The sequence below is a fragment of the Anopheles gambiae genome, chromosome 2, assembly GCF_943734735.2.
Source record: "Anopheles gambiae chromosome 2, idAnoGambNW_F1_1, whole genome shotgun sequence".
NCBI classification, from domain to species: domain Eukaryota; kingdom Metazoa; phylum Arthropoda; class Insecta; order Diptera; family Culicidae; genus Anopheles; species Anopheles gambiae.
In genome coordinates, this window is record NC_064601.1 from 11970380 (window position 1) to 12114558 (window position 144179).

General features: G+C 45.8%; 3 protein-coding genes and 2 non-coding genes across 8 annotated transcripts; 1 reads left to right on the forward strand and 4 right to left on the reverse strand.

Annotated features, from left to right (window-relative positions):
- The first annotated feature begins 17749 nt into the window (after window positions 1–17749).
- On the forward strand, window positions 17750–102654 carry LOC1281199 (nephrin). Of its 4 annotated transcripts, none has more exons than XM_061643908.1 (19): window positions 17750–18102; window positions 26056–26665; window positions 68482–68623; window positions 74678–74824; window positions 79972–80033; window positions 80400–80644; window positions 84598–84670; window positions 90103–90254; window positions 91035–91185; window positions 91434–91564; window positions 92021–92174; window positions 94194–94285; window positions 94391–94781; window positions 94922–95034; window positions 97313–97414; window positions 97688–97772; window positions 98913–99031; window positions 99453–99725; window positions 99854–102654. In XM_061643908.1, exons 2-19 carry the CDS (start codon window positions 26515–26517, stop codon window positions 100307–100309), a joined length of 3039 nt encoding a protein of 1012 aa, XP_061499892.1. In that variant the 5' UTR covers window positions 17750–18102; window positions 26056–26514; the 3' UTR covers window positions 100310–102654. The 4 variants fall into 4 exon arrangements, with proteins under 4 accessions (XP_061499892.1, XP_061499893.1, XP_061499895.1 ...); XM_061643909.1 differs by having other exon boundaries at window positions 17750–17950; XM_061643911.1 differs by having other exon boundaries at window positions 17750–17929.
- On the reverse strand, window positions 59723–61865 carry LOC11175626 (prostasin). The gene is made up of 3 exons (XM_061647417.1): window positions 61604–61865; window positions 60413–61301; window positions 59723–60343 (listed from the first exon to the last, which is right to left on the reverse strand). The coding sequence occupies exons 1-3, from the start codon at window positions 61848–61850 to the stop codon at window positions 59791–59793; spliced, it is 1689 nt and encodes a 562-aa protein (XP_061503401.1). The 5' UTR covers window positions 61851–61865; the 3' UTR covers window positions 59723–59790.
- LOC1281201 (serine protease 27) lies at window positions 61901–63952 on the reverse strand. Its single transcript, XM_321140.6, has 3 exons — window positions 63672–63952; window positions 62692–63595; window positions 61901–62621 (listed from the first exon to the last, which is right to left on the reverse strand). Exons 1-3 carry the CDS (start codon window positions 63907–63909, stop codon window positions 62048–62050), a joined length of 1716 nt encoding a protein of 571 aa, XP_321140.6. The 5' UTR covers window positions 63910–63952; the 3' UTR covers window positions 61901–62047.
- An 8547-nt stretch (window positions 102655–111201) lies between the features above and the next one.
- Window positions 111202–111274, reverse strand: Trnaf-gaa (transfer RNA phenylalanine (anticodon GAA)). Its single transcript has one exon. It is a non-coding gene; the product is annotated as a tRNA-Phe (tRNA).
- Window positions 111275–117424: 6150 nt separating this feature from the next.
- Trnaf-gaa (transfer RNA phenylalanine (anticodon GAA)) lies at window positions 117425–117497 on the reverse strand. The gene has a single exon. It is a non-coding gene; the product is annotated as a tRNA-Phe (tRNA).
- Window positions 117498–144179: the final 26682 nt, after the last annotated feature.

Consider the following 144179-nt stretch of genomic DNA (forward strand, 5'->3'; position numbering starts at 1 on the left):
GCAAACGGGCTACGTTCGTTTGCTTTCCGAGTAACAAAAGGGTACACAGAAACCGTAAATTGGGCACACTGAAACAACACGACAGCGGGCGCTACCAGCCGACCATTCTGTGTAGTGTCGTTCCCATTGGCGATGGGTTCTGAAAATAGGAAGACTACGCTACACAAAACCTTTCCAGTGGTAATTTCTTCGAAATAATCCAATGGTTTTTTGAAGGCCGGGGAAGCCAAGCTAAAGTACGACTTTGCTTTCACTTGCCGGACGGGAGGGGAATGCCGTTGCGTTTAGCGCAATGAAGACATCTTCCTTTCATCATCATCAGCTTGCGAACGGTGTAGCGCTCTCCTGCTGCCGAGCATTCCCCGATTGCTTTGCTGTGACATTGCATTTGAAGTGCGCCGAAATTATCTGCACAGTCCGGTTGGCCATGAGCATGGGAATGCAATTCCGTGGGTCCAATTAAGGAGGGAAAAGGATATGAAGCTTTTAAGCGCTTGCTGTGATCGGATGTTTCACTTTTCTTAATGGTATCTTGTCAACAGATGAAGTGAGCTGCTATAATCACCAGAAGTGTCGTTGGAAAAAGGCAAAAAAAGACGACCAGAAGATGTGTAAAAACCAGAAGAAGATAAAAATAAGATAACGCGATATTATTGCTGACTCAATGTGTCACAGTTTTGACAGGCAATGTTGCAAAAACGGAAAGCAATTAACAAAGGGTAAGAGTAACTAACACAAATGAAAAGGATCGAAGCAAACAACATGCATAAAAAATGCAACTTATATTTCATTTTATTGCTCTTATGTGTCGTTATGAGAAGAGTTTGAGCGCTCTGTTAGTATCTTACCAGTGTCTTCAGTCGCAGTATCTTGTCAGTAATTGTCAATTAAATTTGTTGAATTACCCTGAACATACGCGTTAAAAACTACATTTATTGCTCATGTGTTAAGCTACTTCGTACCTTCACTACAACCATTCACAAAATGCATGACACGATACAGCCTTAAAAGGGAAATGGTACAAATTTTACGATGTCCAGCTTGGGGTGTGAACTGAAAATGTAGATCGATATCGATCGAACGCCAACAATGCGTCCACATACATACATGAAACATGGAAGGGGGGGGGGGATGAGAGAAGAAACACAACCAACCGTGACCAAAACACCCAAACACGACGAAATAAAAGCAGGATAAACAATTCTAGTCACGTAGTGAATTTTTGTATTCGCTTCCTTGTTGTAAACCGCTGCCCAGACAGCCCAGGCCCAGAATGCATGCATGTCGACACGCCAACCATCGTGGCAGTGGCAAAGAGAATGTCACCCAAACAAAACAGAACAACAACACACACACAAAATCACTCACACGATCCCTCTTCCACAAACAAGCAAAAAATCCCCCAAATGGAGTGGACCGCACTGTATCGAATGCGCGTTCGTAAACCGTGCCGGAACTCGGGAAGTTCCACTGTGTCTGTGCCGGTGTGGCTGTGTGCACGATGCTGCCGGACACGTGCGTTCAATTACCGACCACTCCCAAGGCACGCACACAGTGGGCCGCCTTTCTTTGGTACATAACTCCGACAGTGGTTGTCCAGCGGGCTGTCGTCGGATCACAAACGCGCGTCGTTCGATCCCAATATGTCGCTAATTAAAAAGTTTGTCTCGGAACATGCTTTTCCCTTTCGTCCCCATGCGCGGCGCTGTACGGCGATCTCACCCTGCCCCTGGCTGCGTAGCCGGGCGACAAATGGCTCGTAACAAATGGGACGTACACCGTTGTAACGTAGCGTTAGTAATCGATTTCGCTAAGCGATGTCCTTTGTTTAGTTGCCGAGTTAGTGAGTTTAGGGTTAGAGCCACACACACACACTTACACACAAAAAAGGTTGAGAATGAGATAGTTTTGCAACTGGTAAGTGCTTGGCAACTGGTTCCACCGTGAACCACCGTTGCGCACTGTTCAACTATCGCTCGAACCCGGCGAATAACAGTGCCAATTTTGGCTTCCTTGATTACGGGGCCGGAGCTTTTAGCACAGACTGTTTAAATTGAAAAATGGTTAAACGGTTCATAGATAGCCACAATCCCCGGTTGCAGCAATCCCATTTGTCAACGGGAGTTGTTACCGGATAGCGTTTAGCTTTGTTTGCGTCTAATCTTTATTGTTTATGCACACGATGTGAATGCGTCTTATAGCGCAGATAGCCTTAACAAGAGTGCGTATGTGTAACTGCTACAGTTTGTTGAAATTAGAGCAGTGAATCATGCTGCACAAAGCATTGCCAATATGCCTTTTATTACTAGTATCAATTGCTGCTTTAGTCCCTTAACGATGTGTACAGCTATGCCTTTAGCGGAGTAACTCCATCTAAAAAAAAGTAATAATAATAATAATAATATAATAATAATAATAATAATAATAATAATAATAATAATAATATTAACAAAAATAATAATGATAATAATAAAAATAATAATAATAATAATAATAATAATAATAGTAATAATGATAATATCAATAATGATAACAATAATAATATCAATACTAATAATAATAATAATAATAATAATAATAATAATAATAATAATAATAATAATAATAATAATAATAATAATAATAATAATAATAATAATAATAATAATAATAATAATAATAATAATAATGATAATAATAATAATAATAATAATAATAATAATAATAATAATATTAAAAATAAGAATAGTAATAATAATAATAATAGTAATAATAATAATAATAATAATAATAATAATAATAATAATAATAATAATAAAAATAAGAATAGTAATAATAATAATAATAATAATAATAATAATAATAATAATAATAATAATAATAATAATAATCATGTGAACGGCATTATTCAACCATCACAAGAGGTTTTTTCAACAGCTCAGCCGTCACAAATAATGACAACTGTTGAGAAATATCTTGCAAGTTTTGAATAATGCTGTTCACATGAAAACTGAGCCGGTGCACTGTTCCAAATCCAACCCAAATCCAAATCAAATCCAAATCAAAAATAACTTGTAAAGCATAGGGCTGCATCTTGAAAAAAAGTCTAGTACCTTCAACGGTCATATTGTTCAGTTATATGTTTTATTATAAAACAAAAGATCTGCTTTAATTCCACACGATGAGCCACATTTGAATCTGAGTTTAGTGTGCCTGAGCACGCTTCCTTTAATTTAAATATTTACTGCCACTTAGGCTGTACCGCTTGTCTAAAATAAATATCTATTTTTTTCTAACGCAACATGAAAATGGCACTTTTCATATCAAACTGAACAAAAAACCTTCGCCGCTTGTATGCTTCTATCGGATGGGTCACACATTTTTGCAGCGACACGAGGCCCGAGAGCGACACTAATCGTGCGAATTATTGACAGCTGATAGGGAAAATCCCTTTAACCACATACAACCATTCTGTGATGGTCCTCTCACACACACAATAGTGGTTTAAATTTGCACAAGCCAAAAAAAAAACCCACCCAAAACTAACCACAAACGCGCGTTATCTTGCGCGTTCGTAACCACACATGCACACACAAGCAACACACGCATGCAAACACAACAATCGGGTTGGCTCCAATCGGAAAAGGGGTGCACGTTCGCTCGTCCGGTTTGGCATGGTTCATGGATCGATTGAGGATGTGGGAGTCAGGGAAGAGGGTTTGACCGCAAAAATTGAAAGAGGGAAGAACAGGGGGGGAAAAAGAATCTGCACACACACACACAGACGCGCACACAGACGCACACGCACAAATCTCTGCAACAAAGCCTAACCGATGAACAGTCGAGCAACGCGCCCAAAGGCCACTCTATCGGACCGAAAGCAGCGTGACATTTGTTTGTTTACGATTATTCCACCATTTATGCCATTATCCTGGTCTGGATCGAGCGCCCTCCAGGAAGTGAACCAGTGGCGAAAAAGCCCGTAAAATGGACCCAGCGTGTGGACGACGGTATGTGTGTGTGAGGGGCTACTATCGCAGTGTCATGGCGGAAGTCGAAACGGTCCAGTGGGCCGAAGGCCTATGGGGACCGGTCGCTTGACATGTTTTACAATTCAGCCAACCTGTTGATGATACGCGTGATTTAACATGCGCTTGCAGGCGGTTCACGTGTGCCGGTGTGTGTGCATTCTGTTGTTCTGACTCGTAAGGCTAGCAGTGGCTCAGTTTCAGGGTTTTTTTTTTCTTCCAAAATTCCGATAGCCAACCGCTTCAGAGCGTGTCGCTTTAGCTGTGGTTTGGATAATTTTGACGACAAACAGCACCCGCCTCCCTTTGCCCAGGCTCAGACCCTTCGTTGCAAAATCGTTATGTTGGATCAATGTTTGCGAAAAAAACGAACGCACACAAACACACGCTAACTATAAACGCAAACAAACCCGATAATAATGAGGAAAATGAAAACAGAACATGGAGGGAGAGAAAAAAGCGATTCAGTGTTGAAACTAACACCCCCGAGTGCTCCTTACCACCCTCCACACCGGTACCGCATCCGTTGACAATCTGTTTCAACAAATTAAATCAACAAAATGTCACGCTTAATCCACACGTCCGAACCCATCGTGACACCGTCGGGTGCTGCGTACGGAAGGCAACAGCAAAGGGGGGGGGGGGGGGCGAAAAGTGTAACGACGAGATAAATAGTGCAAAAGAACTACCGTTCTGTGTTGATTTCGTCTGCCCTTGCAAGCGTTTTCCAATGTATGTACCCTATGTATCCATGTGTGTGTGTGTGTATTTTTTAATCCGATAAAAACCTGTACAACGCACCCACCCCATCCCCGAATGTATTAAATTAACCATGTCAGATTAGGGTGGATCAATGGCGTTCGAACGCAATCGTGGGCACGTTTTGAGCGTTGTGTCAACTGTGGCGAGAATGACCTCCGCCGAGTGGGGAGAGCTGACTAGCCCCCTTATCGCAATGGCAATTAGGCAAATCCTCCATGGTATCGGAGCTAAATAGGATCGAGCCAAGATAAGGGCCGGCCCCTGAGCTCGAGCTGTGCCGTGCGCGACAGATACATGCGCCAATGGGGCCGCAACTGGTGGGTATCTTCGCTGATAGTTAATGTGATTATAAGCTCATTGCTGGCTGTGGTTTAATCACTACCAAGACCCTCACGTATCGTCTAATTTGGCTGCCGTATCGTGGAAGGAAAGGGCCACCGACCACTGCAGCCTGTGTAATGTAATAGCTTGCTAATCCCATTGTACAGAGGATACGTTAAGATAAGGTGCCGAGGTTTTGTTATCTAATTGGTGAAATTATATTCCCGCTACACGTTGAGTGAAGGGGTAGCATTTTTGTGTTATAAAAGGATTAGCCTCGTTCCAGTAAGTATTGGAAGCGTTTGAAGGAAACTAAGATTTGAAATTATCAAATAAATTTTCAACACTTTCTTCGAATGTCATCTGACAGTTAAAGGTGAATGGCGTTTTTATTGCACATTTCTCACCACGACACCTTGACAGCTGTCAACGGAAACTCGTTGCACGATCAAATTGCACAAGATTAGTACGCTATAAAGCTTTTGTTTACGGGCAAACGTACTAATAACAATGTAATTCTTTATTATCTTCGTAAAGCGTGGGTCCGTTCTTTGTAGCACTGTGGTAAGCTCCTGAAGAAATGTGACTCATTGTGCGCTTGCAACCCAATACCCATGCCGTACCAGTATTAACGAGCTTACAGACTTGGTAAAACAACTGTTCAGGAAATGTAGCTCTATTTTTAGGACACAAAACACATCATTTTCATTTCACTATTTTGCGGTTCAACTGTGGGTCACAGCAACCCGTCGTTTTGGTTATACACCTCACCCCAACCAGGCCCGTGTGGAATTAATAGCTTCCACTGCATCCGTCCACTCCTGGGGTGAGCTTCCGAGTTGCAAAACGCAGACCGCAGGCCTCCCAGTGGGCCGAAGGTATTGGAGCATTCCCATACCCTGGTTAGGACCACCAACCGATCGCAATTCTCGATTCCAAAAATTACCCATACCCGTGCTCCCGGGATCACATCCCCGTTGCACAATAATTACATCGTTTGGATTGCCGTCCGTCCTCTGTACCAACTCAACCCACACCATCTCTCTAGCGGTGTTAGAGCTTTGTTGAACGTGGCGCGCGCACACACACACACAACCCAAAACGTGCACAGCGCACCTCACGCGGCGTCGCTTTTAATAATTTCCAAGTTATTAGTCATTTAGACACGACGACGCCAGCATTTTTACGAGCCTCCCATTACCGATGCCCGTGGTGGGCGTTTGCTGGATGAAGGCCGGAGGGCGGGCCACATTGACGTGGCGGTGCGATGCGTATTCCGAAATATTAGAGCGTGAGGGGATGTATGCAGAACCGTCACCTCCACGAGGTGTGGTTTGTGCTTTGTTTCTCGCGGGCCTGGGTCATAAATTTCGTTCCGGTTTTAGCGGGGGCTTGCTGTTGCTGCTGCGGCGGCGGCTGGAGTGCCATTCGGACCACCCGCCGTTTGGCGACCCCGGGCGCACTCCCGGATTGGACAGCGCAGAACGCGTTCCACAGGGAGTGTGTGTACAAGAGCGTGGTTTCATTTTATTTATCGTCTATTAGTGTGGCTGTTGATATTCGCTTTATCTTTTTCGCCGCTTTCGCACCAGCCGCTCGGCCCTCGACAGACGAGTTTGATCATCCGCAGGCATCCCGGGGGTGAGGTGGAGATTGCTGGGATGCTGGGGTGTCCTTTTGCTCGCGTTAGAAGAAAGAAACGCACGGACCATATGGGCGCTCTTTTTTTTTTATTGTGTCGCTTTAATGGTTTAGCCTAGCCGAGTCGATCTATCATGCCGCCTAGTTGCTAGGGATGGTCTACCGTGGAATGCAACAAATTGACTAATTTTTTAACAGACTTGTTACAAAATTATAAACACCTTATTTAAATGCCACGCAGCTCCCTGTTCGACTTTCTCACGAATTTTGCTTTAAGCTCGTCCTGTTCTACCTTGACTGAAGAGAAGCGTGTATCTTATAGTTCTCGGGAAATTCTAGCCAACATAGGCGTTTGAATGTTTTCGATAATAAGCCGCGCCCCGCGTGTTGATGTGTTGACATTTCTCACCTTCACGCACAACTTCAATGCAATAAGACGGCCCGCTATCGAACGCGTCCAAATCATTAATCAGTTCGAGAGCCGTCCTCCCCCTCGGCTGCCCTTCGATCGAACCCCACCGCCGACTAGGGGTGAAAAATCATGCTCCACCTGCCAGCACATGCCGCGGGAGCATAGGAGAGTGCCCAGCCGCGCGAGAAGTCGTCACACCGTACAATGGCGTTGTACGCCTGTTGTACGCTACACTTTCAGCGTGCCCATTCTCCTCCTGAGCGCAGTAATAAATGTGTTCACATATATTTCGGGTTCAGCTTCTACCGAGAAGGGGCCCCAAAACGGCAACCAATATCCAGATACTTTGGTGCAGCTTTCCCCGTGCGTTAGTCGACTCTTCGATCGGGAATCGGGACGGGAGTTCCAAAGGAGATTAATACCGGTGCTCGGATCGTGGTGATAGAGCGGTGAAAATTGTACGCCAGCATTTGACACCTTCCATTCACACAGAGTGTGGCACAGAGGGCGGACGCACGCACGATGAGGTGGTTGGTTGAAGAATGATGATCTCTTTAGGCGATGGTTTGCACCTTTTTGATGGATTGAAGTGTAACTGGATGAAATTAGTTTTCCGTTTTCCGGCACCAGTTTCCCACGCATCGGCCTAGCTGCGAGTAGGCAGTGGAAGGTTTTTTTGAAAGATTAATTTACACTTTTCACGCGTACGAGCATACGGAAAGCGGGAAACGATACATCATGGGTAAAGTGTCTTTAGTGTGGAGTTGAAATAAACCCAAGACCATTTGGTGCGTTCAATTCATTCAATGGAAAGCTTCACTCCCAGTGTTATAAACATAATTTAGTGTTCAAAAACTGTCGTACGAACAACTATCGACCACTAAAACTGTATTCTTTTGCCCACTAAACTCGATCTAACTTTGCGCGAACGCTTCAACTCACTCAAATCAAACTTCACGCCACACAACTGCACCAGAATCCACCAAATACACCCTGTGTGTATGGCACACAATTTCTCCATGCAGATCGGCCCTTCTATTTCTCTAACACTCGACACAAATCCGTCGACCTGTCACCATATTTACACTGCACGCGGCGACCGCTCTCGGGTGCTTCGAGCGGCTTGCAATTGCAATTGCAACCCGGAGTGCACCGAGCACGAACGATTCCGCAACGGTAGCAGCATCATCCGCTAGTCTTCCGGGATGTTTTGGAGGGCAGAAAATTACTTCACACGCGTGCGCTCCCAAATGGAACCTACTCCTGCCGCCAAACGCCATCCGTTACGGCCGTTTGGCCTCGATACACAGGCGTGTGCGAGATTTTGCCTCGGAATGGAAAATTTGCTGACGATAACAGTGGCCGGGAATTGGATGAGGTGCTACCGCTATCGTCGAAGTTGCGGAAATTCATTCCAGCCAGAGACGGTGGTGGTGGATTTATTTTCGTCAAGCGATCTGGCAATGCTTTCCCATCAAACCCCTTTCGCTCGCTTCTTGCACCGAACCGGGGAGAGATGATCCGGCAGTGAATCGGAAAGACGGCACACGGTGTACGCACGATACCACGTACCAATACGTCATCATGTTGTGGGATAAGTTGTACTGGTAGATATTGAAGAGTAAAAAAAAAATAACGCAACTGCATGCAAACGCAAACGCGAAGAACGATGGCTTAATACCCAGCGTAGACGAGGCAGAACGTGTGGAGCAAGGTAACATGTTCATTTCTCCCAACACGTGACGTGTATTTTATTATTTTTTCGTACTCTACACTCGTGGGTACGGAACGATCGGTTCGGGGTTTTTATTCTCGGATATGCGGATGTGTTTATCTATCAGCGGGAAAAACAGTTTTGCGAACCTGTGCAAAGGAGAGGGTAGGGGGGAAAAAACGGAAAGGTAATCCTTTCGATGCCGGTAAACCCTCTCAAGGTTTAATCCTGGCAGTTGCTCTTGCCCCGGTGGAGGAAAACAAAAAATGATGCATCGAGGTAGGTTATTTTCAAAGTTTTACTGCAAATTCTTATGTCAAATTTATAACTACAAATAAAATAAAACTTTCGTTCAGATTACGATCACACGTGATACGCTCGGAAAAAGCGTGGCGATCTCACCAGTGAAGCCAGCGACGAAATGAGCAGCTGCTGATGGAAATGATTGTTTTCCATCCGTCAAACGGTGCTCCTTCGCACCATTGCTTTCCCAAACCCACAAAGCTCGGGTCTGTGTGGTGTGTTTTCGCATATTTTTCCCTCGCATGCTACTGTGCAGCTGATCCTTCTTTCGAATCCCCGCGGAAACGAGCCTTGGAATGGGAAGAAAAAAAGCAGCGAAACTGCGGTACAATCCAAGCTGATTATCCTTTCGCATCGAAAGGCAGCCGAAATCCCGAAATTCGTACAGCCACTTCCGAAATGCACGGTTTGTATAGCGCCGCACCGCAAACCCACACCGAGCGATAGCGATATCGCAAGCGGCTCAATATCGAGCGCAAAACATGTTTGTATGTGAACACACCGGCACGCGGCAAATAAAGGCGCTAGACGGGGGAATGAATTTTCCAATTCGCAGCCGTTGTTTGCGATCCGGCTTCGGAAGGATTGAACCGTGGCATGATCCGCGTTGCCATCCCCCTCCAGCGGGTGTGTGTGTGTGTGCGAAAACGATGAGTTTATTGATATTTCTTTCCCGAAAGCGGCCTGTCAACATGCTGACGGGGTACAGTTCGGCGTCTTGTTGGGCACATGGGTAGTGCTGATTTCGATTGGTTTGGGTGCTCGGTCGAAGGATATGTGCTATTTTCTTACCACCTATACGAACCGCACACATAAGCTACAAAACTCATATCGAGCGAATTGCGTTAGTATAGTGCCAATTCCCGGGCATGTTTGGGCGGGCGAATGAAAAATGTTGACGCAACTGGAGCAGTTGTTCGAGCAGTTGTTCGTGCGGAGCAATCGGACAGATGGGAACATGATCATAGGTTATTGCTTCGGTTTGGTACGGCGGTTTGCTAACGGTGTGACAGAGTGTTCGTGGGGCAGGTTGAAGGTTGATTGTTGTAAAATGTAGCAGATGTAGCATTATCGATGGGTGATATGAAGCAAGAGGCTCAATAAGTCGCATGAAGCATTATCGCAGTTGCTTTGCGAGCATCATAAACATGTATGCGGAACATAATAATGCGACTGCATAACATACGGTTTATGAAGTGAGATTCCACTATGATCTTGTGCTGGCTGAGGCAAGCATTACCTAGAAATTAAATCTTTGGAACAGGGATTGTAATGAAGATGTCTGAATAGTGCCCTGTCGTGCAAGAAGATGAGCCTAAAGGAAAAATACATGAGGAAGATATTGTATGCTGCAATTTTTGGTGCAGCAGTTAAGTACTCATTCTCTTACGACATCCAACAAAGCGAGAGATTTCTTTGTATACTTCATCAGAAAACAAATACTCTTATTTATTATTCAGAAAGAACGGCTTCGGCCGTATTGCTTAATGTTAGGGTATAATCATACAATTCAAATGATTGCGTGACATTTCCTTCTCGCAATTATGGAAGGACAACCATATTCCGGGCGTACTCGGACAGTGCAGATCCAATCCTAGTCCTTCTCGAATGGTCTAATTTTTCGTAGCAGGGGTCGAGATCGTGCAATTCGTCGTCGTCCAATCCAGTTTGTTTTGTGAAGTCCATTAGTGGCAGGGGTCGAGATCGTGTTGTTCGATTGTCATCCGGCGTACTTGTCCGAGTCATCATATGGATAGTCTTGGAGTTTCCGAAATATCCATTGCAGGTTCGATACAGTCCGTTTTGAATGGTCCAGTAAGCGGAGCAGGGGTCTTTAGCAGGTTTAGCTTCCAACGCTTTCGAGTGACGGTATGCATCTAGCATGTTTTTAGAGACCCTTTTTTACGAAGGACCTTGTCTTTGCCCTTGGCGAGGATCTATATGCCAGGATCGAGGGTTAAAATCTTTGCAAGGACCTCATCCATGCAAAGATCTTCTGTCTCAAGCCGTGTCTGAACCTCCAGCCATACACATCACGCACATTCATTCAACAAATACTCTTAGACATGCTTAGAATCTTCTTAATTCTGATTGGAAATCCGTAAATCTGTAGTAATCAACGCATGGCCCTTCAAGTATATCACTATTGGACATTATATTATGTTACAATATTATGTATCTGGTTAAGGTCTTGAAACCTTGGAGTTTGTAATGCCTCTTATTTATCTATGTTCCTTATCAACAAAACAATAATTTATCTTCTTTACCCTTTTCATTGGCAATCAGATTATGTTTCTGGAATAATTTTTTTCGCTTAAATTATTTGAGCAACAATGGCCGGCCTTTATCTTCGGCTCCAATCGATGATCAATTCAACATCAAGAGTTCGTCAAGCAGACCATTCAACTATTGTTCATACATCCACTATTCTTCATAATTATAGCTCTCAACAAGAGCAAGAGCGCATGTCACAGCGGGGCTTTTCTTTCTGCTCGGGGTCTTTTGTAGCATAAATCAAAGCCGTCTAAAAATGTCAACGTTGGTCAGCTGGTGCAAATTTGCTCCTGTCAAAACCACCTTCAGGCGGGACAACACTTCAAACTACATAAAAAAATGAAAAAATACGCTTTACAAAATCCCTGCCAGCCAATGCAAAAGCGTGTTCTTGCTGGCCCGAAATCCGATCCGTCATCACGATCATCTCGGTTTGTCACGCAACTAATAAATTAAACCATGCGCGTACGCACCAACCATCACGCCATGTCCTCGGCGTGCCGTGGGCACATTCATCCACAGCATGCCAGCGGTCCACCAGTAGTCTGGACGGGCTGAAGCACAGATCAATAAACCATCTTGATAAACGATCTGCTTAGCCGATCTGCCACCTGAAGCTTGCGCGCGCGCGCGCGCTCTTTCTCACACAATCGGAAGGCGGAATCTCTCGTGCAGCGTCTGGCGCTAATAACAACGTCTGGCGCAGTGTCTTCTTCCGTTCCCCGGGAGCGTTGAGGATGTGGTGCTGCAGATCATGCAGCGAGCGAGCAAAACCAATTCGCCAAACGGCGCCTGATTTATGTGACTTAATCGTGGCTCCCGGGCAGTAAACGGTAGACACACACTCACACACAGACAAACTGCCGATCGACACAGCGTTCCGGAAGCCAACATTAGTGCGCAGCGATGGGAAGCCCGAGATCGGTATGATCTCGTTCCTGATCGGTTGCTTGTGCCATTACTGTGCGAATGTGAACGGGTTTGGGGCTCGAAGATGGGCACCATCATATCTTTATTTTGAATTGCACGATGCCGCCGTGTGTTTCGATGAAACATGAGACTCATTTTAATAAAAAAAAAAAAACAAAACCGAAACCAATCACGCAGCAGGTCTTTAAGACGAACCAAACAAAAAAGGGACGATTATCATGAACGATTATTATTGTTATTACCCGTAGCAGGTTACCACCGATAAAGCGCGACCATCGTTGATATTTCATTTTCGTTGGAGTTTTCCTTTACGATCAAATCTCGTGGTGTTTTGCGATCGTGCTTGGAAGAGCGAGTAAGATGATTCCATTACCGTCTCACCACCGATATACCCTTTGCTTTCGGACTGGAAAGGACCGTACCGAGGTTTACGATGCGACACGCGGTGCGTGGGTTTGCCGTTGCCAGCGAGGAAGGTTTCTCAAATTATATCGTTACGGTTTAAAGACCGGCCGTTAAAGTAAGTGCCACGGGTGTAGGATGCAGCAACGGCAACAGCAGCCGGTATGTTGATAGGCCGTAAGCCTTCCGTAGTGACGATCGAATCGAACCGGGTGCGTAATAAATACACCAATAATGTTCCCCGCCGTCTATCATCGAGCACCGACAGCACCGGTGTCGGTGGAAGAATTTCTTTTTTTTTTTGGGAGGAGAGCCTCCTATGCTAAGGGTTGGAACTCATGCTCATGACGAGCTGGGATGACGGCACGGTGATGATGACGGTATTTAAAAATGGGGGAAAAATCACAGCTCGAAACGGCTCACGTTACGCGTCGAAACTAGGGCCCGCCGTTGCATCGTTTCTAATGAAGCTCGTTCCCGAACCGTACCGTACCGTGCGCTGGGATGGGATGATTGAAACAGACCGATCGAGATCTGTCAAAGCTGTCAGTTGTGGAGTGGAGTCATGATCGAAAACATCAAATAAACAAACATATTTCATCGGTCGAGCGAGAGGCGAACAGCATTGAGCTGCATTCAAATGTTCGCTTCTTCTGTTTTCGATACCTTTTTTCTTCTTTCTCCAGAAGCATACTCAATCACAACAATCACCTAAGGGATCTTTTCATTTGGGGGTTTTTTCCTACTCGTTCTGAATCCCAGGTTTACTTTACCACGTAAAAATCATACACACAGACATACGCTCACGCGGACAGTGGCAGTTGGCGGGAACACGCAAACACGGTTTTGGGGCTTGTCAGAAATTACGACAATCAAAAATTACGTGTTGATAACTACCTTGCCCGAGATCGGTGCCTTATTTTTGACGCCGATTTTTGTTCACATCTTGCCTTCTCGGATGGCCTGAAACCCGTTTCTGTTCAAAATTGGTGGAATTATAAGCTAGCCAGTGTGTGAGTGTGTGTGCCTTGAACATAGACCTCGCTGCTCTAAAACGAAGCAAGCAAAAGAACGATGCACAGCGAAGCCTTTCCGGGATAACGAGGTTTGACGTATGGGATGTGCTGCAAGGCACAATAAAGAGCGAGAATTGAGCGAAAAACAGCAACACTAAAAAGAGAAACAACAGAAAAAAAACATTATAACAAGAAACTGATAGCAAGAAGGAGAGTGTTTCATTCTTGCATGCATATTACACACTGCCGTGCATATTTATCGGCCAAATCCTCGTCCTCCGTCATTCCGCAAGGGTACGTGGTTTCATAAATTCCACACCCAGAGGAGTAAAGCGCCAACAAAACCGTTTCCTCAGGTCCTTAAAAACATGCCACAGAAGAAATGAAGAACGCAAACGATATGAAGCCGGCGTTCGGATCGAGCAAAAAAGAACGATAAAGAAACAACAACAAAAAGACACAGAAAAACATACGATAAATGGTTCCAGAAGGTGAGAAAGGTGTGAAAAAACATGGTCAAGCCGCTTCACAACACGGAAAAGGACCCTGCGTGTATCGGGAGGCAGATAAAAAAAAACTAAACGAACCTGGACCAACCAAATAGTTGGTGATTTGTTTACAAGGAATTCCATAATGAGGATCGCGATCGACGGGATGAGAAGAAGAAGAGCTCACCTCGATCGAGCGAAGGATGAAAAAATGGGATAAAATAAATAGGGAACAAAAACTATCTCCTAAAATCAATATCGTTGAAGTTGAAGATAAGAGGAAAAAATTGGATCGATCGGTTTGCTGGTTATACCTCATTCTGGCTGCACCGAGCCAAGAACCTTTACCGTCTTTTTTATCATTTTTCAGTTTGGAGCTTTGTGTGAAACGCTCCCTGAACCCCGGGTCCAACAATCTGCTCCTAAAAGGTTCTTATTAATTTAATGAACCCCGAAAGCGCTAACCGTGATTAAGATTAGCAAATATTTGCTTAATGGCGATGCGAGGGCCCGTTCGGGTGCATCGGCTGGCGATCGTTGGTAGTTTGGGTACGCGTGCAAGAAGATGGAAGATCGGCAGATCGTTTATCGGTTCGATGTTTAGCTGTTTCTTAGCTCGAGTAGCTCGTGTTTATCAGGCATGCGTACGAACGGTCTGTTATTTCCTCCGCACTAATCTCCCAGCACGAATATCGATGACCAAAGGATCACAACGCATCGCGGACAACAATGAGCTCATAAATTTTACGCTCATCCTTGCCGAGGCAGCGCCCGTGAAGCTGAAGCGGCGCTTGCGACACATGCACGAAACATAATAATACTGGTGCCGATCTTTATGCATTCAACGTTAACAGCTCTTTCACGCTGGATGTGCGCCACCACGTTCGATCGGGAGGGGGGACACGAGCAGTGTCATCTCATTTTTTTGTGCTCCTTTGGTTTATGGGCGAGATTTTGTATACGTTTTCGAAGGTTTCAATTGTTTTATTTTGTGATCGCTGGGTTGATTTTGTTTAGGCTTTTGCAGGGCACATTGGTGAACGGACGTATATCTTTATTGGTCGATGAAAGGGGTAATGTTAAGAAATAGCTATGCGATAGAGAAAAATAAAAGTAAATAAATTCAGGTTTAAGAGCAGAAAACCAGCAGCTTTTTGATTGAATATGTTTACTTCACTACTAAATGCCACTCATACAAAAATTGAGTTGTGTGTGATCACTGCTTTCAGTGTTTGAAACTCGAGCAGCTAAATAAATAAGACACAACATATCATGTGTCATGCAGCATGAGCGATACTGGCATACGGGAGCATATACAACCAATCCCAGGAAGTGGTTCGGATGCCTCAATTCCAAGGCAACGTGTTTTTGGTCATTAACTGTTGCCCAACACTGGCGCCCATCGAGATATCATTTTTAACCATGGTGAGTTCCCGCTCCAAAACGACGCTCCACTTTCGAGCGATCGAACCATTTCTTACCGCAAAGGGCAGGGGCAACCTCTAGCTAAAAAGCTACACAGCTCACACGATACCATAATGAACATCGTCAGCCCAATTTTTTTTGGATGTCTCTATGCCGGATCTCTTCACTATGGTTCACGCTCCCGTGCGTCCGTGAAATGGTGGCAGTTTTAATGGGTTGAAGATGTCCGCACGACCAGTTAGCCACGCTCAGAAAACGACACATCGAAACCGTCCCCGTCGGTGGAATTTGTATTCCTTCCCATACGAAAATGTATATCTTTCCTGTAACCGGCAGCCTTTCGATTGGTGATTAGTTTTGTTTTAATTAATTAGGAGCCACTACCACTCCCGGGCTGGCCGATTGTGGTGTGCCGGGATTTAAAATACGTCCTCCCGCATAAGCACAAACTACTCTCGTTTCGGATGAGCGTTTTCACGGGAGGAGGAATGTTTTGCTCCACTAAATGATCCTATCCACCACTAGCGGGCACCAAACGGAATGACCAAAAAGCGATCTGCCGCATTGTAACCTGGATCAACTTCACAACCAAATTGCTTGTCACCAGATAAGAGATGTGTTTCAAGCGATATGCAACCACGAACAGCCCAACCACCCATTAGGGAAAGCCTCTATCCGTCCACTGGCAAGCTTACGTTTATAGGAGCTCTCTTTCGGCTTTCGTAGAGAAATCGCAAACAAGCAGAATGGTTCTAAGCAAGAACCAAGAGATATCCCGGATAGTTCACCGGCTGCCCGCCAAAACGGTGGCCCGCCCTGCTGGGTCCGACAATGTGTGACTTCTCGCTGGTGACTCCATCAGCATAAAGAGCGTGATTTTATTGGCCGACGTAAAGACAAACCACATATGGAGAGGAGACCGCCCGTGACAGGAAGAGACAGAAAAAAATCAAAACAACTATTTAATGCGTCCAATCGAGAACAGACACTCGGTAAGGGAGGAACATTCTGTCGACTCTAGGATTAATTAATGTGAATGATAACAACCGCGTGCGTGCTAAATGGGTGGCTAAGGTATGTATTGGTAAACCTTTAGTGGAGATTAGTATTGAAGCGCAGAATTAAATGATGTTTTACTTATTATCTTAATCCAATTTTATGTACAACGATTGCTTAAACGCGGAATAAGTACGAAAATGGTTCAGTTAGGTTGAATGTGTTTTATGCGAGCTGTTTGTTTATCGCTTTTGTATTTGCATACTTTCGTAAATAGATTTTGTTAGCGTTTTGCGTGTGAATAGTTTTTTTTTATTTGAAATTGTCTAAACTTTATGTGATTCATGCAATAAAGTTTCGTGATTTTTGATAACTCTAAACATGTTTGAAAAAAATAAAGGTTAAAATAAAGGATTAGCGCCTGTTTTCAGCATGCTGGTCCATACAGTCCATATACAAGCCATCACGTAACCGAAGAAGCCCAAATAAGCTGCGGGTGTATGGTAGAAAGCCTCACCATTAAGGCTCATCAATGGAAACCCAGCGTTTCCAATGCCAAGTTCATCCATTCTCGGGTGTTTTAGTTGTTTTTTTTTCGTGTGTGAGTGTTTTTTTCTCAATACATTCACTTCGATCACTTCAGCATAAAAACAGTGTATTTTTGAGAGCATGCTTGATTATGCTCCAAAGCTATCAAACTCTCTCACTTTCTCTCTCTCTCTCTCTTGTTCTGTCTCGCGAGCGACCGAATTTCTCCTCCGCTGCAGCACCGTTCGTAGGGAGCCGCTTGCTCTTTAGTACAAACCAGCCGGTTGTACTAAAAATCGGTGCCCGAACGCCGAACCCGAAAATCCGAACAATCCTGCCCTACCGCGGGAGCAAACCGCGTGAGAGAACCTTCAAAACCGCCCGCAACATCATGGCGCACGAGAGAGAGAGAGAGAGAGAGAGAGAGAGAGAGAGAGAGAGAGAGAGAGAAGAAGACAGCTCGGTTCCGCGCGAGAGCATGCCAGCCGCATCAACAGCAGGCTGGGTAGCGCCTGCAACCAGCAGCATCGGGACGGGTCGCGACCACGGCACACGGCAGTGCTGTTTAAATGCTGACGCGCTTCGGTTCGGGGTTTCGGTACGGCGTGCGTTTCCCGTGCCAAGAGTGCGCATACACACGGGGTGGCTAATTTAAGACGCGTTAATCGAACCGCGTACTTGCGTGTACGTGTGTGTATATGTGAGAGAATGTACGTGTGCACCAGTTTGGAGTGAGTTTTTTTTTTTAATTTGTTTGCTCTGCTAATGGAAGTTTTGGTGCAGTTTATGTGCATGGTCAGTGCAAGGACGAAAGGTTTCAAAAGATCGAAGCCTAGCCTAGTGTCCAAGGATGTTGCGAAAACGTTCTTCGTTAACCGTAATGGTGAGTTTTGCGGCTAGATGGATGTGGGGGAAATGGTGCACCAGCATACCGGGTTTGCAGGAAGCAGTTGTTGATGCGAAACAGGGTGGTGAAGTGTGTCTTGCAAAGTTAAAATTATATTATTTCAGGCATTTAAACTTACCGTAATGTGTCGCAATGCCAAAAATAGAGCGAGAAAAGTTAAAAAATACAATCAAAATAAGTGAAACAGTATGCATGTTCCTAAGGATAAACATATGCAAGCGAGTTCAAGGGAACTACAGTTGTGTGCCGTTATACATACAACATACTGTTTTCTTAACAACAACAACAACAACAACCAAAATGCATGGTTGTGTACGTCGTTCACGCTCGTTCTGCTTTCGAATTCAATTACATGATTGATTAAATTCATACCACATGAAGGGTGAATGGAGGGATCGATCGATTGGCGTGGAAATGGTGAACCACATTGCAGACAAATTGTGACGCAAAACAAACCATACAGTATAAGCAACCTGTATGCAACCGAAGTACCAGCAGTACGCTGAACCTGCGCGGAATTCAAACTCATCTCAGGATCTCAGGATATTACAGTTTTCCTGCATGCGTGTATCCATGGTTTAGCTGAAACGCGTTAAGCGCAAACAGCCAATAATATGGTACGTGCGCTGGTGTTGTCTGTGCTACCAACTGTTAATATCCGGCGAATGATATGAAAATAAACGAATATTAGTTCAATTATCATAATCCAGTGTGTGTATGCTGTGCTAATCAATTCACTGCTACTGTGTGTGGGTGTGTTTGTGTTTGCATCAGTGAGTGAAAAGTGTACAGCTATACGACAGCTATTGGTGTGTCAATTTTGATGAAAAATCATAAATAATGCCATTCATCATCTGAAACGGATGTTAATAGTCTGCACTGTACTGTTTGTGTTGTACCTTTTTGTCCAACCATCTCATCAACCGTGGAATTAATCTGCTCAACTGTTCATGATGATAAATTAGTTATGCATCATCATCATCATCATCGCAGTAAAGCAGACAGTATTGCAGAGAGAATGGCCTCGTGCAGTTAGCTCATCGATGATACCTTCCTGCTTCATAGGTCCGTGTGTGTGCGTGTGTGTGATTGTGATAAGCGTTGCAATGTCCCGGCTGGGTGAAATTGATTTAAAAAAAGCGTATGCAATGCATCATGATATATGGCCAATATATGGATTAACATGCACCGGTGGACTGTGCTGTGCTAGATTAAGTGAAAACGCAAGAGCCTTATCGGGCCCAACAACCGAGGATTAAGTGATGGAAAAGTGATTCGTACTATAGAAATTTCTTTGAAAAGCATGCATGTTTATCGGCAAATTAATCGGCCGGTGTGTTTATTTTTTTGTTTTGTGTTGGAACGAAACGACCGTTCCGCAGTCCAATGCGCCCACACACCAATTTCCAGCGTTAATTTCCATATTTATCGCTGCAAAATGTGTATTGGAATAATCGGGCAACAACGAGGTCAGCCAATATTGCCCTACCAGGAATACATTACTCGAAAACTACTCCAGCGTGCATGATTGCGGGACGTTTTTCCCGACTATTTCCGGCAACGAATTAATGCTCCGAAACGTTAAATTTCGGCCAACAATGATATAGGCCGGGAGTTACATTATGCAAAAGCGGCATCGGCGGCGATGAAGCCTTGTGCCGGAGTGAAAGAGCCAGCGTAAATCACGCGCCCGATACAGATCCTCCCGGAAAGCTCTTAAAACACACCTAAATAATGTCTTAATCGGTAGCTTTTGGGTCCCAACGTGCTTCATCTGATTTGTGTTTCGTGAGCCCGTTTGTTAGAAAAAAGGGCCCACACTGTTTGATTCGAACATTTGGACAAATACGATGGTGGAAAAAAAGGAATCAGATTAGTAAGAAATGTGAGGTTAAGGGTGCTGGCACAACTTTTCCCTGTTTTGGAGCGAGTCGCTCACATTCCTAGAACGGTGTGTAGTACCTTTAGCCGATTGCAGGTTGCATGCAAATTTCTCAAAGTCCCCGCGCTTGAAGGGCCAGTTTCTTGGAAAGCTTACCTCGTTCACATACACACCGTTCGCGGAATACATAAATTGTGCGCTTCCTGTGCGCTCCTGGAATTTGCCCGACCGCCTAACGACCGCGTGGCTGTAACCGGGTCCGAGGGGGTGTTGAAGATTAACCGAGCTTTCCGTCCGCCAACTTCACACTTACCAACTACTTCTACCCTTTCCGCTTACATGTTTGAAGTTTTGCTTGCATGAGCACCCACCACCACCACCACCACCACCATTCAAGGACTAAAGGTTGAGGTGGTTGGGGTTTTGTTGCTCCCATTCTCCCGACTAGCGTGCATAAACCATTGGAGTTGAAAAATAAAAAAAAACGTTCAGTGCAAATAAAAAGTCCTGGCAAAAATAGTACAAATGCTCTCTAACAATCGATGATAAAACCAACACATCGGAAACAGCTTTCTGCAGCTCTCTGTCCCTTGCCCTCTTTCAGGTACGATGCAGCTACACTACGAGAGCTGCGAAAAGCATACAACAATGCAACAATGCAAAAAGTAGGCCATGACTTGCACATGAGCGCTGCAACCGGGGTTGCAGGAGGTGGTTGGGGAAAATGGTGTGGGAAAGCTTTTAAAGGGATTATGATAAGATTTATGAAGCGATTTTACGCACCGGCAAACACACCGGCGCTGATGCCTCGTGACCTCGTCGTGAACTTCTCGACTTCTTAGTGGAATATTGAATTATCCAACAGAGCACGCAATACGAGGAACTTGTGTAAACCGACCGGAGTAGAGAGGCATTTGGAGCTGTTCGAAAGAATGTCTCGTGGGTCGAGAGGATGCAAACAATTCCAACTAGCATTATTTATGTTACACAAGTTCATAAAGTCATTGGCGTTGTTTTAGATATTACCAGAGACTGCAATAGAACGGCTAATGGTGGCATTGTTTGAAGAAATCTTACATCAAACAATGTTAACGAAACGACCTGGCAGGCACGTTTCACAAGTATTTGCAGTAAAGTTTGCTTTTTTCAGCTGTGTTCGTATCAAATTGAAAACTCAAACAAAAGTGAAGCGAGGATGAAGGGTAATATAATCTTTCGCCCCACCTCTTTTGCTCGAAAACTTTCAGCGAAAAGTTGCAGTTTTCCAAACGTCGTAGAAAACTTAAAGCTTAAAGCCGAAACCACTCTTTCCACGCACGAGTGGAAGCGCTGTTTCGAGCGCAAAGTTTCGATCCGTTCAAAAAGCGTCACGCCAGCAGCAAGAACCCGATTGACCCTTTTTTCCCCCAACCCCAACCCCGATAACAAAATAACCCCACACAGTACGCACCTTTAAGGCTGATTCAATCATTCAACCCGAACGGCGGAACGCACCAACACGGCCAGCATCACTTCCGGGCAGAGAGCTTGCGCCTGTCCCTTTCCTACGCTTCCCGTGGCATGGTTCCGTCCCCGCGTAGGCAAGGCTTTTCCGCATTTGTTCACCGAAAAGGGGAAATTGTAAAATTTGCGGTAACAACTTCCTCCGCCGCTGCCACATAAACCACACCGTCACCGTCACCACCAACCGGACTCAATTTACAAGTTTTCTAGGTTGCCCGCGCAAGATCGTTGGGCGGCTTGGGTGGAAAGAAGGAACCATTGGACGGTATGGGATGAATTTCCGTTTCTTATGCCAACAAAAAAAAGGGGGGCAGTAAATGCGAACCTCCAAAGCAGCCGCAAATGAAGGTTCGACCGGTTGGGCCCAATCGCCCGGTAAGGTGTCCTTCTGCTTCTGCCGTTGTTTTTCACTTAGCGCGCTAGCGCCCCTTTTCGGTGAGCCAGGTCGGACATCAAGGTCGGACGTTGTTTTTGGGTGGAACCGCCCGTCCCGAAGATGAAAACCGCAACGCAATCGACCTTTTCTTTGGCATCCTTCCATCTGCTGCCCCGCTTGGAATGGCCAGTGTGGCATGGAGAGCCTCCTCTAAACCGTACGCCGTCACAGTACCCACAGCCATTCTCAGCTCACAATTGTAGTCAGAAAGTGAGGTACAAAAAGGAACCGTGCCTTGGGACGTATGCAAAGACGAACGCTAGCGAAAGGAGCATTTTCTCACTCACAGTGCGACGGAAAACGTCTTTAAGCCTGTTTGCCTGCGGCCCAGTGGCTTGAGGAGAAGATCCTTGAGAACCGTTTCATTTCCCCAGCTTCGGCAAATAAAACCACAACCCGGTGACCAGGTAGCCAGGCCAGGCTTTGAATGATAGACATTTTAACTGCAACCAACCGTGGGCATTCCGTTCTACCAAGCCCTACTAGAAAGTAAAGCGCACCTGTAGCAAATTGTATCATTTCCTTCCCCATGTATATTTTGTACCCTGTGCACGTGGTCGCATTTATTTGATGATTTACTCGTTGCCTCTGTTCCGCCGGCCGTTGCGCACTGGTACATCCGCAATGGGGAAGGTATCCATTTTATTGTTTTCGCTTTTTTACGCAAAAAAGTAGCTTCAAAGAGGAATATTACAGCAAACAAACAGTCGGCACTGGGAGGATCTCTCTCTCTCGATGAAGCAAACAGGAAAACCCAAGGACAGCAAAATTGTTCTCTAAACAGCAGCACGTGCGCTGCGACATGAAAAAAAAGCCACGAAAAAGCAAGCAGCCAAACAATAAAGACACCTCTCCAAATCATCAGGACACGGTGAGACAAAACCTCAGATGAACCTTATAAAATATGGAATCAGCGCGAGAGTGAGAGAGAGAAAAAGGTGGCCAACAAACGTACCTACGAAAATAATTCACATTTATCTCTCTGTTTTGGGTTTTATGAAGCAACCCTCGCCAGGACCTCGCCGTGTAAATTGCCGGAGAAAATAAAGCCAAAAGTTCCGTGCCAAATTTAATGCGGGCCGCGTGCTTCCTTGCTCTTCCCGCCAGGCTGCCCTGCCCGAGCCCAACCAGTATGGCTTACGGAACTTTCAACGATTTGCACGCTGCTTTAGTTTTATTCCGCCCGCGTTGTGCAAATAGCATTCGCTGCCACACATCCTTCCTTCTCACACATCTCCTCCATCCGTAAAGCTCCGTGGCGCACGGTGCCGGCAAAGCTCGGTAAGGATTATAAATTAAAAAAGTTTTCCACCTTTAGCGTGAGCGCGAAATTATACGCGAATGCTTAAATGGTTTTAGATTTTGAGTGGTTGATGAAAACTGGGAAATGTGTGTGTGTGTGAGAGAGAGAGAGAGCAGAAAAGATGGGGCAAAACAATGCATCGTCTTTCTTCGAATTCACTTAGGCAAATTAAAAACGTATCGCCAAGGCTCAGTGTTCCGCTTGTGTTTGTGATAAAAATAACGTTCTCTTAATGCCATTCAAAATTGCCATCCGCGTCCGCGTGTGGTTTAGTAATGCGCAGGAAGCTGAGCGCTGGCTGGCTTGCTCGCCCCACACGAAAGGGACCGCAGTTTGCAGTTTGCACTAATCCACTCACAATCGAGCAACAGCCGTGCGAGTATTTACGCTTAATCCGGTTTGGTTTCGGTAGCTGTTGGGAGCTTTTCCTCCTGTGGGAAAGGAGCGAACTGGAAAGGTGAAATTTTCCAAAGCGAATAAAAAATTAACCCCAAAGCTGGCGGAAATCTTCACCGAACGTTTAGCGGCTTGGGCAATGGAGAGAGAGAGAGAGAGAGAGCGACACGGGCCAAGATTCCAGTAAGCTGACTTAATCCTTCGGGCGCTATCACTTCGCGCTACCCAGTGGCACTTGCGGGAAGGGAAAGGGAACCGACGACGACGAAGCCGTACCACCAGGCACCAGGGCGGTGATGTTCTGTGTGGTCACTTTCGTTAGAACAATCCACCAACCACTTGCCAAACGCTACCGTATACACACACACACACACGCTCTAAAGCCCTCGGTTTTGGTTTGGATTGTGAGGTGGAATTTTTATTTAACTAGAAGCACCAAAATAAAGAAAAGAACAAACCGCGGGTTCGCCATAATACACAGGGGGAACGAATGTTGAGTGGATTTTTATAATAATGTGGATGTTTTTTTCTTTCTTTCAAATTTGGTTTACCGACCAACTCCAAGCAAGATAAAAATGGCAGACTGGCAAATCCAAGCTAAGCTTACAAAGCTTTTTTCTCCCTCAACTGCTGGTAAGCTACCATTCTTTAAAAAAAAAGTCCATGTGGATGGAGAGCTTTATTTGGAATGGGGAGACTTTTTTGTGGCGTTTTTTCTTTACAATAAATTACTCCGCCAGACATGTTTTACATGGTGTAATTTTTGTGTAATGGTGTTTTTAAGAGACACCATCATCAATGCGGTTTGATTTTGCAGAAGAAACACCGCCACTGGCACATGCAAACAGAGTAGTCTTTCCTGAATCTTGCATAAACCATTCCATGTACAAAGCAAAGCAAAAGGCACATAATTTCAGCGACTAACAGTAGCAAAACTTTGGCATGATCGATAGCTCGTTAAATGGCATCGTCCAGCTAGCAATGCCCTATTATTCGCACCCCATAATTACGGCCAGATAAGAAAAATAGCTCCATCTCACACACACACACACACGCGTATTCATTTTCCCCTTACGTCACAGCCGATCAATTATAATTAACTAATCAATTACCGTACTCCCACGGCATCGAATAAGGTGTTCATTGCTGCTTCCCTCTCGCAGCACCTAACTAAAAGACCAACCAAACATTGGCGAAAGTAAAAGTTTCTCCTCGGTCGTCCATCCTCACCGCCCCTCAATCTCTTGGAGTTGGGGTGTTGGTCCATTAGAGCGAAAATGCTGCCTTCGTCTTATTAGTTTCCACAAACGTGTCCGCTTCCCTGAAACACCCTAAACGGTTGCGATACTCACAGTTTTCCTTCACTTCGCTAAGCCCCACAGAAAGGGACGGATTATTGTCATAATCTAAGGAAGTGAATTAATAAATTTCGCTCACCATACCGTCAGTTGTGGTAACGTGAGACACTGTTTCACCACCTGCCGATGGACAATGGTCGGTGTGGAAAAAGTGCCCCGTCCAGATTAAAGCACGTAAGAGGAAAAATTGGAAAAGTTTCACCAAAAACCAAACAATGTGTTTTTCTTTCCCATCTTGGTTTCCCGCTTTCCCATCGTAGTTGGCGAAGCTAGTGAGGAGGGGAAATATTTCAACTCCTCTGCTGTACTGGACTGAGCTGACGTCCAAGGGGATGAATATGAATTCCGGAATCGGTAAAAAGTGAGCGAAAACGAGTACACAAAGACAACGGTGACTACAAAAAAAGAAGCACAAACTACAATAAAGCCACGCCAAAACGGGATATCGATGGTTGGGAGCAAACGGTTGGAAAAAAGTGCAAAATTCTTTGAGTGTTTTTCACACACACACAAAACAAAGTGAGGAAAAATGCACCGACAAAGTTATTTAAATAACTTCCCACAACTCCCAAAACCCAGCTCCGGTGCCATCCGGGGAAGTTAATCAAACCAGTGACAAGCGGTTCTATTGCTGAGCAGGTAGGTAAAATGCACCAATAAAGTGAAAGTGAGACCGGAAGCTCAACAAAGGTTAACAAGTGAACAAAGAAGATGCTGGAAGGAAGGAATGTTAGAAAAGTGTTTTTGTTGTTTTGTTTTGGCCATGACTTTGACAACATATTGGAGTGAGACATTCGATTTTGGTCCTTCGAACCGGATTCGTTGAACTAATAAAGTGATCAAGCTGGCGGTTTCGGATGGCAAGCTGTTAATTTCAGGTGTTTCCCCTTCGCAGGTCCGGATTTGGATCCGTACAAGGAAGTGGCAGTACGAAGTATACGTTTGTGGTTTCGTGGTTGCAGTCAATCGTACTAATCGTTACAGCATCCAAGTACCCTGTGCTAATGCACCAACCTTTTTCTTTGTCTCTCTCTTCCCTTCTTGTTTGTAGCATAAAGAATGAAGAAAAGTGATGTGAAGTGTCTGAAACTGCAGGTCAGTTTGGTGCATGAAAGATGATACCAGTGTGTGTGTGTGAGTGTGTGTAATTGATACAGAGAAAATCCTCTTTACCGCTTTAACGTGAAAGAAAACAAAGGTAAACGCGTTGAAAGGTGGAGAGGGGTGGGGAGAGCAGGTGCTAAGTGATGCAAAACCCTGTACCAATGGCTGGTGTTGTGTTTACACTGTGTCTTCTATTGCATCGTTAGAATTGTGAGCTTGTGAGCGTATACTTTTCAGTTTCTTTCGTTTGCATTATTCTGTGAAAAGAAACGAAGTGAGTTTCCAGTCGGGAAGTGTATCACTATTCACATGCCACGTTCAAGAAGAAAAAGAAAAGTGTCCAGTGTGAGTGATTATTAGTTTGGAAAAGCACAAAAGATAAAAAAAAAATAATACAAATCCCAACATGGTGTCGTCTGTGGCCGGGCCGGTTGCCACAACGCTTCGACGGTGTTGTGCAAAAACGCTACCGGCGGCGCTGCTGTTTGCGCTTATCGCGCTTTCCGGAAGGATAAAACCCACCGCAGCCAGCAGTTCCATCATTGGCGACGAAAATGGTAAGTGATTTCATGTTTTGACAGGTCAACCCAACCCAAGCAGCTAGCACCTGGATATGCGGGGAGACATTATTCTTACGATAACGCTTTTACAGCGCTAACCCGTCGCGCTCTGCGTTGGAACGAAATTATAGGCAAAATAGGGAATGGGGATTTACTTTTCCTCTCCCTCTACTTTGCATATGATTGTGTGCCAGTTTTATTACTTCTACATTTTAATTACAATCTCGCACGCAACTGAACCAGTTGAAGCCAGAGCCGAATCGGTGCTGCCCTGGGCCCGAAAAGGGGAGCCGAAAAAACACATACACCCCTATGCTCCAATATCAAACGCTAATCCATCATCCCGAAAAGCTGTGTATGGGTGGGTATAGCTTTGTAGCGGCCGTGTGTGTGTGTACTGCTCTTAAGCTTCCTTTCGACCCAACCAGCCACAATCCGATTGAGCGCCGATTATTGGTGCCAGGCATGCCAATATGCAATTACAGAAAATCATACGTCAGTCGGCGCAAAGCAGGACGATAATCTGCAACCGGAGCGTGCTGGACGGAAATCAATAACGCCTCACAGAGGTCATGGTTGGAACCGTCATGTCAGCTGTGTATGTGTGTGTGTGTGTGTTTGTATATTCCGCTCAAGGTAATACTGAGTATGTTAATTCCGTTTTGTCCTAAAAGGAAAGGAAAAAGAATCAGTTTAGAATTTCCGTTTGCAGGATTAAATTGGAAAACTTATTCATAACAGCACACAAACAAACAAGCACCGAAATGAAATCGAAATACAGCTCCAATTACTTTCTGACGGATGGAAAATTAACTGGAAATTGCTTCATCGGTGCAACTCCCGAAACATTTATTCGTTCGGGCAGAAAAGAGCTCAGCGATTCTTATCATCCGCCACTAGCGCTATCGCAGCAAAGCAATCTAAAAATCGTTGCCTAAAACAACGATGTAATAATAATGCACAACAGCAAAACAACGGTCCCTTCTGCTTCCTTTCCGAATCTGCCCAGATGGATCAATGTTTTGAAGGCCACTGTGTACACACAGCGAAGGAATGGGGGCAAGGCAGCAAACTAACGTCTAAGGATCAAGACTAAGGGTAAAGCGCTTCGCTGACGTACTTGGCAGAGCGAGGCGATCCAGTGCGGGACTGTATTCTGCAGGAAGGAAGAAGCAGAACAAAATCACTCGCTGCCTTGCCGAAGAGATTGTGTGTTTGTGTTCTTACCTTTCTGTAGGAGGTGGTTGAAGTGTGTCTGTTTCTTTTTCCTCGTCCTTTGTTTTTACCTCTCTTGCCAATTCGCATTGAAAGCAAACAACATAACGCCACACCGAACGTAACACGTTCTGCCCTGCTGCACAGCAATCTTACTGATAGCGATACCAAAGGACGAAAGAAAATGAAGTTCGATTTTTCCGATCGAATACCGTCTTCGGTGCGGAGGGAGCTTTTCCGCCCCGCATGGCCAGCTATCTAGCCTAGCTGCGAGTGCAGGATAAGGGGGTTTGTTTGTTTGTGCTAAGCGAAGAACTTCGCCAGTCTTCCCCGTGTTCGAGCTGCCGTCGTTACATTAAGATCGATGGCAACGTAATCGAAAGATAATTCCCTTTACTGGATTTATTCTCGGTCCGTGTGTCTGTGTGTGTGCGCATGGCCACTGGACACTGCACTCCGAGGGGTAGGAATTAAGCCTCAGTGAATGATATCGATTCACAAGGACGAATGAGGTCTCTTGCAATCATCGCACACACGTAGACTAGCAGTTACGTCCGCAAGCGAAGAGAAAATCGATCCCTGCGTTGAGTGTTCGCTGGAAGGCTTATCCAGGATAAAAATGGGTAGGATGGCTTTTTTCGCCATTTCTTTCCTTCCAGCTCTACAGCGGCGAATGCATCAACACGTTAAGGGAGGGAAGGAGATTTTCGGCGAAGGCTCGCGAACGGCTGGATCATGCCCTCTAAATCCCGGGCCTGTCATCTTTTCGATCCAGTTTTATTTCGTTGTTGCTGTGTCTGGTTTGCCCACGTTCGCAATCGCTTTGTTTGATTGTTTTTGGAGTATGAGAAAGGCTTTGCGGGTGTGTCTTTCATTTTCAAATCCAGCCGTTTGATCGTGTGCAATTTCAATTCGTTCGTTTTCAATTGTTTGCATCGAGGCCAATTACAGGATTATGTTTAATTGACCTACCAAGCCTACGGATCCGTTCAAATGTGGAATCAATTTAAATGTGGATTAATTATCAATCAAAATTTTGATTATCATTTTAAGATTAATTGCTCATAGTGCATTTCAAATTTGAATTTATGAAACAGCGTATCAATATTGCCGGCAAGATAATATTTGTTGATTGCATAAGCTATCTCGATTGTTCGTTGTAAACCAACTCAATCACAGGGCAGTGATAAAACAAATGGTGGATAATCGGACCGCCAATTAAAACATTGTAATCCCAATAATAAAAACCCCCGATAAACCATCGCTCTTCGTTCGGATTAATTGATTAGAACAAAGCGATTCTGTCCGTCCCTGGTAAGGCCTTTCGAAGACACCTGCGCCTGCGATCGTTCGCTTCACCTTAAGCTGTCATTAAAGTAGCCTGCATCCCATCATTTCACTCGCGGCATCTCGGTATCACATCGGAATCAAACGAGATGCCGCCCGTAAACATCGACCCATCGGCAGTAGGCGAAAAAGTCCCGGCGGAGAAATGGCCGGTGAAAGGGGTTTCACCGCGCGCTGCTCTTCGGTTGAAGATGCGGTAAAAGAAAGCAGCGCAGCCTCCTCCCCGGACACATCGTAAAATGGAAGCCCCTTGTTTCCCTTTCCTTCACACAAGTGCTGTGTGAGAACTTTTGTGCGCGAGCCGACCGAATGTCGCTCTCCCGACAGGGCAAGATCAAACGGGGTCTCCTTCGGCAGACGGTGGTTCGAAGAGAAGGGACCAACCAAAAAAAAGGAGTAAGAAAAGGGCAAAATCGAACCATTTATAACCGTTTGATATGAATGAGAGGCAACTGCTTGCTCGCTGTTGATAAGACGGGGACAGACAACCCCTGACCGTTCCGTCCCTGGATATAATCGATGAATTGGCTATTGGGGAGTGAAAAAAGTGAAAAGGCACGCAGGGGAAGCGATTGGTTCAGAAACGGTAAGCAAAGAACAGACAACAGGCAACCGGACCCGGCCCTTCCGGACCGAAACGTGTCAACAAATCATCATCGTTTCAAACATTTCCATCAGCTTCTCGTGCATTCGTCGAATTCGTTCGTCTTTTGCTCCGAACGCCGTGGTGTGTGCCGTTTTCTTCAAAGCGTCAGTCGGAACCGGCCGGAGCATTCCAGTTCTGTGTTTTTTTTATTTCTTTAGTTTTATTATCATTTGAAATCGGTTTCCATTCCTATTCGCTACACTGCTACACCAGACAGGTTACGGGCACGGAGAAAATTTAATCAACAACCTTTAGAGTGATTTTTATTGATTTCCTCCTTACAGTTCCCCACTTCTTACGGAGCAGGGTTTCGAGCAGTAAAACAAAATTAGAATCTCATCTCGCTTGCAAGACATTCCAGTATCCAAGAGAATAGACCTATTTATTCGTAGCTGAAATGTGAGCAAGTAACTATTTATGTTTAGTTCTTGGAAGGGTTTTTGGAATCTTTAACGCTCGTCAAATTCCCACTTGCCGGGAAAGACCCACAATTGATCCCAAAAAATCGACCGAGAAGGTGTTGCGATGCGTAGGTTCGTTTAATTCGGAACCCTTATTTAGACCGTACAATAGCATCAACGGCGTTTGACGTTTGACCACTCGCGTTTAGCCCGATTTGTTCCCATAATTCTTATTATAGAATAAGCGTTTCGGTTTCGATGTCTGGGAAGATCGTCATGTACTGTGATAGAGCCTGTTTTTTAAAGATTTTAAATCGTTTAAAAAAAGCCTTAAACCTAACACGGTGAAGCAACCTCCACACGCACGTCCATGCCCCATATTATTCATGCACAACGCAGTCCTCCTTCCGAACCCCAAAGTGTATCGATTTTGGGTAACGAAGTGTGGACCGCCGCGTGCGACAGTATCATTCGGTTGAAGATGGAGATCGAAATGAAGTAACCTTCCTTGAAAAGAGAAAAAAAAAAACAACAGCTACTAGACCGGACATGCCAACAAAGACGAACGTTAGACGGTTAGAGTCGTGGTTGATGTTTTTGTGTTTGTGTATGTATGTGTGTCTGCTGTGTCATAAATTATGTGCCCGGCAATTTATATTTTGCCGCATCCCATTGGGTTCGGGTCCTTTTTTTTTTTGAAGGATCGTTTTTGTTCTGTTTTATGTATATATCGGGGCCAACTTTTCGCCAAACTACCCTTCAAGGTGGTCGGTAGGATCGATCTTCAGTTCATCAAGCCAGATCTATGTCAATGTGGTATGGAAAAAAAACACGCAAAACTGTGCTTTAATGTGCGGCGAGAAGCTACGTGGACCAGACAAATAAGCTAAAGATGAGGAAAAATACCAAAACCAAGCCGCATCGACACAAAAGGAGGAAAAGATTTCGCAATCATCATCATTGGAGGGTCCGAGATCCACACATAACTCATCACTTTCAGCTGGAAATGTGTAAGCGATGGTTTCATCTACCGTCATAAAAGCTTCACAGCTGTCACCTGCATTAAATTGCCACCATCTTGGGTGGTTTATGTACGGTCACACCTTTGAAAAGACTCTCTAATGCCGCTACGCGCCCAGCACACACCCAGGCGAAGAAGTTGAGCTATTTGGTTGATGTACCCCTTTTCCTCGGACCATAACGTTAAGCCGCTTAACGCCAAAACATCAATCGGTTGGAGTTGCTTCACGATTGCGGTCTTTGTTCTTCAAATTAAACGCAATGTGGCCCGGGATTGTATGCATGACTCAGAAGACGAAGAAGTGTTCGAAAATCCCAAGTATTAAAAATGGCTATTACCATATGTCGATAAATGTTGGGACCATTTAAATTATATCTCTCATTTCGAAGACACCTTCAAAATGTCTGTGTTTAGTCTAGCACTCCCATCAAGAGCATCCCTCATCGTCCATCTTAATAGCGCCCGGTTTGTGGCTTTGGCTGGGAACACAATCGGGGGGCAGCTGTACAGCGCCCTCAAATTGGAAATCCCTCGCGAGTTCCGCCACACGGCATGTGGTACGTTAATTATGCGAGAAATCCCAAATTCAAATGAGAAATCCCCCCTCAAAAACATACTCCCGCCTTGACAGGCGGTCAACCGGGCATATCCGTCCTCCGTAACGTAAGCAGGTAGCGTACGCCCTCGTTTCCACCATACATAATGGATGCCACAATTTCCGAATGCTCTTCAACCGACTGATTACCGATCTCGGGTTGGGCCAGGGCAGTGGTGTGACCTACCCACCGGTGCTTTGTCGTGTTCTCATCGGATTCGCAATTTCCGCAACTTCAAATACCATGGATGACCTACATAGGCGAGGTTTGAAGCGTACACACACACACACACACACACACCACACCAGGATGTGCTCTTTTTGTACTATTCACTAGTCAGAGCTCGATTGTACAAAATGGCCCGAGGTTTGAAAGTTTCGGCAGCCCGTAGTTCGTTCGTCGTTGGAAATAAAATGGTTCTCCAAAATTTCGTTCGAAGTACAAACACACAAATATGTGTTCATTCATCAATCATTCACAGAAATTCCACACACAGAACGAACATACGCTACGACTTCTGCAAAGGATGTTTGCGTGCTGCGATTCGTAATAGCATCGCACTTGCACACCGACGACCGAAAACGATTCTTGGGACAAAAAAGAGCACAAAACAAACCCGCATGCAAATGGATTCGTGATCGATTGAAAAACTTTCGCACAAACAGCTAATCTCCCGCAGCTAAAACTTTGCTGCGAGTCAGAGTATTTTGGGAGCGAACGACGCTGCCAAAGCACCACCGGGACCCGGGTCCCGGTTCTCGATCGATATGTCAGGCATGCTGGGAAGGGCGTACTTGGTCACCGTGTCGGAAACGGGGTGAAGTTTTGTGGAACCATTTTCCATCCCAAGTAATTACTAATTGATCACACACAGAAGCTACATGCACTCCCAATAAGAAGATTGTTTGCCTTTCTTCTCGTTATTCTGCACGAGCAGTAATTCTGCTGGAAGCTGCCAGCACGATAAAATACACATTATCATAGTGGATAGAAAATAAAATCCAGAAAAAAGAGTAAATGCAAGAGCATCTACTCGCTAATCACATAACGCTTCAGACTCTTCTGTTGGATAATTGAAACGATCCTTCGGCTCCCCTCAGTTAGTAACATTTCAGCGCGCAGTTATTTAATGCCCAGCCATAAATCTCGCCCTCGGTGTAGCCTGCGAGTTGTCTGAGCTGCCTGCGAACGATAGGGAGGAACTTAGGTTAGGTCCTACCGCCCCATTCCTGAAAGACATTCGGGCAAGTCCTTCCGCCAACTACTACTCGCTCGCTCGCGTGAAACTAATTTGAATTGCAATGGCTTTGCTGGCTGCCATCACTGGCTCCCGGTTGCAACCCGGTGCACCTAAAATCCGTGGCTCTGAGAGTGGCACGTTGTAAATGGTGTTTCATGCTTGCTCAATCTTGAGCTGCCTTCCCATCTTATTTCGGGCTTCGTGCCTTTTTTTCCATCGGATCCAACGCGATCCCCGTTTTGCATATTACTGCCTCCCAAAAGCGCTGCGCTCTTGGCGCTTGTAAGAAGCTTCACTTCACTCTTTACCAAACACTCTGCCATTGCACAAAGGGGCGGCAAACCTAGTCAGACTCAGTCTGCATACACAGACACACACCTACAGTACCATACTCTCTTTTTAAACTTCAACCCCAAAGAAGGATGTTTACGCGGTACACGGAACTTAAATCCTTCCCGTATCATTACACTCGAAAACGCCTTCCGCTTGTACGTGCATGTTTGCGCTGCTTCCACCAAGTGGGTCCTTAGCTAAACCTATTCAAACACACACAAACACACATATGCAGACAGACTTATACAGTCGCACGTATTTTTTCCTCCCATTTTCGCATGTTTTCGACGACCGTTCGCGTGGGCTGCTCGGTCGTATTTCAAGGATCACGCGTGCAGGATGGTTTCTCTCCAGTTGTGTAAAATGTGTACGCCCCGGCACGTTCTCGTCCAGGGGGAAGCTCGTGCCCGTGCCTGCTGTCGTATTCAATTTCGAACCGTGTGCTTGTGTGTTGTTGCCGATGTTGCTGACTTTAATTACACTGTTCTTTTCACTTTTCTACCGACAAACTTTTCCAACAACATTCAGCGTTTGGGAGCGCAAAATTGAACCATAGCAAAGGCCAACAAAGCGGATGAGTAAAGTTTATGAATCTTAGTTTATGCTGGACGTAAGTAAAACACTGCCACTAGCTAGCATTGCAAACGCCGCACAGAATCAACCGTTATAAATCATGTCCGCTACATAACTCACATCAAGCAATCTCAATCAAGCGATGGTGAAGGATTCCTGGCGAAGAATGCCATCATCCTTGAGTCGAGTGCCTTGAAAGTGGATTTCATAATAACACTTAACTATATACACACGCACGCACACACACGCTGACCTTAGCCCGTTCGACAAGGGCCGAAGTGAACTCGCAATTCTCGGTCACGTAAAACGGAAGTTTACAAGTAGTTCCGGGTGTTTTTCCTCCGTTTTGTGCACGTCGTCGTCGGACCGTCGGACTGGGGCTGCGCGGTTGCTCTTTATTTATTAGAACCGCACAATGACGAAGGAGGCTCCAGGGTGGGCAGCCTGAAATTACAATCTCTCCGCGTGGGTCGGTGGCTCAACTTCTTGCAGTGATGTCCGCAACCGGTTGGTAAGGGGAACGAAGTGGCATGCAACAAGAAAAGTTAAATCACGTCCATGTAACCCTGCTCGTGGTTGTGGTTGTAAAATTGGAACGGACAGGGGGGCGGTGCGGTAAGGCAAGCCGGTAAGATACTTGTAGCTCTGTGGGTTTGTATGCGAACGGCCGGATCCAGTTTCCAATTCCCCCGTCGTCGGTACGCGAGCATATCAGATCAGATGCGTCTGGAAGTGCAGGAAGTAAAACGCCAAACAGGGAGTAGCGTTCCATTGTTTCAGCAACAGCGAGCACTGCTTCAGAACCGATATGATAAGAGGTTGTTGCAAGAGCCTGTAAAAAGAGCTGAAACCATTCCAAGAAGAAGTTCGGTGATGCCTGCCGCCAACTACGACTACGGGATCCTGTCCTGGTAAGGGTTTAATACTGGTAGCAAACGGTTCGGTTTGCACTACGACCTGCAATAAAACGGGAAGACATTGCGTTTGCACTACCGAAAGAGGGTGCACCACTGCTGCCGGTAGCGTACGGGTTTCGATGTAGCGGATATGCTTCAGCGCTGAGGTTGCAATTACACCGTGTACACCTTTCTGGAGCCGTTGCAATCGTAGAGCTTCCACCGTCGACCACCATTCAGCGATTCGGCAAGATAAGCCTGTGTACTGTACACAGGGCGCTGCACAGCCTGGTAATGCATAAGAGGTGTACTACGCTTTGCTTAGTAAATGCTCAGTAACAAGCGGAGGCATGCGGAAGCGAACTATTTTAAATGCAAGCATTCCATTGTTGCACCGAGATGTTGCAGCTTGGCAAAGCGGTTGATTTACGGCAACAAGCACCGAAGAGCACCAAAAGTGATGCCAAAGGATGTAAAGAAAAATGTGCTTCAAAAATCGTGCCAAAATGGATTGAAAATAAAACCCAATAGAATACAAAAGTCAAGTGAAGAACTGTGTAGTGTGTTTGCCACTTTTCCCAATCAGCAACGCGCCTGATGGGTGTCGATCTCTTTCCACCCTTTTTAATCATCGTTCATCGCAGGCGGATGTTAATTCATTTGAACCATTAGGCGTTGTTTAATTGATGCCACAGCCACGTACCAAGTGCCCATCGTGTGCCCATCCACCGACAGTGGTGGCGTACATCCATTAGCCAGATTGCAATGCTCAGCCCATCAGAAACGCACATAGCGCACACAACAGCACATGTGGTAAATGCTTTATGCAGTAAAACCATCATGCAATTGATTAATGCTCTCAGTTCCAACGGCCGGTGATAGATGATTAGAGTGGTGCAATTCGAGGCAATTAATGGTCTGCTGACCAGTGCGCACAGCCGACCAGTGCGCTCCCGCTGAAATAGGAAGAACCACATAAAACATTCAAAAATTGGTCTGTTCATTAAGTGAGACCAACGCGTTTGACAAGTGTTGTGGTACAAGAGTGGCCTTTCGCAAAACTCATGGTTGTTCAAATTTAATAAGTGATTGTGGTTGGTGACCGGGTTTGAAGCCGGGCGTTTTTCAACCAAACAAACGCCGGTACAGTCGTTACCGTGTACCGTCGTGCGAGTGTTTAATGATTTAAAACATAACACCAACCCGCGCCTGTTGTCTATTCAAATGTACGGACAGGGAGTGCATGCAGTGTCCACAATTCTATCAACCCGCATCAACCCACGAGACACGAGATGGAAAGGTTCATAAAGACAAACGCATACATTATGCAAAGGAAGAGCATGCACGTGGAGAAATGAAGGGGTAGTGTGTACTTCTGCTGTGTGTATCTTCGCACAGTTAATTGAAACCATACCATACATGCCACGGAACTCATCCATTCATCCGCACAAACGCTGTTACGCTGCGGCAATAGCGCTTTCAATATTTTAACGATGCATTCAACATTTTGCTCCAGCTGCAAACTTTTATGTCCCCCAGCCCCGTGGCGCAGTCTAACACACTCCTGGGGTATTTCACCCCTCTCCTTGCCCTGATATACGTTACTAAGCCGATTCCTGCGCCTGTTTCATTCAAGTAAACTGCGACGCTATGCTAACACGCTGTAGAAGCATCAGCGCCAGCACGCGAAACAGAAAAGCATCATTATCCTTTGCGGAGAGAACCGTCTACACGTGGCTTGATATGTCGGCGCGCGTGTAAGTGTTTTTGTCGGTGCGAACAATCAGAAAAACAGCAACTCACCTACCTGTTTTAACAACCCAGCTTTTTTCCCTTTTTGCATGTGGCACGGCGCTGGGAAAGATTTGCCGGTACGATATGAGAGGGGGGGACACACACAAAAAAGCGGGAATAAGGATGCATCATTATGTTCCATGCTTTTGAGGCGCGTAGAAAAGAGCGTTGCTGAAGATATTCTGTACAGGATATACACACAACGTACTTACTGGATGGCATTGAAAGGAAATAGAATGGGACGAAACAAAGCAAAGAAAACTGTCGACTAGACAACGTGGAGGATTTGAATTTAAAAGAGCCCAACACATCCTTGCGCCTACCTGACACTGGTCAGGAGCCTTTGACATTGCTCTCTCATCTCTCTCCCTATCACTCCTTCGCTTACACTCCAAAACAACTTCCATCACTTTTCACCCCATCGTGGAGCTATATCTAGCTGCCTTATGGATCTCAAGACTCACCCTGCAACCCACAACCAACCCCGGGGGCGTTTGGCGCAGGTGCTACTGATCCGTTCCGTGGTCGCACTTGAAAGCGCTGTGGATAAGCACAGTGCGGTGAAAGGGCACCGCGGAAGAGAAGGGGTGGTTATTGCCATTGTTTTCTCGTTCGTCCGTGCACCCTCGGGTCGGTCCACTCGACTCGGCGACAGTGTAGATATGGTGTAGGTGACGGTGGGAGCACATTTCGACCATGGACAGGACCCTAGGATGCAGGATGTGTTAAAGTCATTGACATTCATATTCATAGGGCGATCGGGTACCGGTGGCCATTAAGGTCGTGAACCGCAATGGTGCCGACGGGCACTAGAGCTCCGTACTGTATATAGAAAAGGGATTCAAGTGGATGAACTGTGCCATATCTAGCGTTCTGGTCTGTCCAACATTCTACGAGCGCTGTGCTCGTTCACCAACTACAAGTGTGAAGATTTTATGTTCTCAAGCACGTGTTAGGCCCAGAATCCGATACTCTTGGACCTGTCTTGCGTCTCGGTTGTCTGTACAATCCAGCTTAAATTGCACACTCAGTTTAGCGCCCAACTAACGAGCTATACGAGCAAAACAAACAATTGCAATAGATCTGGATTTATTCTCAGCATATTGCACTTCCTCTCTCTCTCCGGCGCTTGCGAACCAAGGTCGTGCCGGTGTTAATTAATTCGCTTCCCAACCCGTATGCTACCGCCCCAATCCAGCCGCAATCGGAGCGTCATCAATCATTGGCACGCGAAACTCTCATCGTCCTAACCGTCCTTGTTAATGCTAGCATAAATTGCGATAAACGCGCTCCGTTTCCTGGGTTTTCGCTTCGCGCTCCCGATGCGAAAAGCACTCGTAGAGCTTTCGCACGTACTATGTATGGTAGTGGGCAAAAACTAACACAAAAAAGGGATGTGGTAGCGATCGATCGTACTAGTTGGTTTTTTTTCCTGGTGCTCGTTGGGTTTCCTTTGCCCATCCAATTACCTGCCGCGTGGAATATATGCGGTCTGTTTTTTCTATTATTTTTTTTTGTGCTGAGCAAATATTTTCCTACGCTAAACTTAATCCACGTCCCCACGTTGCCGGCGCGCTGCTGTTCCGGATCCTTGGCGCGGTTAATTACGCGGTAGAAATAATCGATACCATTTTGCCAGTCACTGCTCCTTCACTGCTGCTGTTGCCCGGTTGAACCTGACAGCAGAAGGACAAAGTTAATCCTTTCGCCGAAGCGTTCCAAGCACACTCACACACACAGACTGTTCCACTTTCGTGCGGTAACTTTGGACAGCGAGGCAAAGGACGAAAATAGAAGCGCAGTATGAGTGGAAAAATAAATTCACATCCACTGGAAAACTATCCTCCACCGCGCCTGGTTAGTATTCATATTTTATGTCTCATCACCGTTTCCCATCGTTTGCTCAACTTTTCTAGGGGTGTGGGTTGTTGTGTTTTTTTTGTTCACTCTTTAAACTTCCTTCGCGATCGATTTTGATTAGTATGAGCTCTACTACTGGTGCCCTTTCATCAAAGGTAGAACACGATAGGGTTATAATTAGACTGCTACACGAAAAAAATGACAACGTTTGGGTTCACGTTCAAATTGATCACAAGATCGAAAGATTTCCCACGCACAGGACTGTCTGTTGTTACTGATTTTCCCAGCAAGAGAAGGCGTGTGGACAGGGGGATGTCGAATTATTTGGGAAAACTTTGGTTACTCGGTTGCCCGGCTACGTAAGCTGAGTCGAGCCGAGCGTGTTCACCCCGGTCTGCCTTTCTTCAAGAGGTTTCTTGTCTCAGCCCAAAGAAACGTTGAAAGGCCAACTACACAACCGTTCGAGCGCTCGAGTAAAAGGGTAACTTTAATGACCTTCACTTAAACTTCTACCACACACACACACTCACTCACATCGGGTGCAGCTCCCAGTACTCCCAGCAAGGGAGTGCACACAAATGCACCAGATTTGACTTGAGATTATCGACTCGGAGGTAACATAAAATTGTGTGCCGCACGACGGAATCAATTAAACAGTGCCGGGGCACCATAATTTTCAAACCAGACATCTCAATTAACCAACCAAGAAGCTGCCTCGCCCGTTTTGCCCATTTGTTTGCTCGCCCCTCGCGCTGTGCGCACACACAGTGCCGCATTATTGCATTTATCGATCCACACACACTCATCAACGCCGCGTTTCCCTTTTGCACTCCATGCTCTGGCGCAGCATTTCAAGCCCGACGATGATTGTTTTCAGAATTCGGGTGTCTGTGGTATAAATCCAACCCCGCGCCCTGCCCCACCAGTCCAGCACCAGTCAGGGGATAATGTACAATCCAGCACCAGAAACCAGATACGAGATACCGAGCGGAAGCCCAAGCGCGAGTGAGCGTGACATCTGAGCCGGTTAAAGAGTTGTTGTTTTCTTCTTCTTGGGCCGCATGAAACGCGTAGAATGCGAGAGAAAGCATAAAAATGCACTGGTGCAGCGCGATTACACCGCGTTAAAGTGCACATTCCATTGAACGGTGAATGGGATGGGTTTCTTTTTGTGTTCGCGTTCGGTTTGTTTTTTTTGTTCTTCTGCCCTCTGTTGATCGTTAGGCAGTTACGATTTTTTTTGGTTTTTCACAAGCAAAAGGATCGTCGCTGTCGCTGGCACACAACATAAACCTTCATCAAGTGTCACCGAGTGATAAAATTATTCCATATTGAAATTAATTATAATTCAACCATTTATTGTGGTGGCGTGCATGTGACTGCTCTTTCACAGCTTTTCCCCATTGGTGTATTGGCATTGTTTGCTTGCCTCCCTGTTCGTTTATCAGCGATATTAAGGATGAGAAAATTCATTCAGCTCTTGTTTTTGTACAGATGATTCTTTGCTGGAGGTACATTTTCGCTGTTGGATTTAGTTTTATTATCATGAGGTTTAATGTTAAAGAGACAAACACCATCAAAACGATTATTTTTGTTCAGCCATTATTGTTTAGTGCATTTTGACCAAAAAAGGCTGCAGATAGAGAGGGAAGCTTTAAAGCAAGAGGTTTTTTTTCCTACCAAACATGCAATGAAGCTTATGACACAAACTATGTACAAATGTACAGACACTCAAACAATAATTGAAGTATTTTTCTAGACCCTGGAGATACAACGTTTTCTTAATTCTTTTGCCATTTTAATCTTTGAAAGCCTAAGCAGATGATGAACATCACGACTATTTTTAGCAAAAGTTTTCACCCAAATTTGTTACCAATTTATCACAAAAAATGACAGTTTTCATCAATCAATGTTGTTGTGGCGAGCGCCTATAAATTATGCCGCCAAACGCCGAACTTGTTTGATGTTTCGTCGCTCTCTTGCTTTGAGCTGTCAAATCTAAAGTGTGGTTAGCGCTGCTGCTGGATTCTCCAAAGTTTCCAAAGCGACCTCGGCAGAGATTGATAACGCTGCCGGCAGCCGTAACCGCAATGAAAACTGTGAAGTGCCTGATAGCGCCATCAGTCACCTAATGGCAGTGGAACCCGTTTGAAGTGTTTGGTTCGCGATTATGGTTTTGATCACAAATTGTGTGTCATTTCTTCGAGCAAAACAATAATTGGTGTTTGGTGTTGCTTGCGGGGGGCATCACGGTTTCCTCGGTTACAAATTACCAGTGCCTGAAATAATAATAACAAGCCACGCTGTCGTATCTTTTCCGCCTCCTTAACTGCTAATCACTCTGGAAACCATACCATTTGGGAAATATTTTCAATTTGCTCTTGCCAGCGACATTTTACGAAAATGAAAACAAGAAAAAAGCCAATGAAAGAGAAAAAAACACACACACAAGAGAATAAAATACCGACGCAAATTAAAATTGATTCAATGTCATACTTTCACTGGCCAATCGACAATTCCACGGGCATACTTTCCGAAAGCAGAGAGCAGCGAAAGAAAAGGCACCGAACCGGGGAGGCATTAAACGTCTCATTTGTACGTCCGCTCATAATTAGCAGCCGACCTTGTACAGTCCATCTCCACCACCATTTCTCGTCCTGTTTGCGTGTCGTTCTTGTATTTTTTTTCGTCTTTTGCTTGAACTGAAACACCAACCTCTCTTTGCTGCAGGATGCTGCTTAATCCTGTTTTGCCAGTTCAATTTAATTAAAAGCTCCGGGGCAGCATTATGCTTACCGGCGGGCGAGGTATAACGAGCGACGGAAAACTAAAAATAATAAACACATTCTCTCGGTCTCTCCCTCTCGCTGGCCGCTTGCTGCACCCGCTTGGTGGGTCCCAGCTCCCCAAAAAACCGGTGCCAATTAAATTTTACCATCACAGAATGGGCAAAGAATCGAAACGAAGCGGCAACGAAAGGGCATCATCCTTTGGCCTCCTACTGCGGACACTACTCGCCGGGCCGCTGGCGTTTCACTTCCGCTCCATTAAATCATACCGCTGGTGGCCCAGGGAGGAGCCCGTCCTGACGGCGTGGTTTGAAAATTTATTGAACCCTGAGCGAAACGGGGCCCCTTCACTGCTGCTGCCTTTACGTGTCTTGGTGGCGGGTGAGCGCCTGCGACCCATATCGACCGTCGCCACCGTAATGGTGATTAATTTCGCGAGTGACATTTTAATGAATTATTTTGCAACACAGCGGACCCTAGTAAGAGGGTGAGCAAACAGCAACGAAAAAGCCCGGGACGCAATCGAAACAACACACCATGCCAATTCGTAAATTACGAATAATCGATGGAATATGCTTTCAATCGCAAGCAGCTGGAATATGCAATCCTAAAGGGGTTTTATGTGCATTTTGCAGCTTCAAATCGATAAAATGGCATTCCAATGGGCGCATAAGTGGTCGATTGTTTACATTTATTTTTTGCATTATTCATACCGTTCCTCGAAGGTAAACATTTTAAACATTAAAACAGATTGAACTGGTTAGAAAATAATACAGATAATAGATATCATAGTTTCTTGTTAACTTGCTCGAGATGGCAGGAACTCTCCCCTGACAGAACGCAAAACAGAGTCACAACCGCTTATCCCTTTCAATCCATCTTCGACCCACAAAGCCGCTCTTAATTACCATCCATAACGAAACTCCTCCCGCACCAAAACCCGGTGGCATTGGTGAAATGAAATATATACGCCTCGACCTGGGGCGTGCTGTGGCGATTAATCATTTGTTTTTCAATTATCGCAAAAATCGTTCATCCCCTAGCTTGCTCGGCTTTCGACATTTTCTCACGATCGGCTTCATCATCTCGAGCGAGTGTGTGGCTGTGTTTCCTGCGAAACACACCAGTCAAACGAGGGTGTCTGGACACGATGTTCCAGCACACATACTTAACAACACACACACACACATATGTGAGTCCACGCCTCCGAGAGGCTGGATTATCTTCTCCATCTTGAAGCATCCGGGGCAAGGTTCCGGGCACGACGACTCGTGCCACGCAGAACGGTACAATGCATCTTGTTGCCATGGTCACGGGTGCAACATAAAAACAAGAGCACCCTTCCATTCCCATCGCTCCCATCACTGCTCGGGGTGCCCCCCCCTCCATAAAGGGGTGGCAATGCAGCTCATGGCGTCGCCAGCGAACTGGAACGGAGTGGAAAAACAGCAATCGGGTACAAGAACGAACGTACAAATCAGTACACGGGAAAAGGCTCACTGCACAAACAAACGCCTGCGCGCAACAAACGAATTGTTTCCGATACTTTCGATCGTCGAAAAATGCACTCAGCAGAGGGAGGGAGGGCTGGCCCCGGAATGCATCGCTTGCGTCCGCTTTTCCCTGGGCACGTTTTTCCCGCTTTCCTCCGCTGCCCGCGTGTCGGAGCCAATTGGTGCGCGTTCTTGCACAATTTATGTCGCCCATAATTACAATTTATATCGATACGGAGTCATGCAGACGCTGGGGAAGGATGCAGGGAGAGAATAATGTCGCCGGACGCCACAGTGTGTGTGTGCGGATGGGATTTTACGCTTACGACCAAAACACGCCGTCATTTGTTCGCCCCATTCGTTAACGTTCGACCTTCGACCATCACCATTTGCTCGCTCGCCGGGGGAAAATGAAGGGGCGCAACGAGTGAGTGAGTTAGCTTTATCCACATGCATGCTGAGCAGGAAGGGAGGAAACAAGGGAGAAGCAGGGCGGTGTTCGTGAAGAGGAAAATTAGTCGTTTGTTCGCGCTATTGCGCTTTTCCAGCAGCGCACCAAAGCGGGGCAATTTACTCACTGCGGCACAGTACGCTTGGGCGTTGGGCGCGCTCGAGTGCCGGCGGTGGTGGCGCGCGAGTCGTTAGGGCTGATTGAAATGGAAATGAAACTGCAGTTTTGCAACTGAAATTCGAAACACGGCTCTTAAGCGCAATGACTACAGAACAGAGCGGCATGATGTTTGGTGAAAAATTGAAAGAAAACATCATTTTTACTGCATTTAATTTAACGACATTATATAAATTCTAAAATTTTCATTTGTCCTAGTATGGATTTTCATACTTTTGACCATCAAACTGTGTTAAAAAATATTAAAAAAACATTAAATCATCATCATCATCAGCCAGCAAGTAAGGGGAAAAAAACCCTGTAAACAACACCATTCCATTAACATTCTGTACGACATCGCACCCGCCTTAAACTCTACCATAAAAGCAAACAATAAAAGTTGCATTTTATTTGTGCAACTGTAAAACATTGCGCCCCACCGTTTGCCGTTGCTATCCACCACCGTGCACCGGCGTGCAATTTATGGGAGCATTCGAGCTATTTATAATCATTTTTAATGATAACCGTTAATTTTAGAGCGCACCGTCACGGGAGATTTGTGTGTTTCCGAGCCGAATTTTCACTCGGACGCATGGTGCTCGGACCCAACGCACCCCCAAAATGTGACACACGCACACCAACCAAGCTAACGCCCCGGTTAAGGGCAAGCATTTGTTCGGACTCCCGTGCAAAGCCCCCCGGCAGCATTCGGCGGGGAAAGAATTATTGGCATTGACTGCATCGTAACTTTCCTTTCAAGGGGGCTCTCCCGTTTTTAGACACTTTTTCCCTTCTTAAGATCGTACGAGCCTGACTCGCTCGGTTGGGGGGTGGGAGCTCGCCCGAGGATCGCTCCATCTCAATCCAAAGTCATCACCATCAATGTCCATCAGCAGCCGCAACATTCGTGCCACAACCACTCGAGAAATGAGGGGAGTAAGCAAGCAAAGACCCGGTGGCAGATGGCACTTAGCAGAGCGGCACAAGACATGCGGAAGCAGCACCACGAAGCGGTTGCGATCGGAACTTTAATTCGAGATCCGTTTCAACCGAAAATAGCACCATTAAAGAGCGAAAACGTTTCTAATGCACCTTTGACATGATCCAAGCGCTGAGCTACGAACAATACCATCCCAACCGATCGCGATACCGTGCTGCTGCTGCTGCTACTACGCACTACTGCTGCTTGTCATTCCGGTCCCATTATGACCTCGCTGGAACGGTCAGGGAAAATTAGCAACATTAAAATTGATAATAAAAACAAATTGCTGCTCCAAGCGAAATGCAATACTCCTGGGACACACGAGAACCAGCTACTGTTTTTGGGCGGCTGACGCCATTCATTCGCAGTGAGCCTAACGCGGCACGTTCGGTGTACTCCCAGGAGTGGTGTGTGGTGTGTGTTTAGGAAAGCAGACAAGTAAAAGGGGCTAAATTTCATGTCCAAATAGAATTGAATAATTTTCCCCCGCTTTCTTCTTGCCGCCCTTTATAAAACTCTTCATCCTGTGCGCCCTAATGCCTAGCCAGGTTCGTCATCATCATCGTCGTCGTCGTTGTTGTTGTGCGCGTAAAGCACAAACACACATTTTGGGAAATGTGGCCGGAATTCAGCAGACAACCAGCGGTAAAACAACGCACGCACAGGCGCTGGACGAGTCATAACGAGTCAATAAATCAACCGTAGCAATACAATCCAACCGAACGAAGAGCACAACATCGAGCCACGGTTGTCTGTGCAGTGTTGGATGGTGGTGGTGGTGGTGGTGGTGGTCCTGTATTAATGGCCATCACACCGACAGGGGACTCCCGGGCGCCACCTTGGGGAAATTCTCGCACACGCTCCCGACCTTTCCCGAAATTCCATTTGTACGTACGAATGTGCTCACCACTCCAGGGACACAGCAAAACCCGTGTCGCGTTTCGGGCGAGTGCCGTTCAACCTTTCCCCCTCTCTTCTTCACGAGTGACACGCTTGTCCACGTGTCGTACGTGTCTTTTTCCAGACACACACACACGCGCGCACACATGGGGTGGAGTGAAAGAAAATAATGCTTAATTCGTTTCCGGTAAATAAACATTCCAACCGTGTGTTCCCCGGGAGAAGGCGGAATGCCTGGGCGAGCATCCTACGCGGCCCGAGTGTTTCATTTTTTTTGTTTTAGGACCTGTGTACATACATATGCGTCCCAGCACGGAAGGTGATGATACACGCGAGACATTCGGCGAAGAAAAAGGTACACACACACGGCACAGCAAACATACAGTGAAAACATAAAACATTTTCCCAGCGGAATGACACACATTTCATGATGGGGAGGGAGGGAGGATCTTTTTCCGGCAGCAAAACGGGAAAACAAATCGAAAGGCTATATCCGTCCGGTGACAATTGACATCGAGCACCGTGCACCGGACTGTCGGATCGGATGGAAGCATCTCTTCCGGTTCTATACTGTGCTACACGGACATTGATACTGGCGCCGCAATGGATGGCCCAGCAAGGCTTATTGAATTCTGGGAGCGATTTGGAAGGTTTTTCTCCGATCCGAGTGCCACCCTCATCCGGCTGGCTGGATGAAACGAACGCCCGATGTACGCCCCCGATTGGGTCTATTTTTAAAAGAATCTTTCAACAAACAATCAATTTATCTCACGACGAATCCTCAGCTTTATCGAAGGCCTCCAGAAGAACTCCCCCGTCGTACGACGTCTCTTCAGGGAAGATCTCATTAAAATAGTTTTGGAAATTGAAATAACTCCCCACCACCCGTATGACTTTCATGGAATGGATTGTTTGGTCTCAAAAATAAACACACGGGGACGGTACGATAACGTGCTATTGCCACTTGGAAAGCCTGGGAAACCTTTCAGGCCTCAAGCTGAACGGATGAACCAAAATCGCTAACAAAGCACCCAAAACAAAGCGCTCGTAATGAATTATCCAGCGTCCCGGTGTGACTTCTGGTGCTTCTTCCAACCATCGCGACAAAGTGTGCCATGTTATCAAGACATGCTTCATGCTACGCGTAGGCCACCGGCGAAGAATATCTTGTTGAAAAATTACACTCACCGTGACCTTTACAAACCTTCCTGCACCGGAAAGAAGCACTTGAACGCATCTGGAACATGGGTTCGGGTCTGGTTTTTCGTAGGACGACTACGACGATTGTGGGAAGGAGAAAATAGGACACACAAATGCGTATTCCGTGCTCTGCCGTTTGAAACGTGTCCAAGAAAATGGGTTTACCGAGAAGTTCTCTCACACAAACACATACACTATGATACAGATAAACCCACTCGTAAGCAAATGTGTCCTTGCTTCACTGCTCACTGCCGCCTGTTCACGTCCTGGGGTTGTGGGTGTCGAATTACACGAAACGGCAACCGGTCGCCGCTTGACACCGACCGACAGCTCGGCGAGGTGCCCGTAATCGGAGCATCTTGCACTGCTCAAAGCGGACGGGCCACGTGTCTTACCGCTCAGCGTGTGAGCGCATCATCCTGATTTGATAGTAGTTTTTACACCTTACAAAGCGACGTTACGTTAAAAAAAAATCCAATCCAATCCGTGATAACGCAAAATTCAATCTATTACAATCGACGGCACGGCTTCAACCAGAATGCGCATCGACCTGAAATAATCGGGGCGGCTAGATTCAATTTGAGTAATCTTTCTAGGGGGTCGAGGGGGTGGGTGTGAAGGAGGAAAAAACGCAAATCCCATGTTCAAAGGTCACGGGTAGCAAAGAAAACCCCCTCCGAGCACCATTTTACACTGCAGCACGTCTTCGTGAGCCAATCAACCGACAAGCATTTTGTTTTTGCTTGTCCTTTTGCTTTCCTTTTGACTCCTGTCCCGAAACCCGTCAACACCAGCAAGGCCCGCTCACCCACGCCCGCTTTCGATCAATCAGGAATTGTGTTACATCCCGCGGTGTGATGGAAATGGAAATGGAAAAAACAGCTCTAACACGAAACCTTTTACATGGTGCAGAACACATTGTACACAGAAAAACGCGCAATGAATTTTGAATCGATGAATGAATTCGGGAAAATTCTATGCTCCGCTAACAGTAGAAGCAAAAAAACACACAGAAGAAACACTCCGACACCCACTGTCAGAGTTTCGGCGCTGTAACACAAAACCCCCGGTCGCTCATTAAGCGAAATGTCAGCAGCAGAAGCCGTGCTGCGCCCTGTAGTTCGTCATTCGTCTTCGGCCGCGCTGCTTAAGATTACTTGCCAGCGGTGGAAGAGGACCAAATAGCACAGCTACGACCACAGCCCGAAAGGAAGCGGTGAAACTCACCAACCTCGCACGGGCGGACCATTAAAATCTTTTCTTTTATCATCCTGCCAGCCAGGGCGCGATGGAAGAAAGGGAAGCATGTAGCTACGGCTTGCTGCGTGCGAATATTATTGCTCCCCGAAGGACATTCGCACCTTGGGGCAGGGCGGTCGGTCGGTCGGGCGGGAAGCGAGCGAGGTCTAAATTTACTGAACCATTGCATGTTTAGGTGGCCGCGTGTCCGTGTGCTGATTGTTCTCAGGAGGCTGCCAAACAAAAATATAGCGAACACCGAAAATGAGGTTCGATTGATTCTGCCCCCAAATCATAAAGCTTACCTTATGGTGGCCGGCTAGGCGCTTTAGTGCTCCATTGGTGCAAAAATCAAACGATAATAGACTTTAGTGATTTTGCTTCCCCCATTTCTTTGTGACGATAATGGGCTGGCAAGGTGCGAAGGCTGGGAAGAGGGGAGCAAATTTGAGCACAGTAGATATTTGGACAACAGTCTATGAAATAATCACACTCACCCACAACAGTAAAGTAAAGTCCTACATCAATAGATTGTGAAGCATTTCAGGCTAGTTTATGTGTTTTTCCCACCCAATAGCAATGAGTACAAATCTTTACAAAGCGTCACAAATTACACGGCCCAAAAGACCGGTACGGAACACAACTCGAGCACATCCTCGGCAGTGGTTTGAAAGCTCCAGGCAACAGATTTTTGTAATTCAGTTGAGTGAACCTTCCCGGTAGAAAGCAATCATCCGCACCTGAAGCGTAAAAAGTGGATGAAACAATCTGAAATGCATTGCCAGTTTTAGTTCCTGCTCACTGATTACAGTCCCAATGGGGGTTGGTTTTCCACCTGAAGCACAGCACATTGAATTAAAATGTACAAACAAAAAACAAATACACATTTGCAGGATTTCATTCTATGCAAGAGGATTATGGTTTCTATGTCTTACCGTCCTAATAGAGGATTTAAATTCACTTCATTGTTTCCAGCAGAAAGGGGCTATGAAGTGATCATGTAATTGAAATGTTGTTTTGCTTTACAAACCTTGCAACAAAAAGCTTCACAATGAGTTCGAATTGATGTTCTAGCAATACATCCAAGCAGACAGACAACTGTTTGTTTCTTGCGTAATGTTCTATTACGCACACACACAGGACAAGCTTTCCGCCAGCAGATAGTCAATATAGTCAAACAACCAAGCGTAGATTGTCCTTTCTCTCTCTCTCTCCTTCTCTCTCTCTCTCCTTCTCTCTCTCTCTCTCTCTTTCTCTCCCTGTTTCACTCCTGCACGGTATCTTCAGCCTGGCTCATCCGCCGTATCGAGATTGAGAATTGAGTACGAACATATCTATTTATCGCTCTCGTAAATACTGCTCCGGGCGGGGTGACGGAGGTGAAATTCAATTTTCCGGTAGTTGTTTTTTGTGTTCCGCCGCATAAAGATAATGGTTTTCCATTCCCGCGCTCCAATCGACCGTTGTGTCTCATTTTTCCACGCATTTGCGCTCTGCTCTGCTTCGCCAAATCCCGCTATGTGTGTCTGTGTGCATATAACAAAAAAAGGAAATCGTATCCCCATCGTACCTGTTAGTAACTCATCAGTAACCCTAAAAGCCCGAAAAGGATCTGCCAGTTAGTCGAGCGGTTTGCTGCGAGTAAAACGATATGTGCCGTTGCCTTTTTTGTGTTATATCTTTTCCACCGAGAAGCCAACACTCGGTTGTGGGATGAACCTGAGCTGAGACCGATTTCTTCATTTGCTCCGCAGCGCACACGAAAAGGAGACAGAGAGAAAGAATGTGCTTAATAAAATAAAACACTCCCTGGCTCGGAAAAGCACACGTTAGGAAGGAGCTTTAGCGTCCTTTCTACGTCCACTCACTCGGCAAAGTAACTTCGTTTGGCAAGCTCTTGTACTTGGATTACCATTTTTGCTTCCGTTACGCGATACGAACCCTTAATCGCCGGCGGGACGATGAGCAGCAATCAGTTGCGAAATACACCCCGCGCACCCAAGCAGGACGCACCGAAGTGAGCACCATTTTCCATTCTTTTTCTTTACTCCATTTTCATTCCCTCATCCTAGGGGGTTCCGGTTGCCCCACTCGACCGTCGTCAGCTACTAGCTAGGGGTGGATCGAATTCAAACGTCAGACAAGGAGACGTACGCCGGTACGGTTCATCGGTACCAAAGGCGCGCTCACTTTACGCACTTATCGCGAAGGAAGTCGCTTGCGATCCTACGCCAACCACCGATCTCTTCCTTTGCTGCTGGCAGCAGGTGTGGAAATAGGCAGGCGTTTTCCACCCGTTTTGTCTAGTTTTCTGCTCGCTAGAAGAGACGGGCTTCTGCTTAATGCAAGAATACGAGCAAATCAAGGACGATGAATGAAACATTAGCCAAAGAGCGAAACCGTTCGCGCGGCGTGCAATATAGATCGAGTTAATAAATGCCCTTTGCTTTCTTGGAGTTGGCTTGCGTCCTTCTACCCGGGGGCTAACATTACAATTACCTTCAATAGGCACCGCTCCGGCATCGGCGAGGGATGGATCTATGGCCTGGAGAAATTAAACTTTTATTAACATGGTCCCCATCAGCTTCTGCCGCCTGTTTCCTGTCTCGTTTTTGTGGCACGTTCTGGGTCGTGCGATTTCTTTCCCACCAGAAACTAATGGAATATTTTAACCCCCGTCTGTCCTCTACCGCCTATCCCCTTTTGGTCCGTTTGGTTGACTTTCTGACGCTTGGTGGCCGTTCGTCTGTATGGTAATGTGTTTCTTCGGCAATACAAAAGAAGATCTGATTGCAGCTAACACACACAAAAAAACCCCTTCTTCAAGCGTCGGTGGTTGGCGTGGAACGGAAAAGCAAGTAAGAGCGATTAAAAAAGGGTTAAATTAATTTTAGCTTTTATTGTTTCGGAATACCTTTCCCGGTTCTGGATGGAAAATCCGGAAACATTGCTCTGCCAAAGGGTACAAAAACGCCGGCCCGAAATAATAGCCAACATAGCGTAGAGTTTATCATTGTTCTTTTCCGTAAAAGAAAACGACTCCTCCTCAGGGGTGCTTTGGGTGCTATCGGTGGTGGAGTATCGTTTTTCGTGATATTTTCCCATCCATTCAAAAAGGGAAATTGGAATGTAGAGGCACGCTTTTGTGTTTTAATGCCAAGCATAAAACGGGTTACGGCTAACAAAGAAACGCACCGTACAATCTCTTCTGCGCGTACATTCTCTGTTTGCAAATGCCTCCGTTTATCATTGAACGAGAAGGAGAGGGAGCAGTTTCCATCGCGAAGAAGGTAACGTACCATTCCAAACTCAATGTCCGTGTCCTGGAGTGGTCCTGGATTTGAGAATGTCAAAAAAAACCCTTTCAATCCGGTGTGTCCCTTCGGAGAACTGCGGTACACCACCAGCAGCGCTCACAAGTGGCATGTAAATAAACGATTTCGTTGGAATTTGTTTCATTATGGGGGAAATGCTTTACCACCGAAAGGTGCAGCCGGTAAAGAATATGTTTTTCCCTCCCCATACGCGTACATACAGCCAAAACCGCAACCGAAACATACACACATGCTTCGCATTCATTGCTCGAGATTGTATTCGAACCCGCGGAGACGGCGAGCTGTGCTGGGCAACCTCCCAACGCAACGATTTCGCGAAGCTTTCCTCATTACATTAGAGCCCCACAGCTCGGGCTGGCAGCATTTTTTTTTTTGTTTTTTACTTGTATTCCACCCGAAACGAATCTATTCATCATTCCTCTAATGGTGTGTAAAGCAAAGACTTGCGGTGTTTCCGTGGGTGGTCGAGTTGTACAAGGGAAGATTGTCGTGTCAATACGCTCCATATGGGTTGCTGCTTATTTGTCGATTTATCCCTGAACATGTTTCACTGGAACAATTTTCATTTTCAATTGTTACGGGTGTAGCCTCACGGGTTTTGCTTTGCGAGGATTTTCGCGGTTTGGTTCGAATGGTCGGAGGAAGGAAATGTTCAAAAAATCGCTTAAATGGCACGTAAATTATGCAATGAAGGTTGTGCTAATGGGCCAACGCTTTGTGGCCTCAAGCATAACGCCTCGAAATGGAGACATATTGTCCAAAAAACTGGTCAAATTGAAAACAAAGAAGTATTTTTCAGGTTCGGCAAGATTGGGGGAAATTGATATCTTTTCACTGAGTGTTTACAGTCGTTTTGTTCTACTTACTATTTAATTTTGTATATGAAAAATGAATTAAATTAAACAAATTATTAAACGCATTGGTTTGATGTTGTAACGGGCAACATAAGCCCAACATTGAAGTATGTTTGGGATTTATTTTAAGTGAAAAGCTTTACCGTTGGTAAAGGCACAAAAGCATCAACCCCAAACAATTCGGGGCAACCTTTTTGTAAGGGCGTGGCATCTCCTTGGTAAATGCCCGCCGGCAGGGTATTATTTCAATTTGCACATTATTTTGAAACCTCAATTTAATTAGCGTACGCATGTAATATTTAACACACCAAAAAGCCCCGTTTCCGACGGTACACATTACCCTGTTACACAGGCCCTATCAATCATTACACGTGCAGGCTTTATGCTTTCCGAGCAGCAAGAGCTCATGAACTCATGGTTTCCGTTCATTGTGTCGTATCCTCGTACGTGGAAGTGGAAACTGCACCACCTTCCATTTGATGGGCAAAAACCAAGAGCCATCATGGCGGTCAGTGAAATGCTGTGTGCCTTTTGTTTCACCGCCACAACCTTACAGCGAGTTTTCCTTATCCGTCAATTACAACGAAATCCCCCCCTCTGGTTCGGTGTATTTGTTTGTGGGTGTGTACGTTTTGTTCCCAAACATAAAGCATTATTTGAAACAATTATGCCTGAATGCAATACCATTATTAGCATGGGAAGCAATGTTTTTTTGCGAATGCGATACGCTCACCCACCCTCGGTGCTCGGTGCGCTTGTTTTACAACATGTTTTGCCTTGCTCGAGAGACGAGTGCGGGGAAATATGGTATATTATGTAGTTCGTACGTGTTTTCATACTTTCGTACCCGTCGCACCGAGGTCAAACACAGTGCCCGATTAACGATGGTGTTGATGCGCGTCCAGGCGGTTGCCGGGTTGATTGAACAGAAACAAAAGCAGCGGGCAGCATCAGAAGCAGCAGCAGCAGTCATGCAAACAAACGAACAAAAAGTCAATCAATTCCACTCACCACACCATGGACAACAAGCATATGGACGGAAAAGCCGTGAAACAAACACAGCGGCACTTGAAAAACAGCCGGGTGGTTGATCTTTAAATCCCTCATTCAGCGACGGGGTAGGTGTAAAATATGAATGGGGCTTAATTGTCGGTCGATTTCCATTATGCTGTGCATTTATTTTTAAAACATCAAATTGTGGGGTTTTTCTTTAAAGATGCAGGAGCATCGAATTGCTTTATGAATGCAAATTTTATTTAAAGCGTGTGTTGTATTACTCCCATTGTGTTGTATTACTCCCATACGCCCATTCGTCTAGGGTTGGGGAGGGAGTTTTCTGCTGTTCGTTGCCTTCAAAGTCCTTTTTCCAGTCTGCTTACGTTTTTTACGCTTAAAAGTCCTTCGCCGTATGATCAAGTTAACCGTTTTACCTTGCCTCAGGATGCGTACTTCCATTTGCCCCTTCCCAAAAAGTCAAATTTTACATAAAAACCCAGAATTTAAAAAAAAGAACCAAAACCATAAAACATTGCCATCCTTACGGCAATGTTTTTTTTTTTAACTTCTAAATAAGAAAAATCCTAGAAACGGCTCACAAAAACGTAGGACAAACGTAGGACAACGCTTTTGCCCATTGGGCATGGTGCGTAAAACGAAAACAACTAAACTAATGTTTCTAATTAAAAGCCATAATGCCATGCCCAAGAGGTTCATCCACCGGCACCACTCGCTCAACAGAACAAACCGAACTGAAAACGCTCCCTGCACACGATAAAAGGGTGGGTTCCAGGTTTTGAAAACGATTCCAAAAAGGGATTTTAATTAAATTATGCTCTCTGGCAAAACGAAAAAAGAAGAAGCCTGTTGTCTGTTCATTTACTTTTTTGCACACTAAATTTCCATACATAATGTGCGCAATTAGTGTGTTCATCAGGCATTGTTCCCCGAATGGCCCGCTGGCACACCGGTTAGTAGCAGGTCTACCAACGTAATGTAAAAAAATGGAAAAATTGGATTCCAAACCTTTAACTGCACTGCAAAAGCGCCTTTTCCCTTTCGTTCGCGGCTGAACGTTTTCACTTTCAACCATTTCAAGGTTTTACAAGTAACATTTTCCACTCACGTCCACACGGAGCTTTTCTTTCGCTTGGCTTAGTAGCGTTCACGTACCCTACGTCAATCTTATAGCAATAACTCACCGGTCTCTTTCCGTTCTCTCTATCCTTCCCTCCAGTAAGAGAGATAGAGAGAGAAAAAAAGAGAGAGAGAAAGAAAGAGAGAAAGAACAAAACCGTACCCATCAATTTCATCAACAAAAAAAAAAATACTAAAAACCCTCAGCCCAAAACCCTACGGCAAATAGCACAAAGCGAGTGTGGTTACGAAAAGGGAAAATTTATTGCTTTTTCCACACATTCAACTCGTTCGTTCGTTCGCTGTTTCCACTGCACACGTGGCAGCAAAAGCAAGCAGCATCAAGCCGGCGAACCAACGCTCACTCACGGTCCCAATTTCTTCCCCAAATCTCTATTTACCTTCATTTGGGTGCTGATTTGCGAAAGGTCGACCCATGAGAGTTCCCTGTTTTTGGGGCCGTGGCGTTTTTGTGAAGTTTTTGTCATACGTGTTATCGTGTGTGTAGCTCTCTTTCTGGCTTTGTTTCGCATTGTTAGTGGCATTCTGCTATTTGCAGTGCAAAGTTCGTTACACTATGTTGTGTGCCAATGTTTGGGGGCAATATGAGAGAGGCAAACAAAGCAAAACCAAACCGCTCTTTCGGATAGAAAACATTCAAAATCCTACCTTCATTTTTTTTTGTTCGGTTGCTTCCTAACAGGATCTGCGAAATGAATAGAAAACAGTGGAAATAAATCCTTTATTCGTTGAAATAAATAATGCACCAACTACAAACCTCGCACAGGTGAAACCGAACCGCACACAGCACGCACGGACGTGAGCTTGAGCTAGGGCAAAGAAAAAATGATGAATTGTGCCACGAAAAAAAACGTTCCCTTCTGCTACGACAACAAGCAGAAAAAGAAAGAAGCACTCCCAAAACCACCAGAAAAGGCCCCGGAGGTCGCTATTCCCGGAAGTTAGCCTTCCGTTTGCTTTCAGCTCGACGATCCGAAAGTAATTCGGGTGTGTCGGGCCCGTGAGAGCGGCGTCACACGCCAATAAGAAAATTCGCTTTTCCGCTTCCAATTTTCGACTACTCCCGGTGTTACGCCCAGCTTTGCGCGGCTAAGCGTAACGCGGGCAGGCAGAAGAGTTAGCAAAAGTTCCTGGGGAGTTCCTGGATTCGGTTAGCAGCTTCTTGCTGCTGCCTCTCGTGAAAGACGAAGGACGTGCCTTTCCTTTAGCAAAGACTTTCACACCGAGACCCACTTGAGTGATTTTGCTCCAAGTTGAGAGGCAAACCGTAATAACACTTACCCTCCCATTTAAACGAAGAAAAACGCTTCAAAGTGCTTCAAGAAAGCGGTACATAATCCGTCACACGTAATAAGGAAGAGGAACCCCAGCAGGAGGGTGAAAGACTACCAAATTGGTGGTAATATTTTACACGCACCTTCTCGGTGCGCACACGAAATGAGCTGCTGTCCTCTCACTCTCTCTCACACACACACACACCCACAGTAGATGGATGGGGTGGCCTGGTGGGAACACAATTTGTCATACTAGTCAGAGAGGAAAGCATATGCCTTACTGGCAGCAGCGCGTCAATATTTGCCAATTGTGCTGGAAAATCACATATCTGTGTGGTGGTGGTGGTGGTGCATGGCTATAAGGCCTGTTCCGCCAAACAAGAGCCGCTGTTGAAATGGGGCGTTATTAATCTTTTCAAAAAGCGTTTCCGTGAAAGGCTTTCCGTTACAAAGGCAACGCGACAGGGGTTTCTTTGTCGTTTTTTGATGTCGTCTTGGCATGTGTTTTTACAACATTTTTGCATACATGTTTAACTCGGAATTGTTCCAAAATGTTGCACACAATCATGTTTTTTGCATTGTTGAACTTAACACAAGATAATAATGGAATCACAGACTTACGGGAGAATGCTTAGTTCATCATTGAATATTACTCCATTTTCCCATACTGCATAAGCTTCGAAAAGCTCAATGCACTAAAAATAGAAACCCCTTTCAATAAGATACTTTGCAATCGATTTTGTCAGTTCCACTTGATACGCTACCCTGCGCGGAACAAAGTCCCAAAAAACGAACAACGCTCTTCCACCGCACCGCCAAGGCAAAGGGAAAACTACCGAAAATAAAGCTTCCTTTGCCATCTTCCCGCCTCCACACACGCAGCATGAATGTGTCATCCGTACGGGGCACACCATATTGTGATAACTTTCCACATGTTTTCCTTGCATTAGCATAGAAAAACATTAATACCTCATTTCCAATTCAAATACCTGTGACCCTTGCACCCCTTCCCCGCCAGTGTCACCATCCGTCTGCTTCCCACCACGACCGACACCTCCGAACCCGGGGCCCGTATCGTACCTGCGCTAACGGCAGATACAATGGTGCTAGCGTACAACATACGAGTGCGTCCATTCAGCAGCTTTGCTTTGCACACAGAACAACCACAAAACCACCGGAGAAGGTGGAAACAAACGAGGAAAAGCTCACATCCTTTCCAAGAAACCACCTACCATCACCAACACTACCACTATCACAACGTAGGGGAAAATCTTTCATCCTTTTCGTGTTCTAAGCTTTACCAATCCCCCTTTCAAATCCGAATTGATACGATCCCAAGGGAACTGGTCCTAGGGTGGAAAATTCTTTTTTCTGCCCCATCCCAACCAATCACAAACAAACAACAATTCCCTTACAGTTGCTGCAGGAAACAACTTACTGAGCCGGTTGCGTTCCGGGGCCAAATGCTTATCTGCGGCAGAAGGTAGGCACGGTGCTTCTTCGACCCGCCAAGCGCAAACGGGGCGCCAGTAATATGCTAATAATAGTCTCCTGTGTGTGTTTTTCTTTGGCACTGGTGAATAATTTTGGCAAAGCATATTCATCGATTATTCAATGGTCGCAAATGGTTCTACCTGTGTAGCAAGAAGAAGTGCCGTTTGCAGTGGAATGCTGTTCGTTGCTTGAATAAACACCACCACCGTCCGGCACAGTATGCAGATTTCTTAATGTATCAAAACCACAACAAAGAGGCAGCTCTGATTGTTTCTAGCACATGAGCTTTGCAGGGAGCGGGTTGGTTTGAGTACGTTAAATTAGGCCAAACACGAACAGTATGGTACACTGGGTGGGGAGAATTATTTTTACTGGAAAATCCGAGGTAGACCTGTATCAAGATTCGTATCGGTGCTCTTATCCACATCCAAATCCCAACTCTACTTTGCATTACAAGTCAGATTCAGACTTTCGTTGTTTGAACACAGGTTTTGAGTGCTTTTCTGAGCATTACGTTTTTTTTACATAGTATCGTATCATCTATTTTCCTGTCCGAAATTATTCGAGAAAGCTTCCGAGACAGTTTAAACTTATAAAGCGAAATTCAAGTACGGCCAGGTCTTGCATTTAGATTATTGCAAAGCTCTTCTGCAAACATCAGATAGCCGAAGTACACACAACTTTTAAACGATATTCATGTTTTATCTGAATCGCAAAAATAAATCTCAAACCAAACGTAACGGCCGTGAAAGAGGTTGCTTTGGATTGCTGAAGAGCAAACCGGTATTGCACTGTTGAATTTATTTAATTTTATTTAATACTCTTCCGGTAGTTTTTGCTCTCCTTTTTTGAAGGCAACTGAACAAAATTCAATGAAAACAAGCCTTCATTGGTACATTTTTGTTGTTCCATTCATCGATGCACGTAGTACAAAAGTGGATGGTGAAATACAAGCTGTTGAAATTAAATCAGCCCAAATACGACAGCACTACGCTCAACAATCATTACACGCCCAGTCGATTAATCTCAAGCGCGCGGTTACGCTGCCCTCAATGCACCAGCGCATTATGTCAATAAAAGTCAATTTTTTTTTGAAGATACTGCTGTACGAATGAAAGCATCACCGCTGAACAAAAATAAAAAAGGGGGGCACAATGCTCTAGCAGCACACAACAAATTTCGCTGCCAATTCAATAGTCCCCCGCACCCAGCACAAACAGCACAAAAAGGGCGGTCGGAGTTGCATTCCAATACCGATCGGAGCTCCCATCACAGGTGCAAAACGGACAGACAGACAGACATTGGCAGACAGCATGTAGCATAATGCACTTGTGTGTTGCTGGCTCACCAAACACATGCTTCCTTTCACGTGTTATGTATGTGTTTGAAAGGCACAACAGCAGCACTATGTAGGTCAGTACCGGAACTGGAGAATAATAAATCAATAAAATAAATAACAGCTAGCTGCTGCTGGCGATGGGGTGATGGTGGTTGGCTGCTAGTACTACTACTACTCCAACCCGTACCACACAAACTGTTGCACTGACAGTTGGAATGGGATGCACTTTTTGACGGATCGCAATGGGGAGAAGATGCACCACCCCGTCGTTTGGCAGAACCAGGTGCGCCCCGATTATTTTGAGCACAATTCAATGTGTTTTCCCTTTTATCGATTCTGCCCGTTTGAATGCGGTACCCCGCCAACTTCAACTTCAACCGGGTCGGATACGGTCCCAGGATTTTTGCGCACATAAGTGGACGGAAAAACGTTCCCGCGAGCCGGTAATAGAAGAATATCTACAAACAAACAGTGGCTTTCAAAGCGACTCGGTAAAAAAATATATGCTGTTTTGTTCAATTTATCTACCACGTGTTAACATAACTGGATAGCATAAACGACATCAATTTGGCCGTGCGCTTGTTGAATTGTGTCTGGCGTTGAAGTATGTGAGTGGGATAACAAAAAAATGAGCAATCCAGGAAACAACTTTAAAACAACAAACGCGTTAGGCGTCACTTACGCGCACGGATGAGCACACTTTCAAGCGTTCCTCTCGATGCCGCACCGTGCTCGGTGATTTCAAGTGCATCGAGACAACACGCATGAAAGCCTCTCCTCATACAGGTAGATGTGTGTGTGTGTGTGTGTGTGTGTGTGTGTGTGTGTGTGTGTGTGTGTGTGTGTGTGTGTCTGGGAGTGCACGAGGCCGCTCGGTAATCAACAATCATCTTCCGAATCAATAATTGGCGCGGAGGAGTAGTACTATGATGGCAAATTTCATTTCCAAACGTTTTGAGTTTTGAGAGGCACTGGATATATTTGCCGAGTGCTGGAGGAACGGTGGAGGACCCCTTGTGTATGCATGACGTGTCGATCCACTCGGGCCATAATTGGAGAGGGGCGCTACAATCATATTTTCCTTAATTAAGTGATCCATCGCCGGGAGGCCTTCCAGCGTTTGCGGAGCAAATATTCCTATCAACGGCGGGCATATGTGTGTGCACAGTGTTATCAAACCCCTGCAACTTCGGGCAAGTGCATGTGTGTTATTTGTTCGATATTGTCATTAATTATGCAGCAAAAAGGCATCGAAGGAAGGGTAGTATTCCTACTCAAAAGCTACCGGGTAGATCGAAATTAGAGCAATTAATCATGATAACAACTGTGAGCGGTAAAACTACACTCAATGCCGTATGCCGTCTTGTTGTGGTACGGTTCGGTCACTGTATTAATTTCTGATCGATTCAACTTGAAGTTGATTGCGCAGGTAATTGGGAGCAATATTTTGTTTGAAGAAAATACAAATTAAATGCTATGCTGGGAAACACGTTAACTCTGTTTTAATCATATCCGGCACTAATACCCTGTATTGTTATTGTTACAAATTCTGAACTATCCAATCATAATAATGACCCACATTTACTAGCTCTAGGAACGTTTCGTTGTTCGAAAAATCCACAGACTCGTCTAACAGAAAGCCTATCAATAAGTTTGCACCGCCCTCTTTACTCTTGTCCAGTAGCGCTGGAAGCCTTGTTAGGACATTGCGATTCTTTTCAGGCTCCACTAATTGCGCACAAATAACACTGCCATCATCTATTGAAAATGCCTCTTTTGTAGGAAGAACAACCTTCTTGTGACAGAACTCATTGTCCACTACACGAATCCTCCAATTTTCTAGGTTTGAGAAGAACTTTTTTCTTCCAAATAAGGACAGTACCGTATCATTTTGAATATGAGGTCCATGCGGTAAGCATATTGGATTCACAGTGCCATCGTATATGATGGCCTTTTTACGTAGTTTTAAGATAGCTAAGTTATTCTGATAACCCTGTTTACTGTATTTGCTGTGCACGATCACTTTCTCCACGTAACGGATCTGTTGTTTCGGCAGTTCTGAACTGTTAAAGCCTCCAAGTCGTACAAAAATCCTAAAATTAAAAGGAATTGGTTACATTATATCACGGTAGCGATGGCGTTGCATCTCTGTAGTCACTTACTCTTGCTCGTTTTCCTGCACTTCTTGTACGCACGTGGCCGATGTTAGTAGATGCCACTCGGTAATCAAATAGGCAAGGCACTCATTCTGTCGCCTGTAGTCGATACCGACAAACTCGATCGTCGTAGCCCAAGGAAAGATGAAACTGTTTGTATCCGTTCGCTCTCGGACGAGTTGAACCGATTCTTTACCACACCCAGCGGAGTTTATCATGCTCTGTGCAGCGACTGGTTTATTTGTTATTCGCAACGCACTCACCAGAGTACCATTCCCGTCAGCCTCCACTATCCAGTCTAAATACTTTGCCACATCCGTGAACACCGTGTACTGGGTAGAATCACACTTCGGGACACCGTCCAAGTTGGGAGCAAATGACACAATGCCACGGACGTACCACACGCCTCCAATCTCAAGGAACAATCCTCCCCCACTGTCACCATTGCATGGCCCAACACCATCTCGTCCACCGGCACAGAGCATTGTGCGGGCAAGATGCGTCCCGAACGCGCCACGGTTGCTTTCCAAACAGCTCCACAGATCTACGACCGGTACTTCCGCGTCCAGCATAACATCGGACGGCTTATCGACATCGGTTAATCCAAACCCAACGACAGCACCACGCCGTCCAACAATATCCGTGCCGGAAATTGGTTCCGACGGCCACAAACACACCGGCTGAATGAAGCCACTCATGTCGATTTCTTTCGTCACTTTAATCAGCGCAATATCATCCCGCACGTGCAGCTGACTGTAGCCAGTATGAACAATGAACCGCTCGGCTGAGTACGATCTACTCCGGTCGTCTATGACGGATAGTTGTGTTCGGCCAACGTACACCTGTAGCCTGTTTCGCGCAATCACTCCGTGGGTGGTGTAGAGACAATGAGCCGCTACAAGGAAAAAACATAAATAACGGTTGTAGTATAACACTCTCAGACGCCGGTCTCGTGGTACAGTCGTCAACTCGTACGACTTAACAACATGCCCGTCGTCATGGGTTCAAGCTCCAAACGGACCGTGCCGTCATAGGTAGGACTGACTATCCTACTATGGGGGGTAATCCATAAGTCACTGAAACCCCGACCCCACAAGTGGTACAGGCAGGCCTTGCCCGGCAACGGTTGTTAAGCCATAGAAGAAGAATAATAAGAATTCAGCTCTCAGAAAGGCGAATTCAGCTCCCAACACTTACCAGTCAGAATAGTGTACTTATCGATAATTGAACCTCCGCATACGGCCTGCACGGTATCTCCCGCCCGATGCACTATGATTGCATGCCAAGGCCATTTCCCAGCAGGTGCTTTCTGTCCACCAAGTATGAGATTGTTGTAATGCACTTTGCGCACACCACAGCCTCGACGCAAACCGTTAACTGATGCGATAGTGGAACCTAAAACTGCTAAAGCCACCAAAGCACCTAACCCACATGACACCTTCATGTTAACCAGTCGCAAACGCTACTGATTATGCCGAAATAAAACGAATCCCCTATGCTGTAACATCGTTTATTTGGAAACCAGTTTTCGGAACCCCTTTAGCAGTCATTCTTTAGCCCGCTCGAGTAAGGCTAAAAACCAGTTTGAGCGATATGATTTTTGAAGATGAATCTGGTTATGTTTGACCACTACTCACTTCGTCAAAACAAAATATGATCTTCTATCCAACTTCGGTAGAAACTTACATTTGTAACGGTAAGGTATTGGAAGCTTGTTTCAGGGTCTCCCACTGTTGAAGGGATGGGCAGAAAGCTGGAAACTAAACCCAACAGGTATATCTTTTCGCGCCAATATATCGTCACACGGCCCGGGACAGTGATATGCGTCAACGGTAAAGGATGGTATTGGTATAGTTGTCCGAAACATACAAAACTGTCGTCTGACGGTAGGTACCTCCCTAGTTGCGCATACTCCTCTCTGCAAACCTCTGTATCGAACGGTGTTAAAATGGAATAAGCTGAGCGCGTAGTATTCTTAATTTTTCCTTCCAGTTCATGCGTAATCCAATCATCCCCCTCAAACATTGCCGGTGCCAAACAGATCGAGTTTACGAACCCCTCGTCAACGTTTGCCTTTTTACGCAGCTTCAGCAGCGCCACATCGTTGGCATTGTTGGATTTGTTGAACCGCTCGTGAATTATTATCTGCTCCACGTACCGTATCTGGGGTTTGGGTAAGCCTGGAATGCTAAATTTACCCAACCGCACGTAGAGTCTGCAAGTACAAAGCATAAAATATAGACAAGTGGACAAGCGAAAATGTACAAACAGATTTGACAACTTACTCCTGCTCGTTCTGATCCACGTCTGCAACGCATGAGGCTAGTGTTAGGAGATGCCATTCGGTAATCAGATATGCTTGACATTCATTGTCACGCCCCGCCCGTTCTTCACCTACGTATTCGATTTTCGCCACCCAAGGTGCAACAAAAGCTCTGGTGTTGAGTCGTAAATTCGTGTACACGGGTGCTTCCAAGCCACATCCGTCCCGATTGACCGTGAGCGACGTCTGACCCTCTCGAAAATCGGTCGAATTTGCCATACTTTCGGATGTGGTGCCTTGCGTCACATTGCCCAGTTCGTTCGCAATCCAATCCAAATACTTGGCCACGTCCGTGTAGATCGCGTACTGCTTTGGATCACACTTGTCGGTACCGTCCAGATTTGGAGCGAAAGAGACAATGCCTCGAATGTGCCACTCATTACCTGCCCTGAAGAACATTCCTCCGCCACTATCACCATTACAGGGGCCCGCACCGTCCCGTGCCCCGGCACACAGCATCGTCGAGGCCAGCTGGGAACTTAGCGTACCTCGGTTGCTCTCCAAACAGGTCCAGCGATCGACGACGGGCACCTCCACATCTAGCAGGTGGTTCGATGTGCTACCGGCATCGTTCAATCCGTACCCAACCACAAACCCTTTGCGACCGGTGATGTCCTCGTGACCGAGACCCCGCGGCCACAGGCATACCGGGAAGATGTAGTCACTCATCGTGATCTCGCTCGCTAGCTTTACCATCGCAATGTCGTCCTTCACGTTGGCCTGCTTGTAGCCTGGGTGTAGGATGAGGCGCTCCGGTGCATAGGAGCGACTCCACGGTTCTTCAACGGACAGCTCAGTCCGTCCCAAAATTACCACCAAGCGATCTAGCGCGATCAATTTATGCCGATCATACAAACAATGAGCCGCTTTGATGAAAAGTAAAAAAAATGCAAAGATTATTTACAATGAAGAGTAATTTCATCGCTTGCAGATGAGTACTACCGGTTAAAATTGTATGCTTATCGATGATGTTTCCACCACAAGCGAGCTTTTTTGCGTCTCCCGTCCGATGCATTAGCGTTGCGTGCCAGGGCCATTTACCGGCCGTTGCATTCCGTCCACCGAGAATTAAATTCACACGTTTCACCTTACGCACGCCACAGCGCTGAATCGCTTCAGCTGATAGCAAACTGATCGTCAGCAACAATGCCAGAGGCAAAACAACGCGACACTCCAGCATCGTTCGTGTCGTGTTCGGAACTGAGCTGGTTTATCGCACAAACCAAGGTCCCAATGGCGGGAATATGACACGTTTTGAAAGGACCGGTTTATGTTAAACCTGTTTGAATAAGAAGATGATTACAACGCTTCAACACGCGGTTGCTTTGTAGACAGTCGTAAATGGGCCTACAATAATCATTGCAAATATCATAATTTGTCCAAACTTATAACAGCACCCAATCCGGACATCAAAATAATTTTCCAAAAATATCAAAATTTGCCAAAACTTACAAGAAACATCCCATCGTTTGTCAAACTGTCCAACGCGACAAACCAAGTGCCCTTTCCTTTCGTTCTGTGCCGGGAGGTCAAAAATAGCTCTCCTTTTAGGTTATTAATGACCTTACTGTGGTGGTGGATGGAAGTGAAACGCATCGCTTCCGGCATCAGGCTGCCAACGTTATGCTGGTCTCTGTTGGTGCCTTCTAGTCTGAACGTCACTGACTGCCCGTACCAGTGATTAATTGATGATCTTTGATGAAATTTGTCATTCATAGCGATCACGCGCCTTTGCCCACCGAATGTGTCCAAAACCACCAAAGAAACTTTCTTACCGCTCCCAAAGTAGAAGCCGCATTAGACAGACCGCGACAGAGTTCTCCTGCCTCCCAGACTGCCCATTTCAGCCGCATTGTGAAAAGGTGGAGGTAAAAGAAGACCACAAAAGGAAATGATCGGTTCGGTTGCACCATTACACTGCCTTAAATCAATAAATCGTCACCGCCACAATTCAAGTGGCAAGGGCGCGTGGTTCCGCTTTACCGAAACGCACCATACTCCATTGTCATTTCTCCCTTCAGCTTCGCAACTGAATAGAACGTGTCGATTTCGGTTCCCGCTAACGTGTGATAAAAAAATGTGAACGCTGAACCACCATTTGCTGGTAGAAGAGAGATGGAAAGGAAATATTTCAATTAACCGTGAAAACCTTCACGTCCAAACGTCGTCGCTTGGGTGGAAAAGTTTGCCCCCCCCCCCTCTCTCTCTCTCCCTTGCTGTTACGTTTAGGGTGTGTCTCTTTTCGCATTCCCTTCCCTCGAACGGATTCATCGTTTGCGCCTTCCACTTCCGGCCGTTGGAAGCATGGCAGCACGTGGCGCACGTCCCTCCGATTGGTCCATTTCCGTCCACGGGGCTGAGTGTGCTTTCGGAAAATTTCTTCATCGAGCACCGTGCACCGTCCCTATGGGGCACGCACAACACCGTTCCTCCCATCCTCTGCCACCCACGGTGGCAGTTCATTTGTTTGCCACTTACGGGCCAGCGTTCCTACCGACCGAAAACCAAACAAAAAACTCACACCGTGCGCCGTGGTAAAAGAAGAAAAAAGAAAAGAAAAACTCTAAAAAAAACACCTCATTCGCTCGCTCGCCCATTTTCCCGAGGGAAATCTTCAATATTTGTGCTTTGACTTTCCCGTTGTTTCCCCCGTTGTTTGCTCCCTTTACTGACCCATGCCCGTCCCGTCCCGTGGCAGTGCGCAAGGCGTTGAAATATGACGTAATTTATCTCCCCCCTTCCGGGCACACTTCACGCCGTCTCGCCACGGTGTGCGTCCGCCGGTCCGATCGGCAGGTTCCCGATTACTGTTTCGGAGTGCCCAGCGAAGTGTAAGGGAATGCTGCTCCCGTGGTGTTGCCGCCCAGTGTTGTCTGTCTGGAGTGGTGAAACGCAATCGTGTGCCGCACGCGTTAGAAATTCGAGCCGGGGTCCGCTTCTTCACATAATTTCCTCCGGCATCATGTTTTTTTTTGCTCACGTTTTCTAAGTGTGGAACGTGCAGGCATTATGTATCGCTTCAGTTCACCATGCCCGTCTTTTCTTACACCTGCAGTGTATCGATTTTTACTCAGCGTTAAGTAAAGACATCTGGAGCTGCCTGCCAGCAATGGGAGGGACCATCCGCTGTGTACGGGGGCATGAAGTGTCCTTCACCCTGCCGCTCAAGGTGCCTCCTCGCATAGCTGTCCTTCAATGAGAGAGAGAGAGAGAGAGCTACAAAAACTTATACAAAACGATGGGGCAGCAAGAGGCACTGCGATTAAATGAGCATGCGGCAAGCTGAAAGAATGGCTCCCCTCTTGCGACGTAAAACATTTGGATGCAATCGATAGAGAGTGCCATTGTAGCGGACTGGCAGGCTGTATCCAGCTGGAACCACTCAGGCCTGTCCTAGCTCGGCAAGCGGCAGCAAGTTTATTTGCTGCCAGCAAAGAGCAAACCATCCGACCTGCGATAGGCCACCCGACGATCGAGGTATCGTTTCTTGACAACTCGCTTACCGGCTAGGTGAACGAAAGGTGAAAGAAATGAGTTGAGGAAACCCCGTATCGGAAACCCCGGGTAGTCACCATGTCTAGGAAATTGACTGTCTTACTTTGAACGAAACTCGGCACCATCTTCATACCATGGACGTTCCGTTTTACTTGAAACGAAATGATGATGTCCTTCGTCTGTCGTCGTTATGAACGCTTTTCTCGGTACAGTAAGCAGCACCGGTTTCTCGGTACACAGAGTTACGTTCTGTGTCCGTGCAAGCGTACTCAGGCTGCAAGTCGAGCGCTGCGACGAAAAGCAAACAAGGTTTGTAAAGACGCCTCCCCAAGACGCTCCACGACGTCGGAAACTCGGTCAGCAGGGCACAAGTGAAAAATCAACAAACCGGAAATTGACGCCGGGTGTATCCTTCTCAGTGCTTTCAGCGACGGCAGGACTGCAGTTTAAAGTTTCCTCGTCGGCATGAAATTGGTGACATGACATAAAAATGGTTCCCCGTCAACAAAAGGAACAGAATTAAGCCGAGGTTTGCTTGCCGTCGAAGGAAATGATAGGCAAACAATTTCCGCGAAGATCTTCCAGCTCTTAAGATGATTGTTGTTTGCGCTTGTTTTTTTATTCGACAGATTCAGATAAACTATTGCCATGGAAAACAGCGATTCCTACAGTACAGCTTTCAAATTTTGTAAATACGTAAAAACAGATGCATCATCGTACTTTTATGCATGAAACATGGCATCATCATTCGGACGGCTTTCTACACTATTACAGGGCTTAGTCTTTTTTTCGCGAAAACAATAGCAAATCAGAGACAAGTAAAGAACACCTGCAGATGCAAGAGCATCTCGAGAAGATTAAAGGTAAAGAAGAGTGCTCCGACACGCAATCACCTAGACGCCTGGAGCTACTGTCATGTTCTGCTTTCTCATGGCACTGAAGCGAAGCAATTGCGATGATGGTTTTTGGGGCCATGCATCATCATGGCGCCAGCGTTACAATGCTGAGCCATCACTCTAATGATAAAAAATAAGTCATAAAAAATAGCGCACCTTTCGACGAGTCACGAGTCGCTTTCGGAAACGGTGTAACATTTCAATTTTCCATCACAGCATTGCACACATTTTTCAAACTAACATCAACCTTAGCCACTGTCGGCCACAGCTTCGACAGTCACCCGCACAACAACGGGCAGGCAAACGAGCATCTTTACGATGGTTTAGCACGCCGCCCAACACACACGCGTGCTCACGTACGCGTACGAAAGATAAGTGCTTTGGCACCTTTCCTGCTGCAGCAGAGCTGTCACTCATCTGGTGAAAGAAAAATCTGGTGTCACTCTTAGAATGTGGAGCAGGCGGGGAAAAAATGTTACTCCAAAGGGGCAGGAGATGGTTTTCTTGTTTCTATGCAACGAAACTGTGTCAGGCGAAACGATTACACACACGGGCGCGAGAAGAAATATAGCACCGAGTAGCATAGGACCGATGCTCGGAAGCGGAAAGTGATACAGCACACACCACTTACCAGGAGGGTTGTGGCAGCTCGGCTTGGGGTCATCGTGCTCCGCCCCGGGACGATCGTCTTCTGTCGGTGTGGATTAGCAGGGGATTATGGGAATTGCTCTGACGAGCTGACTTGTGTACGATGAAGACGTTACCCCGACCGCAGGAATTACCGATTGCTTTTTTTTCGTTCTGGTGCTCGTTACTTCCGTCGCCGGCGTGCTTAAGCGTTCTTTCACCAGCTGGTAGACCTCAAGAAAATCCCTTCCCAATGGAGAGCAAGAGAGGAAAAGTCTGACGTTTAGAACGATTGATGTTTGGTCGAGTTTTGTGGCAAGTTATAACATTCGTTAAGGTGTATGCCATATGGATTGGGTTTTTAAAATAACCTTCACCAATACACTTCAATGGAGCAACATCATCGAAACCTTTTTCTACTATCTTAACCTCCTTTATAACCCATTCAAACTATAAAGTCATCATTTCATGGCCAACAAGGCAACAAGATGCCTTTCCGAACCGTTCCACCCGACCTGGACAGCGTATCATAAGCATATCCATAAGCTCGTCCTTCTCCAAAACAATTGCTCAAACGGTGCACAAAACCGCTATTATGCCGAGCAATTGGCCTGCGTTCAATGCTTTTAGCATGCTAAATTAAACCCAAATTGTAATATTTCCCATTGTTCTTACCATTTATCTCTCATACCCATTTCTCTCTCCCCATTCCCCCCTTCGATTTCTCTTCGCAGGTCCACTAATAGACGTCCAAACGGCGGTCGGGCTGGATGTGTCCTTACCGTGCGATCTACTGCCAACGACCATGACCATGATGACGGACAAGGTCTACCTGGTCATCTGGTACAAGGAGGGCAACACGAAGCCAATCTACTCGTAAGTAGCTTCCACTCCACTTACCACAAAGGGGACAAGGGGGTCACATCGGCAAAGGGCGCACCTGAGACGTCTGTGTCGCTGTAGCTTGTCATGGAAAGTACATTGTGCTGAACGAACTGGACAATGCTGGGGGCAATCATCGTCTAATCAACCTTTCCAACCACCGCAAATGGACTGGAAATTGGAGCAGACTGCAACGAGTTACGAATGTGGTGATAATTTTACAATGCACTTACAAGTGATCCTAACTAACTGGCACTTCAAATAAGCTGCTTTCACTTTCACCTTGGCAAACAATCTTTTTTTTTTGTCGAAGAACGTACAATTGGCAGAGGAGGGCAACAAACGTTTTGCTCGTCAACATTTGTCCTTCACGTGCCTTGTTTATCCAGTCACTTGATTCCGGCGTGTCTCCGATCAGAAAGTAGAGTGTCTTTTCTTCGACGTTTTTTTAAGCAATACACCCTTGCACAGTAGCTTACTACATGGCAACCTGCGAGTACCACACCACACGCAACTGAGAGACGGTTTGCAAACAAATTTCCATTCACTGCTTTTTCTTCCCAGTCAAACACTTGTAGCGTACAAAAGTGCTTAAGAGCAGCACTCCTTCTCCGGCTGCATCCGAAGCAAACTCTTGCCGGGGCTTCACTTAAAACGGATTTTCACTTTGCGCACAAGCCGCGCAAGCACGGATCGGCACACGCGCCAACAGAAGCTTTGCCAAAGTATAAGCAAATAACGCGCTTGCTACGATCCGATCCGCACTGCAAACTGTCAAACAGGACCTGCTGCACCGCTGCGCAGCCCGGAGACTGGTGACAGTTCTCGAGAGCTGTGTAAATAAATTAAACCGAAACCGTTACAACCTCCGGCCGGGCACGCCGGGCAGGATGTGACAAAATTAGAAGCGAAGCGAACGATACAAGCATCCGGGAGGGTATGCACGCGTGCCGAAACTGTACGGACGGAGCTGTTTGCATTGGTCTGGGTTTGCACCCTCCCGGACGTTGCGATTCGATTTGCGCGAAAAAGCTCCTTTCCCATTTCGCCGTCAGCCTTATGCCGGTAATCTGCTCCAAAGAGCAATCACAAACGATAAACATCGGCATGCTAATGCAGTGGAGAGGTTTGCAGGACGGCGACTGCAAGCAAGCCCAAGCCCGAGCGTGTACAAACAAGGATTGCTTCTTCGCCCTGTTTTTGAAGGGATGGACACACAAGACACACGCAACCGTGGACAAACCGTCAGCAAACGGTCGGACAAACCGTTTGGGTCGTTATCGTAATCGAATAAAATGATCAAGTACCACAGTCCCGCCCGCCCATCACGCGCTGACTGTGCACAGAGTATTATCCATTGTTGACATTTTGTCAGTATGTAGATTACTGTTGATTTTAAATAATTCACTTACGCATCGCTGCTTTGCAAAAGCTGCGACAGTTGATGGTGAGACATTTGTGTCCATTCCGGTGAGCATCCGGCAAGCCAGTGATCCATTTTTGGCGCACTGGCTGGCCGCGCACTGGTTGGCAGTTGATTGGCAGTGGATCTTGATATGTCACGCGAGCCGTGCTCTCGATTGGGACGTTTTGATAGTACCGCTGAAAATGCTCATTAATTCTGGCATGCTCGACTTGCCAGGCTTGCAGCTTGTAAAAACAGCATACCGACGACATGCCGGACACCGGTAGCGGGCAGCGTGCCATCGTTACGCTTGCTTAACTGACCATAAATCAGCGGCCGGCGGTCCACGGCTGACATTCGCGCCCTTCGGTACAAGCGCGCCCGGCCATAAAACTGTCGCGGGAACGTTAAATGCTAATGATGGGCGCGTTCGGCAACAGCATCTTAAAATCAATCTTACAGGCCGGGGATGTGGAAGGGCGCACCGATACCTGCTGGGAGCCCACCGTCAGGAGCGCTACCATTTTATGGTAGAGATTTTATTAAATCTTTCTTAACGACTTTTCCCGATCGACCGCTGCTTGGGCGCAGTGCGCTGTAGTGGCGTTTGTTTGTATCTCTCTCTCTTTTTTGTGTGCGTGGAAGCGGTCCTTCCGGCCACCTGTGCAAACCGAAAACCGAACGATGATGTACTATCGGGGCCTTATCTGTGGCTGAACATGACTCCCACACACGGAGCACCACACACACACACACATAGCCCGTGTGTTGGCTGAAAAGGTGAAAAAGTCATATTCTAATCTATCCGTCAGCGTTCGAAGTCAATATATGAGCTGTTCGTTGCGTCCTTTGCCACCATGCGGGACCCGCCGCAGCCGCATAAGCCGTGATAAAAATCCCAGTTCAAACAAACTCCACTCGAAGAAGCACTGTCCGGGGCGACAAGGGTTGCAGCGAGAGGTGCACAGAAGGAAGGTGCTCTGTGTTTGCAGAGCAAATAGCATATGCTCGTTGAATATTCCGTCCAATCGTTCGGAGCTTTCGCCTACTTCCCTATCCTTTTGCCAACGGCCTTACTGGAAGAAGCGATATCATGGAGTGTGTTAAAGTGTTAAACTGCGTCGTCGTCGTCGTAGGTCGTTAACTCGCTTCTGCCGAGTGTAGTTTGTGTGCGGGAAGGGAAGATATATTTAGAAATATGACTTTTGCCCCGCCAGGTTCTTATCGCACACCCACTGTCAACTATTGAAGAGATTTGATGCTCGAGGCTAAGGTAGAAATACAAATACGTATTAGAACCCACCGGTTTCTCATCAACCCTGTACCTATTTAACCGATCACCTACGCAGCAACCTTTGAGGGATGTGTTAATGCAAAATTTAATTAAAAGTGCCGGTGCGCTCTTCTCCCACAGCATGGTTTATTTCTGTATTTTAGTTTATTCTGCAACCCACCTACCTTTTTTGTTTGGTAATTTCAAACAACTGCAGCTGGTATTTCATCTCACGGGATGAATGATTTTGATGACATTGTAAAACGCGATCCGAAAAATAACAAACCCTCATGCCACGTGCTTTTTGATGAACATTTCGTGTTACCCTTTCAGGCTATAACAGAAAAAAGTCACACACCCCACTTCACTTCATTTTAATTCCATTCCTACCATACCGAAGCGGATTAACCCACTGATCTAAAACCGTTCCCAGCACGTACGTACGACTGTGTTTGCATGTGAACGCCCCACACCCGCACCAAATGTGTCGCGATCGATTTTGATTGAAATGATGGGAATTCAAAGAGCAACAATAAAAAAGAGAGAACCCAGTAGCTAGCCCTCCAACACGCCATTAAAAACTGTACCGGCATGCCCAGCCGAAAATAAGCACCACCGGACATTATCGAACGAAACCAAAAAAAAAAGAAAGCCACACGGAAGCCAAAAATCCCCGCCCGGCGTGGCTGAGTGTGGGACTCGCTTCATCCTCATCTCGGGCACGTTTCGATGGCATTCTGTACGACATCTGTTTTAATCGGATTATCAGCTTTAGACGTTTTTCTAATTCTTTTTTAAACATTATGTTTGCCTTTTTTCTCTTTCTCTCTTTCTCTTTATTGGCTTCATACACACTCCCATCGGGGATGCCAGGTGTGATGTCACCGCAAGGGGGAATGAGCCGTCGCTTGAGCCATCCGATTGTCAAAAGTCATCTATCGGCTACTCGAAACTCGAGCTAATGGATAACTGTTACGAAACCTCTCGGGAGGATACTGTTCATGGGGAGGTGTTTGTGTTTGGTGTTTCCTCTGTTTGATGTATTGTACTGCAATCAATCGGGCCCCGGGACGGGTTTGTTCGATTTTCAGACCCGGACGGGTTTGTCAGCATCCGGGAGATTTCATTTACGGAAGGGTTTATTAGTAAAGTAGGATTATTTGCTGTCGCTTTTAGATGCTTTTCTCTTGCCTCAAACATCCGCAATCCTTTCGACGGCTGAGCACACATCCATCACTTCGTCAATGTTAAGTGCTTTCAGTTTAAAAGTTGAGCTGAAAAAAGGATGACTTTTTATGATAAATAATACCATTTTAATGTTTCCCACTAGTAAAATTCTATTTCAAAAAAATAACATATCCAGCGATGAAAACAAAAATATACCAACAAATGTGTTCTTCCGCTACAATTTAGTCCACTCCTTGCTAGCTGAGCGTGAAAGGGAATTTAATTCGATTTATTGATTGATTTCCATTAGTAAATTACCCGCCCCGAGCCAGAAGTGTCTATTAGGAGCTTAAAATCTGCTTCCCATGCGCTGCTTGCGTAGATTATTCCACCCAGTGCCACTTCTCTGCTCTTCATTTGTCTCATCGAACGTGAACTACCCTTCCAACCTAAGCTAAGCACGCGTAAGCGTATGCCCTTCCCGTATCATGCCTTCTCTCCCTCGGACACAGCGTCCTACCAACCCGTTCAATGTTTATGCAGCCAGGTGAATGATATTTGTAAACTTCCCTCATCAATCGATCACTTCGCATCAGTCCTTTGCCCCTTTGCTTACAATGCTATTGCCCCTTCGCATACGTTCAAAACACCCGCTTTGGCCCTATTTGTGTGTGTGTGTGTACACAAGCCACAAAAGACAAACAGCATTGATGAAGAGCGGCATGAATGTGAGCGCAAACAAGCGCACACCGTACGACCACACGAGTACGCCAGTAGCTTCCATGCCAAGGGACGGGCATTCGAGGCGACTGGAATGAAGTCAAACTACCGGAAATTATTGTTTTGAAGCGGTTTCACTCTTCCCTCGAAGCAGGGTAAACGTATTGTGTAGAGGATGCTAAAAATAAAGTTGGATCATACGATTCATACACGATCTAGCGCTAACGAGTTGCCGCTTAACGAACATTGAGGTATGCAGTTTAATGCTTGGCTCATTTTGATGGAACTCGTGCTCAGTTCACCTTACAAGTCACATCAAGAATTACTGAAAAGAACCCCTTTAAGGCTATGATCATTCGTCCGCATTCACCTTTCCTTTAAAAAATGTTGTGATACCAAGTCTTCCATCCAAGGATAGATTTTATTGCCACACACATCTTACCATAATACAGCAAATAACTCCTTCCTTGCGAGAATACTGCGAAACGGCAGTCAATAACACATCAAATCTACCGAGCAAACAAACACCAGCACAACTAATCTGGGTGAGTTCCACTTCCGAACTTTCGGCAACATCGGCATGTGGGGTGTGATCAAATCGCCACCATTCGAGTTGGCTGATCCACTCATTCAAACTTGCTCACGTGCTACTCCAGTGCTTCTTTTTCTTCTGCCGCTCCTTCTGCCAAGAACTTTGCCCAAAAGTTCGTTACCCTACGACCTCCCAGGCTTATCTTATCGTATGCCAGAGTGCCCGAATAAGTAAGGTTGATGGCAAGCAGAAGAGAGAAAAAAAAAGAAATAAGAACTTCTTTTACGATACCCTGTCACATCAGGTCCTTGGTGGTGGTGCTAACCCATCACCGCGCCTAATGGACCACATTCACTGCAAACACACATTCTCCGTCCAACCCCCGGGTCCCCCCCCCCCCCCCACAAGTCCGCCTGGTCGAACGGGGTTCACACTAACCCTCCTCCCGGGTTTGTCACTTTCATTAGCCGGCAGCGTCTCGGAAAATTACCCTTCGCTATCAATTCCCGATGTTTACGTAAGTGATCAACACTTGGATTTTATTGGTCCCGCAAGTCCAACCGCAGGCTTTCCACCACCGGGGCACCGGCATTTCCCCTCCCGCCCGGTTAGCAGTCCCACCCCAGCAGGCCCTGTCAAGCGCAGTACGTTGCCACACTCGTTCACTCGTTCGCAGTTCAACACGTTTCGACAGCTTATTTCCCGAACCCAAGCTACCCAGGTCCGGGAGGACCTACCGGACGTATCGTTGGCTCGTGGAAGTCATCGAAGTCAGCTCGCGTCCGCACAAACACGTACGCCGGTGCCTCGTACGTTTGCGGCCTATCGCTTGCTGCTGCTGCTATTCAAGTGCGATCGCAGCTGGGAATTCGCTTTTAGTTTCCCTTCGCACACTGTTGTCCGCAATGTGTTCTATTTCATGTGTCTTTTCTTTTCGATTTACCTTTCCAGCTTCGATGCGCGGGGCAAGAGCCTTCAGCAGGCGATCCACTGGTCGGACGAGGCGGTGCTCAAATCGAAGGCGTACTTCTACTACGACACCAACCCACCGGCCCTGCGCATCAAGGGCGTCAAGCAGGAGGATGCCGGTCTGTACAGGTAGGTGTTGTGCAACGGTTTTTTTTTTATTCCTCCCATCTAGCGTTTCTTTCTTCGGGTTTGAGTCGTGAGAAGTTCCTGCAGGGCTAGCAACACCGTGGCCGTCGAAAATATTACGAAAATGTTCAGTTGATGCAAGCACCAACTGGGGGAGGGCAAAAGTCCTTAGCCAGGACTTTGCAAACGTTCGGAAAACCGGACCAAATGCACACTGCCGGCACGTGAGAGCGATGCGAATTGAGCATTTTGAGTCCCAGCCTTTCCGGGGGGGAGGAAGTTATAAACGCACACATCTTCGCAGGGTCCCTCTCAGCAGTTCCGTCAGCAGCAGTATCGAGCTTCTTCAGCATAAAATCGAATCAAGAAAGCGCAACATTATCCTTTCCCTGCTGGAGTGCGGGCCAATATCCACCGGCAGCGAACTAAGCGAGCGCAGAATGTAGCGCCATTATGGCGCAATTGGAACGAAATTTATCAAAACCATAAAATAAGCCATAATATCAATCAGGTACAAATCGTTGGTAGAAAAGTGGCTACCGGCTACTCCCTGGAGTTGGGATCTGGCATTGGCAGCAGATTTTGGTCGGTGGTAAAAATGTTTCTCGGAACGTAGTTTTTGTTGAAGCTTTGGCGAGGTTCTTTGCTACTGAACGGTGGATTGGAACTCTCTTCATTTCGTCCTACTGTTGGTTGTAATAAAAGCTTGTATGTTGATGCAATTTTTCCACATTTTCTTAAACCATACCGTAATAGTTCAATCGGAAAAACGCTTTGGTGCAAATACTGAAAGTACTTCAATCATTTCAAATTTTGTAAGACTGAATGGTTGCAGAAGTACTCAAGATTTGACCTGCAATCTTTAAAACAGCTGAACGGTACGCTTCCAACAAAACCGAACCCTTTTACGCTGACATTTCACATAAGAATAGAGTGCTTCTTGGATGGTGTGCACTGTAAGAAAAAGGGTCAATTATTTAAAGTAACACATTGCTATCCCCGTTCTAGGCGTTAAATTCCTTAAGCATATCCTCGCTAGTCTCATTTGCCCAAAAAGCTTAACTGTTTATTTTACGCCAAACGACTACTGTCGTTTCCCTTCCCATACGGAACGTTACCTGCTTATACGTTCGCCTAGAGCTAAGAAGCCATCGTCAGCGAAGAGTGTATTAACCTGTACCACTATTAACCTCCAATTGCTTCAAACGATGGCGCAGGGCTTTGGAGTGGGCCTTTTTGTTTCCCAAAAATAGCATTCTCAAACACATGGATGCTACTTTCTGATACTCCGTAAGGATCGTTTTTCCGCCGAATGCTGCTCGTGTTTATTTCAACGCTCGAAACGCATCGTAACCGTTAACTGTGGGCCAAAGTGGCTTTCTCCGTGCGGCACCCCTTCTTCTACGCCCTCTCGCAATCCACTTATCAATGCTGGCAGCTAAAATATTCAGCATCTTAGCAAATGTTTGCCACCAAATCAGTGGGTTGCATGCAATGCCGGCGCCTCATCGGAGAGTGGAGAGAGAGAAAACTTGGATCGGAATGGTGCGAAATTGGAATGGAAAAAAAGAACTCAACGACGTGCAATGATAGCGTGTTTCGTGTTATGGCCAACATTCTTTATTCAGCAAACAACCCCTTTGGCAAAACTTTTCGTTTCCGGATTCCGAAAAATTTCGCAACCGGGAACAGCAACAGCAAAGAAAGAAAAACCGACTACCGAAGCGAAATCTGAAATTTTGTAGAAAAGCCATTGCTTTTGCGTTGTGGGAGGGGGGGGGGGGGGGGAAGGGAAGCAAAAGCGATGTGATTGAATCAATGGGTTCAGGTTTTTGGTCCGGTGCGTATTTTGCTGACCTCTCGAGATCGGGCGGCAACTCCCCAGCAATCGAGCTAACATTTCGTGAAACATTGCAATCGAACCGTAACCATCTTAACCTCTTAAACTCCCCTCCTGCCTCCCTTCCTCGATTTTGGATTGCTTGGAAGGCAATCCCAAGCCGGGGGGTGGAAAAAAGGACCAGAAAAGAAGCCAACATTGAACCACTTGGCCCCGAAGCGGTTCGTGTGCTATTTCCAACGCAATTCGAAAGCTTTTCGAACTTAAGGGGCGAAAGAGGGTTCCGTCTGCTCCTTCGTCGAATCGATTGTCGGGGCTCGGAAACTTGATCCACCATAACACTAAACTATGCCGGCACATCGTTTTGCTGCAAAGCACGGCCGGAAGGGCTGCCAACATAATATGGCACTGGCGCACCTTCAACCCACGGCCCTGGAGCCTCCTCCCTGTTACCCTGTATCTGGGTGCAGGTGTACCGAATCGTTGTGCCCAGAGTGCGAGAGTCAAATATTGGTGCAGTTTGAGAAGCGGGAAGAAGGAAAGGGATGTGCAGAAAGTTATGTGAAGAACAGAACAAATATGGTGGCGTTTCATAAGATTTTACGAGTTTACGCATTCACGCCTGAATGTTATGCCACCCGCAGCACACCTGCTTGTAGTTGTGGAGCCGGCGAAAAGAATTATTGCAATTAACAGTGGTACGGGCGTGTATGTGGTAATGTTTTTGATATTCGGTCTTTTTTTGAACACTTGAAATAAATTTAAAAAAAACATACACAGCCACACACAAGTGTTAGTGCGTTTGGTTTCCCCGGCAATGAATATTCTATGCGCTCTTGTACGTTTCAAGCACGATTATGTCCCGAAAATTGAGCGCCAAATTGCTTGAAGGTCATAAGGCGTGGGCCCCGGGGGTTTTACCCATTTTACTTGTCTCGCATGGGCGACTACTACTACTCGTGGGTCGATTTGGTTGAATTGGTTGCTGCATGACATTGGCTTCTAAGCGTAATGATTGCGAAACACGCAAGAAGCCGGTGCAGGGCGTTTCGCAGCGACTCCTGTACAATTAATTGCATGCCATGCCAAAGAAACATATTGTACTATTGTTTGCGTATTTATGTTTAAAGCATGGTCTCAAATGTTTAATGCTGCCAGACTCTTGTTGACATTTCGCACAGCAGCTCTTCGAGACTGTACGCAATTGACATTGTCAAGTGATTGTTATTACTTTTTTATTACATTCAAATGCGCTTCAACATTTCCTGGAATTTATTCTCGGCCCACTAGAGTGATACTGGAGGATTATGGATAAAATATTGCCATAAATAGGCAGAGTTATTACTATTCCCATTCCTGGTACAATATCATCCCTACCTCTCGCCTGTTTTCATCGAAATGTATCCCTTTGATGCGCTGTGCCCAAGTTGTACCCAATGGCAACGTTAACCAGCCCGAACGAATCCTGTCAATATCCACTTTGACCACTTATCGGTCCCATTTTCTTGGGTCTGCCCTGTCGCACTTCAAACTCCTTCTATCCGGGATCCCCGGAAAGTATACTATCATTCAAATCTTCCCCCCTAGCCCACTTGTTGTTGTCAAGTGTATGTTTCTATGTCTCCCTGTCTATTTGCCATCAACTTGCCAACACTGGCATCCCACATTGTCGGGAAGGTCCCCGTTCCTGGCGATGGATTGACATTCGTTTAAATTCACCACTGCCACGAGTGTGTCCTTGGTGCGACATTTCCTCTCTAGTTTGGCTTCTTTCTTTTTTTTTGTTTTTGCCTGTATCACAGCGTCGCTTCCAACTACCGGATGCAAATATTCAAATCCAATTTCCGTCGCTAGAAAGGCTAGAAATCGAATCGAGAGCGCTTGCGACAACAACCGAAACTGAAACACGCTGCAAACATGATGGTAGGAAAACGAACAACGCAAGATGACGGTCGCAACAACTCGTTCGCTGGGAGAAAATGGCTAGTGGCTATGGCAGAGCTCCGCTTTGCGGGCCAGGAACCGGGGATATTTGTTAATACAACGAACAGAAAAGAATGCAAAACTTTCACAATAAAATGCAAAAATGATCCAACAGTAGAGGAACAACGGAAAGCATCAGGAGAGAGAAAAAAAGACACTTGCTTGCTTTGGGAGCCTTTTTTCTGGGATTTCTTTCCATTTAATAGCCTTCCCCGAAACAAAACACAAAGCTCAATCGTACATCGAAATCGAAAGGAAGCGCTCAAATTGATCCCTAACAAGCAAACCCCGGGAATGGAGCAGCCGACGCGTTGGCGTTGGTGGGCACATTTGGCAAAACATCTTCCATCCCCAACGACCAAAGGAAGTGGGCTTGCTTTCACGAAGGACATGGCAACACAAAAAAAAGGGATGCATCCTGCCGACCACGAAGGACGAGCCGAAGGCGAAGCAAACTGGCTGTGTTTTTTATTCGATCGTTCGAAAAGGCACAAACATGGAGCCGCTTGTTCGCCGTCGCTTGTCCTTCTCAAGCATTCCGAGCTTATGTTCCGAGTCCCTGCCCGCTACACGTTACTGTACATCGCCGAAGCATTGCAAAAACGAGCAGCAAAAAACCCCCCGGAAGGGATGCCTGTAAGTCGTTGAAAAACAATAAAAGCAACAACAACAGCAGCAAAAAAGCCCCCATCGATAATGGTTCCGATAAGAGAGTGGAGTCGAAAGAAAAAAAAAGGGTGCACACAAAAAAACAACAAAACAGAAAGAGTTATAAATTTTGAATCAATTACAAATATCCTTTCTAGTCAGAGAAACGACAACAAAGAGCAAGACTTCGTGGAAGGAAATGGAAACTTAAGGGGAAAAGGGCGCAAAAGATCATCCGATGAAGATTTAGTTCCGAAAGGGAACAAGCATATTGAAGGTATATCTACAGGGCGCGCATGGGAAATTGTTTACAAGTCAGCACACGGTGGCATATTGTGGAACTAATCCGTTTCGAAATATGAGAGCTAAAGGGAAGTGTCGGGTAATGGACATGTTTTGCTTAAGTTGGTTCTATTATAGAAATTACAAAGATACTTTCTATAATGATTTTAAGATATTATTTGCCAGATAAATTGAAATTAAACGAAGACCCTTTGATAAAACATTGCTGAGATAAATTAAAAAGCTCCTATCCATTCATGAATCCAAGCATACAAGCAATACTATGTATTGCCATGATCCTTGTCACTACTAAACAAAATGTTTTTTTTTCTCTTAATCTGCTTTCCATTCTTTAAACATGCAAAAATAAACCCCTAAACAACGACCCACGATCCAGATGTCGGGTGGATTTTCACAAATCGCCCACGAAAAACTGTCGGATCCAGCTGGATGTTCTTGGTAAGTATCGTACCACCCAAGCGCCCCAAAGCGAGAAGTAGGGAACGTCCCATGTCCCATTGTGCCATCATCACCATCACCACCACCACCACCACCAAGCAAGATGGCCGGAAATTGTGTTTCTTGAGCTTTTCCTCCAAAAGTCACAAGAAAAGAAGCTCAGCACATATCTTCTAGAAAGATAACGCGTACCCCACTATTTCCCTACTTCTCGCTTCACGTGTGCGTTAGCGGGTTATCGGCAGGTTATCTCGTGCTGCCGCTCGCTTTCTTTCTCCACCTATCTGTACAAACCGTCAGTGCTTGTGACACAATTTCCATCCAATCTCTCACACTCTCTCTCTCATCCCTGCACCATCCCAACAGTACCGCCGGCGAAGATTACCATCCTGGACGAGCAGGGGGCGGCCGTGCTGAACAACGTCGTCGGACCGTACCGGGAGAATGCGGACATTAATATGACCTGCATCTCGAGCGGTGGCCAGCCGGCCCCGAAGGTAACCTGGTGGCGGGAGCATGCCCTGCTGGACGATTCGTACCTCGTGCTGCCGGACGGTACGGTTAAGAACGTCCTCTATCTGGAGAAGCTGTCACGCCACGATCTACACTCGGTAAGTTGTGTCAACGTTGTGTGATGGGCCGGATGGGTATGTGTTTGTGTGCTTTTTTGCTTCTTCCCCGCCCGAGACTTTCTTTAGGGCAGGCGGGTTTATTCCCGCATTATGCTAATACGATCCTGTGTCATATCCTGTGTGCACACAGGGATGCGGGAAGCTTTTTTTTGTCTGTCCACCAGTGGGGGGTTTCGTTTTTCCCACACTCCATTCCCTGCCTCCTCTACTGCGGGGCGATGAAATCTTGTTAGGTCGGTGACTTAAAGTTACCGCCTGCCAACGTTTGACAAGTGCGCCAGCGTTCGTCCTTTGGCGTGTCCAAGGAGATGATTGATCGTGTTTAGTAGCACTGTTACGGAGCACTATCATCATCCCCGGGGGGAGGAGAGAGTGTGAATGTCACTAAGTGAATTGTATCAATTTGCGAAATGTTCTCTGTTCGTTGGGCTGTGCTTTTTCTCTGCCCCGTTTTTTGATGCTATTCAATGACGATGACGGTGACAGCTTTTTTTCGGCCCCTACTATCTCGATGAGAAGTGATAAAAATACTTACTTAAGGCAAGGACATCACAAAAATAGAACCAAATAGACAACATTCATGATTTACGATTTTGTGGGCCCAGAAATACACTGGATGACTTACATATTCCTTCCCCGAATGAGTCACTAATCTTAGAAAAGGTGTCTTACAAATAGAAAGATAAAAAAATCCAATGATACTGATATTAAGCAAAGTATTTTTAGTCCAAACACATTGCATCCTACATGACCTAACAATAGCCAGCACAAAACTACATCATTATGAATCGCAAACGACAGGAACCTGTCCTACCCTGTTCAATGGTGTCCTTCGGCTAATCCTCCTTTGAACCTACTTCAATTGAGCCACCTTAAAGACGCTTTTCGTCGCAACTAAGCCCGTCGCGACAACGATGGCCCAGCATACGCCATTGACAACCTTATTTCCTCACCTTAAGCACAAACTACCCACAGAGCACAGCGGCGACATCGATGACCCATGGCTTTGCCCAATGACCTTTACAATTGGATTACTCGTAACAGCCCGATACGTGTTCGGTCGTAGCGTTCGGGTGTGAGGGGCAGTTTTCTTGGAGATTTTAAATAACACAGCACATCGAACAACGACTTTGTCACCACTAATAACAGCCCCTAGGTAATGGTACAATGCTCACCTTACCGCCTCCAACGCAACATTGCAAGAAAGTTCGTGTGTCTCGCGGGTATGCCGGTCCGGTACCGATAATTATCCCTGGGACAAATGGCTACCCATTCCAACCTTCCGCAAGGCTTCGGAATCGGAAAACCTATCGGGTTTCCGTTCGCCAGCCAAGCCCAACCCTTGGCTGAGCCAGCCGTCTTGCCGTCGTGCGGTGTAATACTGTGTCTGAAAGACGTTAAGCCATTTGTGGTTTTGTGGAACGACCACAAAGCTGGTGGTAGTTCACTTTTTGAGGTCAGCCAAAGCAACGCAAGCTACAGAACCGTTTTCACACTCTGCTGAGAAGGGAATATCGTTCCGATTGCTCGCTCTCTTTCTCTCTCTTAGGATCTCTCTCTCTCTCTTCCTCTATTTCTTTGGTTTTCAATCATCGTTTGCTTACCAAAGATTGACCTTTGTATAAGCCCTAAAGGAAGGTTTGATAAAATCCAGAAGGAAGAAAAAGTCCTAAACTTAACCCGAGTGACGTAAACTATCCTTCCTTGGTTTTCGCTTTTTCGGTTAAGTACGGTTGATTGATTAACCTCTGTCGGTTTTGAAGCGGAGGGCAGGGAGAAATGCAAACCTTCCCTCGCTTACCTCTCGCTCTGTCGGTTACGAGGAACCCCATTTCTGCGCTCTTTTAGCGCCGAATATCCTTAGCATGGGCGTGGGATGGCTCAAGAGTGCGCCTCAAGCTTTCCTTACGGCGGTATGTATTTCCCCCCCAAAAAAACCGTGTTCCAGCGCGAAAGTGTTTCTCTCGCTTGACCTTGCGTTGCTTTGGCTGTGGCCTGTTCATACCACACGCACCGGAAGTGGTCGAGACCGGAGTTTGAATAGTGTTTATTTTACGCTTATACTTCCTGCCAAGTTGAACCTGCTAGAGAGTGTTCGTGTGAATATGTATTTTTCCTGCCCGCATGAAGCTAGTCCGGATGCGTCCAGGAGAGGTAGCACGTGGTAGCAGGAAACCGAGTTATGATTTTCGTAACACTAATAATAATAACGATGATGTTGATGATGATGATGACGAGCATAATGATGTTGATGTTGGTAAGCTTTTTTCGATTGTTATGACCCCCCGTGCCAGTGGATCGATAAATGCCCGCACATGGCTAGTGGCCAGCGTTAGCCGAAAGTCATCGTCAGCACACAAAAACCAACGGTTTCACCGGAAACCCATTTTGGAGGGGGTGGATGGATAATGGATGGATGATGGGGTGGAACAAAATCCGATCGGATAACTCGGTAACGATGCACTGACACTAAACCCCTCACGAACTCCATTGTGTTGTCATTATCATGCATCGGGAGCATACTCTCACACACAAACATACGCACAAAAGAAAACAATACAAGAGTAAGAAACGGGTCCGACAACAAAAAAATAAATCCCCATTTCAACCGGCTACGAAGCAACGAATCGAACAAAACGGCCCCGTAATCGGGCGGGGGTTGGATTTTCGGATGTACGGAACCACACCACCGGAAGGAACGATAAATCATTCCACCACACATGAGTGTGTGTGTGTGTGTGTGTGTGTGTGTGTGTGTGTGTGTGTGTGTGTGTGTGTGTGTGTGTGTGGGTGTGTGTTCGCTCCATTGTTTCGGGAAGGAAGAGCGATGGAATTGAAAGATTTGGCTTAATCCTTGCGATTGAATCGTTCAATATAAAGCGCAGCCCCCGTGGATGTGTGTGTGCGCGCTATCGGTGCATCAGGTACCGACGGTGGCTGAGCTTGCTGACCGGAAGGAAAATCCGAGTGCAGTAAATTCGAGGAGTCCGAGGGTTTTGGTGGTGGGCGGAATGAGAAACAAACAATTGAACATTAATCACCGTTTTGTTCATAAATTGTCCATGGTGTTTCCATGGGGAGGAGGAAGAATGCAATGCAAAAGGTGATTACATTCAGGATACGTTATTTATTCAAGGGTTTTGAGGGGTTTAGGCTTTCAAGCAGTGTACAAATATAGGGTTAATTTCCTTTCTTTTCAATTATACCGTACAATTTGTGAAATTTGTGTTCATTTTTTATTTTGACTTTGATAGGATTTTTTAAACATTTTGTAATTACATACATAGCCTACATAACGTTCCAGTTTTTTACCATTTTCGAATGAATTTTGAGTAACTAAGAAAACTATCCAAATCATGTTCTTTGCTTGCGGATTTCAATTTAAAAAAGATACATTTATTAAACAACGCTTACATTTATTATCCTTCCACTTAACGATCGAGCAAAGTAATTGCCCCAATCATTGGCAGCCAGTGGCAAAACTTTCAACTCTACTATCAATGCCGTTGCTGGATTGAACTTTCACACGAACACTAATCAATCACGTCCTGTTTCGAGTGGTGTTTCGACCAAAAAAAAACATCCACCAAGCCCACCGTAGATCAGTTCCGTGCTAAACCTTCTTATTCCCCGCCAACTGTGCGGGCTTTGCTTATCGGAATCGCATGTCCACCAGTCCCGGTTGAACAGTGGCAAACCATCGACAATCATCAGACTTGTGCTGGCGGTTGTTTTGTGCAATAAATACAACAACCCGCGATGGGCACCATACCGCTACTCCCACCTACCGCCACCGTGAACCACCCGCCAATCCCGCTTGGCTGCGATGCGTCAGCCAAGGGAGCGGGCTATTCGGGCGTTTCGGAAAGGTAAAGTTTTAATTATGAACAAATGTTTATCGTACCCTCGTTTCTCTTCCCTTCCATTTGCAGGTTTACACGTGCCAAGCGAGCAACGGTCACGTCGTGCCACCGCTTTCCAGCGCCGTCAAGCTGGACATGAAGCGTAAGTATATATATATCTGAGAAATGAGTAGCGCTCTGCCAGCGGGCTCGCGCAATCTTCCATCATCCATTTGCACCCATCGTCACACACTCGCTCCCTCCAGGTTTCGGTTTCGGTTTCGGTTTGTTGCGGTAAACTTTTCCAATCATTAGCGCTCGCATTAGATCGTTTACCAAGCGAGCCAAATCCATTCCCGAAGGCTCGAACATCGTGCGCGAGCGAACATCGTGAACCTGTTCAAGAAATATTAAACTACATTTTCCAACCACCGAAAAATGGACCCATCGACGGGACTGTTTTCGCAAGCTAGCACAGTGCCGGTTGGGAAAACTTTCCCTTTTTCATAATCACTACCAGCAACAACAATACTGCCAGTACAACAACACAGTCAAATGTAGTCATTTTTCCCGGTAGAGCAAGTTTTAATAGCGGCACGATCCTATCGCGCAAAACAAAACGCAACTGCCCGGAACCGCTCTTCGGAAAGTTGGTTTCGCAAGCGGTGCTTAGAATGTGTTAATTAAAAATTGAAACCATTTCCAATCCAATCCATTTGTGTGTCTAGCGAGCGCGCTACAGGTGGACTAGCGGTGAGGGCATAGTTTTCCAATTGGAAGCAATTGGATCGATTAACAACGGATCGACCACACTTTTCCGATTGGATGTGCATGATTGTGTAGCAATGGTAGAATGCGGCGGATATTAATGTGTTTGCTATGGTTGCAGACTGTTGTAAAATTCAATCGGACATCAATTTGTACAATGATTTGTTTGTGTATTGTAAATTTAATAAGCAATTCAATTAAAGCATGTTTCACAGCGCAGTGAGATTCATTCCATAAGTCTCCATTCGAAACATGCACACACACAGATAATATGGCTTCATTTGTTTCGTTATTTTGCAAATCCCATGAAATTGATGAAATGCCGCACGTTTGTGGTTTGTGTTGGCGGTCTTCGATGGTTCAAAGTGTATAATTAAATCCATCGCATCCTTTAATATTGTGGCAACATATGTTTTAAACGCTTCGCAAAGGAGTGTATTCAGTTGATAGCATTGTAATAGCATACTCTTCAAAGCATTGCTACCTTTTGCTGCGAAACCAAGCGAATGCAATACATTGCGCATAAAAATCAACTCAATCTTAACGTACGTTAAACCACCACTAGCTCCCGCTTTCTTCCCATTTCTTTACACTACTAACGAAGCCGCAGGCAAAGAAAGCTTTCTCGATCCACGCACCAATTATCCTCCAGCAAGGGCAGGCACCACGGCAGGAGTCGGTCTCATACATCGAAAATTACCATCGTTATCAGCGAACGTGAGACATCTCACTTCCTTCCGTGTGCTCGGTTGCTGCTTCCAATTTGTTCCAAGTCAAGTCAAGTATGGTCACCTACACACAGACAGACTCCTATGCGCCATTAAATAGATTTCCGCCAACGTTCCAATCCATTGTTATGCTATTTTTTCTCCTCCAACTTGCTACATCAATCTCCGGACAAATCCGCGCGAAGAAAACACAACCTACGACAAATTCTACGAAACGTGACACACACCCACACCAACCCGAAGCGGGTCGTACTTGATCCTGGTATGTTGCTTTTACGCGATCGAAAAGCGATAGTTTTGTGACCTCACTATCACTGCTCGCAGCAAGCCCGAGAGATGCTGCGCTGCCTGCCTTCGCCAACGACTGCGGCTGTGGGTGCAAAGCACCGAACCAACCAACCAGCAAAAAAAACGAAGCGAAATTTACCCTCGATGCAACTGATTCTCGGCTCGAAATTGCTAACATATCACGGCACACGAAACGGCACCACCGGATGGATTAGAACGTGCAGTTAGATATTGCGATACCATAAGCGGTACAAAAAAACAACGGTTCACCAAAAAAAAAAGTACACACACACACGTTCAGTCACCCTTCAAAAGGATCCTCCATTGAGCGGTAAGCATCCTTGAAGCGTTGGAACCAACCTGGACGGCGTTTGCACATGCCACGAGTTTGCTCGAGCGGCATTAGAATCACCGAAGGCATGCAGCTCGCACCTCGCCATCCTTCACACCAAAAGGAAAGGAACCTCGTGCACGCGGTGCTGCGTTGCGAACCGGTCAGAAGAGTGCCACACAGGCAGAAGAGTGGTAGCAAAAACATTTGAGGACGCCGACATTGCCATCCTGTGCCGTGCCGGCTATGCGTTCCTTTGATTGTCCGTATCTGTGTGCAGGCCGTGTTGGAATGGAAAAGCAGCAAATGTGATTTTCCCTATTTTGTTTCAAGTGCAGTCGCTCGTTCCCGTTTCGAAAGGGCCAAACAAACGGTGCTAGAACGCTGCACAAACGGACGCACACAATGTTCGCAGTGTGTGTGTTTTATGAGCTGCTAAGCATCGTCAAGTGGTCATCCGGTCATCCGAGGAAATTGAAAAAGCGCTTTTTGATCCACTGCCCGGTTTCGGAAAGGTTAAGTGGGTTTTTCAGTTGTTATGACTGCGTTAGAGTGTTGTACAGCAACATGCTTACACATGGGTTTGTGTGCTGCCTTTGTGAAACTTAATTCATTGCACATGCAAATACATCTTGATATGTTGTAAAAATAACGTTGAACGGCAATAGTTATTGCCCTTTGTATCATTAAATGACTTTGCAACACGTGCTAAAAGTTCTCGCTAGCTAACGAAAAGTGCTCACAATCTCCTTCTGTTCAACACTAACTCAACAGCACGGCGGCAACACGCGTTGACAAATAACTTCAAAACCCTTTCATCAAACCAGTCGGATGTTTCCGATCGCGTGCACAACAGCAACAAACAAACAGTCCGAAGCACCAAATATTTTTAAACCAACCAGTGAACCCCAATCAACGGTATTTCGTCAGCCGGGGAAGGCTCAAATGCGGAACTAGAATCCCTTCTATCCTGCCCGCCCAAAACCTCTCTTTCGGCCCAAGCGGCGTGACGTTTCGTTGCCATCGGTTCGCCCGGATAATGATGTCATTTCGTCGATCCCGAACACGTTTGCCGCTGGTCGCAGCGCTCTGGCTTTAAAACACCCGCCCCACTCCTTTCGGAGCTGTCAGGCGACGATTTCGATAAAATGCACCCGCGGCTCGAGGTTTGTGAATGCGGTTTTTATGACCGTTGCCGTGCTGCACCCCATAAAGCTGAAGATTAGTAGATGGGCTAGATGAGGAAGAAGACGATGGCAATGCTGCCTGGTTGGGTGATAAAACTGTTCCCCCGAGGACGCTGGGGGCTAGGAAACATGCAACAGCATCGCGATAGCACGGCGCATCATAATTGAATCGTGTAGTCTCTCTCTCTCTCTCTCTCTCTCTCTCTCACTCTCTCTCTCTCGGCTTGGATGCGGTTTTATGGTGGCACGGTTTGGTGACGATAGAAGAATTTATGATACAACCGCGTCTTTTACTAACAACTTCTCCGTTGTTTGAAGAGTGTGACCCGCAAAAAGCGTGCCCTTTTGCCGAGTTTTCGATCATGGCCGAACATGAACCCCCGTGTGCCGGGAGGAGCTCGGGTAAACAGTAGAGCAGCAGCAGCAGCAGCAGCAGGAAATGATGATTCGGATGTCATAACTCACCCGTTCGCTTTAATAGCTAATGGTGAGCCTTTGACGACAGAAGACTCGTGCTCCACTCTACTACTGGTCACTACTGGGAGGGTAGATATCGTGTAGCCGCAAGGGGTTAGGTGGCAAGATACACCCGTTTGCGGAATAATATAAACATTCGTAACCCAAACACCCTGCACACACACAAACACATTCTAAAACAACGAACATGGTGTGACACAACCCTTCGTTTCACTCATCACCTCTGCATCTTAGGAGGCGGTGTGTGCTGCCGCCCGTTGCTGTAGTTGTGGTTCCGATCTATTTAGGTTTTCAAACACCCTCACCATTGGCTTGCAGACCCTTTCCACAAGCCTCATTGATTTGCTTACGTTTGCGAGATTTCCTGCCAAAATTGGGAAGCAATTTGGTGCGTTGAAGCGGCAAAAACGCTAGACCTAGATTTGCGTACGGTTTGCGCTGCTGCCGCAGCACACACACGCGTATCGGATGTTTGGGTTAATTTCCGTTTCCTGACAAACCCATTCCCCACTATGTGTCGATGCCTAATCGTGGTGGGTAACGCTGTTAGTGCTAATGAAATATTTATTAGTCTTCCAAAAAGATGTCACACACCACCAGTGTGCGCTGGTTGTTGGGTCTAATTAAAATTCATTTATCTATTCAAAAGGCTAAACCTTTTAAGAAGCCGCTTATCAGCACTTAACGCGCGCAAAGCATTGAGAGATTGAGATTGGAAGAGAGAGAGCGCGCCCGATAGCCCTTATCACTCACCCAAGCAGTGTGGGCAATTTGATTAATTGTTGCAGTTGCAATCGAACGTTGATTTTAGTGCTTTAAAATGTCACCTCGAGCGGCCTCACAGTTTAAAGGGCAAATTTTGTTTACGTGCTGCAGCTAAACGATCGGTTCAGTTTGAGTGCGCGTAAACGCTATCGTAATTGTTATTGCCCATTATCTGCTTAATGGAATTAACGTCTCACGTCTTAAAGTGTTGCGCCCGAAAGGTAGCGAACGAACAGATTAAAAGCGTTTTAAGCTGAACACATTTGCAGACATTTGTTTGATTCCAATTTGAAAAGCAATCAGTCCCGGCAATTGCCTTCGTTAAAGCTGCCCCACCGAAAGGCAAATTTATTAACATGTATAAAATGCCCCTTTTTCCCTATCAGCGTAACATAATTAACTGGAGGAAGTATCATTTTTCATCGCCTTCTTAAGAAATATCAAAACAAAACAACAGCGACCCCGTACCGAACCGTGACCCTCATTGTGGAGGGGGATTGAAAAATTTGATTCCACTTGCGGCCCACCCCGTTTGCTTCCAACTCATCCCATCCAACCACCTCTCACCTCCCTGTTGCTATCAAAAATTATCGATCCAACGACCAACGTCAAATCAACCTCGCACGCGTTGAAAATCGATCGAACGAACTGGAAGCTGCAAGAACGATTGATGTCAGCCTTCTAGGGTTTTTGCTTCCCCAAACTCGTTACCAACTCTTGCAACACCCTTCCTCGGCGGCGTACACCGCTCGGAAAATATCCAGCACCAGCCCCAGCACCAGTCGAAAGAAGATAAACGGGGTGAAACGAAAGAAGAGGAAGCAAGAAACTACGCATCCGAAAAACATCGCTTCAATCACTGTCAGTTTCGATCCAATTAGTTACAAAACAACATTCATTTCCCTACGTCCCCCACCCATCCCACCGTACCATCCTTTACCCACTTCTGCAAAAATGCCTCCAAGAAGGGCGCTCTCGTCTGGTGCCTGCCGTCTTTCTAATCCTATGTGTGCTTGTTTTTTTTCTCTCCTCTTTTCTAATTCTTTTGCAGTACCACCACTGTACGTGCGGATGCAGGGCTTGCGGGAAACGCTAACGGCGGGCGTGAAGACGCAAGTATCCTGCACCACGGCCGGCAGCCGGCCGGCACCGAGCGTTGTCTGGACGAAGGGATCATCCGTCATCCGTGGCTCATCGCAAACGGTACGTACTATGGCGGTTCTTTGGCGGCTTCTCTTACCGGCCGGCCGTCCCGGCATTCTTTTGTGTCGGTGCTCGTGGGAGGCGAGGACCCTACCGGCGCGGTGACCTACATCGGTGGGAGGAAGAGCTTTCCTGTTCGTCTGCTTTCGGGAGACTTGATTGGGAGGGAGAGGAAGGTTTTCGCTCGCTTGGTTGGACTTTTTTGAAATGATGTCGGCTTGATGTGCTCGCTCGCTGAAGCTCTTGTAGGAAGCAAAAGTGTTACAAAAAAAGGTCTAAAGACACACCCACACATACACACACAACAACAAGCTTTTCATGTCGGCTTTTTGCTATCCCAAGCAACAGCCTTTATACCCTTTTGCTTAACTTTTCCAAGAAATCTCAAATTAATTATTCTAGCAAGATTTGCCTCTCCCTATTCAACCGGCCCCAATTTTGTTGGTGTTCTACTACAGTACGTAAAGCATCGATTTTATACAGGTACACTAGACAGCTACACACACACACACACACACACACACCTAAACACTCGTACTTACGGAAAAGTTTGTCATTTGTCGGGGCGGAAACTTTTGGCTCGGTTGTCGCGTGAGATAATCTCACTTCGAACGTTGCAACGCGTCGACTTACAAATTATCGTGATATCTTGCCGTAAAGTCCACTCCATTAACCTCCAGTATCCTGTGTATTCTCTTCTCCCTGTTTCTCTCTCTCTCTCTCTCTCTCTCTCTCTCTCTCTCTCTCTCTCTTTCGCTCTCTCTCACACCTCGTGTGCAGACGTCCAACGACGGAAATGTCACCGTATCGGAGCTGGTGTTCGTGCCCGGTCCGGAGGATAATGAAAAATCAATTACATGCTCAATTAGCTACAGCGAGGGAGACGGACCGACCGTACTGCTCAAGGATACCCACGTGCTGAACGTCAAGCGTAAGTAGTCCAAACCATCGAGCGTGCGTGCGGCCTTGAGCTTCGCTCCCTTGGCCCAGTGGGTGTAAATTAGTCAAAAACTCTCCTGCATCAATTACCTGCCGGGCATGGTTTTGCCGTGTCGCTCTTGTGATGTTAGCACGCAGCACAGTATCAAATGATCATACCTTACCTTTAGCATGGACACTTACTAAAGCAGCGTCATTTCTTTCGCGCCATTTCGCGCGCCACCTTTTTCCGCCGTACAGACGTGCCAGTGATATCGCTGGCGCTCGGGGCGCCCCTCAACTCGCAAAACCTGATGGAAGGCTCGGACGTGTACCTCGAGTGCGACATCAAGGCGAACCCACCGGTGAAGAAAATTGAATGGTTTCACAACGTAAGTACAGCAGCGCACGCCTGCACGTCATTGATGCGCGTGGCGAATGCTTGCGTGGTAGATTGGTCTTTGTCTTTTGGAAAATGGAATAGTGTTGTTTGCAGAGCCTTTAATTTCAATGATTTATGATGAATTACTGTTTAAAGATGCACGTCCGCGGGAGATTTTCAAATAATTAAGAAATTTTAATAATTTAGCTTCCAATATTTACACACAGATGGCGCTCAACACTTTAGTACAGCGCTAAAAGTCACTTACAAAATAATTATTAAACTCAAAGATATAATCGATTTAAGAGCCGAGCAATCATCTGACAACATAATTAGCGCCCAATAAAAGGACAAAGACCAATTTGTGCCACCGCCAGAAAAAAGTCACGTTCAAACGAAGCTTATCCCTTACGGCCGAAAAGTAATATCCTCATCATTCATTCTTTGCTTATCGGTTTACTTACAGAACAAGCTGCTACAGTCGGCACGCGGAATTATCGTGTCCAATCAGACGCTCGTACTGCAGAGCATCACCAAATCCACGCACGGCGAGTACATGTGCCGGGCGTCAAACAGCGAAGGCACCGTCAACAGTAATCAGCTCTATTTGGATATCAAATGTAATTAATAACTTTCCGCTACAATCCAATCACGCTACATGCTCTGCATCACGTACCCTCAATCCAGCGGGATGAATTTGTTGCACTTTTAATGTTCTTGTTTTGTGTGCATGTGTGCCATGGTACATACTGTACATACCACCGACGAGAGCTTAATTTGTTTCGTCCGTTTTTTGATCGCTGCCTTGTCCGGAACAATGCGCTTTTTTCTCTCCAAGCTGATCGAAATTGTGCCATCAGTGGTAGATTACGGGCATCCGTAGCCCAAACTCATCAAGCTCGTATTTCATGTCCGGGCCTCTTATTTGCACGAGCCTCTTCTTGCGCACGGATGCAACTGCAAACAAAGAATGGATGTGATTTTTTTTTGGTCATCAATGAAAGAAATGGTGAAATTTCGCTCCCACACCCGATACCATCATTGATTCATTGTCAGTGAGGAACACATTTTATTGCGAGTGGCATTGGTTGTTGTTTTTTTGCCATCCCTCGCTTCAATGTATTAATGAACAGCGGAAATTAATGCTTGCTGGTGTTTTTTTTTTTCGGCCGGACAACCCCATTCTTTAGCCGGAACAGATTTCGTGCTGAAACTGGAAGCGAATGGGGTGTCCTGTTCGGCTCGTAAATAATTTGACCGTCCAGTGTATAAATCTCCTACCCTTCGGTTGCAATGCGTAACGTAATTTATTGAGGTTGAGTTGTGCGTGAAAAATGTGCAACATCTTTATAAGCTATGAAATGTATCGAATATGAGGAGGGAGCTATCCAAATCTAGGGCATGCCAAAAAAGTTTGTAGACATGAGTTGCAACATAGAAGAAAAAGCTTCAAATGTGGATTATCCGATATACATTCTGGATTTGTAATGAATCAGCCAAATGTTTGAGTTCCATCGTTTGGTGTGGCTAAAATCCAGCTTCCACCATCGTAATACCTATATGCCTTCAATTCAAACAATTTAATACATATAAATTCCCCATCCAGTTCATTGTTTGTTCTCAACATTGATACCCTCGCACCAGCTCACTGGCACAGCAACCAACCATTCTGTTTCAACCGCAGATAGTTTGTGCAAGCTAGCGCATTGAAATGACCAAACAAAAGCCACCATTCTCCCGAAATGGCAGCTATTGTTACCGCGCTGACAATGGTGCAAACTAGGACAAAACCCCACCAACCAATGTTTGAGGTTTTATTTTATAAACATCTCGTTGCACCGTTGAAAGCGAAGCTGCAATTATGCTGATGCATCCTAACATTGCAACGTGCATTTGGTGTTACAATGGCCCGGTATCATCAGCTCATCTCATTTCAGGTTTCCGGTTAAGCTTATCCAAAATATCCAACAAGTTAGGCGAGCAAATTTAATAGGCCAACGTTGAAACGGCCTACGAAATTCGACGAAATTCAACACACCGGATCTTGTGTCTGTCGTTGGAATTAGGGATTATTGCCGGTTCACCTTATTATTGCAGTGTCACCAGCGCTTGTCACATTTTTGGTCATTCCGAGAGCCCGATCCGATAGTAATTTGCATTTCCAATATCTCACTGACACATACTGATAAACTCCCTCATCACATTGGGTTTTCGTGGAATCGTGATGAGTTTTCAAGCCAGGAAGGTTTACTGAAATGCATCCATTTCATCCATAGTTACTGAAATAATTTAAATAATGCAACCGGAGCTAACGCGCTGAACGGTGTCAATTGCTTTCTAATTAATGACACTTGCCCCTAATTAAACGATGACACATTGTTTAAATAAAACGCCCAAATGCCTGCAATACGCAGTACAAAATCATTCGTCAAATTGCTGACAAAGCAGTAATGCGATCCGCCATGTAATGAAGTTAGGATCAACATGACACTTCTTTATCGTAAATATCGGAACGAGCAAGCGGTGAAAAGTTAAGCTCAAACTAACTACCATCACAGACCGTTTTCACGTTGCCCCCTTTCCCTAACTGACAACAAAACTCAACACATCACCACACTCCCATTCCGATCCACTTCCAGATCCGCCGGTGTGCAAATCGGAGGCGCAAATTATCCGTGCCGCGGTAAAGCAAACGGTCAACATAACCTGCGACATCGACGCCAACCCGATGGTAATGTATCTTGAGCGTCCCCACACAGCGTGGTGGCGTTACGGTGTTCGCAAAACGCAATTATTTCATGCTCTCTATCGTATCCACTTTCCCCCCACATTCTAGCCAAATCTGTTGTTCCGGTGGCAGTTTAACAACTCGCTCGAAAGTATGCTCGAGCTGCCACCGTACACGAACGTCGAGTCGGAAGCGGCCAACCTGGCGCTGGCCGAGATTGACCTCGAGACCAATCACATGGGCCCCAGCCTGGAGGAGATGGTACGGAAGAAGCTGGAACGGTTAGAGCACTCCGTGCGGCAACAGCAGCTGCAGCAGCAGCAGCAACATCATCATCACCTGCTGCACTCGGGCTCGCACAAGGAGGAGGTGCCGCTGGTCGACGGCCAGCTGTACATGTACCGGGTGGACACGTTCAACAGCTTCGGTACGATCACCTGCACGGCAACCAATTCCTACGGCCAGAGTGGACACTGTGCCTATCACATACTGGTCGCTGGTGAGTATTTTGTAGCAGCCCGTGAGCGGTGGTGGGAAAATCTGATTTTCTATTGAGTTACCGTCACCGTCACCGCCTGTGGACGATTCTAACACGTGTCGTTTTTCTACACGACCTTCTTCTTTTTTTTTGTTTGGCAGATGTACCCGATCCCATCAAGAGCTGTACCGTGTCGAATGTGACCGCGTACACCGTGCACATATCCTGCGTTGCTGGCAAGGACGGTGGAATACCGCAGCAGTTTCACATCGATGTAAGTATGGGCAAAGAAGCATTGTTCGAGCGTCAATGCTGCACCGCTAAGCCAGAAAGTTATGAATTATTTATCGAAAAATTAAATAAGCACCGTGAAACCGGTTTCCCCAAATTTACTAGCCACACTAGTAACAGCGCTTGTGGGTTGTTAGTTGCCTAAAGCTGCTCCACTATCCCTCCCCCTGGTCGGCTGGTTGATGGTGTCACAACAGGAAGTGTGAAAAGTCGTTGTCAGTTTTGCACGGTTCGTGTCATGCATGATGGATGTGCTTTATCTGAAATCACACAGCGCGCCACGTTTCGCAAACATCAACCTGTCAGAACGTGACAGATCATTTGACCTACATCTCTGCCCCTTTCTGTTTGTCCCATTTTTTTCGTATTAATGTATCATTTGTGAAGAAAACAAGAGCAGAAAAGTGCTTTATGACAGGCAGTTGTTTGAGCGATGCCTCTTGTTGTCTCTTTGAAGAGCATTGACGTGCGTTTGATGTTTAAAGCTTGATGAGTAGCAAGCAAATTTCAGCGAAAGTTGATGAATATTTGAGCACCGCTACTGTGTAAGCAAGCTAAGTGAAGCAAATATTAACTGTTTTAACATTTTCAACACTAACTAGCTAAAGAAAGCATAAACATCGTAACTGCTATATCAAACGGCTAACTTAATTACACTCAACAGCGTAAATTATACCATACGTAAATCATTCATTCGCCTATGAGCGTAGTTCAGCACCTTACAAAAATGGACCTCCGGTAATTGCTTTATGGCCATCCACTGCCATCCACTGCCTACCGAAAAATGTGTGTCCCGTAAAGTCAGCAGAAAATAGCGGACTGAATGGACTTTTGGAGAACCTTTGCTGTGCAACAGTCCACCCTTAACGATGCATCATCCTTTGCATTCTATCTATGCCCGCTCAGCAGAGCTGGCACTTGGGCGAGCAGAATAAATAGTTAGTCCAATTACAAATACCATTTGGAGAACGAAAAAAAAAACATCTTCTCCATACAGCCAAACTTGCAACTCCATGCTAAATGTTGCTTCAACGCAGTAACATCATCCTTCATCCTTCGCGGACAACGGCACGGAAATAAAAACTCATACAGTGCGCCACAGAAACGCGTCCACCGTCCAACTAACCGAGCAAACAGATCGCAGCCCGCCTTCTACTAAAAAAAAACAACTAGTTTGGCGGATGCCTTTTGCCGCGCAAAAGATGCATAATCATCACGCCAAACCATTATCCCGACTGCTCATTCACCGGCGGAGTGCTGTCCCGAGAGCTGAGTATGTAATCCTTTCCATTCCACTGCCGTACTGCAACCGGAAGGGCAAAGCCGCTGTGCAACAAAGAAAGAAAAAAGCAAAAGGTACACGCGCGAAAAAGCTTCACCACCACCCACCAGGCAGGAGCAGCGCCCGAGAGCTTGCGCTTATTAAAAAGTTGCATCGTTACCTTGCTCGCGCGAACGAACCGTCGACACACGGTGTATGGGCGGCGGCGTTGGGGTAATGGGGAGAAATGGTCCTTTAAGGTTTTCACTACGCAAGCTTTTTTTTTGTGCCAGCGCTCTGTTTTGCTTTGAAGAGCAGAGAAAATTAAATTTTTCGGCTACGGATGGTTAGTGAAGACCGTCGTCCGTCAGATCTGTCTGTTTCCCGGCCACTGCGAGGGAAACCCACTCGCAAGGAAAACACGATTCGAGCAGACGGGGTAAGACAGTAACAGCACTGGCTAGCGGAAAAGCACCGCGAACATAAAACGGAAATAACAATTCCACTGTAATAAAAAAAAACAATGCATTAGCTGCCACGAGATGCGCATTCGGCCAGCAAGGATGTTTCCTTGCCGTACAATGTTTAGCATTTCCAAAGGTACATTGAACAACGCCCTGAAGCAGCAGTGTGGCAGTGGCAGTGGAACGATAGCAACCATAAAAAAATGCTTCTAGTAGTCCATGCGCAGCAATCCCTTTGACAGCACCGAATCTCCCAAAAGGGGAAGGCAAAAATCTGCATCACAGCGTGATGCACATTCAGTCAACATTGTTGCTTACCATTTCCGTTGCACCCACGTTGGGTGTCGTTTGGTTTGCACCATTTTTTCTCAACCCAAGTGCAAGTGCCGTATCGTTATGGACATCGGGTAACGGGGTCGAAAGGGCAGTAAAGATAATTTCCACCGACATTGCAGGGTAGACAGGCAACCTGTAAGCGATGGTTAACGTGTTGTTTCCGCTCGTTTGCTCTCCCTTTTCCCACTTTTCCCGCACAGGTGTTCGAGGAGTCGAAGCGAAAGTTGCTGCAAAGCGTCAGCTTCCAGAGCCCCGAGATGCTGCTGAAGAAGCTGCCAAGTGACACGAAGTTCATCATCAAGGTAAGGTAGCTGACACATTTCAAACTTCTGTGCTCGTGTCTCTTTTTCCCTCAGTAATTTACCACCCAGCAGCAGAGTGATGTCAAGTGAAGCGAACCCCAAACCGACCGGGGACAGAGTGTTCGTTCCGCTTTGCACTGTCAATTATTTCCTTCCCGGTGGTACATTTTTATTAAAATTGTTTACTGTTGGGCTTTATCGTTCATGTTGCACGCTTATGTACATTGTGTCTCATTTGTGTGTGTGTGTGTTTTTTTCTCTTCTTTTTCTTAGATTACGCCCTACAACCTGCAAGGTACGGCACCGACAAGCTACCGAGTGAAGGCACAAACGCTACCGGCTCCGCTGTTAAGGACGGGTAAGTACATTCTAGGGGGAGGGAATGTTCGTTTGTTGACAACAAAAACGAGTTAATAACAAACGTTTGATCAATTTTGGTGACATGAAACAATGTCAAATGTCCATTAGTTTCGTTTTATACCGAGAATGCTGAAAAGCCTGCCAATAAACGATTGAACTCGTAAACGTTTGAAAGTTTACAGGGCATTCGCGCATAACACGAGTGACAAAACGCCTGCAAGCATGCAATCGGCAAAGCAATGCTTCTTTTATAATGCCATTACTCAATTTATTAATGCATCACAGTGTCATGACAATAGTATTGATGGCATTTATTTCTCCTAAAATTGATAAAAAAAGGATTAATATTGATGTTTCGTTCCGTTTCTTCATTCACCTTCCAACAGTGAATGTCCTCACTTTGAAAGCCATAATTATGATAGCACTAAGTGTGTGAACTATCATATCTATTTGTGAAAGCCATTCCAACCTGCACTAATACTTTGTACGCTTGTGTGCTGGTGTTTTAAGGGAGAGAAAGAGCGCCTTTACCCCGTTCCATGCTTCAAAACAATCGATCGGCTGGTAGCAAAAAGTCAGCAGCGCCCCATGAGACACACGCCACGCCACTAACTTACCAGTCGCAGCATCATCGAAACAAGCTATCAGCTAAGAGGCAAACAAATTTTCCAACCATTTTCTACCACAACCACTTTTACCACCGCTGCCACTGCCGAGTGCCATCATCCCCCCCCCCCCCCCCCCAAGCGCGGATGGTTATTTGGCTTAAAGGTGCTGCTGCTGCTGCTAGTGCTTCCAGCGGAGCGCAGATCAAAACGAACATAAGTGAGCGCCATAAGTTGTGCCGGTGGCCCATTTTCAATAACGAGCAGCTGTGTACGTGTGTGTGTTTGTGAATGCTGGCTGTAAGAAGCGAATGGCATGGGGCAGAATGGCCGAGTGCCGAGAAGCGTACAGCAGCCGCCCCACGGGATCCCAATGGTGCTGCTCGCGCCCATTATGGTCGCTTCCAGCTACCGGTGGTGCTGTTGGGACCGTCTCCGTCTGCTACGGTTTTGTTTCATAAATTATGCTCTAGTTTTATGTCGTTTTCATGTGCTCTTTTTTCGTTCTCCTTTTCCTCCCACTCTCCCCGCAGCTCCATCGAAGGCCGTGCTCGTGCAGCTTACGCCCCTGCTGGGGGCTCTCGTCGGAGCCGCCGTGACACTCTGCCTGGTCGCACTGTGCATCATCGTTTTCGTAAAGTTCAAAACGAAGGTAAGTAAGGAAGGTTCTGTGTTCTGGAAGCGTCTTGAATTTTCAGTCCTTCTCCACAAACACACGCACACACACACACCCACACCGACATGCATGTAATACATGCTGTGTGTGATAAGCGAGCAAAAAAAAAACCTCACACCACGGAATGTCTCTCGAGAGCACAAAGTCCAACGGAAAACAAGGATATGCGACACACTTAAGGTGCTTGATGCCTTCGTGCTGGGCAAAACTTCTGCAAAGACACATGCTGAAGAATTTTTTCTTGCGAACTTGCCCCGTACACAGATCACACTTAAAGGCAGCTGAGCTTAAAGGGCTAGAGATTTATGTCGCACATCAGTAGACCAGCAGCTGCCGTAACGCGTTCCCTGTGCACTAACCTACCGCTTTGTTTACCTTCCCCGTACTTCCGGCGCAGAAGAAGCACCACCAGACGGCCAGCACCGAGCAGGACAAGGGCAGCGCGGAACCGCTCAGCCGCAACATCGGCAGCCACTCGAGCATCGACGACAAGAACCCGGACGTGATACCGCACGAGAACAGCGAGGACGACGACGAGAAGCAGTTCGAACGGTTGGCGCTGAATGCGGACGGGCTCAAGTTTGCCGGACACACGGCCACCGCATCGTCCGGTGCGTACTCGCCCACCCACCACCATCTGATGTCGCCGAGCGGGAATGGCTTCAAGAAGGTAAGGAAGCGTACCTTTAGTTAGGAATGGCATTTCTTGCTCCGACTGAGCGGAAGGAGACGAGTTTGCCTTTACTTTGAGACAAGTATTTACACACAAACAACAACGCGCGCCGCTCATAATTTCAGTTCGGTGAGCTATCGCTCACAACCAATCCGGGCTACGCGATATACAGCTCGCCGATACGGAGCTACGGTAAGCCGAGCCCTGGCCAGCAGCAGCACCAGCTCGGCTCCCTGCTGCTCTCGACGACGGCGGGCCCCCAGGGCACCACCACCACGACGACGAGCGCACCGGCCGGCGCCAGCCTGCTGCTCACGTCCGGTGGCCCGGGTGCGGTCACCACGCTGCCCACGCGCACCTCGCCCAACATCTACACAAGACTGCCGCTGCGCGACTTTACGCCGAACAGCTACGACAGCATGCTCAGCACCTCGCAGACGACCTCCTGTTCGTCCTCGTCGAACGGTGGGTACGCGACGTCGCAGATCTACACCGCCAAGATGCCACTGCTGACGACCAACTACACCGCGCTGGACAGTACGGTCGGGCCCGGGCTCGGTCTCGGCGTCGACAAGTGTTGATAGTGTGTGTAAAAGGTAAGCCGTGGGGGACGGTGTGGGCACGGCACGTGTGTGTAGCTAGGGTAGCTGTCAAAGGGACGGACATGACATCGATCGCGGTCGAGCCGGTGCTGCCCGGGTGCTAACGAATAGGGCAATGCTTTCCGGGCACAAACGCGGCCTACGTCCTTCGTTTGTGGTTAAGTTTTTGCTAAAAAGCGCTTCCAATTTTGCATGCAAAAGGATGAAACTGCAAACTGGAAGCGAATTGCTACAACTAAGATGTGCCATTTTCACGAGTAGAAGAGGAAAGCAACAGATAGAGAGAGAGAGAGAGGGAGTCACGAGAGAGAAATAGAAATTAAGGAAATCCGCTGGCAAACACAGGGTATACCAGGAATTGGCGTAATGGACATTAAAATCCAGCCGGACGAGAAACACAAACGCTCAATTTTTAGTTCCAATACTCTCCACTATTCTTATGTAGCAGATGTTTCCGGAATTAAGTTACTTTCACACTACACAATTGAAGCTTAACTTAGTCTAAAAGGTAAAATAGTAATTTGTTTTTCTTCACTCCTATCACAAATCAAGCCTATTTTCACACAACAACAATAACAGTAACTCATCCTTAGTTAGTTTTATGTTCATTTATTTCAACACACTGCTCCTTTGAGTTGTGAAAAGTACACGAAGCACGTGCGAGTGAACTGATAATGTAATGATTAACTGAGCTGATCAATACTGACGAAAAGCGGGAGAGGAACGTGCACGATCACTCAATTGATACATTTACTGCGCTACACTCGACTCGTGGTGGCCATGTCAAACGGCTCCCATAAAACCCCTTATTCCTTCCCCATCCTCTGTTAGCTCATCGGAAGTGTGTATTTACTCCACAATGGACCGCTCACCCGGCGGCAATGCCGGACAGTGGTAACTGTGGTGTGAAACTAACGCTCTTCGATTTATGCACATTACATTGACACCGCAATTCGATTCGATTATGTAGCCTGTTGTTGCCTCACCATTGCCTTGTTCCTCATATCATTCGTTTCGGTGCCAGTGCGACGTGCTCCGTTAATTGGAACCTACAACCTATTACAACGCGTAATTGGGAAAGCTGTTGAATCACTGTTTCACTGTTTGTCTGTTATCTATCGAAACGTTCACTAGCCCCTGGTCGGCAGAGACGAACGTTCGAACGTTGTTTTGGAGAATCAAAAGTATTATTTAGTTAAATTTTTACAGAAACACACACCCTCCCGTTTAGAGTTTATTTACGGTGCAGAGTAGTAGAAATAGTAGTGTAGCGTAATTGTATGCGTGGGCAAAGGACGAAGGATTGTGCGGGCTGCCCTCTCCGCACGTGTGTAACATAATGGTAGGCTAAGCTAAGGTAACAATGCGAACGACAAAAGAATTTCGCAGGAGACGCGTAGACGGACAGCAAGGGACAATAAACAGATAGCGCCCACGAGTTATACCGATAGAGTGTAAGTGTGCAGCAGCACACTGTATATAGCACCCCCTTACGTTGTACATATCCTATGCAAAAGATAGTCTAAAGAATCAATTGAATCGTGTGGCGTGTGTATCCAACCGGAACCGGCGCTGGAAGCATACCCGTAGCGTAGTCAGTACTCAGAGCCGGCCTGAACCGCGGGTATGAAAAAACCGGGGGAAACAATTACCTAGCTAACGATGTAGGTTATGGAAATTATTTTCAAATTAAAAAAAGAGAAAACAAACAAAACAAAGTGATAGGGAAGTCCCCTAACCAGCTAGCAGAACATGAGTGAGTGAATGTAAACGAAGAAGCGAAGGAGGATGGGTGAGTATTCCACCCTGTTTTCTGCCATCGAAGCATGGGTGTTTTAAAATCGAATCGAATTCTTGTAACAAATGCAGGTGCAAAATGCCACCAACCATGACAACAATGCCAATCAAGGACGATTTCTTCATTCAATGTATCGATGTATTCAATGTTGAGGTGCATGGTGAGTAAAGAGATAGAGAGAGAGGCGCAAATGAGACAAACCCCACAGCACCGGGTGGGTATGATCGTCCACCAAAAGAGAAGAAGTCATCAAACGACAACCATAGGGATCGCGCTAGGAGCTGCTTTTGATTTGGAATTTTTCTGTTAAACACTAATCAATCGTTCGTATATATATGAGGGCGTACACGATATAAAGACGAAATGCGGGGTAGTGCGGCGGGGAACTGGAGTGGCAAAATGAACAAAGTAAAACTATTGTGCAGGGAAAGGGAGCGTTCGTTACGGAGAGTTTCATTTTTTTATGTAAAAAACCAGGACGGAAAATAAAATGATGTACAAATAAACAAGGTTTTTCATACTTTTATTTAACTTTTTACCATACGCGGGGCTTGAATTGAAGTTCCATTTCCCACCCCTCGCCACCCATAACCCATAAACCATAACCTGCAAGTAACTATGATTAGTTCCACTTAACTTCCCTCGCAATGCAAACGATGACAACGCGAAACTGGCGCGTAAACTTTCCCGTCGACAACGCAGAAACCGTCAATAGAACTTTGTGGAAAGGATCCACCTTTGCTGAGTTACCTTTGCTTTTGCTCGGTTGCAATGGTATTGCGAAGTATAAGCCGTACTCCCCCACCGCGATATGCTGTCATTCCTTCCCGCGGAAAGGTGATCGTTAATTTTCGTAAGTATCATAAGTTTCACTGCCGGCACAGTTATTTACTTCTATACCCTCTATGCCACACTTCTCTACCGGCCAAAGCAAAGCCGTCCGTGTGTCGTGCGGGGTCACGGAAAATCATTTTTTCCAATGACGGTGCCGCTTTTTATCGCAATGCCCTCGCAACATGGGAACTGAGCTGAACTTATCTTTCGCTTTCGACTCTCGGCTTCTCAAACGCTTTCCAGTAAAGTGTGCGTTTCCGACCGAACTTTCCACCCAGGATGCCACCCCGAAACCTCGAACTGTAAACATATCGTCACCGGTGTATGTCGGTGTCTTCGTACTGTGGTCTGTTGTATAATGCCATCCCGCTCTGGCATTCAGCCGGCAAAAGCGCGGCTCGCCCGAACAAAACTAACGACCGGACGGAACTCGGAAGCACGGACCGGATTTTCAACAAGTTTGCTCCCTTGCTTTGCTGGTTTTCTGCTTCCCCGCCCGCCTCATAACCGGTGGTATCATCGGCTGGTCCGGTGGAATAATCGGGTCCTTCTTCTTTTTTTCTTTGCACCCGAGTGCCCTTGTTCTCGCTTGCCGATGTACGGTGCCACTCGCTCGGTAAACAGCGCTTGGGACATTCGACAAGGTTGATTTTGGTGTGTTGCCTTGTTTTTTTTTACAAACGATCCCTCGCATACAATATCTCCGGTTTGTGTAGCTCCACCGGGAATGTTTTCACATTGCTTCTGTTGAGCATTATATTTTCATATTCTCATTCCGCTTTAACGAGAACGAGAATGGGCAGAAAGTATGTAGCGTGCCGAGGGCAGCCGAAACCACTAGCCCAACACTAAGAGCACAAAATGTAGCACAAATGTTCATTAGAATCCCTTTTATTGTACGATAACCACGGTTTGCTTTTGGGACCTTCCGGAGGTTGTCATTTTCGAACGTTTCGACCCAACCCACGAGCGTTCCTTTCCGCTTTCCGCTACCGAATAGTGGCCGGTTGCTCTCGACATCGTGCTAGCAAAACTTGTAGAGCGCGCTGGGGAAAGTAGCAAAAGTAGCATTCGCCGTGTTTGCTTCTTGCGTTTTTATTTCTTACTCTTTTGCGTAGCGCAAAACTTCCGCAAAACAGTACACACCGAGGACCGTTATCATGCTGCCATACACACAGCCACAGGTAAGAAACACGCCCGAAGCACGGTGCGGGAGTCGCAGTAGGCGTGCGGGGCTTGGCTGGCTAATTGCTATTTAATTAGCAGCCCGGGGGGCGCTTGGACGAGCTTGCACATTAGCTTCACTTTTGAATCGATACATTCGAATGGCACACTGTGACGAAAAAGGCTTTTCTGATCGTTTATCACAATTGCTTTTGCAGAAAATAGTGCAAAATAAATAGCAGGCTGAAGATGATATTGAAACTGTTGTAAACTTTTACCTTTTTTAATTTAAATATTACACGAAAATGCCATTGAGTGCCATGTTGTTAAGTATAATTTAGGCAAATGAGTAAGTTTATTTGTTATAGTAAAATTCTATAGAATGTTCAGAACAGAAACTACTAACAACATTAAAACTTCATGTTCACTTCGGTAAAAGTTCGGTTCGGTTTACTTTCCTTCACAAACGCTTAATATGATTAAGCTACTAATTTACTGTAAAAAGCTCGTTGCGCACGACTTCCTTCTTCAAAACGGCTCATTAGTGAACTTTTGGGGCCATAATTCAATTTTACCCGCTCCAATGTCCGATGTCCAAGCGCTCACCCCCATTAGAGAGAGCTGCCCACATCGAAACGACTGTTCCGCAACTAAATCGATCATTCAATTATCGGCGAGCTACACCACCACGCACGTGAAACGGTTGATTTATTTCGATTTCTGCAAATATGGTTCGTTTGATAGTGATCCGGGAGCAAACGGGGGGGGGGGGGGCGAGAACGGTGACACGGCCCCATCCCCGTGCAGCACCCGCCGAACTGTTGCTCATTAATTGCCTTCACAACAAGATACTAATGACTGGCGAACGAGTCCCGCGGCTGGCCGGTTGACACGTAGCCTGGATGGTGAAATGACAATGAAGCTTCTTCCGAACCCGCTCGCTACAACTTTCTTGATTGAGTTTTCTCTTCATCCTTGCATGTTGGCACTTTCTAGGACAAGAACATGCCACCAAGAGAGTCTTGGTGGATGAAAGAATTAATGTTTTTTTTAAATAATTTTTTATGTTTATAGCATTGAAAGCAACTCCAATGCTACATTTTTACCTCATTTACAGAGAACTCAACCACCATCACATGTTGTGCAAAAACATCCAAAGCATAGTGTGCGTGAAAGCACCTAGCACACAACCTCAAACTACATCACTGCCAGCTCTATAAAGAATCTAATAAACTTTGACATAAATTGTGTTCTCATCGCTGGAGAGTCCCTCCCGGAAAACAGCAACACTAATAAGGGTGTTTGATGGAAAAGTTTCCCTTCGCAGTGCAACAGAAAAAGAAGAAGAAGGATGCATTACCCACAAACACACTGGCCCAGCCACACTTCCCTCTCCTTGAGCATTGAGTTGCCGTCCATAACGACCACCTTCTGCTTCCACTAGGAAATATAAATCGGGAAAAACACCGCATTCATTTCATAAGTCACAAGAAGGCCAAAGCATTCCGGCAACGATGTGCCGAAAATCAGTTTCCCCAAGTAATGCTCTTACCACCTTTGCCGTATAGTTTCATTTGCACAGTGGCCACTGCACTGCATGCTATACGGGGGCACTTGGGTATTGGTTTTCAGCGTTCGGGTAGCTCATAATTTCTCACCCATTCTAGCTGGCGAACGTTTGGAAGCGTTGGAAAGTTTTCTCATTTCATCTCGAAAGGCACCCTTTTTTTTTGTGCAGCTCCTCCGGTCCCGGAAGAATTGCCCGGGTTTGGAATGTCCAGGGCGGTTATAAAGTTTTCCCTTTTGCGTTGCGTTCTTTTCTTTTCGGCGTGTTTTATCCTGTGTTAAGCTCTCTCGTTCTTTATTTCTTCTCTCTCTCTCTCTCTCTCTCTCGCCGTTGCACCCACCGGTCCGATGAAGGGCACACTATTTACTGGCCACAAAACTTATTCACTGGCCCTGAAGCGAAGTCGTGTTCGTTTCCTCTGCCCAGCTAGAGCGTTTTCCTCTCCGTTGGTGTGCAAACCACTGCAAGATAAACAGACGATGGTGAAAAAAGTATACATTGAAACCACTGCATTATTGCACTTTTTATCCTTTCTGATGAGTTTAACGTATCTCGTTTCTTCCTCTACTTTGCAACAGAATCACTGCATAACCTTGCTCTGCACAATCGCTAAACGAAAAATTGAATAAAATCGAATACTTCTGTTTTTGAACAAAAAAAATGAGCAAAAAAGGATATTATACTATTGTATTCCTCTTTCGATTATTTATCTTTCGATCTGTGGGGATATTATTGCTATGCATCGCTCTATCTCTCGTGCTGTCTAGCCTTGAAACCATACTCTTTTTCTCTCTCTCTCCCTTTCTCTCATTTTTTCCATTGATTTATTTTGTCCGTTTTTTTTTTCTACATTTCAAAATCTCGTTCTTACGGAGCTTTTGTTCAAGCAATGCTGGAAAACGATCCGGCTCGTTTGCTTTCGCTTCTCCCCCGGGGGGGAGCTAGCATAAATAAACCTAAACTAGAATGAAAGGTTTTCAAATATCATTCTCAAATCTTCGGGCTTGTATTAAAAACGCATCCCACACAACGAAACGAATGTGGATTTTCGATTTTGGCCCAATAAAACGGAAGGTCCATTTGCGACCCAATAGCGAAACAATCCTGCGCACTGACGTTCACAATCACGGTCCTAATCATTTATCGATGAGTTTGCAAAATGAATAGCTTCATTTTTTTTGTGCTATTGTTTTAATACTACAAACGTTCTTTTTTTAAGGAAAAGTTTCATATTATTACTTTCAATATGTTAGTGTATAACGATGCCATGGATTTTTGTTTCACACTACAAGCTTTGAAAAAGATGTTGTATTTTTTCTAGCTTTAATTTTCATTGTTTATAATATAAACTGAAGGTTTATAACAGAATGTAAATATCGCAGACTTGTGTTTGCTCTTCATGAAAGTAAAGGTTTCTGGCATTTCATAAATATTTTCCTATACTTTAACTTAAAACTCCACTATAAAAAAAAACATAATAATTGGCAAACATTTGATAATTTAATAAATTCCATTGAAAGAATTAAAATTATTATGTACATCCAAACGTGCAGAGATGCAATCAAATTCAATCCAAAATGAATCTCTTGCCGGTACTGCTTGCGATATGATCCCACATGTTGATGGAGAAGCATGGTTGTTTCTGTGAATTAAATAAAGTTTTCCATGGAGACGCCTAGTGCCTTGTTTGCTGCAACGTACTTTTCTGCGGAATTATTCAAACCGCTTAATTAGCATTTTATGGAAGCAACACGCACAAATAGAATCCTGCAAAAAGTTTGTGCATCTGTAAGTGCGTGATTATAAACCTGTTATTACAAACTAATGAAGGGTAACATACCACTCCTGGCCCACAAGCAACAACTTTCCCAAACCGTCTGTACCAATTTCCGCTTGCTAAAAAAACAACCAACCATCAAATCAAACAGCACAGATTGCGCAAAACCAGTCAAAAAGTCACCAGTTACGGCACATGGATTGCGTTTTAGCTTCGGCAGTAACACCAACGAAGAAAGGAAGGGAGAGAAAAAAGTCAACCCAGTCATGCAAAAAGCTACACCCGAGGATTTCGATCGTACGCTCCATCGAGCCGAGAGGAAATTAAATTTCCCCAAAAAATACGAACCAAAGCCTCGAAACGACCCGCTACGGTACCTGCAAACATGGCTCCACGCACAGCGGTTACACGCACCTCGTTGTAACAACAGTGTGTGTACGCAGGGCATCGACGCACTACGGGAACCAAGTTTTAATCGATTTTATGCACACTTTCCACACGGCATATGCAGCTTTATTTACTTTCCCGAGCGTGTTCCACTTGAGCTTGCAATGCATCCAGAGGCAGCAAAAGGAAGCAGACAAAACACGTGCTTTAAAAAAGCACCTCCACAGTAGCGTTCTGATCGGATGGCGTTTCATTCTGGCAATTTGAAACCGTACACCGAAAGCGTCAATACGATAGGTTGGTTTGATTAGGTTGGAAGAAAACAGGCAACGTTGTTCTTTTGAGCAATTTATTGTTGGATGAATGAATGAGTATTTTCTTTATCGCTGCAAATCATAACCATGAACCGGATGATTTTCGCCCGCGGGTAGTGGATGCAGACAAATTTTGCTTCCATGCGTACTAAACCATGCTGTTTGAAGCGTGAAGTGGCATTGGCACGTTTTTGGTAGTGAGTAGGAGTGTATGCTAAATGCTTGGCAAGCAGTTTGTGTGCATGCAAGACGATGAAACAAACTGTAGGAACACATTCAGTGCTGGCAACTTATCTTTAAAACAACAATTGAGATACAACTATCTTGTTTATAGAGCAAAGATAATAGCAAAGACTTCTGTAGAAGAGTATGATAATGCACTTCATTTTGATTGCAAACCCCCAAAAACGCTACAGCTGATGTGCTTTCAATGTGCAAAAAAAGAACCGTTCCTCTTGCAGTTGATTAAGAGAGCACGAGCACGATGATCCCATTATTCAGCAATGTCGTAAAAAACTAAACGTTTTATCATGTTCACTAAAAATGCAACGAACGTACCCTGGCCATGCCATGAATAATGCTAACGCTTCGTTTTTATTTATGCACTTCATCCAATCAACAGTGTCATACAGTTGAAGAATGTGCATGTCCTCCTATCGTCAACGGACATTCTTGCCGCCTTATGCTTTTATATAACGAAAAAAAAAACCCCGCCGGATCCAAATGAACCCATCACGAACCGCTGCACACGGATATACGGCATGCTGATGAATGGACGTGCTCGACATTTCGATTAGCGCTTTAAAATTTTTATCATCACTCAGGCGTAACATAAACAAAGAAGAAAAAAACACACACACTACCAAGCAATGCCATCGGCTCGCTAACTGGACAGACATGGGAAGCTAGGCAGCTAGGCGCAGCGTACACACACAAAAAACCTTTAGACCCCCATCAGAATGCTTTTTTACAGTCGTGCTTGTCAGCTTCAGATGTCATCATCATCATCATCATCATCATCATCATCACGATGACCATCCTTTGCGGGTGGACTTCGAGTGAGGCTTTCTACTATCGAAAGACATTTAATTTTGCTCCCGCAATCATCCACTCATCACGAGCGCACGTGTAGCGGCGCTGCTGATTGGAACGCACGTCGTTCACTAGCCAAACAAAGCAAAAAAACAACAACCAAACGTTGAAGTTGATTACTTTCAGTCGTTCCGGTTGAAAGTGTGTGGTTCCTACGAAGTGGCAGCTTTTTTGTGACATTAGTTCATTATGAAGTGTTAATTTCTACACGTGTTATCATCACCATTATGTATGCAATGTGTAGGAGAAATCAAAATTGTCTTACTTTTCAGTCACTCACGGTGTTAATATGTAAGATACAGTGCTTTAAATTGATTTTGAAGCATGCTTTCGGATGCAACTTGGTATTGTAACAAGCAAACCTTTACTGTTTCATTCACTCCATCCATTTTGGGAAGAACACAAAAACGCAAACAAAAAAACAGATACACTCGTAACTTGCATGCAGCATTCTCAAGTAATCGACCTCGTTTTCAACTGTTTTTTTTTTTTTGTATGTATGAAACCCATCACTAGACGCCAACGAGCCAGAAACACGAAACAATTTGCATGTTCCAGTAGGAGATTGCAAAGTACGTGGCGTGCCATTTTTTACCGAAATGCTCTACACTTTTTGATGGGTATCGTTCAACGCGCGAGTGATTGATTCGTAAATTGAATGGATGGAATGGTGCTAGTCGAGTTGAAGCAGCATGGCTGAGATCATGCACCATGGCACCGGGAAGGCAATGAAGATGCTGGATGAATATTTACCAATTCAATCGCTCGATTTATAAGCACAGTGAGGGATAATGCTTCAATTTAAAGCTTTTAGAAAGAGAGCAGCTTCAACTTTGTGCATTGAAAAAAAATGCATAAATCTCTTTGGAGTCTCAAGTTTTACAGTTGAAAAGGTTCAATTATATTATTTAATATATTAACATCTTAAAATTAATATTAATACTAACATAAGCACAAAACAAAAAGCGCTTCTATTGGCAAGCATAAATATGCGTATCAATTCTTTTCCAATATAGCAAAACCAAACGGTATTTAACACAGATGACACACGTTCGGCACGCCATGCATTAAAGAAAGCTTAACTTTGCCTTTTGCACAGCGCTCGTCCCACTGTATCAGCTAACCGAACGGAGCTAGCCTTCTATGTCAAAGTTCGCAAAAGCGCCCGGCACGCGTAATCCGATCGCAGTCGAATGGCTCTCGCTTCAGTTTCGCATTCAACCGTCCGACCGCCCTTGGACCAATCAGCCCGAAAACACGTTCCTGATGACAATTTAATTTTCATCTGTCAAACCACTACAACCGGACCACTGCCGTCTGAGGGTGCCCCCACCCTGGTGTGACCGCCACCAACTGCCAAATCGAAAAGCGACATTTATTGCTCTGCAAATTGGTGCAGCAGCCAAGGGCTGCGTAGAAACGATACGAGAATGACTACTGCTTAGCGACTAGCAGGACAACTGCTACAAACACGAGAAAGAGAAGGAAAGCAGTCACTAGCTGTTAGCGTACGTTCGTGCAAACCCCCGAGTGGCTTATCGAACGGTTCGCCCTTAGTGAGACAGCTGACGGGACTGATACACCAGCACCGCAACGATGTACAGAGCAACGCGCAGCGAACGCTTTTGATGTATTCAGTATGATTAAACCCTCATTATCGGTTTAGTTGGTGATAATTTCAATTTAATTGCCCTAAGCCGACTTAACGGTTGATTTGGTGAAGCGGGGTCACATCAAACGATCATTTCATTGTGGGTTATAATAAAAGGATATTTAATGCTTGGAACAAGACATGGTTATTGATTTTCATACATGTATTTATGTTTTAACGTTACCAAATTGTATTGAAAATTGAAAAAAAAACTCCTGTCAAATGGGAATTTATTCCATAAAATACAATAAATCGAAGCAAAAGAATGTGCGCGGCTCTTTACCTGCTGCCGAAACCCGGGATTGAACCGGGGACCTTTAGATCTTCAGTCTAACGCTCTCCCAACTGAGCTATTTCGGCTGATGTGTTCAGGTGTGCATTATTACCCGATGCAGCAAGTTGCGATTACGATTTAACTGCAACGATGCGCCTAGTTATTACCTTCCGTTCGCCTTATCAATGACTCTCAGTTACTTTGCGTTTGCCGATCGTCAACACACACACACACACACACAAACACACGGGTTTAATCACGCACAATTAAACGCAAGATGCTGCCCATAGCCCTGACGCTAAGCGGCATTAGGTCAACTGATTAGCAAATAGCTCAAAGAGCAACATGAGCAGCTATACACTGACGGACGCCTTCCAATGGGCGCTGTAATGGGGCAACAGTAGACGGCAATGGCTTAGCGGGTGCAATCAACGCAATCCGCTGCCAGCAAACGCCCCGAATCATTACCAGGAGCACACAATTAAGCTGAGCACTGAGCAGAACACACACTGCCCATCATCGAGGATGAGGATAAAAGTCAAGCGCAGTTTTGCTAGCTAGAATGTTAGCTGCCATGGATCTAGTCCGCCCAGCCCCGGACTTTTGCGAAGCAAAAGATCAAACAGCAAATTCCTCGTTCGTGCCAGCGCTGGTGCACAGAGCAGCCGGCAAATCGCTGGCCTGATAAGGCCTGGTGAGAAGATGTTTACCATTTAAGCTCTTACGCCACTGGCGGTTGGCAAGCGAACAATGCGCTGCTACTTGCGATATTGCCCTGGTGGAAAGAATCTGGCCGATGGGAGATGTGGAGCAATTAGGAAAAAAACATCGCCTCTACGCTGTATATGCTCTACACGTGGCTGGAGTAAGCATTAAGGAAAGGCAATTGTTTCTAGCACCGCTTCCTGAAGTCGCAAATAATCACTCTAGCATCACAGGTGTTTTTGCCAGCAAATGTCTTAAAATGAGCTAATCAATCTACCATCACTCAAGGCTTTAATGTGAATTAAGTACGTCGACAGGAAATTCACTCACAATTCCCATCAATTCCCACCAGCGCTGGATTTATGTTCACACAGCCCGTTATGAGTTGGGAAAAGTAGTTTTTGGGACATTGGACAGCTTTTTTTGGTTGAAACAATCCAATTTTCTTAAAAGCAACTGAACCGGATGGCAAGACTCAGCTGAGAGTGAGCTGCCTTCCTTCATTGTATGAGGTGTTTAGTGTCTTCCTCTGAAGAAAATATCAACAAAACAAACAAAAACACCCGCACACACACACTGTGCTTGCTGGAACATAATTTCAATATGCAACCGACTCGCCGGAACCGACTTCAATATCCGCAAAGTGTAGCAAAACTTTCACCGCACCGATTCATTCGCACCATCTAGCGCGGGCGCCCGATAACGGGTGTGTGTGTGTGTGTGTGTGTGTTTGTTTTTGGCGCACATTTCTCCCAAAACCTTAAACGGGTGCAGCAAAAACAAGAGCAAACAAAAAAATCGCATGGCCAAAATGCTTGCTTCGACCATCCACTACAATCTCTTGCAAACGTTCGGACCTGATCCTCCCGTTCGTGCTGGTGAGTGGGACAACGCGGAGCCAGTGAAAGGGTTGGTGTTTGTGGGGTGTGGTGTAAACGCGTAAGGAAATTTATCACTACCAGGTTAGTACTGCGCTGTAAATATTTTGCACTTGCGATCCGTGAACTTGCTCCAACGAAAGGCTGGCAGAAACTTCTCGCACCAAATCGTATCAGGTAATGGTTAGGCAGTAGGTTGCATTCTACTCTTAGCAACACAAGAAGTAACTAAAGAAGATGTTATTTTTGTTTGCTTAATATAAATCATGTTTTCTCGTTAAAAGGATGCAGTGTAAACATATAAAAATATTTGTAAAAATACACTGAAACCAAACACCAAACATAATCAATAGCAGTGGAACGTTGTATAGGTTATGTACTAAGAAACTATTTACAACACTGTCACTTTGGAAAATTTATACCAATTATGGTTCGAGTCACTCTATCATAAGTTTTATATAGGCCTTATTCATACTTAGGTAAAGCTTTTGTAATAAATTTCACTCACATTAAAACGAATTCTTACACTTTGTTCCTTCCGATAGATAACTCCCTTTTTATCAAGCAAACAAGCTGAACGTTCAGTTCCGTTATTCGGGAGCTTTTTTACACTCTTTTGCCAAGCATGTTTGCCCGCCCAGACGCAATCTCATGATATAAGTCACACGCACACACACACACACACGCACGCACATACCCCCAAAATGGTGAAAGAAGAAGCGATAATAAAAATATACATTCACCCGTACTATAAACGCCCGAAACCTCGTTGATAACGAGCTGGTGGCAGCTTTCAGCAAATGTGCCCGAGTTTTCTTCCTTCTCTGTATCGGCTTGTATCTTCTTATTGTGCAAGTATGTGTGTATGTGCATGTGTGTGTGTGTCGGTCTGATATTCGTGCTTTCCAGCTTTTCTGACACCTTGATCGTTTCGGTAACCGAATTGCAAAACTCGTAAATTTCTGCCACCAGTTAATCCTTCCATCGGTTGCATCCCGAGGACGCGAACGCGAACCGGGCGCACGAAACTTCCTGTACGCAAGCACGCGGCCAAACTTATCCGGCACCGAAACCGTTCCGGCCCGTCTACCCTTTTCCAACCCCCCCCCCCCCCCCCCCCGGGTATTATATTGCGTTACTTAACGCTTGCCCACACTCCCGTGCTTGCGTCCCTGGGAAGACTTATTTTCGCTGACGCTGGTGAAACTAGCTCGCCCAACAGATAGCGGGAACAGCAGCTGCTTTAAAGCAACAAGGCTAACAAGGCGATACCATTAATGCGAAACTGCACGATCTAATACTTATGGACGTTGCTTCAAAAAATATTGGTCCCCACCCCTCCTCCCTCTCACAGTCAAGCGAAACTTTTCCGCTCATCAGCACTAGGGCGAAAAGTTTTGACGACACAAAGTAATTCAATTAAAAGTGTCCTCCAAAGTCTTTCGCTACATCGGCTCGAGGCTTTTTTCCTATTCATTCTTCCTCTTTTAGTCTCTCTCTTTCTCTCGGTCTAAAAAAATGTTCATATCTAACCTCCAGTTCCTCTAATGGGCGAGATGAAGGACCGTGTAACGAAAAAGCCAATTTTTGTGCCCCAATTTGTAAAAGGATATTTTACGCTCGGCACCACACCGGTGGAATGAATTCACTCTTACGGCACATTAATTGTCATTTAACTTATTACACACTCACGCTAGCACGGCAGGGAAGGGAAAACTTTCTCTTGGCAACTCTGTGGCGGCTCTGTACGACCGAGAAGTGAAGACAAAACGGCGGCTGCCTTCCACCGAAGAAAGCTCTGCTAATAAACTCGTGTACAGCGGGGTGATATTGCTCGCTGGCAGTGCCAGTTGCGGAGGTTTTTGCTTTATTTTTCACCTCGAATAGATACCACGATACGATGCATGCCACTTGGAGACACAGGGAGAGAGAGAGAGAGAGAGAGAGAGAGAGAGAGAGAGAGAGGGCAGCTAATTTCAAATGATTGGAACAGCTCCAAGTGCTGCACTGCTCGGTGCTCATTACCATTTCCAGACACCAGAGCGTCACCAGCATGGAAGAAGACAGCAGCACGCCATTTCGAAAGGTAGGGATGGCGGAGAGGGAAAGTTATGGTGTTGAACTTACCAAGCTCAAACTTGGCTCAAAGTTTCACCGAAATACACAATGGCTGGTATTATTGAATCCGTTCGTAGCGGGAACGTACGGCGCTCACATGAAATTCTAGGGATGGCAACACATTTCTTGAGCCCGCTCTTACAACGCCGCTGTGAATAACTGTAGCAACCATCTAGTAGGTTAGGAGAATGAGTGTCGGGACGTACGCCGCCGCTACGAACGGATTCAATAATACCAGCCAATGGCTTGCTTAATCGGAGCAGCAGTAGCTAATATTGCAACGTTCATTCCCGCCTGCTACGTTGCCTTCTTGAGCTTTTGCTGAAAATCCTGCCCAAACCACACCCTTTGGACGTTAAATGTTTGATGGGCTTCATTTTGTTTCTTCACAAACAAAAACAAATCTTACCCTGCACGGTACAGGGTGGGAGAAAACTTTTAATTCAAACATATTTTCCACGAAATCAACCCACAACACTTCGATGGAAATTTTGTGCCACCATGCCACTAAAAAAAAACCTCCATTCAATGGCAAGTATTGTGCTTTCCACGGTATTTTTCCCGTGAAAAAAAAACTTGCTTTTTTTGTTCACAAAATGACCGCAAAGAGCTGGAACCAGTGCGTGCGTCCGTGTGTAAGTTTTCTGTATTTAAATTTTTGCCTAAATAGTAACATTTTACCTTTCATCGCTCCGAGCTCCCTGCCCTCCTTTCAGGGGTCACAGCAACAGTGTCCACAAACAGTAGACAACTGGTGAGTACCCCGTTTTGCTGTCACCAAGACACAAAAGCACTGACTGAAAAGGGAGGGCCACAGAAAGAATCGCTACCCACGTACACTTCAGGGGCGATACACAGAGGCGCAATACATGAACAAGCGACACAAAAACTTTTCCATATTATAGCACCCAAGCATCCTGTCCTGGTCTGCATCCTCCCCTTGCGTTGTAATGTTTTGACCTTGCGTAAACATTAAAGTGGCTGTTACTGGCGCACAGGGGAGCCGCACAATTGTTCATCCTGTGCTCGCTGGCTCACGTTTTGCGCGGGTTTTCCCCAACGAATACTGTCTGTGTGTGTTTGTGTAGGTGATATTTAAAGCGAAATGGAAATTTGAAACTAAGTAAACTTCTTTGATTTCCTTGCCGTGCTACAGAAACCGCCTCCACTGTCACGGGGGCGCTAGACTTTGGGGAAGATTGTGTCATCGTACGATTTTATGCACGCGATTTTGATACACATTTTAAGCCTTGGTCCCCAGTAAGATACCGTAATTTATGGCGTATTGTCTGGTAGAGTTAGCGCCAAATGTTTAATTTTTTTTTATCGTGATTAACCCACACAGGAAAAGGGGGAATAAAAATCATCAACGAACGTTCGCGTACAGATGAAACATTGCATAGTGAAGAACGTGCGCGTCACGCCATCTAGTGGCAAAACACATTAAGCACACTAGCTTCTTAACGATATCAGCAGCCACTGGAGCGGAAGGAGTGGAGCAAAGCGGACCATTTGTTGCTAAGGAAACAGCACCTAAACACATCCTATTCTACTTTACTCAACACAAACGCTGCACACGTTCGCCGGGAGGCGTAGATGCGGCGATCCATTTCTATTTCCTTAGCAGCAGCAGCAGCAGCAGCTCACACATTATGACAAACGAGCTATGGCTGACGTTTGCTTTCCACCCAAAATTCTAACCCAAGGTGACCCCGGCCAAAGCCATCACACTGTGTTCGATGCTTTATCAGCGCTGCTGTCCCGGGTCCGGCCAAACACCGTGCGCCATTTGGTCGATGAGCCGGAACGTACGGAATTCACTTTTGGATAACTGCCAATCATACGCATACGGGCAAACCGTTTCGTCGGCCAACTCTCGTTGGACCCGGCTCTTCGACTCTTCGACTCGCTTTGGTTTTGTTTGCTTCCGTTCCGTTCCGTTCGGATATTAACAGCTCTCGACGCGTTAACACGGGCCACTTTCGGCTCAGCAGAGTCGGACATATGTCGAGAATGGTCTTACGCTCTCGAAACGTCCGCCCGCCCCAAAGAGCATTTTCGGTTCTAATCGACCGGCCCGACAAAAAGGGAACCCATGTGCTGCTTCTGGGGATGGATGTATGCTTGTATGTGTTTAGATGGCCTAAAGCCTCAGTAGGCTCAGGAAGCTGGTACTGAAAATAGAATTTCTTTTCCACTATAGAGGCGAAGAAGGGCCCTCGGCGATTAACCTCTATAGTCTCCGCCCTTCACTCGTTTGTTATGCTCACTTTCATCCACTCACTCCCGTCTGTGGACTGTGTTTGACCATCCTCGGAGGGGGGGGGGGGGGGGGGTTTAAGGTTGGTTGCTCATTTCTTTCTACTTTTGGATTCGATTTGCGGCGGATCCGGTTCCTGTGATTCCTGTGTTCCAAAGCGATTTCTTGCCCTTTCTCTACCTCTATTCTATTAGTCAGTTCGTCGTCATCGATCTCTCTACACGCGCGCCATCGATTTCATGGTTGCTTCTGAAAACTAACCTCAAAAAAATCTATGCCGAAACCCGGGATTGAACCGGGGACCTTTAGATCTTCAGTCTAACGCTCTCCCAACTGAGCTATTTCGGCTGCTGCGCTATTTCCATGCGAGTGAGCATTATAACGCTCGAACCAAAATGCAACCAGTCGTAGCACGCGATAAGCACGAGTCAATGCACGAGCTAAACAGTAATTTACACACCGTTGCTTACTTTTGCAATTCAAATTCAAATAAAAGTTCAACTCCCAGGTGCATCGATCCGTATCCACATTGTACATGATAATTGGCCCGCGGCTGCGGCACGTGCGCTGCAAGTTTGGGGCCCATGGGTAGATAAAAGCAACATTAACACCAAACAACAAAGTAGCACAACCGTGTGCTGTGTCACGTTCGGTGGTACGGTAAGCGATTAAAGTTAGCACACTATCAGCACTATCTGCCCAAATCGCGTTGCCTCGCCAATGGCATTTACCGGGTTGGGTAGGGTGAGCGCTACTCGTTCATTGCCAAGCGCGGCAAATCGCTGAGCAGACATAATAAATATTTATTTTTACCTCGAATCGATTTCATTTCTTTTCGATCGTTCCAGTGTTGCACTAGCCTGGTTTGTATTAGAGCGAGTAAAACAGTTTCATATTCAAGTGACACCTTTCTAACAGGTTGTCAAGTCTGTTGGAACAGATATTCCAAGCTACCCAGTGATGCCCATGGCAAGGGCAAAGTGTATTATCACCATCTCCCAACAACATATTTCGATATTCGAAATAACAGATGAAAACTGATAAACCCTTTATTTCGGGTGTGCTGCACGAAGCCACACATTTCGCGCCACAACTTCCATTTCATCTCTGAACCGGTCTGTTGGTTGTAATATGGCGCATGATTTTCCACCGAAACCGCGCTCACGGACTGAATGTGAACTGGCATTGAGAGAGCATGATTTGCGAGCACCGTGCATTGATACACATCACATCGAAAACAAATATGTAACTTTGTTTTGGCCTGTTCAATGAAAAAAAAGATAAAACGCTCCCACTCGTACCGTGGGCTGGAACCAACGAACCATAGCGATGGGAATGTAACATTTCTGCCTACGGCAGTGTGCTAACGTAATGAATATTGGAAAGTACTCCACAAACAGCTAGCCTACGCTCACCGCGGAAGAAACGTTCGAGTGGATGTATTGAAAATAAATATTTGCAAGCTCGTGCAAGCTTTGCACTGCATCAGAATATTAGAAATAAGGCGAATTGACTATCGAAAATATTCATGCTAACAGAATCGTATTTTTGTGCAAAAAGAAAGCAAGGCATTTTCAAATTTTGATTCCTCCTACATGCTTTATCCATTTCTTGGTATTCATAACTTTCCTTCCACAACTACATTTCTCACTAAAATTAATCTTCCCCGTTCCAAACGAAGGAAAGCATCCTCCCGGCCCACCGCGCATGCTGCAAACCATTGTCACGTGGTAAAGCCATTTCTTCGGGGCTCTTCGGGTTAATACTGCCTTGCAGCTAATAATATTCACATACCGAATTCCGATTTCCGATTGGTGAAAGTGAGTGCCTAAAGTGGCACTTTGATTTGATTTTTCCCACCCGAAAAAGCCAGGTTCACGAGAACAGAGTTTTTTTCTCCCCAGGCCCATCGCAGGCATCCCTTGGACTGGGCACAAAAAACCCGTGGGCAGACTTGTGAATTCATTCATATATTAACTTTGAAATTCAATATGTATGTATGTACGCAGCATCCACACCGGCAACGGTGACATCGGTGAAACACAAAGCGAATGCCCATCCGCGGCATAGCCGCGGTACACAATTCCTTTTTCCAAGGCCAAGGCCTGCGACGTAAACATGCCGGCAGTCGACAATGACGTGTGAATGTTATCATCACCACACCAAGCGAAACGATCATGTGGAAAGAAGGGGGGAGAGACGTGTACAATGCCACATACACACACATCCAGACAGAGTCAGAAAAAAGGGGCCAGAGCGTGCAGGATGTGGCGAGAAAATTCCCAGAGAATCCAATATGCGTCTGCAAGAGGCAACATTCCACATTCACGCCTTCTCGATAGGATCTAAGATAAGGCGTCCGGTGCCGTACGCGAACCCACTTTGAAGGAAGCAGGATGAGCAGAAGACAACGGCCAGACGACGACGTGTGGTAGATTTATGAATGTCACCCCACGGGCGCTGGAAAGTTCTATCGTATGCCTGCAGTGGTAGGTACTGGGTTCCGGGCCACTCGAACCACCCGACATCAGTTTCACATCAGCCGGAGCTAAATTGGAGGCAAGGTGGGGCTGGCATTTTTGTTAGTCTCATTGTTTGCTGAAGCCACATCTGTGCGATGTCAGCATTTGATCCTGCCGGGTATGGCCAGAAAGCAGTAGATCTTAATCTTGTTTCTTCCGAATGAGCGATTCTCGCAAGGCCGAAGACAGGCCACCAGACGTTGCTCCTATTTCGCAAAAAAACACACACACACACACACAATCAATAGCAACTGTAACCGTTGAAACGTTTCGTTGTAAGGACAAAGCCCGAAAGACACCATCAGGATGGGACAAATTGTGGGATCTGTTTCGTGCATTCGTGGCCCCTTTGATGAGACGGTATATGCACCGTACGGCCCCCCTGATCAAATGGGACCGGCAAGGTTGCATGAACACTTACCCACTCCCATCAACATATCACCTTCAGCTACAGCTCTGCTCAGTCCAACACACCAACACGGCTCATGCAATGTAACAGCCCCGAAATGGTGGCTCATATGTGCATCCGGTACCGTACATCACCGTGCTTGCCGTGTATTGATCAACGTTGCTTCCCTTCTGCCGTATGTTGATGAAAATCGACACATAAATAGCAGCAGAAACTCATCGCCTAGCAAACGAGCTTAACCGGCCTTCGGGCCGTGCACTAGCAACGATGCTTCTACCCTGAGAATACGCAAGATGGCGCTTTAGTGTCACATCCAAGAGGATGCTGATTGAAATAATAGCTGGTATCGCGAAAGAATTGGTTTAAAATTAACAGTCGTTAAAAATTAACCAGAGTCGTTAAAAATTGCTAGAATTTGGCATCGCGAACGCATTGAGTTCATTTGTTAATTTTAACGACTGGTCCTATGCTGTCGTTAAACAAACGACTGTCAAGAGCGTATGCGATACAAATTAACAGTCGTTTAATTATACTGCTCGAATTTTTTACCCGTGTTTGCCTATATGCGATATCGAGCAGTCGTTAACTGTTTTGACGGTCGTTTATTTTAACAGGAATGAACAACAAATGAACTCGGTTAAACCAAAATGAACTTTAAACGACTGTTAAAATGTGTTCATTTATTCGCGATGCCGGCTAATATTTGCTTGTCCTGGTTTGCCGGCAGCAATGCACCGCCGGCTTAAAATTCATCTTCCATCGCCCGTACACACACACAAAACAGCTTCCACATCAGACACTTTCACACACACACACACTCAAATAGCCTGCAGGGGGAGTAGCTGATTCCATCTTGCCAGCCTTCTTAATCAGAAATTCTGTTCGATGTTCTTATAAACACTAAATAAAAGTTCATTATCTTTTCATGAGATGAGCCACGATCAAACGCGGGTGAAAGCGGTGAAACGGTCCGCTTTCCACACGTTTTGCCACGGCTATCCGGGTAGTGCCCGCCAGCGTTCGTTAGCTTTTTGGGTTGGTACAGATTTGCGCTACACCTTTTCGGTGCTTTTTGTTGGACTCCCCTTTTTGCTGTGGTGTGTTTTGCATAAATTACTTAAACGTGACAAACTATTACCTACGGCGGAATGGGGTTTCCTGCATATTGAGGCCGAAGCTTTTAGCTTTACTCCCTGCCTGCTGCTGTCGAGCCACTTTGCTGCTGTTGATGATACTTCCCGGAGTGAATGGAAAGAAACACCACCCTCCCCCTTCCCTGCCTACCATACTGATTTCACTTGCGTTGGTAAATAGAGCTACGTTAAACTTCCGTCAAACATTGATCGGGAAAAATGAAAGTCTTCTTGAAAACCAATACCGAACCGAACCAGCGTAGGGCAAAACGCAAACGCGTCTGCCAGAAATGGCTTCAAAAAATTGACTTTTTCATCCGCTCTTTCATCCTCCCCCCCCCCCCCACCCTCCCCAACCCCTTTCACTCTTTTTACATACAGTTTTTGTCCATCATAACGAACACAGTGCTGCTTTCCGGAAGACGAGCGCTATCGATGCGTGCCGTGGCACACTGATCGTGGCACACCTTTCGCACACTCATAACCGATCGTTTGTTGCAAAGTTTTCAATGTACCGGTTGATGGCAAAGTTCTTTGCCCAGCCGTGGGAGCCAAATGGAGGAAACCCTTTTTTCGTCGGGTTTCGGTTTTGGTAAACAAAAGCGCCTAAAAATATTCACTTCCGGCACTCGCGGTGCGCTAAAAGTGCTTTTTTCAATACGGTGAAGAACCTCATCGGGATCGCGAACTTTTCGCAGGGCGCGAGCGGGCAGATGAGTGCAACCACGGTTGTGAGGTGGTATCTAGCTGAGGCTGAGGTAGCTTTCATAAAAGGGAGGAGATGTTGTACATTTTGCTTCCATTTGTTTCTTCCCCCTCCCGTGCCATTTTTTAACGTTGCCTGCTCTCCGGTAATACTCTACGAACGAATCAGGATCGAACGGCTTTTATAGAAGTATGCCTTAACTCGCGTAGCGTAAGTATTTTCACTTCGACGTGAAGGTCTTGTTGAGATAAAACAGTATACTGCCAATATTGTATCCACAATGCGTGTGCAAGTAACGCCATTGAAGATGAAGCATGAGCGGGAAAGAAAAGAAAAAGAAAAGAAAAGAAAAGAAAGTGGTTATCCCTGCACTGCAATAATAATCTATCTGCTATGCTCCAACCGCAACGCATTGTGGTGCAACTTGAGCTTTTATCTTCTACCTTTCTTTGTAAGGTTTCTGGAATGAATCAACGAAATAAGACTTCACAAAAATACATTAATTTTGTCTCCTGTAAAATGTGCTCTAAAGCAAAGATGTGTGTTTTGAAGCGAGATTAAAGAGAGATTGAGTTTCATGTAATATCAACAGCAACGCTTTGTGTAACATTGATCGCAACGCCACACCGAGCAGTGTGTGTGTGTGTGTTCAATTCTTTAAACATTCGTCCTCTTTAAACAATTACGAACCACGTAATGAATTTTCGGAAGCCCTGCAGGCTTGTGGTGCTTTAAATCTCCCCAGAGAGAAGCCGGTAGCTCATTTTCCCCAGGAGCATGTGCCATGTGCGCTTGGTTCTTGGTGGTTTTGTTCTTTCGTTGCTTCGTTTGCCTTCACTATGGAACGGGGCCACCCGAAGAACGGGAAAACCAACAGACTGATCACTCGGTGGACCATTAAAAGCTCCCAGCTCCTCACCAACCATTGGAAGCAGGGTGAACATCGCAACCGAGGCATGACCGGAAGGTGTCCTCACACACGTAAATGAAAGATAAATGTTGACCGTTCGAGGGCAAACGTACTAATATTGTTTCGAACGGGCTCCGCATACTTGGACACCCTTGAAATCGCGCTGGTTGGCTGGTGCACACATACGTCAAAGGTTTGGTGGCTGGCATGGGCATCCAAAACTACCATGTGCAGTAACCATGAGTGTATGTGGTCGAACGACACTCGAAAGAAGGGAATGAGACACACCGGTACAGCGCAATCGGTGCAAAAGTGCCACCAAATATGGCATCACACACAAGGTACTAAACCCCCGGGCGTGCGGCATTGGTGGTGCTATCGAGATAAAGAAGTCGCCGAGCAAGCGACAGAGCGTGGTGGACAGTTTAACGCCTCCGGGGCGTCCGTTCTTGCTTTATCCGAACCGTGTCGACCACGGCAGGCTGGCGATGGTCCTGCACCTTGGTTTTGACCTACAAACTTATCCCGGCCCGGAGGCCATTAAAGCAAACCTCGTACTTTGGGAGGCTAGCTGGCACACAAACACACAACCCCCAGTTTCCCAGACTCCGGGACGTTCCGGCAGGGCTGCCGTCCAACCGGCTAACCGCTGCTTTCAGAGCTTCTGCTTAAATAAACTCTATCTCTAGCAGCTCCAGCTCCCATCGGGTTCTCCTTCGTTTAGCAAAACCCGTGGACATAACCGACAAACTACAGTCACCACCACCACCACGCAAGGATCAGGTGTTCTCAAGGGAACTATAAAACACTTCCCTCCGTCGGACACTGCGATCCACTGCGGCTGAAGGACCCGTACCCGTGTTTATCGAGCATCCCGATCAAATTAGTACCACACCGAGACTGAAAGAGAGAGAGAGAGAGAGAGAGGGAGAGAGAGAGAGAGAGAAGAGACAGAGAATCCCATTTTCTTTAGCAACATTTTTGCCTTCCGGTTTTTGCAATTGTTAACGGTTAGCCGCCATGGTTCACCTGCGTGTCAGCGCCGTGGTCTCTCGGGCATTCTCGGGTAGCACGAGCGCCGTCGTCATCGCAGAGTGTGATAAATGGTCACTACCCGGCACGAACTTCCCTTGTGTGCCGATGCAATCAATAGTAACACGTTTCAACACATTTTACACACACACACTCGGCAATGGTAAGCTCGAAGCAGAGCTACTTGGCCTAATACAACTCGGAAATGCATCCCCACTGTCCGCATGCATTATTCATCACCACTTACAGTGATACCCGGACACGGTTGCCCGTGCTATTCACGGAGGAACTACAGAAAGAAGAGTAATGCCATTAGATGTTGCGGTAGTATGAGCGTTTCCGTTCCGTCCTGCGATGCTGGAGGGACAAAGCAACGCGTAATTGTCGATTCAATTGTGCACCGGCAGTAAAATGAATTTAAAAACGTTCGTCAATGTAAAATTCGTCCTAACAGTAATGTTAATTTGTGTACACCGGTCGGTTACGCTTGCCGTGTTTCCTATCCCATCCCACCCTCCCCTTAGCGGGGGGCTAAGGGCAAATTTAGTTAGCAGCATGTTTTACCACGCAATATTATCAACCGATTCACGCTTTTTTTTTTGTTTTGGTGTGTACAGCGAGCCAATTTGAATTGGCAAACGAACCGAAAGCAACCGATAATGAGGTTTGCACAGCGCTCATTTCACCTTTCATATTCGTGTAATGCAAATTCAATTTTCACTTCATTCCATATTAATAGGCACCGTACACCGTTAGGCATTTTGCCCGCGGCGTGCAACAAGAAGAAAAAAATGCTCCCCGAACCGGTTTTTGTTGGACGCAAAAGTGTACACAGTTTTAAAACAAAAGCTTACCCGCGATGTAACCCGCGCCCCTGGGCGGGTCGAGAATTAGGCCAATTTAAATGCATTATGCTGTACTTCCTCGCACAAAGTAGAGTGCTTATTGTGTGAAAATATTGAATGAATTAAAACGCTTTTTTATTATTCTTTAAGCCGAGGCGGTAAGTAGAGGTTATGGATTTTTACATTATTTTTATTTTTATTATATTTTAAAGTACTAAAATTGTGATGAGCTTGTTGATATAAACCAGTTGTGTCAAACTCATTTCATCTGAGGGCCGCAAGTACAGATTTTCAGTGATTCGCGGGCCGCAAAGTTGAGAATAAAAAATATACCTCAATATTTATACAAAATGCTGTTTCCAATCATTATTGTTAAACAAATTGACTTTTTATACTCCTCGCCTCAAATCTAGAATCGTTTCTTATTTAAAAATTTTCGATGTTATGTTTCATTGTGCTCTTTTTAATTAAAAAAATCTTTAATATACTTTTAAACTCACATGCAATCTCTTTTATCCTTATTATTAAAATAGGATATTTTTCATTTGTCGCGTTCTCACACGGCAGTTCTGTTAGAAAATATCGCTCAACCCCACTTTTTCACTGAGGTAGGGGAAAGCTAGCTGCCTGTGGCGATTTTTTTTTATAAACAATCCGAGCTATCCATCGCTGGATGAATAACACAGATATTTGCCTGCAATTTTTTGATAGTTCAAGAGAAAAATTGTAAAAAATCGTGTTTAAACATTAGTTTTCGCTAATTTACAAGTCTCAAATCTTCTGGTGGTATGTTCATTTCTTATAACAAGAACCCGTTGTTTATGAAATTTTTTGTTAAATTACGATATTTTTATCCGACACAGATTCGTGGTGTGTGAACCCAAAAAGATTGGATTTTTTTTTTTTTTGCACTTGAAGGGAAATGATTCGCGAATTAAGAAATGGACTGTGTGAGCTAACCTATTAATTAGCTATGTATTGCAGAACTTCGGCATTTCGTTTATTTTAATCCTTAATGTAAATCCTTTTATCTTAAGCATAATCATTTCATTTTGGTTTTGATTTTTGGGGAGGTTGCAAAGTACAATTTGTCTTGTAGAATGTGAGATGCAAATAAATTCAACTTGGCTACAAACGCTTTCGATAAGTCGTACATATTGGATATTAACTGATTTTTTATGGTGGCAGCCGTGCAGATCCGAGCAATTCGGAGCCGACTGAAGCCTTTACTCGGCAGTCAAAGGCATTAAGATCGGTAGGATCAACCGGAACCATTTCTGACTGCAAACTAGCCGCTCCGTGCGATAACCGATGACTCCAACGGTTCCGAATGACTCTAGACGGCTCTATAGGCTTCGGACGGCAACGAGCGAAACTGTTGGTTTGACAATCCATCACTAGTTGTTGCAAAGTTTCCAAGTGTGTGTATCTTGTTATTTTCATTCCTATTTCGCAAGTCATTCTAGACAGACGCAAATCTGTTTTTCCATATACAATTTGCAATCGAGTCTGCACAAAATTATGCCAATATTCAGAATTTAATCGACACATAAAACGAATGAGTTTGGATTCGATTTAATGTTTCTTAAGGGTCTCTGTTGTTCTGTACGTACGTGTAGAATAGGCTTGTTAGATTTTATGGGAACATAAATGTTAATTTTGAAAAATATAGCTACACAATGATTGTTCTTCTCTGGAAAATTGAATACACTTCGACAAATAGTACTAACAGATTTTTGATTTGCAGTGCTTTCAGCACTTCTCAAAATATTCTCGCGGGCCGCATACATTATCTATGCGGGCCGCATGCGGCCCGCGGGCCGCCGGTTTGACATACCTGATATAAACTAACACAACCCAAGCGAAACACTTGTCTTTCGTTGCACTAGCTGCTGGGTTGGCTACATTTAACTGTTTTTTTTTCATTTTCATCGTCAGGTAACCCACTACACGTTCGTGCTAGCTTGTTGCAATAGTCACGATTGCTTTTTTGTATAAACTTATTCTATTTGGTGTAATGTCTTCATACGCAGACATGCTGGTGTGTACAGGCTTTCGAGATTTAATTCATTACCACACAGCCGGATAATAGATAGTCAATCTTTGCAACGGGAGGTCGCGGTCCATTTCAGGTTTGAACTCATGACCCCATGACGGGCGTGTTATTGAGTTGTTCGAGTTGACGACTGTACCACGGGATCGCCCGATAAACAAAGAGCATTTTATTCATACATATAACAACACTGTCTTATATACTAGCGTACTTACATTGCGTATACTAGCTCAGTGTATTGTAGTTTTTAAAAATTTATTTTCTATCTCATTGCTTAGGCCTATCCACAGTATAGGATATTTTTTTATAATTAATAAACATTGATATTATCTTAATTCTGTTTTCTTTGTTCATAATAATCATTTCTGGTTTGACAAATTCATGAAACGCTGGTTTGAAATGCAATTCATCCTTAAATATTTGATTAAATAATCTACATCGTTGTAATCGTTGTGCATTCTTTAAATTTGTGCTCAAGATCATCGTTAAATCCACATTATTCACAACCGGTGCTTGATTTCACTTCAAATTTATTTTTAAGTTCTTCAGTTATTAATTTTCCATTACCCAATAGAGAGTGATAGTTTCGCTGTTTTAAATTCAGTTCGGTATGATTGATATTACGCCACATCCTGTTTTAGTGACGGTGCTTTCTCATTGTATGTGTGGTAGGGGAAGTGAATTTATAGTTTGGTGGTATATGTCTTTAGCTGACGAAATAACTTTATTTTATTTGATTTTATCCATTTTATTAGGCTATTACTGTTCTTATAAGCACTAACAAATGATAAAATTATGTTAAATATTTAGGCTTTGGAGCTTAACTGTACAAGTTCTGTTTCAGATACTAGCGTACGAAATTCAGCGAAGCGTTCAGCAGGATTGGCCCTCAGCCTTCTAGCCCCACTAGTAGCAGCAATTTATGTGAGCATAATTCCCAGCTGCATTTAAAGCCGAACAAACTGTTTCACTAGCATTACCTTTATGCCTCTCCTGTTTATAGTTAGGCTCCATTTTGCTGTTTTTTTTGTGGAACCATTTTTGCAACAATGAATTGAACTGTATCTGCCAGACAGGCGGATGAACAAAGCTAGAATAATTAAGATATGTTCCAGTACTTTTTGTTCCCATTTTCCTCTTCAAATCGACTGTTGAAATACGATTCGCCAAGCGCACTGGAAACTGCAACGAATGCATCCAGCACAGCGCCTGTACGCAACACAACAAACCGGAACGCTCACCCACACAACGCACATCAAATGAAGCCATCTGGTGTGAAGTGTATGTGTGTGTGTGCTTGGCTTCTTTTTTCAACCCCCAAAACGAAACGAAACCTCTTCATTCCAATTGACGCCGCGTGAATTTGCACAGCAAATGCGCGTTTCTGCCTCTCTCTCTCTCTCTCTACGATAATCTTGTCGGTCAGCTTTCGCGCAAACCAGAAAAACCACCCATCAGCATCGCAAAAGCTGGCCACCGTTTCAATCAATTTTAATTACTGTTTGAAAAATTACACCCCCCCCATACCTTCCCTTCCTTTTGCACCTTCCAACCCGCCCTCGCTCGGGTGCTCGCTGTGCAGCTTTTTTGAGTGATGGCGTTCGAACCGCGTGCGTGCGTGAAATATTTCACCATTTTGCACCGAACCGAAGGGGCAGACTCGAACGAGCCATCAGAAACAGTTGCCGAATAAATAACGCACAAAAAACACACTCACTCACAAGCTTCGTTGCGCCTTCCGAACGGCAAACCACGGGCTAATGGCTGACGGGGAAGGACAACATCGAGACCGTTGTTGCCGTGTCACCGCTCGAGACCGTTCCTTCACTCCCCGGCGCACAGGACGCGAACCAATCGGCACTCGACCGGCTCGGAAACAACACACGGGACGAGAAATAATTTGAAAAGTTTTAATTAAATTTATTCATTGTGCGACGTTTTCGGTTGGTGGAAAGACTACCCTCGGGCTAGCCATACTTTCCCATACTTTCGCACATTCGCCCGCTGCCTTGCTCCCATTGCTCTTACTTCTCACTCTCCGTGGGTCCTTTCCACCGCTCCGAACGCACTCCGAACGAAATCCTACACACCCACCCCCCGATTAATGCACCCGACTGCATATGGGTTCCGGCGTGTTTTGAGCCCACTTGCTCAAGCCGTGGGCTCAACCACCCCAAAACTTTTGCACTGCACAGGGGAGTGGGACGTTTAAGGCATCTCCGGAGAGCTCAAGGCTCCCGTAATGCTTCGCGCTCCCCTCCCCTTCACGACCTGATAATTAAGAGTAAAAATCATGTCAAGAGCAAGTTGTACGGCGCAAACGGGCGCAGTTAATCGCCCAACTAGAGCCAGCCGCACTCGAATTGGGGATCGCAACATCCAAAACTACCCGCAAAAAAAAAACACGGGAAAGGGAAAACTTTGCACAAACCCCTGCACATCCCCAAAGTGCTGAGCCGAAACGGGAAAAGTTCCTTGGCAAATGTTTTGTCTCCCCGGTGGTGGTTCAAAGCGAAGAGGAACTATTAATTGAAGACATTTATTATCACTTGGTCTGGTGGCGCAAAAAGGGTGTAATGGGTGGATTTGTAAGGCATCTAGTTGGTGTTTTTTTTCTTCTTCCTTGTGAGCCTTTTGCTGTTGCTGCTTTTGTTTAGGTACCGTTTTAGGATATGTCACTCCGGGCCCAAACAAAGGACACTTCAAATGTGTACGAATGTGAGATGTAATTTTCCAACCGACTGACTGCTGTACCGCTCCAACAAGGAGTTGTAAACTTTTCGCCTCGTTTGCCCTTTTTTTTGGTGCTGTTGTTTCAAAGACACTTTGTCAAAATGTATGCTTTCAGCCGTTAAGCATGTAACTTGTGCACAGCCATTGAAATTCATTTTGGCGACAGCTGTGCCAGTGGCTTGAGGGAATGGTTTCCGATGTGTATGGAAGGAACATTTTTAACTGGGGGAAAATGCACAGCATAGAATGCTGCTCGGTTGGATTTGCAGGATTAAACCAATCCCACATGTCTTTTCCATTCCGAATCATTTGCTAATTGGGTCAAATTTCAAATACGTTTGCTGTCGACTGCTATTGCTGACAGCAGCTGTTGTCTCTGCTCTATACGACATTCATCAGTATGCTAATGTGCCACGAAAATGGGGTTTTGGCTCAAACAGCTTCTGCTAGTTTACATAATTAGTGTTGTAGAATTGTGAGGTAGTTGTGGATATCTGGTCACATCTGTAATCAATCAAGAAGGTATCAGCTGCAATGTACTCACGTTTGCACCAACTTAAAGTAACATATACCCTCTACTATTCAGGCATTGCTCTTACAAACGGGGTAAACCACATAAAACAAATGTGTCGCCTGAAGGTATGCAATTTGCGATACAATTTGTGCAAAAAATAGCAAATATGGTCTTTTTTAGACTTTAAAAGCTAAACGTATTGATGTAATGATGTAAAATTTAAATTCATGATCGTAAATAAGCCCTAAAACACAGAAATGATTACCTTGGTCGATGCCAGTCTCAACCGGTACCACTAAAATCCTCTATAAAGAATCCGCTCTGCGGCAGTACATAATTGCCCCCCGCGCAAGTGCCCTTAAGTAGACGGTAATTTAATGTAAAAGTAAATGCACCACTCTTCATCGATGCGAGAAAGTGCATCATAGCACCAGTAGCAGGTAAAACGCGTCGTCTTGCACTACACTTTCTCTAGCGGGCACCACTGCTTGCCGTATCCATCAGCTTTGTGTAACGCGATAAGCTTGAATCTCGTAGAAAGTATGCTAAAGCAGAGCACCGTTAAACTTTACTACCACCACTCGTGCCGCCAGATTCGAGGAGGCAAATCAGCGCACCGGAGTGAAATGAATGATGGCACTTGCTGTCCGCCAGTTCGTCGTTGGGCAGTCCTGGCAGTCCTTGCCCACCTGTATGGGCGGACTGGGTGGTCTGCATTATCTGCAATTTATTTCAGCATAAAATTAGCCCGAATCTTCGCGGACGGCCAAAACTCGCTACTAGATCGTGGAGGTACCGTGCGGAGGTGTCAAAACGGAGCAAGTGAGGTCTAAAACTGATCTAAAACGATGGTTTAATCCTTTCGATTGACTTCAGCAAAATCCCATCCACGAACCGTAAAACAAACGCTACCGATACGCGAACGGCACGACACGGAGCAGTCTGATGTCTTGCCTGATTTGCCACGGCACCGAAGGAAAAACTTAGAGCGATGGAGAACTTATGCGGGTGATGCGTCTGGACCAATTTCCGCAACGTCTAGCAACGTTCATAGCTGCGTCCTGCAAGGGATGCTTCACACAAAATCCACCTCTCAATGGCATTGTAGCAAGCGCTCCGATCTTATCGATCGATGAATGCAAACCTTCCTACCGTCGATCCGCCGTACGTCTGCTTCTCCCCATGGCAGTGCAGCCCTAATTGAATGGTTCGGACAAATTAAATTACATGTATCACCCATTCACGCGCAAGAATGGTATGGTTTATCTTGCCTCTAGTTTACGGTCAGCTGGACCCGAGCTGACCAGCAAACCCTTTGGAAGTTTACCCTTTTTGGTGAGCAGACTACAACGGGTGATGCAGTAGACGGCACTGAAAAGCGGTTCAAACTCACCACAGCATGCTCTTACCACGTCTTCTAGATGTACTTTCTGTAACGATTGTTGGTTGATTTTTCTTTCCAGCAAAATCATGGTTCAGCTCGTTGAGGCAGTAATTCCTGGGCAGTTTTGCGAGCAACCCGACTGAAGAAGGCGAATGTCAGAAGCAAACTTTAGGGATGGTATTAACACTTCTTGGTAGAGCACAGGGAAACATTCGATGGGAAAACGGAGAAACAGAGCAAGGTCAAACATTTCCCGGATTTTTGAAGACTTTTACAAGTTTTGTTGAATGTATGTTTTTTTTCTAAATATAAAATACATGTCATGTTCATGTTATTTCCTTTCTAATGGATAAAAATGTACAATTGCTAGTTACAACTGTAAAGAAAGAACCTACAAAAAAGAAGTTTTTTGTCAAGTATCGATTACTTCTGGGGGGAACAAAAACCCCACCAAAAACATGATGTCTTACTGCTGAACTAAGCTCCAGCAATGCGACACTCACGACATGCTGCACACACTGCAGGCCACTTTTACTTCATTCAAGAAAAGCGAAAAAGGGTATCAAAGAAGCTGTTGAATCGCAACGAACACCAACACCAAAAAGTAGCTCACAAAAACTCATTCAATGTCGCTTGACCTAAGGTACATTAAAAAGCTTGCTAATGTATCCTCTTTGTCACAGTGGCTCGTCCGGGCAAGCTCGTTTTTATTCCTTTTCTTTTGAAAGTACCATGTCGAGCGGTCCATTTCATGCTCGGACATGTGTTTACGGGGCGAAACATAGCATACCATCAGCACAGTGCCCGGAAAGAAAGCGAGCGAATATAATTAATCAGTGTTTTCTGTGCGAATGGTTTCACCACGCCCGATCGGTTACAGCCAGCCAGCATGCATGTTCACCGATCCGATGCACATTGCATTGTAACGTCCGGCAACAGGAAGTGCGCTTCATTACGATTTCGGATTGATGCAGATGGTTTCTTCCGATAAAGTTTGATTGATTTTTAAATCATCAAACTCGGTACCGAACCACTCGCTTACCGGTTAGACCACTTACGTAGAAATTGTTTCATTATTCAAGCAGCATTTAATTTAATTCGGTATTTTTTATCTGTCTTACGATTGCAAAATTTGTAAAATATTTTATTCCATCCTAAAATGTGGCATCAAGCTGCTGCTACCCACTCATAAAATGAATGCAAGCGAACCAAACCCATACCCACTTACGCCTGTAAGTGCTTCCACTCCCGTCCACTCTTCACTCCCTCACTGAAACGAGTCCACCACCGGGCTCCACCGGGCATCTGTAAACTGGAACGTGCAACAATCCGCCATTTTCCAGCAAAATAAAATGCCAACCATTTAACCATGCTACATTCCCGTCCCGGCAAAGTTTCCTCCATTCCTTTCAATGCCTTCTGCTGCTGCTGCTGCTGCTGTCAGTAAAGCAATGCACCGCATTCCGACAAAATGGAACCGAACGAACGCACGGCCTGTCGCCCGGCCCCGAGCACAATCAAACGCCCGGAAATCTGAGCACAGTAAATGTGCAGCAATTAGGGGCAGGAATTCGCACTGCACTTTGGGCGCACACAGTTTGCGCCAATGCCAAATTGCCGGCTGAAAGGCACACCCGAAAGCAACAGATGGAGCGTGGAGAGCAACGAGAGAGCGAGAGAGAAGGGTGCCGGCGGAGGAGGGAAATTGAATCACGAGATAACGAAGAAAAGTTTAACCAGTTTCAACGATTTTCACTCAACCCAAACCGCTCAAACTCATCCCATCCCTACCTCACTTTGGTTTCTTCTATTCAATTTTTATTCATTTTTTTTATGCAGTGGCAGAAGCCCAACCAACATAAACGACAGCACATTTTAAATGCACTTTCCAGCGTTTTAGAGTTATTTCCTCCGTTACCGGAAGCACTAAAACTGGGCAGCAAAAATGAACGGCTACAACAACAACGAAAAACACATTCTACAATTTGGACAGTTAATAAACTAACTTCTGAAACAGAACGGAATGGGATGGGCAAAAACTGTGCAGATGCATCGCACGGAAAGTGAGTGGAAAGGCCGATTTTTAAGCTGTGATGTTGATTGTGTTATAGCCTGTATGCACACCGTCACACCGCCACAGCACTCATATCGCCGATCAGTGCGGGGGTATTATGCAGTCCCCAACTGCAAAGCCTTCCCACCGACCCAACAAAACGAAAGACAGAAAGAAAAAAAAACAGCCCAACGAAGCGGCGACCGGTGGATGAAACTTTTCAACAATTCGTATGGCGCAACGCGCCGCACAATCTTTCCATTCCGATGAATCATTTTAATGAGAATACAGCAGCCAGTGCCGATGCGAGCCGGAATGTTGGCTAAATTGAAGCGTAGTGGGCGGGCGAGGGGTGGAGGTGGAGGTGGTATAAGGAGCTGGTTATGGAAAAGGGAGAAGCTATTTTGACGCATCCCCACCCCAGTGCCGAATTCTCCACACCGGCAGCGAAATGAATCGAGCCAGCAGGCTCTCGTTAGTTCGAGATGAAGCGCCAGCCAATCAACCAAACTGAGCCAGGGCTGGCAAAATTCCACAAGTACCAGGTGTCAATGGACAATTTTCTCTCTCTAGTTCTCTCTCTCTCTCTCTCTCTCTCTCTCTCTCTCTCTCTCTCTCTCTTTCTCTCTCTCTCTCTCTCTCTATCTCCCATTAAAAAATAAATAAAACACAACTCGTGATCGATCGAGGCCGACAAACGATCAGATATTGGAGCGACGATTCGAACAAAATTTTCAGTAATCTTCGATAATGATGCTGGGTAGGCTTGGGTAGGGAAGAAAAAATGATAAGTTGGCGAAGGGGAGCTTGCGAACAATGGGCGAATAATGGGGGAGATGGCAAAATAATAATAACATAACTTCTGCCGCCTGCAGCAGCGGGGCTTGTACACCATTTCGTTTCGATTTTTCACACCAATGAGCTTCCGATTGGTTGGTGTGGAGATGGCGGAACCAAACAACAACAACAACGAAAGCCCTCCCCCAAACCTGCCAGATCGAATAATGCAGATTCTGTCCCATTTAAGGAAGGGCAATTATTTAAACACCTGATAGGTGTACACAAGCTTTTTCGATATTTTTTTTTTTTGTTGATAGGTAAAATTAAAAATCCTTATATTGTGCTCTCCTTTGCGCCAGTAACCGTAGCGTGACAGCATAGCGCACCAAACGCGTAATGACACTTTTTCCCCCCGCTTGAACAGCTCACCTGTGATTGCTATCGCGACCGGGCTCTGCTTCAACAGCGTCACGCTTCGCCGCACACACGCCGCGGAAGTTGAACGTGAAATGCTTATCGGGAGAGGCAGGCAACTCGCCCGGTTGAGCGCGTTTTGGAGTTTCATTCTGTAATTGAATTGGTAAGAAACGCTGCACACTGGGCTGGGGGGATACGCAATGGGGCCAGCTGTCGCAAGGTTTTGCGAAAAGTGCACCAACCACAGTGCTGTCATGCCGGGAAGGAAGCACCTTGTGCTGGATACAATCGCAGTTGGCCGTGGGGAAAATTAATCACCGCCGCATCGTTGTGTATTTCTTTCTCTCTTTCTCTTCTGCTGTTTAACTTTCAGCATCATTCAAACGGACGGGTTGTTTCTTTTCACACTCTTTTCCATTTTCGATACAAAAAAGAAGGTTGAATCGATAAATCTTGCTCCACGCGCAATCCGCGCAACCACTGTGCGGAGACTGTCGCCGTTCGCCGATCGATCGTCTGAGAATGACAGCCATCCAGTAAGTGTACGCGGTGGTGGGTGCTGCTGCCATCTGGCGGAAAGTCGGAACCGCGCTAAAACGGCTCCGAAGAGTCATGGCGTCTCGAGACGGAAACAGTTGCTGCCCATGCAATCCCATGAAAGGCAAGATGTGGTGGTATGATTTAGAGAGCCTGTTACAAATCAATTCGTTGCATCCTTCATTCAGAATTCTATTTAGCAATTTGTTTGACTTCTAGCCCCGAGCTGCTTGCCGCTGCCTTGAACTCACCCTCGGCCCAACACTGCACACGGAAGGGAAATTGAATTTGAAACTTACGACAGGACACGACATGAAATAAATCAAAAGTCCCCGGTCACCCACGCCCCGGACAACTGGTGCCGAACTGGTGTCCACGTCCTTCTTCCCTGCTGTGCCCTTCCTTTCCCACCCGCACGGGGAGCAATGTCGCAGCGATCGTCAACTGCGAAGCCCACTACTGCCTGCAAACCACGCCTGGATCAAGTGGGTGAAATTGAATAAAATCTCGGTACAAGGCAAAGGAGCAAAAATCTGCCTACGACTGTAAGGTTTGAAGATCAAAAATTCAATAGCCAAATAAGCAGTTGCCTGTAACTGGGGTGCCGAAGCCGGCGGCACTTTGCCTAGCCTTCGCTTTGATCGTGGTGGAGGAACGGATCCGGCCCACCGGAACGGGGTGTACATGTTGATTTATTCATACCATACCATACCGTAAGGATGGCGTTCGAACTTTCGAGCCGTTCGTGGGGGAGTGGATATATTCTGCAATATCAATTCGATTGGTTTGCCGGTACTGACGGTCAACATGGCGAGCTCCCGGGAAGCTTTCAGTTTTGCAATGGCAGGCACGAAAGAGAAAGCAAGAGCACCGAAACGTGTTCGGTGCTGTCAAGTGGCAAAAAGCTTGAAATATTTACCTCCTCACTTGTTCTTTCGGCGTGGCGTTCTGCTTCATTGCTTCGAGAATGCACCGTGGCGGTAGATCACCTCGTGCACTCTGCCCCAGAAATGACAGGCCAACAGGCCCCAAGCACAAGCGTGTGATTTAGGGGGAAGAAAGATCCGAAGGGACAGAGGAGTGACGTACGGCACATATGGTACGTATTTTGTCCAGTGCATAAATCTTACCAATCTTCCCTTCCAAGCGTGTGGGGCCCCATCGGTACCCATCCCGCTGAATCCGGCGTGTCAGTTTTGTGGTTACGGTTCAACGTTTCTTTTCCCACTCTTCCCCTCGAAGCCCCTTTGGCCCCGCAAATCGCTCACTTCCGGGACTGTCGACTGTGTTTCCGTCCGTTGTTTGCTGATGAGAATGATGATGTTGTTTTTGATGTTCGATGTCCATGCCATGATGGGGCTGTTCGTGGTGGTGTCTGAGCCTGTGAGTGATGAGCAACACGAAGCTCAATGTTCAGCAACAGCAGCAGCACACACACTCACACGTTTTGTCAACGGCCAGCAAGAACCGGACCGACCGGATTGGGCAAGGATTTTTGTTTTTTTTTTTGTTTAGCCCCAAGCTACACTTTGCTGATAAATAAGTAATGAACCTCATTGTCTCTTCTGGTGCCCACTAAGCTTTACAGGCTTAGAGGTGACAAGCTCTTCGACTGGTTGTTTTGTTTGGCCATGCATCAACAATGTTCCACCTGCATGTAGGATATATTTTAGGTTTTGTTTTTCAGCTTTTTGATGTATTTTAAATAATGCAAAAAAATTCTATTCAAATATAGACATCAATCGCCTGCTGCAGTATAGAATATGATAAGAAATAGGTTGTAGAATGGGGCGAGGTGGCAAGGTATGCTTCCGCCATTAGGACCAGGATAACGAAGGTGGCAGATGAAGGTGCTACATAGTGAGCGGTTACGAACACAACAAACACTCCCCTCCTCAGTCACCCAACTCATCCAAATCGGTAGTCGCCCCTGATACTGCCACCTACTACAAATAGACTGGACCATCTAAAATCAGCTTCGGGCTGGTTGCAATAGTCTCATTTCCAACCGTCATTTTGATGAACTTGTTCAGCAAAAATACCATAACCACCACCTGATCTTCATTGACGAATCCGTACAAAACGGTTCCACTGGGTGTGGAATCTACTCCAGCATTGACAATAGCGCCATCCGACTACCAGACCATATCTCAATCTTTACCGCAGAAGCAATAGCCCTCGTTATTGCTGCTCATGAAGGCCTACGCAGAGCCAAACCCAACGTGATCTTCACAGACAGTGAAAGTGTCCTTCAAGCACTTGAATCTAGAACCACCCGTGCAGCAGCGGTCGCTCTTTCCTGAGAACCATCAAGACCACAACACCACCATGGAAAGACCAGAGAATCCGTGCACAGACTTCGGATAGGACACACCCGGCTAACCCACACCTTTTCATTGCAATAATCCTGGTGGGCTGGATGCAGTTTCTGTGGCGTCGACATCACCGTCCATCACATCTTAACCGAATGCCATGGTAATACAGGAGAACGCATCACCTGCAAATTGGACCATAGCATTGACACCATCCTCTGACCAGACAGCGATTGTCAGCGAATTTTTTTTTTAATTTCTTCATATTACTAGCCTTTATAAAGAACTCTAACCTAAAGCACAAGCGAAACAGACAATATAATCAATCGATAGGCTTAGATTTTAAGCTTAGAATTAATCTACAGAGGCGAATGAGGCCAATCTACAGAATGTGAATGAGGGAGCGGTCCCATTGTACAGTCGTCAACTCGACAAGCCCTCAATAACATGCCCGTCATGGGTTCACGCCTAGAATGGACCGTCCCCCCGTAGCAAGGATTGACGTATCCGGCTGCGTGGTTAATGAATTAAGTCTCGAAAACCTGTAAAGGAGGTCGGGCATGTCCGCGTAAGGCAAATGAGGAGGCCAATCGGTTCAAAGTCTCTATAAAAAAAATCTAAATCTAAGCATATTTTTTTAAACATTATTTTTATTGGAAAACATCATCCAATAATAATAATTAAGTTCATTTTTTTTATTTTGGTTTTTTTAAGTATTTATCTTTTCTTCATAGTAAGCATAAATTACTGACTGTACTAGCCGAACACGTGCTTGATATCGTAAACTACCATGCGTCTCCATCAAAGCGTATATGCGAGCTGATGCGTTTCGAGGAAAGAAAATAAATCATCTATTGAATCTCTTCGTATTAACAAGAAACGATGAAGCATTATAAACATATGTAAACTTATGAACTTATTGTTAACAAGAAATTGTGTATCTCACCTTAAAAAAAATGCGTTAACATCCTTCAGATTCCCTTTTAACTGATAAAAGTATAACTAATCAACAATTTCAATTCAAGCTACATCATTTTCAAACAGTAATGTGGAAAAGAAATGCTTATAAACTCAACCGACCCAATGTGGCGGCTGTATATTAAACTCCCATTGCTTCTGCCTCGCTATTAAATTGAGTTTCTAATACTCCCCCAGTGGCCTGGTGTAGCAAATAAAGCTTGCCACCAAAAACCCTTCGCACCCTCAACAATCGTTTAGATCGAACTTCCCACTTCCCAGCCTCCCCTCCCCCCCCCCCCCCCAAACTGTCCCGCCCTCCGAACACTCTCCCTAAAATGGACCCGATTTGCGCTCTGTTGCCCATTTCCTGCCCCATCTATCTATCACACCAAAAACTGACCGATCGCCCAGCAAAACCGCCCGGCACATTCGACACACTCGCCGCCCCTTTCCACACCACCAGGCACCAGCACGCTCGAAGGTGAGAAAAGTTTTCCAATTCAATTTCAACCATTTTCTCACCATTGCCAATCAACTGGACCGGAATCTTTGCTCCCAGCGGGCTCCGGCGCCCGGGCATCCCGGTGGTAGAATATTTGTACCGTACCGGCTGTGCCAGTGGCAGTGCCTTTGTCATGTTCGGCTGGCAAGCCGGTACGGTCAGCAACGCCACAGCCTCATAAACAAACAAAAAAAAGGGGAGGAAAATGACATGATATAAGACCTGAAGCGGGTTTGGAAAAAACAAACATGACGCCGGGCAATACAAATGATGCTAAAGTTTGTTTGTGAATGTAGTGAAAGTAGGAGGAGGAGGAGGAGAGAGAGAGAAAGATGAATTGATCATGTGGCTTCCAGCAAATCTCCCACTCCCGAAGGTAAGGCCGAAGGTAAGAAAACCCCGAACAATGGCGCATCAGCAAACACACACACCCACAAGCAAACAGTGGAAAAATCAAATCAAGCGCGAAAAGCATCATTCATACACCTCTACCCAAACACATACCAAGCGCACACTAGAACGGGCAAGCCTATTGTCGAATTGTTGCTGAAGCAAGCTTCCCATTACCCTGACACGGTTTGCGTGGGTATGTGTAGCTTCGTGTGGTTTACTCCCACAACACGACAGTAGAAGCTATTGTCAGCCCAGGATTCCAGGCTAATTTCACCATAGCAACGGCACACCGTGATGACTTATCGTGGCAACCCACCCCCCGAGGGAGGCACGTGAAAGACACGTCCCGAACCTCGAATTCCTGGAACGTTTTGTTCAAACGCCAACGATGTCCAAAGGCGAGCGTTTCCTTCGTAGGAAGCAGCCGATCAATGCCGATGTCGGGAGGGACACAGCACATTGAGGACAGCCATTTGGGTAAAACCTAATTTCGCTAGCCTGATACCTTATCACGGCGCCGGCGGTGTGATGGCAAACGGAATCAGGACGGAAGCTAAATAGCTGCAAAACAGGCTGCACAGGGAAGGCAGTTTTGAGAAGCACACCGGATGAGAAAAACACAGGAAGAAAACACTCGGAAGAAGATGGATGACTTCCTCTCTGCCCCACTACTGCTGCTGCTGCTGCTGCTGCTTCCCGTTCACTTTCTGTGTCTTTGAAACACAACCACATCATGGTGAATAGTTCCACCAACTATGGGCCGGCGCTATTGCACTTGCTCGGAACCATTTCCGAGCTCGGTCCCCTGAAAAAGGTGTAACATCGCAAGGCCAAACATCGTTTTTAGGTGAGATGAGGTATCGCTTTGTGCTTACAAAAGGATCTCTTGTGTTTGCTCACGATAGTGTGAAATCTGCCGCTCAGTACGATGAGCAGTTCCGATGACAGTTCACCAGAGAAGTTGGTAAAATAGTTTGAACACGTAGTAAGTAACTGAAGTCAGCGTTACTTACAGTTTGTTTTTGTTTTGCTCCCTACACACGGTATGCTACTATTCTGTCACTTTTGACACATGACAGCTGTCAAATTAGAGTTTTTCTAGTGATAGAATGTGAAACTTTTGTATAGTGTCAGGATAAATTTGACATTTTTTTTGGTATCGAAAAGAGAACAAATTTTTCTTGAAGTTCTGAAAATCCAAAGTTTCATCAGAAAACCGTGTCATTCGTTCAACACACACACACACACCCGCACCCGCACAAACCCAAATGATGTGTGCTGCGCAAAAAGGGAACGCTCGCTGTCAACAACCATCATCGTTCCTTGCACTCTCGGGCTGTGTGCACTCTCGATCGTGGCCACGGCTGTCAATGGAAAGGACGGCGACGACGACAACGATGGTGACAACAAACGAAGTCAACGACGTCGTCCAATTAATTCCAGCCCAGGAAACATTTTGTCCGTCCGTGCCTGTTCCGTGCCGCACCCGAGGGGGGTAAAGTCCTCATTGTCTATCTGCCCGTCCCACAGTTCTCCTCCCCCCACACACAACAACAAAACGCAAAACCACTCATCGGTGAATCGATGAAAGAGCGCCGTGCTGGCCCCGGTACCAGAGATCCGCCACAAGGACACCGGCAGCCTGGCAGGGGCAGAGCAAACGGCCCCGGCGAAAGGAAGCCCACACAAAAGAGGGGGGGGGGGGCACAATTAGGATGGGGATTTGGGGGAAAGATGGGAACCGGAAAGTGGTTGCATCGAGCCCTTTTCTGCGAAGAAAGGGAAGAACATGTACCCCGAAGCCGAGATACCGAGTCGAAAGACGGCGTTCTTGGAAGTAAAAGCCGACGAAAGTACGCACGGCTCACGGACCGAGCGGACCGAGTCTTGCAGCGGCCAGTATGTGCCATCTTTTGGAGCATCGTTGGACGTTCTTTACCGTGCGGTAGAACGCATCGAGTGACTTAACAATTTATTTCACTGATGTCCAGCCAAACGTCGAAGGTACGGTGACATTCGAAGTCGCAAAGTTAGCTTCCTCCCTCGAGTGACGCAGTTTGATGATTTCTGCGAACTTACTGTTCATTATAAATCCAGCAATCCCAACAGCGCCCACTGTTGCCGTTGGGCACGGCCGCATGGCAAAGATCATCGCAGGTTTTTGGGTGGGTACAAAACTGTCAAAACTTGAGCGTTTTTTTTTCACAATTACTTTGCATTTGTTTCGCTTTGCTTTCTTGCATTTTTCTGTTGTTTTTTGTTTTTTTTTTGTTTGTCTAAAAGAAGAAGTTTTCCGGCATTTGGGCACGGGCATTTTTGTGTGTGTTTTTTTTTTTTTTTTTTTTTTTTTTTGCTCGAGGTCAGCTTCAACACGAGCGCATCACACAATTATGGCAGGCTAATTAAGAGTCTACTTGCGCTTGTCTGTTTCTTGGTAGGAGGATAATTACCTTTGCCTCCCGTTACCATGGGCGACGGCTGCGTGTAATTGTGCATTGGTAAAATTCCACCACCGGAGCCGGTCGGCCAACAGTGCAATGCTTTCTTATTGGAAAGCTTTCCATTACGCGAATGGGAATTTTGTGGGATAAATAAGTGGGTAGAGAGCAAAAAATTAGCTCCCAATAGAGTGATCCAGTTGTGGGTCGCTCAGCAGCCAGCAAATGGATGGACCCCGCGCCTTCACCGCTCACGCTGGCTGGCTAATTAATCGGTTGCAATGTTCTGCCTCTGTTTCCCGATTGGGCATTTCCACTTCTCCGGTGCTTCCAACTTCCTTCCAATCTGGACGGACTTTTCCATCGAAACCGAACCCTTTTTTCGATTAATACTCCCGTTCGAAGCATCGATGTCACGGCAGTGAACGAATGACGGAATGGTTCAATTTCCCCCTTCCTCCGAATCAACCTTCATTTCATAAAGCTTCATGGTTTGCCGAACGATTGAACGTCCCGTGCACCCCGTTTCGTTCAAAACGTACATGATGATGTGAACTGATGCACACAAGGGTAATGTTTCTTCCGGAAGTTATTGCACATTCTCAGCCATAAAACTCGGCCGACCATGGTAGACGGGGTGGCAGTTTTGGGGACGTAGTTGCGGGTTGCAAATTCGGTAAAAGGAACTAAACACTCCCTTGCCGCGTACCAGTTTGTGGTGGGGTTTTTTGGGGGATGGATTTCACCTCGTCCGGGATTATAGATGGTACGGGCAGTTGTGCAGTTGCTTAGCCAAATCACACAACTGACCCATCTCAATGCTTTCCCAATCAGCGTTCTGCACATCTCTCTATAGGTATTTGTGTATGTATGTGTGTGTGTGTGTGTGTGTGTGTGTGTATGTGGGTGAGTTTTAGTATCGGTTTACTAAATGAAAACACTACGCCACACAGGTCGGGCGATAACCATAAAGCACAAGTGTCTCCATTCGCTTCCAATGACCAGCGTCAGCCAGGACCGGGTCGATTGAGGTTTTGCTTTCGAGCACAAGTGAGTGGCTGTGGGAAAAATGTAAATCCCACCAGAAAAAGCAACACAACAAAAAACAGTAACCAACAAAACCAACAGTACCAACCGAGGCACGAGCTATTCGTGTACCGATGCTTCACGAATTCATCCAGTGCACGCAAAACCCCTTGCCCTTCCAAAGCCATTGACTGTGGACAGTGGTTGACAAACGGGGAAACAGCTTTGGGTTGCAAGTGGAAAAGGTATACTATGAAGGGGGGGTTGCCTCACAAATCTCCACACAGTGTTTGTGGATAGTTTGTTTAAGGGTAAACGAAGAAATGATTCCCATATTTATCGACATGCAACGCCCCCCCCCCCCCCTCCCTCGTTTTGGTGTACACGCTCTCCGAAAGTGCCCACCAAAAGCTCGTCGCGTTGATTGTGTCGAGCAACGGAAATAAATTGGTTATTGAATAAACATAAATAATTTGGGCTAGCAAAGGCAAGACACACACTCACACAGAGAGATAGACACAGTGCTGCAAAATGTCATGAGCATCACGAGATTTCCACCAACGAAAACAATGAATATATCGGTGTAAGCTTGATGCTCATTGCTGATACTCAATGCGTCATGACATGCCGAAAGCGACATGCGAATGTTTGAGTCCAGCGCGATACTCTGACTGACAAGCTTAGCTTAATGCCGGCGCAAGCATAATCATGAGCCACTGGAACGAAGCTCGATCAGTGACGAGACTCAAACAATTGGAGGATCAATCACATGATTGGTGACATTTTGATTAGCACCCAACTCTTGGTCACTCACTTGTTCACGACATTTTTGTCGGCGATAATCACGACATTCTTGGAATATGCTTGGCGTGAGGGATCAAGCAACAGAATGAGCATGCTTTCTCCCTTCTATATATTTTGATTATCTATCGGGTCAAACAGAGCCGGAAAACATGCTCATTATGTTTCTTGGAACCATTCGTACGCACCACATATCTCCCATGACCATCGCGATGATCACCGACTGAAAATGTCGTGACCAAGTGTTGGGGGCTAATAAAAATGTCACCAAGCATGTGATTGATCCTCCAACTGTTTGAGTCTCGCCTCTGTAGATCATCACAGTAGAGCTCGTGACACTGACATGGTTTTGTTTTAGCCGGAATATAACATGACTATGTCAGTGACATTTTGCAACACTGATCACAGAAAGAATAAAAAAGTCATGACATAGTGACTGACCAAGCAATGGTCACAAAAATGTCATGAAGCATGCATTGGTCGCACCAACCGTTTTGAGTATCACCTCTGATTATCACAATTGAGTACGTGACGCTGATATGGATCTTATTTCAGTCAGATTTTGTTCTA

What these genes read in the sequence shown, in the direction of transcription:
- LOC1281199 (XM_061643908.1), top strand. Translation starts at nt 26,515, where the DNA reads ATGGTGTCGTCTGTGGCCGGGCCGGTTGCCACAACGCTTCGACGGTGT. An exon ending in GATCCAGCTGGATGTTCTTG is followed by an intron (nt 80,034 to 80,399) that starts GTAAGTATCGTA and finishes CCATCCCAACAG; the next exon opens with TACCGCCGGCGAAGATTACC. An exon ending in GCTCTATTTGGATATCAAAT is followed by an intron (nt 92,175 to 94,193) that starts GTAATTAATAAC and finishes ATCCACTTCCAG; the next exon opens with ATCCGCCGGTGTGCAAATCG.
- LOC11175626 (XM_061647417.1), bottom strand. Translation starts at nt 61,850, where the DNA reads ATGAAGGTGTCATGTGGGTTAGGTGCTTTGGTGGCTTTAGCAGTTTTA. An exon ending in TAAGTACACTATTCTGACTG is followed by an intron (nt 61,302 to 61,603) that starts GTAAGTGTTGGG and finishes TTTTCCTTGTAG; the next exon opens with CGGCTCATTGTCTCTACACC. An exon ending in GTGCAGGAAAACGAGCAAGA is followed by an intron (nt 60,344 to 60,412) that starts GTAAGTGACTAC and finishes TTTTAATTTTAG; the next exon opens with GATTTTTGTACGACTTGGAG.
- LOC1281201 (XM_321140.6), bottom strand. Translation starts at nt 63,909, where the DNA reads ATGCTGGAGTGTCGCGTTGTTTTGCCTCTGGCATTGTTGCTGACGATC. An exon ending in TAAGCATACAATTTTAACCG is followed by an intron (nt 63,596 to 63,671) that starts GTAGTACTCATC and finishes TTTTCATCAAAG; the next exon opens with CGGCTCATTGTTTGTATGAT. An exon ending in GTGGATCAGAACGAGCAGGA is followed by an intron (nt 62,622 to 62,691) that starts GTAAGTTGTCAA and finishes TTGTACTTGCAG; the next exon opens with ACTCTACGTGCGGTTGGGTA.